Genomic DNA, 144,179 nt, shown 5'->3' on the forward strand with positions numbered 1-144,179 from the left:
CCTGAAAGCTTCCAAAGAAGATGAGGGAGTTTGTTTCGCAGATTTCTACCTGTACCATTTAGCAGCTTTCCTTTGATATGGCTCTATTTGGTTGTCCAGACTACAGATGCCACTTTTTGTCCTTCATGGTTCCAAATCGAATCTGATTTGATTTATCCTATTCCTCTAAACAGGCTTCTTTAGGCTCAAAAAAACTTATTAAAGGTAAATCAGACATACTCCAGTCTACATTACAGGCCATCAATACTCTTGATGCGATTTTCAATGAAAATAGATGGTTATCATTATCAGCTCTACTATGGAGCAAAGCTTATATTCTAATTGACCAAAACCTATCTATTGGTATATAATCCTGCTTATAATCGAAATAGAAAAACGCCTATATTGTGACCCAAATCGGGAGATAGACGTTTATCTCACAAAAACGAATAAAGCGGTATAATCGAAAGCCGAATTTGGATGTTTTCAACTGCACTCCGTCGCGGATGCGGACAAAGTTTATGGGGGCATGTCGAAGGCGTGGTGAAGGCGGAACTGGGGCGTGGTTATCTACCAATCAGAGATGGGCGCCTTTCACCGATAATGGAAAAAAAATATGCGTTTTTAGCGAGAATTTAGGGCACTTTTCCTGGACCCTGTTTTTCCACTAATAAGTCCCCAAAAAGTGCCCTAAATGACCAGATGACCACTGGAGGGAATCGGGGATGACCTCCCCTGACTCCCCCAGTGGTCACAAACCCCCTCCCACCACAAAATATGCCGTTTCACAACTGTTTATTTTCACCCTCAAATGTCATACCCACCTCCCTGGCAGCAGTATGCAGGTCACTGGAGCAGTTATTAGGGGGTGCAGTGGACTTCAGGCAGGTGGACCCAGGCCCATCCCCCCCCCACCTGTTACACTTGTGCTGGTAAATGGGAGCCCTCCAAACCGCCCCCCAAACCCACTGTACCCACATGTAGGTGCCTCCCTTCACCCCTTAGGGCCATAGTAATGGTGTAGACTTGTGGGCAGTGGGTTTTGAGGGGGATTTGGGGGGCTCAACACCCAAGGGAAGGGTGCTATGCACCTGGGAGCTCTTTTACCTTTTTTTTTGTTTTTGTAAAAGTGCCCCCTAGGGTGCCCGGTTGGTGTGCTGGCATGTGAGGGGGATCAGTGCACTACGAATCCTGGCCCCTCCCACGAATAAATGTTTTGGAGTTATTCGTTTTTGAGCTGGGCGCTTTCGGTTTCCATTATCGCTGAAAAACAAAAACGCCCAGGTCAAAAAAAGATAAACGTCCATGTTTTACGAAAATACGGTTCGGTCCGCCCCTTCACGGACCCGTTCTCGGAGATAAACGCCCATGGAGATAGACGTTTCCGTTCGATTATGCCCCTCATGGTCAATTAGAGGCATAAACCTTGGCACACATTTCACATAATAATTCAATAATATCCTTTTCACAACTTATGCTCAAATATAACTTACCATGTATTGAATTTTATGCATGGCAACAATTAAAAAGATGCATAACTTCCACTTTCTGGTTATTCCTTCTATTACCAACCACCTCTGATTTGTTTAAAATTAACTTTCTTGGGTATTCCCAAGGACATAACACATCATTATTTTACACACTCCTTAGAGCTTAACAAAATTCCCTCTTAGACAAATTACTACTTCATTATGTATAACTGATGATACGGACTGGTGTATGGACTGGTAACACACATGAATGGAGCAATTTTTTTAACTGAGTTAATCACCCAATAGTTTCTACTAGTCTAATACAATCGCTATGTTTTGTCTTTCACAAAGCTGTCCGGATCCCAAGTAGGATGCAAAGAGCTCATCTTAGTCAGTCTAATCTCTGTTGGCACTGCAAAATGCAATTAGGTGATTTAATACATATGCTTTATTTATATCCAAATATTTATCCCTTTTGGACCTCAGTTTGGTCCATTGCTCAATATCTGTGGCCCATTTCTTCTCCACTGACATCCAAAATAATTATATTTCGATCTCTAGTGATTAATGAGTACCTATCTAAATGGCAATCACAGTTACTAGACATTCTTGTAGCCCTCACTATTCAGATGATTTTACATAACTGGAAAAATGCTCTTTAAAAACAACAAGTAGTATACCATGCCATACTTTGTATTGTTGTTCGAATATTTTTACTGCTGTAATTGCCTATTGCTCATGTTTGATCTATTCTTACTGTACACCACCTTGTACATAAGTATTGCCATACTGGGAAAGACCAAAGGTCCATCAAGCTCAGCATCCTGTTTCCAACAGTAGCCAATCCAGATCACAAATACCTGGCAAGATCCCAAAAAGTACAAAACATTTTATACTGCTTATCCCAGAAATAGTGGATTTTCCCCAAGTTCATTTAATAACGGTCTATGGACTTTTCCTTTAGGAAGCCGTCCAAACTTGGTGGTTAATGCTCCCCCCTAAGCTAACCGCCTTTACCACATTCTCTGGCAACAAATTCCAGAGTTTAATTACACGTTGAGTGAAGAAACATTTTCTCCAATTCGTTTTAAATTTACTACATTGTAGCTTCATCGCATGCCCCCTAGTCCTAGTATTTTTGGAAAGCGTGAACAGACGCTTCACATCTACCCGTTCAACTCCACTTTTTATTTTATAGACCTCTATCATATCTCCCCTCAGCCGCCTTTTCTCCAAAGGCGGCTGAGGGGAGAAAAAATAAATAATGTTAAGTATGTTTGAAGAATTAGTCATGTTAGTAATGTATTAGATGATATTGACTAATATAAGAAAGTACAGCCCTGTATTCAGGGGCGTAGCCAGACACCCAGTTTTGGGTGGGCCTCGGCACAAGATGGGTGGGCAGAAGAACTCCGCCTTGTTCTACAAGTGATATGGTCTCGCCCTCTCTCGTCTGCATGCCATATGGTTTCTCAAACATCCCCCTTCCCCCGCATACGTTTTAAATAGCAGATTTTCACTGACAGCGAGCAGTAACTAATACACACTGCTCATATTGGCCCCAGTCTTCCCTCTGATGCAACTTCCTGTTTCCGCATAGGTGGGGGAATACATCAGAGGGAAGGCTGTGGGTCCAGAGCGAGCAGTATGTATCAGTCGCTGCTCACTGGAGGCGAAGATCTGCTATTTACAAGGTACGCAGGAGGGACAGTTGTTGGCAGTTTTCAGCTGGTGGGGTTTGGGGATCCCTGCCAGTCACATCATAGGTGTGCTGCTACTGGGTAGGCCTGAGCCCAAAGTGGGTGGGCCTGGGCCCATCCCGGCCCACCCTTGGCTACGCCACTGCCTGTATTATTTATTAAGGTTAGCTTGTAATAGGTAGAGATGGCCTCTATTGGTTGGGATACCAAAACGGGGCTCTCAGCAGAAAGGATTAATTTTTTGATGACTGGAGACAGACTATTTGACACATCCCATCAAACCCCTGGGGTGGATTGGACTGAGTTGCTAAAATTGCATAAATACATAGTACATATTGAGTTTCGTGCCCCTGCACTCACAAAGTTAGGATGAGGTTTTTAATTAAGTAGCATTAAATATTGATAAATATTATTATACTTGAGAAAAATAAATTATGTATGTATGTTGAAGAATTAGTCATAATAGTAATGAATTAGATGATATTGACTAATAGAAGAAAGTACAGCCCTGTATTATTTATCAAAGCCAAATTGTTTCTAGGCAGAATATAGATGGCCATGCAAACAAGATGCAATGAAAAGAAGAAGCAGTTACCTGAACCATACTCAAAACTTCCTGGGGTTCTCAAGTACAAAGAAATGCAGTCAGAAGCCAAGAAAATGTGACAAAAACATAGAAATATTTTCCATTGTGCTGGGTACTATAGGCCTTATTTAAAGCAATGTCCATGCACACTTTAGTAGATTGCCTATACATTTTGTATCTTATGAACTCCAGAAGGAAGCTATCATTGGCATGATGCATGCAGTATGGTGAGTGTTAATTTGAGAGATTGTAATCTCACTCCTCATACCCTGGCTCAGGATTGAGGTTCATTACTGTGATGTTATGCACAAAATAAACTATACTGTTCCACTATTTAAGGTTCCTGCATGTACTACAACTTCCAAGAAGTTGAGCTAAAAAGCACACAATTCTTTTATTAAAAAAATGTTTTTTAAAATATTTTAACAGTGGAGAAAAAAGACCTTACTAAAAACAGTTATACAGTCTTATGACATCTAAATCCAACTTTCAACATTTTGTGGAAATCATCCAAAAATCCAGTAGCGAACATAGCCATTTTTGAACCTGAAAAACATCTAGATTTATTTTCTTAGAAAATGGCCATTTGATAGGCATTTTGTGCTTTGTGCATATTTTTGGACCATTTTTGAAAAAAAAAAAAAGTCCAATTGAAAAACCACACAAAATCAAGCTAGTGGGATGTAGGAGAAGCCAGTAGTCTTAGTAGACTGGCCACAGAGACATCCCAGCACAGTTGTGGGGCTCCCTAGGAGGCACTGCAGTGGACTTCACATAAAAGGTGCCAGGTACACATCTCACCGTTACTCCCTTATATTGTATGGGGAGCCCTTCAAAAACTATACACCTCTACAATAGCCCTTATGCCTGCAAGTATCCCATATATGTAGGTACAGTAGGTTTTTGGTGGGTTTTGGAGGGCTCTTCATACAATATAAGGGGGATAATGGTGAGATGTGTACCTGGGAGCTTTTATGTGAAGTCCGCTGCAGTGCCTTCTAGGGTACCCCACAGCTCTGCTCGGATGTCTGTGTGGCCAGTCTACTAAGAATGCTGGCTCCTTCTACATCCCCGTGATTTGTTTTTGTGTGGTTTTCACTTAGACTTTTTTTTTTTTTTTCAAAAATGGGGTAACTTTCCACCACAAATGTAACAGAGTGGGTTATGGGCCTGATCCTTTCTCTACAGTACACTTCTCTGACCACTAGGCTACTCCAGGGACCTGCTGGCTGATCTAATAGGGCTGACCATAACATCTGAAGCTTCATAGAGGTTGGTAGATACTGTTTCTTTGAGGGAGGGGGTAGTAGGGGGTCAGTGACCACTGGAGGAGTAAGGGGGATCATGCCTTAATCTCTCCAGTGGTGGTCATTTGGGCACCTTTTTGCAGCATAGTCATTATTAAAACAGGTCTAGCCGAAAACATCCAGTTTTTAACCTTGTATGTTTTTGCTTTGTTCCATTATGGCAGAAATATGTCCAAGTGTTAGAAATGCCAAAATCCTGCCCTGACATGCCCCCATGTGATTTGGATGCACTTCAGATGAACTGCATAGAAAAATATCTTGAAATGGGGTTTCCAAAATAGCAATTTGGATGTTTTGGGAAAAAACGTCCAAATGCCATTTTGTGCTGCCTTTTGGATGTTTTCGTGTTTCAAAAATGAGCTCTATAATGAGTGTTTCTTTTTAAAAACTCCATTATTAAAACTGATATGTCAGAGAACCACAACAATATAGAAAATATGCAAAATGTACAAAAACACAATTTCCCACTTATATGATTATTCCAAAATATCAATGAAAAATAGAAGCCAATTATCATATTAAAGCTTCAGCTTTAAATCATTTATAAATATCATTCCACCAAGGTAGGCCTTCAAAAAATCCTGATAGGGGACCCTGTTATGCCCAAGGTCCATCAGAAAAATACCATGATTCACAGTCGACAAAGCACCTTTTGCATATATTTTGTTATTGTAGTTCTCTGAAGTGTCAGTTTTCATAGAGGAGGCTTTTGGGGGTTTTTTTTAGACTACATATCATAATTCCAAACAGAAGACTATAAAATTGCATTTTTTATTGAGACTTTTTTTTCCATTTCTAAAATCTTTGACAAAACGTTTTATAAAAGAATTTTCTGTGCTTTCTAGCACGTCTTGTAAGTTGTAGCAAGTACAGGCAAGAACCTTAACAAATAGTGGAACAGTATATTGTAGAGCTTCTAGTATTTATCTGTTCAGTCTCTTATTTTGTAGAATCGATGACAAAATAAGTCAATTTAGAGACATTGCCTATAAAAGAAGCTATCTATGGCTGATTAGTAAGTCTGGAAATATGAGAGAGGCACATGACGCCAGAGGCAGCAAACTTGCTCTGCATAGCTGATCCCCATTCTGGTTCACTCTGGGAAACTCCACTCAATTATTTTTCTTTTTATTACCACTGTACATGCTCTGAGTCTTTACCGGATTAACACAGAGGGTTCATTTATATCCAGGTCTGCTCTCCTACAAACGGGTGGAATATAGCACTTCATTCATTGGGCATAGCCACAGGGGAGTGGATGGGTCACCTTCTTTGCACTGAGGCCCCCTCCAAAGCTGCAGTATCTTTCAATGGCTGGTGGGGTAGTTCAAGCTCCTCCAGCAGTAGATATCCGCTGCCTGAGTCACCCCCTTCCTCCTCATATTGCCTCAGGAGTGAAGAAGTCAGCGGAGTTCCTTCAACCTCCAACGCTTGTACTCCCCAAGCATGCTCAGTTTGTGCTGGCATTGGTAGGCTGAAGCACTCCTCTGACTTGAGGCAGCACAAGAAGAAAGGGGGCCACTTTTGGCAGTGGATTTCTTCGACTGATGGGGCTTCGGCATCCTCATCAGCAAAGGTATGATATGTAATGTGTGTGTGTTGGGGGGAGATGAATTGCGTGTCCCTCCCAGACCATCCCTGTGCCCCCCCTCAATGGACTGCTGGCTATGTCCTATGAATAATCACAATAACAATTTTAATCAAAATGCAGGTATTTTATAACGTTAGCATGAAAATTCATGGTGTGTATATGGGAGGAGCATGGTTGGTCAGGGATATGTCCAACACATATACCCTAACCGGCCAATATTCAGCGCTATTGAACCAGCCAGAAATGGCTCCTGGCCAGTTAAATGGCATTTAGCCAGCTAAATGTTAATATTCAGCTGGTTATCTGTTGAATATTCGTGGTTAGCGCATAGTGGCTAACCAGCTACAGTGGTGGAAATAAGTATTTGATCCCTTGCTGATTTTGTAAGTTTGCCCACTGACAAAGACATGAGCAGCCCATAATTGAAGGGTAGGTTATTGGTAACAGTGAGAGATAGCACATCACAAATTAAATCCGGAAAATCACATTGTGGAAAGTATATGAATTTATTTGCATTCTGCAGAGGGAAATAAGTATTTAATCCCTCTGGCAAACAAGACCTAATACTTGGTGGCAAAACCCTTGTTGGCAAGCACAGCGGTCAGACGTCTTCTGTAGTTGATGATGAGGTTTGCACACATGTCAGGAGGAATTTTGGTCCACTCCTCTTTGCAGATCATCTCTAAATCATTAAGAGTTCTGGGCTGTCGCTTGGCAACTCACAGCTTCAGCTCCCTCATTAAGTTTTCAATGGGATTAAGGTCTGGTGACTGGCTAGGCCACTCCATGACCCTAATGTGCTTCTTCCTGAGCCACTCCTTTGTTGCCTTGGCTGTATGTTTTGGGTCATTGTCGTGCTGGAAGACCCAGCCACGACCCATTTTTAAGGCCCTGGCGGAGGGAAGGAGGTTGTCACTCAGAATTGTACGGTACATGGCCCCATCCATTCTCCCATTGATGCGGTGAAGTAGTCCTGTGCCCTTAGCAGAGAAACACCCCCAAAACATAACATTTCCACCTCCATGCTTGACAGTGGGGACGGTGTTCTTTGGGTCATAGGCAGCATTTCTCTTCCTCCAAACACGGCGAGTTGAGTTCATGCCAAAGAGCTCAATTTTTGTCTCATCTGACCACAGCACCTTCTCCCAATCACTCTCGGCATCATCCAGGTGTTCACTGGCAAACTTCAGACGGGCCGTCACATGTGCCTTCCGGAGCAGGGGGACCTTGCGGGCACTGCAGGATTGCAATCCGTTATGTCGTAATGTGTTACCAATGGTTTTCGTGGTGACAGTGGTCCCAGCTGCCTTGAGATCATTGACAAGTTCCCCCCTTGTAGTTGTAGGCTGATTTCTAACCTTCCTCATGATCAAGGATACCCCACGAGGTGAGATTTTGCGTGGAGCCCCAGATCTTTGTGATTGACAGTCATTTTGTACTTCTTCCATTTTCTTACTATGGCACCAACAGTTGTCTCCTTCTCGCCCAGCGTCTTACTGATGGTTTTGTAGCCCATTCCAGCCTTGTGCAGGTGTATGATCTTGTCCCTGACATCCTTAGACAGCTCCTTGCTCTTGGCCATTTTGTAGAGGTTAGAGTCTGACTGATTCACTGAGTCTGTGGACAGGTGTCTTTCATACAGGTGACCATTGCCGACAGCTGTCTGTCATGCAGGTAACGAGTTGATTTGGAGCATCTACCTGGTCTGTAGGGGCCAGATCTCTTACTGGTTGGTGGGGGATCAAATACTTATTTCCCTCTGCAGAATGCAAATAAATTCATATACTTTCCACAATGTGATTTCCGGATTTAATTTGTGATGTGCTATCTCTCACTGTTACCAATAACCTACCCTTCAATTATGGGCTGCTCATGTCTTTGTCAGTGGGCAAACTTACAAAATCAGCAAGGGATCAAATACTTATTTCCACCACTGTATATTGCGTGATGTGGAGGGGCATAATCAAACGGGGATGACCATCTCTAAGGGCACCCATCTCTAAGGACGTCCCGGCGACAGGGCAGAGAAACCCGTATTAACGAAACAAGATGGGTGTCCATCTTTCGTTTCGATAATACAGTCGGGGATGACCAAATCCCAACATTTAGGTCGACCTTAGAGATGGTCGTCCTTAGGTCGTCCTTAGAGATGGTCGTCCCTGGTTTTCAGTGATAATGGAAACCGAGGACGCCCATCTCAGAAACGACCAAATCCAAGGCATTTGGTCGTGGGAGGAGCCAGCATTCGTACTGCACTGGTCCCCCTGACATGCCAAGACACCAACCAGGCACGCTAGGGGGCACTGCAGTGGACTTCACAAATTGCTCCCAGGTGCATAGCTACCTTACCTTGGGTGCTGAGCCCCCCAACCCTCCCCAAAACCCACTCCCCACAACTGTACAACACTACCATAGCCCTAAGGGGTGAAAGGGGGCACCTACATGTGGGTACAGTGGGTTTCGGGTGGGTTTTGATGGGCTCCCATTTACCAGCACAAGTGTAACAGGTAGGGGGGAAGGGCATGCACCCATTAAAACTGCTCCAGGGAACTGCATACTGCTGTCAGGGAGCTGGGTATGACATTTGAGGCTGGCATAGAGGCTGGCAAAAAAATATATATTTTTGTTAGGGTGGGAGGGGGTTGGTGACCACTGGGGGAGTAAGGGGAGGTCACCCCGATTCCCTCCGGTGGTCATCTGGTCAGTTCAGGCACCTTTTTGGGTAGTCCAGCACAAATTTTAAACAATTGTAGCCTTCATGGAGCAGACACACCTGATGTCATTAATGGGCAGATGATTGAAACCCCCGCGCTGTTCCAAACAGCGCTCTAAAAACAGCACTGGAACAGCGCGGGGCTTTACCGCCCCTATGGTCAGAGATAATAACATGCAAATTTATGCACGCTATTATCTCTGATCATAGGATAAAGTGGAGGAAGATTGTGCCTGAGCTCCCACACTTGTTTGGCAGGTCTGGGCTGCCAAAAGCCCAGACTTGTCAAACACAGGGGTTGGAGGTCCATGGGACCACTAGACCCCAAACAGCATGGCCCTGGTGGCCTATTTCCCTCACCCGAGCCAAGCGATACAGGGGCTGGAGGTCCAGTGAACCTTCAGTCCCCCTGATCCCTCCCCCCCGACACAAGTTCAGGGGGGCTGGAGATCTGATGGGTTTCCAGCCCCCCTAACTCCCCATAGCATCCCCTCAAATAGAGCCCTGGTGGCCCAGTGGGCTGCAAATCAACTTCCCCAACCTGGTGGTCTAGCAGCCCTCTTCCCCACCCCTACCTTCTTTGGAGGAGAGAGGTGGCCTCCTTCCTCTTCTGTTGGTGCCGCCTCAAAAATGGTGGTGCCCAGCCCTGCCCAGTGCATCCTGGGGTGCGCCAGGCAGGGCTTCATACCATATGGTGCTCAGTCCCCAGCACATCCCAGGATGCACTGCCATTTTCAAAGTGGCCAACTCCCTCCTCCAACGAAGGTAGGGGAAGGGGAAGAGGGCCGCTAGACCACCAGGTGGGGGGGTTGATTTGCAGCCCACTGGGACACCAGGGCTCTATTTGAGAGGATGCTAGGGGGGGTTAAGGGAACTGGAGACCCACCGGATCTCTAGCTCCCCTGAACTTGTGTCAGGGGGTCAGGGGTACTGAGTTCCACTGGACCTCCAGCCTCCGTATCACTGGGGGGGTTGGGTCAGGGTTTCTGCTACAGCGGGGGGGGGGGGGGGGGGAGGGCTGCTAGCATGTAAATGAATTCTGGACAGGGCTCACCATTCCTCCCCAATGGTCTGAGCTGGCGTAGGGTTTGTTGCATTGGCACGCTGCTCACTGATCATTGGGGAGGAATACATTTAACATGCTACTTGTGCTAAGAGCTCTGTTTTGCATGCATTTGCATGCTAGTTGCATTCAGAGCCCGCGAACGCATTGTTTCATGTGCTTGGGGGCTCTGATCATGGGCGGTAGTAAACGCAGGCAAACACTAACAGCCTCTAGCGCCTGCATTTGCTTCTGATCATCGGCCCATAAGAGCATTCTCCTGAAAGTTTACAACTACCATATCTATGCTATCTACACAGAGCTTCTGAAGGAATACTGTGAGTTTACATAATAATAATAGAAAATGGCTCCCTCCCAGCAAGATACAATGTGTACCTTGTTTGCTGGAATTACAATGCTGATTCAAATATTTCCAGCTTTAAAGTTGACCTTGTTTCAAGGCAAACTACCTTATCTGCTCAAAAGCATTTTTGATGATGACCTGGACTGGCCAGTGTTGGAAAAAGGATACCGGGCAAGATCATGATTTTCAATCCAGTCCTTGGGGCACATTCAGCCAGTCAGGGTTTTCAGGATATCCACTGGCTGGGTGTGACCTGAAGACTAGTTTGAAAACCCTTGGGTTAGATGGGCTCTAGGTCTGACCCAGTAGGGCAACACTTATGTTCTTAGTAAAAGTAATGAAAACAATTAATTCAGTGTACAAAATCCTCCATGATTGCAAGATCTGGCACTTCATGTCCCTGAAAGTCAAGGGAATGTTAATGCCAAAGCACAAGGAGGGACAAGATGCAGGGTATAACATATTCTGTTACAGAATGCAAAATCTTTATGGGACATACCTAAAGTATTTGGAGATGTTGATGATAGCAGCATTAAGTCATTCACTGCCACCGCTGAAAGTCTGGGCACTTGTTTCTACTAAGTCTTCTTTTCTTTTCTTTTCTCTGTCTGTGGGTAGAGTGAAAGTAATCAGAGGAACTTTGTGTTACCAGCATGGTTAGTGCCCTTGGCATCACCATTTTGTAGGTGTGCACTGCTTGATAGTGTGTAAAAGAAGGCAAAAAGTGGACTAATGTGGGACCCGCATGTGGTATTTTTGAAGGGGCATGTCAGAGGTGGAGAGTGGGTATTCCTACGTTAACCAGTTAGCACAACAATATTACCGTGTGCCAACTGAATAGCATATGGATAATGCAGCAGCTCTTACTCCCTACAAAATAGATGGTGGTTAATGCTCCCCCGCTAATTTTTTTAAATGGCTGTCTGCTAATGGCAACATTAGTACAGGCCATTAATGACAGAAATAGAAAACCGGGGTTTTGACGGCCTAATGCATGGGCATGGTCTGTGTAAAGGCACACTAAAGCCAACTTTTACCACAGTTTAATAAAAGGACCCCTAAGTGAGGGAGAGAAGAGTAAAGGAAAATCATTTTATCTTAGTTTCTCCTAGTTCTGGGTTTGAGGAGGTCTAAGTTGAATCACTACAATATTTTTATTATTAGCAAGAGGCCGAGACAGCTCTCTTGTCTGAAGTAGCCCTTTATATATCTGTGTCAGCTCATATTGGCATAATAGTTTCTGCAAAGATATTTACAAGAAGATTTAAGAACAGCTTTGACAAGTAGCAGATTAGATTCAGAGTGCCAGATGTACCCAATCTCTTTCCAGAGTGTTTTCTTTATAACAAACCTTTTATAATAAGCCCTAGTCATAACAACCTTAATTTATGCTCTTCAAAAGTAAATTTTGCTTATTTTTTCATCTATTAATTAAAATTCAACCCCATCAAAATCATCCTTATATATTTTTTTAAATTCTTACAGTAGTTATATTTATAACAAGGGAGATTTCTAATTATTTATAGTCCTAACCAGTGGCGTAGCCAGAAGGCAATTTTTGGGTGGGCCAACAGGTTGGATGGGTGGGCACTAGAGTTGCCAACTTTTTTGAAAAAGAAAAAAACAGCAAACCTGATGCACCCATGCTCTGTCCCTACCCCACTCCCCATGACTTCAATGAGGGTTGCAGTGCAGGCTTCAGTGGCTGCAGGCCAATTGAGAGCTAAGGGAAGTACAATAGACTGCACTATTCAGCCCCACTGAGCCATGGTCCTCCAACACATATATGGTATTGAAGCCAAACACATTCTGCATCCAGAGAACCTCCTGGCCGTCCACCAACAATGGATGCAGAGCACAGCAAGGACAATTCTCCATAAAACTCATCATATAAAGAAATTTTCTTTTCTAGTGTAATCTCAATTACAGACATATTATAAATTAACTTAAAAAAAATCTATAAAACAAAAGTCACTCAGAACCTAGAGCAAATCTACCATGCCAACACTAACTTCCAAAAACAAAGATCCTACCTATGAAAAAGAAGTGCCTTAAATATTATAGTAGGGCCCTAAAATACAAATACATTTATCAGGAAAGCTGAACAACCCAAATTACTACAGAATGCTACATGGAAACTTCATGCTAACAAATACCTCAGTCACACACACAAGACACAAATGCCAAATACAGAATAAGTGACCACAAACTCTAGAAATATAAATTAAACGGAAACCCCAAGAAACTAGACCTTGCATGTAGTACAACACCAGAGAAACAAGAAAGAAAGGCACTTGCTCCTGTGCAAAATATAAAGATGGCACATGCCAGGGATGGTGTTAGGGGATGCAACTAGGGCAATTGTGCTTGGTTCCTTGGCCAGAGAAAGCCTGCATGCTGGAAGCTGAAGGAGCAGCCTGGTAATGGACTTTGGGGTCCTTTCCTAGATTTCTGTCCTGGACCCCAGCCATGTTTACCATCAACTTTGGCAAGATGTACATTCCAAATCCAACATATTATATTCACAACATTGAAAATAAAATATTTTTTTATACCTTTTTGTTGTCTGGTCATTTTTTTCTCAAATCATATTGGTCCCAGTCTCTGGTTTCTGCTTCCCTCTGTCTTCTCTTAACTCACTTGCCAGGGTCTCCTATTTGACATTTCTTCTTTCTTCATGTCCATCATCCATCTCCCATCTCTGTTTTCCTATATTTCCTTGTTCAGTATCTCCCCTGTGTTCATATCCCCTCATCCATCATCATTCCTCTGTGCACCTATGCACCCCATGCCCAGCATATCCCTTCTGCATTCCTATTCTCTCCCTTGTCTGGTATCTCCCCCCCCCCCCACCCCCGTGTCCATATACCCCCCCCTCCAGTGTCCAGCATTTTATCTCTATTCTATACCCCCCCCCCCTTGGTCAGGCATTACCCCTCTGTGCCCATGTGCCATCCCCATACAGCATCTCACATTTGTGTCCCTGTCCCCATGCTCCCACCTAATGCCCATCATCTCCCTTCTGTATCTGTATACTTCCCTAGGTCCCCTTTCTCCCTCCTCCACACCAATGTGTCCCTCTCCTCTCTGATCCCACCCCCAACCAGCTTCTCTTCCTCTCTTTCCTTCCCCTTATGCATCTGGCTCTTTCTCCCTGCATCTCTCTCCCTTCCCTCTGCATATCATCATCTGCATATCCAGCACCTCTCCTTCAGCCCCCCCCCCCCCCCACACACGTCCAGCATCTCTCCCTTTCATCCAGCCCCCCCTACATGTTCAGCACCTCTTTCCCTTTCATCCAACTCCCATACATGTCCAGCACCTCTCCCCTTCACTTCAACCCTCTGCATATCCAGCACTTCTCCCCTTTCTCTCCACCCCCCTGCATATTCAGCATCTCTCCCCTTCCTTCCACCCCCCCTATATATCCAAAACCTCTCCCTTCCCTCCAACCTCCCCTCTGCAAATCCAAAACCTCTCCCCTTCCCTCCAACCTCCCCTCTGCAAATCCAAAACCTCTCCCCTTCCTTCCAACCTCCCCTCTGCAAATCCCAAAACCTCTCTCTCTCCTTCCTTCCATCCTCCCCTCTACAAATCCAAAACCTCTTCCCTTCCCTCCAACCTCCCCTCTGCAAATCCCAAAACCTCTCCCCTTCCTTCCAACCTCCCCTCTGCAAATCCCAAAACTTCTCTCCCTTCCCTCCAACCTCCCCTCTGCAAATTCCAAAACCTCTCCCCTTCCTTCCAACCTCCCCTCTGCAAATCCCAAAACCTCTCCCCTTCCTTCCAACCTCCCCTCTGCAAATCCCAAAACTTCTCTCCCTTCCCTCCAACCTCCCCTCTGCAAATTCCAAAACCTATCCCCTTCCTTCCAACCTCCCCTCTGCAAATCCCAAAATCTCTCTCCCTTCCCTCCAACCCTCTGCCCCTTGCAAGTCCAGCACCCTTCTGTTCCCTCCCCTCCCTGCCTCCCCTTACTGGGCCAGCACGCAGCACCCCACTGACTTTCTCACCCTCTCCCACCCCTGCCGCAGCGCTTCATTTAATGTTGTTGTCTGCGCTGCTGTTACAGTTTCCCACCCCCGCGGTGGCGCTTTACACTTTACCTGACGGCAACTCTACAGATGCAGCACTGACGTCCGACGTCCTGCTCCGGGGCCTTCCGCATCCCGCCTCCGTAACAGGAAGTTACATCAGCGTGGAAGGCCCGGAGCAGGACGTTGGATGTCAGCTCTGCATCTGTAGCGTTGCCGTCAGGTAAAGTATAAAGCGCCGCCGCGGGGGTGGGAAACTAACAGCAGCGCCGACAACATTAAATGAAGCGCTGTGGCAGGGGTGGGAGATGGTCACGGCAAGGATCTGCTTCTGGGCGGGCCTGAGGCTAAACTGGGTGGGCCTGGGCCCATCCAGGCCCACCCGTAGCTACGCCCCTGGTCCTAACACCTTTCAGGGCCCTGTTACTAAGTAAAATTAAGCACTAATGTGTGCCTAACACAGCTAAAAATGGAGTACCACAGTATTTCTAATTTTATTTTTTTCAAAGGGCATGTCATGGGCAGAGAGTGAGCGTTCCTGCACTAACCAGTTAGGGCCAGATTCTATCCATGGCACCCGAAAAATCCACACAGTAAAAAAATATGGCTAGGCGTATTCTCTAAAGTACGCCTACATTTTATAGAATGGGCTTACAATTCCACGCGGTATATAGAATATGCCGAGTGCCTCTCCACATGACCAAATTTGGTCGCATCCATTTAGGCCATGTTTTACTTGGCGTAAATACCGGCGTGTAGATTTAGGCACAAAGGGCCATATTCTATAACAGTGCATGTAAATTTTGGAACGCCCATGTAATGCCCATTTCTTTGTCCGTAACCACGCCAATTTTTGACTGTGCACATTAGAATTTAGGCACTCTGCATTACAGAATACACTTAGCAAGTTATGCACGTAAATTCTAATTTAGTGCTCATTATTGCTTGTTAAGTGCTGTGAATCAACACTAATTAGCTTGTTAAGCCATTTAAGTTATACACATTGTTATAGAATACCACTTGGATTTTGGCAGTGGAGCAGTATATAGAATGCGGGGTTAGCACATTATGTTACCGTGTACTAACTGCTTAGCACAGAAATACCGCGTGAGCCTTTACCACCTACAAAATGGTAGGTGGTAGTGTTCTTGTTGTATTAAGATACAGTCTTTGACTCCACTACCTCTACCACAAAACTGTTCTGTGCATCTACCACTATTTCTGTACAGAAGTATTTCCGTAGCTTACTCCTGAGTCTTTCCCTGTTTATCTTCATCTGATGCCTCCTTATTCCAGAGCTTTCTTTAATTGAAAGAGGCCCACCACCTGTATATTTTGGCTACAAAGGTTTTTAAATGTCTCTGTTATACCTTCCCTCTCTCCCCTCTCTTTCATAATATACTGGACCAAGAACTGATCCTTGTGGCACACCATTGATAACATGCCTTTCTTCAAAGTGAACTCCATTTACTGCTACCCTTTGATGACTTTCAATAAACCAGTTTCTAACCCAGCTAGTTATTTTAGGGCCTATATTGAGGGAGCTCTGTTTATTTATAAGTTGCCTATGTGGAACTGTGTAAACGGCTTTGCTGAAATCTAATTACACCATGTCTAGCACTTTTCCTCCATCCAACTCTCTGGTCACCCAATCAAAGAAATGAATCAGATTCACCTGATTAGACCCACTTCTAGTAAAACATTGATGCCTTGAGCCTTGCAATCTGTTGGATTCCAGAAACTGTACTATCCTCTGTTTCACAAGTGTTTTCATTAATTTACTCACCAAAGAGGTCAGACTGTCTATAGTTCCCAAACCTAGTCTTTACTTCCACTTCTGTGGAGAGGGACTATATCCACCTTCTCCAGTTTCTAAGACCATTCCTGACTGTAAAGAAGCATTGAAAAGTTCATAAAGCAGAACCAGCAGAACTTTCCTGAGTTCCTTCAGTGCCGTTAGATCTATCCCATATGGCCCCGTCATTTTCTCTACCTTTGATTTAGATAACTTCTCATGAACACTGTCATAGTAACATAGATGACAGCAGATAAAGACCCGCATGGTCCATCCAGTCTGTCCACAAAAATGCTCATAGATAAACTTAATCTTTTCTTTTAGTTACAATATATTTCATCAACTTTCGATACAGTTCATCATGAATTATTGACTCAGAGATTGAAGTCCTTGGGAGTTGAAGGGAAAGTTTTAAATTGGTTTGTTTGTTTTTTTCCTTACAGATAGATTTCTCTGGGTAGAATTAGATCAAGATATCTCAGCCTGAAAGAAAGTTGCTTCTGGACTTCTTCAGGGGGTCTCCACAGTACTTTTCAATCTCTATATGCTTTCACTATGTAGAGTTTTAGATGGGTTGGGATTAGTAGCGCTACAGAAATGATAAGTAACATAGATTGTAAGCTCTTTGAGCAGGGACTGTCTTTCTTCTATGTTTGTGCAGCGCTGCGTACGCCTTGTAGCGCTATAGAAATGCTAAATAGTAGTAGTATAGTAACATAGTAGATGATGGCAGAAAAAGACCTGCACGGTCCATCCAGTCTGCCCAACAAGATAAACTCATATGTGTATACCTTACCTTGATTTGTACCTGTCTTTTTCAGGGCATAGACCGTATAAGTCTGCCCAGCACTATCCCCTCCTCCCAACCACCAGCCCCGCCTCCCACCACCGGCTCTGGCACAGACCATATACGTCTGCCCAGCACTATTCCCGGCCTCCCAACCACCAACCCCTCTTCCCCCCACCGGCTCCGCCACCCAATTTCAGCTAAGCTCCTGAGGATCCATTCCTTTTGCACAGGATTCCTTTATGTATAGCCCACGCATGTTTCCGTTACCGTTTTCATCTCCACCACCTCCCGCGGGAGTGCATTCCAAGCATCCACCATTCTCTCTGTGAAAAAATACTTCCTGACATCTTTTTTGAGTCTGCCACCCTTCAATCTCATTTCATGTCCTCTAGTTCTACCGCCTTCCCATCTCTGGAAAAGATTTGTTTGCGGATTAATACCTTTCAAATATTTGAACGTCTGTATCATATCACCTCTGTTCCTTCTTTCCTCCATGGTATGCATGTTCAGGTCAGCAAGTCTCTCCTCATACGTCTTGTAACGCAAATCCCATACCAATCTCGTAGCTTTTCTTTGCACCGCTTCAATGTTTTTTACATCCTTAGTAGTATCTTATCACTACCAAACAGTGGATACTTCTAGACACCAAGCAGCTAAAGGAGAGGAAAAGGCCTGAGAGGTCTGTGGTCATATAGCACCCTACACACGATCTGTGGAACACAAAATTTCATACAACACCGTACAGACCATAACTCTATCATTGGCCAGAAAAACCTCTCCTTTCCCTCCTTGCGTAATCTTTTATTATATATTACTCAATAAAAGAGCACACATCTTTTTCATGCTTCCCGTTTCACCATATAGCTTCATCAGGGACAATCAGTGCTAAATCATTTTTTCAACCTTAAAGAATGCTTCCAATGATACAGAAATAATCTGAATGGCTAGGCATCGCAGTATAGTTTTACAATTGCACTTACTTGTTCTATGCCATTATCATTTATCAGCCCCATAGTCTGTGACTGTATCACTTTCTCAGGGCTTTTTTGTGCCAGAATGCACTGGTACAGCGTACAAGCACCTTTTTTCCCCCTACAGCTGGCCTGCATCCTTCCTCTTGCTCCCCTCTTCCCCGCGACCCTCCTTTAGTGACTTGGCAGCAATTAAAAGAGGCTGCCGGCATCAGAGCCTTACCTTTGCGAGTCCCGCCTGTGTGGAAACAGGAAGTTGAAACAAAGTAGGTGGGACTCGCAGAGGGAAGGCCCCAACACCAGCAGCCTCTCTTAATCACTGCACTGGCTGATGCTGGGGTCTGGACTCCCAAGCAGGCAACAGGAGAAGGAGGATGGGCGAGGGGAGGAAGAATTGCTGGATATGGATAGCAGGGGTGGACAGGGGGGAGAAAAGAATCGCTGGATATGGATGGCAGACAAAGAAGGGGGAAAGAGAATCGCTGGACATGGATGAGAGGGGAGGGCAGGGGAGAGGAGAATCACTGGAAATGGATGGGAGGGGAGAGAGAAGAATCGCTAGATATGGATGGCAGGAGAGGATGGGGGCATAGGATAATCGCTGGACATGGATGGGAGGGAGGGCAGTGGAGAGAGGAGACATGCTAGACATGGATGGGAGGGGAGGGCAGGGAAGAGAGGAGAATCGCTGGGCATGGATGGGAGGGGAGGGCAGGGGAGAGAGGAGAATCACTGGACATGGTTGGCAGGGGAGGATGGGGGAGGGAGAATCACTGGACATGGATGAGAGGGGAGGGCAGGGGGAGAGAGGAGAATCGCTGGAAATGGGTGGGATGGGAGGGCAGGGAAGAGAAGAGAGAATTGCTGGAAATGGATGCGAGGGTAGGGCAGGGGAGAGAGGAGAATCGCTGGGCATGGATGGGAGAGGAAGGCAGGGAAGAGAGGAGAAATGCTGGAAATGGATGGTTGGAGGGGAGGGCAGAGGAGAGAGGACAAGTGCTGGATATGGATGGATGGAGGGTGTACAGGGGAAAGAGGAGAAATGCTGGACTTGGATGGAGGAGAGGGGAGAGAGAATTATTGCTTTATATGGATACAAGGGAGGGAAGAGAGAGGAGAAATGCTGGACATGGATGGAGGAGAGGAAAGAGAAAAGAAGAAGATGCAAATGGATGGAGATGAGGGAAAGGGAAGAGAGGAGAAAAACTGCACATGGATGGAGAAAATAGGTAAAAGCTGGATCCACGTTTTACCTCCTCCAGTCAATTCCACGGAAGACCCAGCTTTTACTTATGGATGTAGGGCAAGAGATGAAGAAGAAAGGAGGAAAGTAAAGAAATAAATGGAAAGGAAGCCCTGGAAATGGAGTTAAGAGAACAGATAGAGAGCAGCAGAATCAGAAACTGGGACCAACAGGATTAGAAAAACAAAGTTACCAGACAACAAAAGTAGAATGCAACACATTTTCAACTTTTTTTAAATTGTCATTTCCATTAGAATACACCATGCAACAAGATGGGAAATCTCATTGACATTTCCTGTGTCATTTCAAGCATCTGTGCATCCCTATAGACATATTCCTGGCAGCTTTCCTACTGCGTACCATGAAGTATAAGAGCTGCTATCTTGCATCAGCATTCCAACTACATTAATTATTTTGCAGGCAGATAAGATTGTGGTTTTATGACCACAAAGGGCACTAATTTCAAAAGCATTTTAGTCAAGGAAGAATATGGATTTAGGACCAAAAACATTTATGGCCCCTTTTACAAAAGTGCGCCAAAAAGTGACCTGCATAGTGTGGGTGCGTGTAACGAACGTGTGCTGGACCAAAAAGATTTTTTGGGGAGAGGGCCGGGAAATGGACGTGCAGCAAAATGAAAACCAGCAAGCATCTATTTATGGCTTGAGCCCTTAAAGCCACCCATTGACTTAGTGGTAAGGGTCTCACGCATTACCCAAGCAGTAACTGTCCAGCGTGCGCCAACTGCCGATTACCACTGGGAACGCCCTTGCAGTAGAAAATAGAAAATTATTTTCTATCGTGGGTTTTTGGTGCATCCCAGGCGCACATGCTAACTGGTCGGTAATCCGATTTGATACATAATGAATGTGCATAGGCCTTTATGTGCCTTTGTAAAAGGTTTCCTTAATGATGTACATATTGACCATATACTGCACATCACAATCAATTATGCCTCACCCTTTAATGAAAACGCTATTGTGTGTAAGTTCTATAACTCTTGGGAACAACAATCCCTATGGCTGGAGCTTCATTAGTGAATATGCTATCACCATCAAATTTACTGATAGAGCTACTATATCAATCCTACTCCTTTGTAGAGTTGAAATAATATGGACTTCTGTTTATCAATACATGAAATATTGTTGGTCTACTGAGGTTTGTTCACTTCTTCTTAGCAGTGAAACTGTTTCAATTCCTACTCCATTCTACCCAGCAAAGTAATGACAGCTTTTAGTTTTAATGGAAATTAAACCACATTACGATTCTATGGGACTTTAAACATGAAGCATCATGAAATACTTCTGGAAAGAATAAGCTATTCAAAAACACCAAAATAAGATATTTTCATGCTGTGATAATAAATTTGTTCCTAAATACATGTTTTGAACAATATTCCAAGGAATGCCCTATAGGGCAGTTTTGAATGGCATTCAACAAACCCATATAGGGACTGAGCAATACTAAACCTAAAAGTCCAAAACAAAATTGCTCAATAACCTACTGTGACAGAACTTTGTGCAAACAACTTGCCTTTTAAAAAAAAAAAATAAGAGGAAATACTGTAGGGGAGAAAAAAAAACCTTCAAACCAACTGGACGTCAGTCGTATGATGGTTTCCCATCCCAGGATGTAGCCAATATTATCACTATATTATAATTTTATGGATGCTTTTTTGTAATTTGGTGAAATTTTTTTCTGGCCAGTGATAGCATTGGTTCTAGTCTGTCATAAATTGGTCTAAGATATTTTTCATCCACTACAGTATTTCTAAAAACATGAGTGCTGTTTACTCCTCTAACCTAACCACAGAGCCAGTTTTAATCAGGATTAAACCACACAGACTGAGAAATCCCATGTGCAGTTTAGGATTGGGGGTGGGGGGGGTGGGGTGTGCATAAAATTCAAAACTAAAATTCTATCTAACAAGATATTAACACAAAGAAATTTTCTAAAAATTATCTCCCCTCCCCTCCAAGGTCCTACTCACCTACAAATGCACTCGATCTGCAGCCCCTCCTTATCTCTCTATTCTCATCTCCCCTTATGTCCCCACCCGTAACCTCCGCTCTCTTGACAAATCCCTCCTTTCAGTACCCTTCTCCACCACCGCCAACTCTAGGCTTCGCCCTTTCTGCCTCGCTTCACCCCAGGCTTGGAACAAACTCCCTGAGCCCATACGCCGGGCCCCCTCCCTACCCATCTTCAAATCATTGCTCAAAGCCCACCTCTTCAATGTCGCCTTCGGCACCTAATCACTACACCTTTTCTCAGGAAATCTAAACTACCCCAACTTGACATTTCGTCCTTTAGATTGTAAGCTCTTCTGAGCAGGGACTGTCCTTATTTGTTAATTTGTACAGCGCTGCGTAACCCTAGTAGCGCTCTAGAAATGTTAAGTAGTAGTAGTAGTAGTATGTTGACAAGATGACATATCCAGGATCAAATTATTTCACCCTCACTCATTTGACAAAAACATGTTGGAGGTAATTTTGTAAAGAGTTCTATGTTTGTAAAGCATATAGAAAAGGCCTTTTTATAAAACTGTGTGGTGGTATATGCATGTATTCCTTGCAGCATAGTTTGGGTAGAGCCTGGATGGCATTGTGATGTACACATGTATTTTATTAAATATGCAAGTACATGCATGGAGTATATGTATATATTTACACTAACTTCAGAGCAAATATAAGTGAGTCTGTCAGTACTGGCTTAACAAGGGCTGGTTCTGGACTCTTAATCACATATGGGACTCATTTTTGAAAAAGAAAAACATCTAAAAAGTGGCTTAAAGCAGCATTTGGACATTTGTCTCACAAAAACATCCACATCGGTATTTTTGAAACCTTTTTTTGTTACTTTTCTATGCTGTTCATCTGCAGTGCATCCACATCTCAAGGGGGCATGTCAGAGGTGTGTTAAGGGTGGGATTTGGGCGTTTCTAGACTTGTACGTTTTCCATCCATAATGGAACAAAACAGAACTACCTATTTTTAGAACAAATAATGCACAAAATGGTGCCCTAAATGAACAAATGACCACTGGAGGGAATCAGGGATTACCTTCCCTTACTCCCCTAGTGATCACTGACCCCTCCCAAAATGTGATTTAAAACATTTGAACTTTTTTTTTTCGAAAATGATTTAAAAAAAAATACCAAGCACAAACCTAGTTTGAAAAGGTATCTTGAAAAAAAAAGACATTTTCTTTTTTTCAAAAATGACCTTCTTTCCTCCTCGTATTTTGGACAGTTTATGCAAAACGTCCAAAGTCGGACTTAGACATCATATTGAATATGCCCCTCTATGTTGCTTTATAAAATACTATTTTCAAAACCCCTAAACAGCTTCCCAAATTTTTTTCTCAAAATATTTTTTTCATACTATTGATAGAATGACCTTCATATACAAAAAGGACCAACCATCAGACAACTGTAGTTGCCAATTTTTGCTCCTAACAGAATCAGTCCTGATTGAAAAAAAAAAGAACAATCCTGAATCACAATAAACAAAGTCTTCAAAGAATAAGTGATATAAAAATGAGCACATTATCTTTTATGTGTCTTTTTATAAAACAGGCTAAAACTAGGGCCTTTTTGAATTTCCCATATAGATGTCTTGTTATATGACTAGGTCCACAGTGGTCAGTTTTCAAACTGTCCATTTTGGGAAAAACTCTGTGGGTACTTTTAACCCATGGACTTTACGCATATGTTTTTCTTCAAAAATTAGTGACATTTCCCTTCAAAGCTATTGTATGTACGGTAGAATTTTGCTGGGAAAGAAGACACATGAGGGGGGGGGGGGGGGTCAATATTCTAAGGGCTCTGTTTACTAGTTGCGCTATAGGCACACTAGCATTTTTAGCATGAGCTAAAAATTAGCACGCGTACCTTAGTAAACAGGGCCCTAAGGGCCCCTTTTACCAAGCTGCGGCAAAAGGGGACCGGCTCTGCCATCGGCGCATGTTTTACACACGCGCTGAGGCCCCCTTTTACCGTAGATGGTAAAAGGGAAGTCTCGCTTTCCTACAGGAAATGGCTTTGCGGCAAGTAAAGCGCTTGCCACGTGTCCATTTTGGAGGGGAGCGCTTACCGCCACCCATTGAGGTGGCATTAAGGGCTCCCTTGTTAACCTGGTGGTAACCAAGCAGCGCGCGGCACTGCCCGATTACTGCCAGGTACACTCTGGCGCTACATAAATAAATACAATTTTGTAGTGCTGGAAATGACGGTGCACTAGGGGTGGGAAGTACTGTCAGGCTGCTGCGGTAGCCTGTATAGTGAGCAGTAAGCTCACTATACAGGAGTAAAAGGAGCCCTCAGTGATTTAACTGGCTAGAAGCAGGTCCTGGGTGCTCAAAACACTTGTTTGGGGCTAACTGGTCATTTTCAGTGGCACTTAACCAGATAATGCAGCTGAAAATGTCCGGTTAACGCCAAACTCAAAATCAGCTATTTTGGAGTTATTATGGGGGCAGAGTTAGCACTTGGCCATTTAAGTGCCTGTATTCAGCACTTAACCAACTAAGGTCACCACATAAATAGGACCGCATAAAAGTCAGCCCTATCTTTGGGGTCCTTTTACAAAGCAGCGGTAGGGCTAACCCTTGGGTAGCATGTACCAAATCACACTACCACCAGGGTAGCATGGGCACCTGGCAGTAATTTTGAAGTTGGCACATGTTGGTTCCAGCAGTAGAAAATAATTTTGCATTTTGTATCATGGGGTCATTCCCAGTGATAATTGGCAGCATGCCCACCAGTGCCGTAGCTACGTGGGGCCACGGAGGCCTGGGCCCCTGTAGATTTGGCCCTGGACCCCCCTGCCGATGACCCTCTCGATTCCGCTTCCCGCCACCAACCCTCCCCCACCGCCACCGCCGTTGGCTATGTTTACTGGCAGGGGACCCCAACCTCCGCCAGCTGAGGTCCTCTTCTTCTGGCGCAAGGCTTCGTTCTGTTTCTGTTGGAGATAAGGTTACCCCTGTCTTAATGAAATATCATTGGTTGCCAGTAAAATGGCATTTGAAATTTAAGATTTTGACTCTTATTCATAAATGCATTTATGGAGAAGCACCTCCAATGATATCAGCCTTACTGAAGATTCATTGTATGCAGTGACCCCTCTGACTTAATGATCGATTGTTGTTGGAGATCCTGTCAATATAGCATAATCACTTAAATGATAATCGGTCATGCATGTTTCAGGTAGAGGGTGTTAAACTGGAATTAGCTTCTGGAGAATGGAGAAAATTTGCAATATGAAATAGTATTTACAATTCTGGAAATATTTAAAGGCCTTTTTGTTTAGTAGTGCCTTTGAATTGAATTATGAAGTAATGTCCGGTGATAAAATGGTTTGTGATTTTTGGTTTTGAGGGGGGAGGTGATTGTAGGGATTGCGATGTATATTTTTAGAATATGTGCAGTCTTGTATGATGTTAGATGTTTTGTATTTATATTATAGATGTGACATACTGTGAACCACCTAGAATATAACAGAGTGTGGTTTATAAACTGTGATGTAAATAAATATTATTGAAAAATATCCCTTATTGTTGTATGCAAATATAACAGACCATTTTGTTTCTAGAAAAAAACAATTTTATGCAAAGCGGCATAGACAATTTTCCATTACTGTAGAGCACTAGCCTATTGGATTTACCTTTTGAGTTGCTTCCAAAAAGGCAAAACCTTTCTATTGTTTTGTCACTGGTAAGCACACATTATGTATATACTCTTGGCAGTTTGTACTTCAAAATCCTCAGACATGAGTTTATATGTGAGTATAAAAGTAATTAATTGCTGTCTCTGTATCCAATTCAATAATGTGCACCACTAAACCTCTTTTAATGGGATATATATGTATAGATGTTTATATACTGTAATTGACATTAGAAAGTTAATATGGTGTGAAGAAACAGTGTGTTTTAAGCCTGTAAAATGCGTTAGATATTTTCCTATTTTAATTATCTCAAGTGTATTTCTCCTATTTGGCCAGCAGGTGGTGTTTCTTTGCTATAAAGCTGTTACAGAGAACTTATGGGCCCTTTTACAAAGGCGTGTAGGCGCCTATGCACATCAAATTGGAACTACTGCCCTGCTACCACGTGCCCTGGCCAGTAATTCCATTTTTGACACGTGCCCAAAATACACAGTAGAAAATATTTTCTATTTTCTACTGCGTGTCGCTTATCCAGTGGTAATCAGCAGTTTACATGCACTGGCCATTTACCACCTGGTTAGTGCTTGAGACCTTACCATTAAGTCAATGGGTGGCGGTAAGGTCTCAGACCAAAAATGGACGCGTGCTGGTTTTAATTTTGCTGCACGTCCATTTTTGACAACAAAAAAGCCCTTTTTCCAGACACGTTGAAAAATGGAACTGCGTGCGTCCAAAACATGCACCTACACCAGCGCAGGCCACTTTTAGGCGTGCCTTAGTAAAAGGGCCCCTGAGTGTTTTTTCTTTAGTTTTACATAAACAGGAAGCAAGCAGCAGTATACTTTCAAATCTTGTACTGATTTTGGCTTCAGTTTCTGCCTGGGAGGAAAGAGAGACAGATCTCTTTGCTGAGGCTCTGTGAACAGTTATATATCCTGACCTTCCCAGGTACTTTTTAGACAGTATGTAGATGTTTAGTTAGTGTTATAATTGATCCATTTTTCAGTTACCTGTTATTGTTTGCTAATTGCACATTTTTTGTTCAGTGTTCAATTTTTATGAGAATAAACAAAATTGTTCACTTTGCTTGTCTGGACTGATAAAGAATCCTGATGGTATGTGTATTGGGTCTGTGAGTGCTTTCTGGGAACTATGGGGCCACTGGGAGTGTGGCCCCCGTAAACCTATAAAACACTGGGGATAATTTAAGAACGGGAGACTCGCCCAAAGGCGGTTGTGACCCAGTCGGTGAAAGGAGGGTGCTAGTGTACAGCACAAGCAGCAGGTGCAGGCTGACCTGTGCTGGGGATAGACCCTCTAAGTGGCTGTGGGGTAACCCCAGGCGGATGGCTAGGCGTTTCATGACATACAGTTTTGAAATCCAGAGGTGGCCGGTTCAAATCACACTGCTGCTCCTTGTGATCTTGGACAAGTCACTTAACCCTCCATTGCCTCAGGTACAAACTTAGATTGTGAGCCCTCCTGGGACGGAGAAATATTCAGCATACCTGAATGTAACTCACCTTGAGCTACTATTGAAAAAGGTGTGAGCAAAATCCAAATAAATAAAAAAATATTTATTTATTTATTAGGATTTATTTACCGCCTTTTTGAAGGAATTCACTCAAGGCGGTATACAGTAAGAATAGATCAAACATGAGCAGTAGGCAATTAGAGCAGTAAAAATATTCGAACAACAGTACAAAGTATGGCATGGTATACTACTTGCAATGACAACACAATTTATCTTCTGCAGTCATATCTTCATCTCTCATATGTGTCTTATTTATTTATCAGCTTTCCGGTCTCACTATGCTACCTCCCACTAACTTGAACATGACTATCACTTTAATTTCTTGGAAAGTCAATGGCCTTAGACATCCGGCTAAAAGGAAAAAGGTTTTCACACACCTGAAAAAACTAAAATCCTCCATTATTTTTCTACAACAAACACACATACTGAGTCTTCAAAATTATATTTAATCTATCCCATGTATTTCATACTCTACTGATGTACCTTGTGTAGGAAAAAAAATTATGTATCCATACTGCTTCACAAAGACCTCCCAATCATTTTACTAGACTAATTTAAAGATTATGATGGTAGATGGCTCATTCTGAAGGTTCAGATACAGTCTCATTGCCTTATTTTAGTTAATAGTAACATAGTAGCATACGTGGAGGGGCATTTTCGACCGGGGACGCTCATCTCTAAGGGCAGCCATCTCCGAGGACGGTGCCGCAAAGGGGCAGGGCCAACCGTATTTTCGAACGAGATGGGCGTCCATCTTTCATTTCGATAATACGGTTTTCGCCGATAATGGAAACTGAGGCCGGCCATTTCAAACCCAGCCAAAATCCAAGGCATTTGATCGTGGAAGGAGCCAGCATTTGAAGTGCACTGGTCCCCCTGACATGCCAGGACACCAACCGGGCACCCTAGGGGGCACTTCTAAAAATAAAAAATAAAAATAGCTTCCAGGTGCATAGCTCCCTTACCTTGGGTGCTGAGCCCCCCAAATCCCACTCCCCATAACTCTACACCATTACCATAGCCCTTAGGGGTGAAGGGGGGCACCTACATGTGGGTACAGTGGGTTTTGGGGGGCTTTGGAGGGCTCCCATTTACCACCACAAGTGTAACAGGTAGGGGGGGGGATGGGCCTGGGTCTGCCTGCCTGAAGTCCACTGCACCCACTAAAACTGCTCCAGGGACCTGCATACTGCTGCGATGAACCTGAGTATGACATTTGAGGCTGGCATAGAGGCTGGCAAAAAAAGTTTTAAAGTTGTTTTTTTAAGGGTGGGAGGGGGTTAGTGACCACTGGGGGAGTCAGGGGAGGTGATCCCTGATTCCCTCCGGTGATCATCTGGTCAGTTCGGGCACTTTTTGGGGACTTGGTCGTGAAAAAAAAGGGACCAAATAAAATGGACCAAATTCTCGCCAGGGACGCCCTTCTTTTTTCCATTATCAGGCGAAGCCAGCCATCTCAAAGAACGCCCCCATCCCGCCCCTGTCCCACCTTCGTTACCCTGCCAACATGCCCCCTTGAACTTTGGCCAGCCCTGTGACGGAAAGCAGTTGAAGATGGCCAAAATCGGCTTTCGATTATACCGATTTGGCTGGCTTTAGGAGAAGGCCGGCCATCTCCCGATTTGTGTCGGAAGATGGCCGACCTTCTCGTTCGAAAATAAGCTGGATAGTAACATAGTAGATGACAGCAGTGAAAGACCTGTATGATCCATCCAGTCTGCCCAACAAGATAAATTCATATGTGCTACTTATTGTGTATACCTGACTTTGATTTGTATCTGCCATTTTCAGGGCACAGACAGTAGAAGTCTGCCCATCACTAGCTCCGCCTCCCAATCACTAGCCCCGCCTCCTACCACCGGCTCTGCCACCCAATCTCCACTAAGCTTCTGAGGATCCATTCCTTCTGAACAGGATTCCTTTATGTTTATCCCACGCATTTTTTAATTCCGTTACCGTTTTCATCTCCACCACCTCCCATGGGAGAGCATTCCAAGTATACACCACTCTCTCCGTGAAAAATACTTCCTGACATTTTTCTTGAGTCTGCCCCCCTTCAATTTCATTTCATGTCCTCTAGTTCTACTGCCTTCCCATCTACGGAAAAGGTTCGTTTGCGGATTAATACCTTTCAAATATTTGAATGTCTGTATCATATCACCCCTGTTTCTCCTTTCCTCCAGGGTATACATGTTCAGGTCCGCAAGTCTCTCCTCATAAGTCTTGTATCGCAAATCCCATACCATTTTTGTAGCTTTTCTTTGCACCACTTCAATTTTTTTTACATCCTTAGCAAGATACGGCCTCCAAAACTGAACACAATACTCCAGGTGGGGCCTCATCAACGACTTATACAGGGGCATATATACTCCAAACACAGACTCACCCCACTTTATTTTATCCCTTTTTCAAAAATGATCTGACATTGACCCACTCCCTATTTATATGGCAGCTGATTTTAATATCCCACTGGATTTTTGGATTGACAGACATTCATCTATTTCTGTGATGCACACAAAAAACAACACTACCCAGCACTCCCTAATGACTCGCTTCCATTTAATAGACCCGTGGAGATCACTTCATCCAGATTCCATGGACTATACCTTCTTTGCTTCATAATCTTCTCCAGAATAGATTTCTTCTTAGTTTTTTCTTCTCAAATGGCTTCTGTATTGAATTCAAACATTCACCCCGTAGTCATATCTGCCCCTGCCCCTATTGCCCTAACAATAAACTCACTATTGCCATCTTTGTCTAAATCCCCCATCTGGAGACTAAACATGAATCTTCTTACAGATGTTGCAAAAAATTGTATTCAAAATTTCATCAAAAAAATTTTCTAATTTAACACTCAGCCTGTTAGACCCCCTTACAGTTTGGAAAGCCTTTAAGATCTCTTCATGTGGCAAATTAATTTTGATATCAGCACACAAAAACAAGGAGAACACTGTAAGAGAAACAGATAAAAGAATATGAACAGAAATACATACTACAGGGCAATAGTTCAAATGACAGTGAATAAGCTAGAAAATAGATATTTATAACAAAACCAAAATATTTTACAGAAGGCAACAAGAGCAGTAAACTCCTAGCTAACTGACTATCTCATGAGGAAAAGATCCAACGTACAAATACCTACAATTAAGAACCAGACAAATCAGATCATTTCCTCTGTGCCAGAAATATCAAATGAATTTCATCAGTTGTATTCTAATTTATTTCAATCTGAATCCTTAGGAGATGACAACACTATTAATAACTTCCTTGATTCTATCAAACAACCCACCTGGGATGAACCAGATAACAATATATTAACTAAAAAGACTGAGGGAGAGAATATCACAGATCTGTACAACTCATCCAGAACTATAGACCTAACTCTTCACTCAATACTGATTATAAATTATGTGCGAAAGAGTGATGAGCAAAATCATATCTCCCCACCAAGTCAGTTTTATGCCAGGGAGGCTTATAACAGATAACTCTAGAATATTTGTCCATCTATCAGAACTAGCAAAATCTGAGAACCACCCTGTCACTGTGCTCTCGCTTGATGCCGTGAAAGCCTTTGACAGGGTGGAATAAAAATACCTTTCTGCGGGAAAGAATCAGACGGACTCCAAAAAGGACATATGCAGTAGCCGAGGGTTTAGCTCCTTAAGAAGCAGAAGCAACATAGGGGCTCTCCGTTGAGCGTTCCCTTTCAACTCAGCTACAGCTCAGATAAGTGGCTTTTCTACTTAAAAACTATAAGCAGTAAGATAGCCGTTTTGAGACATAGTTCATTACCCTATCGGAGGTTTTTGTCTAGTGATGAGCTCGCAGCATAATCAATAATAACAGACAATCAGTTTACATTGGATATGAAGCAACCTGCCAACTCTCAAACATCTGAGAGCAGTGAGAAGGCAGAGCATCTGAAGTCTTTTCCTCCGCTAATAATAAAAATCGAATGTTGAGAGTACTACTTGTAATCTGTACATATTGAATAATTCTTCATTTGCAAGTACCATAGGAAGAGTAAAAATATTCCATACTGACCAATGGACATATGGCTTCATCTGTATACAAGATCCTCCTGGCACAAATATATAAATCATCCACTTCATTAAGAACTGTCTCGGAATCTGAGGTCAAATACTCAATATCTAAGCCGTTGCATAACCAGTTATGGCTTACACATCTCAGACCTTTGTCTGCAGCCAGTTTTCTACAGTCCATACTATTTCTTTATTACAAAGTTATCTGAATACCTCGAAAACTGCACTTGATAGCCTCTTCAGCCTCAAATTTCTGCTGGCACTGTAACTCGCAGATTGGAACTCTGTTTCATATGTTATACGAATGCTCACAAATTAGACCTTTTTAGAATGCATTATGGACCATAATATCTAAAATTTTGAACCTTGCCACTCCTATGTCCATTCAAATTGCCATTTTCAAATCCAGCTCTATCCCATGCAATATTCCTGACCTTCATTATTTTCTCATAGACATTCTAATAACTATTGTCAACAGCTAATTCGTCGCCACTGGAAAGATTTCACTAATGTTAATATCCACTCTTGATAGCAATCGATCTGTAACACAAATTAGAGATGGCCTCAGCTTCTTCTTTTGGCTTGATCATTAAAAAGCAATGAATATGGTCTCCTTTGGAAGAATATCTGAAGAGTCAGAACTCTGACAATCCTTCATAATTGTACTGGTTCATAAGAGATCTGATTGATAAATATGTATCCTCCTTTACTTCTGACATGCACTTGACTCTAGGCATCCTATGTTCATCTCTTTGTAATGTTATATTTCTAGTTTTTTACAAAACTTCTTTTTGTTTACAACATATATTTGTAATGTTGTTTATTTATTTACAAAATCAATCAAATGTAATGGAAAAAATAAAAACAGTTGAAATATCCTGAAATTACTCCTTTCATGTGATGTTGCAAAACTGCTCTCAACTTGTTAAATGATTTCCTCTTAATGTAGGGTCCTTGTCAATAATCTTACCATGCACTTCTTGATAACAATGTCAGGCATGCAATAAGGAATCACTGAAACCAACGGCTAGGAGTTCACCTCTCCCTCAATCTCGACATCAAATCATGTTTCACTCATTATCGTCTTTGGGAGACTAAACTGTGATATGGAAACAAACTTAATACCTCCTACAGTTCAAACCCACATTATTCCACAAAATTACTTACCATACTACTAAAAAATACAATTAAAAAAAGTTACCACACATATATATTTTCAATACATATTCACGGACACGTCCGGACTACAGTTACAACTATCTGGGTGCTCAAAACCGTGCATCTGGGTATAATAACAGATATGATGTATTATATAGTTGAATTTCAGGTGTATTCCCAAAGTTCAATGGTATTCCACTTCAAAATAAATTGCTGATATATCACCCCCTTGATAAAGTTAGCTTAGAAGCCCTTATTGCCACCTCAGTGGCTTCCCATCACATAGCCACGTGGTAAGAGTTCTCTTACCATATGGCCATGTGTGTCTGGGGCTTTTTTACCTGCAGCTTGGTAAAATGACCCCAGAGTAACCCAGCACATTTAAATTCTATCACTCCTGTTCTCTAAAATGAAGATAGTCAGAAACATCTGTCAAATAAATCTAAGTCAGATGTGCCTGGCTCTTCATTTGATGTCCCTCTGTTTTCAGTGGAGAAAACAAAATAGTACCCTATTTTCTAGGTAAGATTTTGCAGTTAACATGCGTTAATTGCCCCATTGCATGCAGGGACTTGTAGTCTTGTTTTTCTTAGAGAATGCAATGGGGAAATCAGAACTACAAGTCCCTACACATGAAATGGAGTAAACTCAGGATTGGTGAACACACGTTTTGTATATACTCTTGGCACCTTGTGTTTTGGCTGAATTAATCTAGTTGGGAATCCTACTATTTAGATGCATTTTAACATTGCCATGATTTCAGTCATGTTAATGGTTAACATGTGGTAACTACTTGTGTTAACTGTAAGGTGCAGATCCCAGACCCCAGACACTGCACATTCCATGCCCTCTTCAGCATTAACTATGAACAGTGGCAATTACAGTTTACTCACTAAATAGGCCACAAAGTACAGTATATCTGAAAGTGCACTCAGAAACTTGTTTCTGCACATACTGCAGCGGGACATGTTTATCCACTCCTACCCTAGCTGAGATAATATTTAACCATCTCTCTGACCTCACGTGCAATTTTCTTCAAATCAATCACCTTACTTTCTAATTCTTCCTACTTTTTTACTCATCAGTGAATGACATTGACTCTGAAGGATCATAAGGAAAAAAACAGCATAAAGCGCAACAAAATGTGGCTCAGACTATGGGGGAAAAATAACAGTGTGTAGTGCTTGTGGGTTTACCTCTTACAATCATGTAATAAAAAGAGTGTGAACAACAATTAAGTACATAAGTATTGCCATACTGAGACAGACCGAAGATCCATCAAGCTCACCATCCTGTTTCCAACAGTGGCCAATCCAGGTTACAAGTATGTACCTTCAAGATCCCAGATCAGTACAATACATTTTATGCTGCTTCTCCTAGAAATAAGCAGTGGATTTTCCCCAAGTTCATTTTAATAACAGCTTATGAACGTTTCTTTTAGAAACCTTTTTTAAACCCTGCTAAGCTTACTGATTTTGCTACATTCTCTAGCAACAAATTCCAGAGTTTAATTACACATTGAGTGAAAAAATATTTTCTCTGATTTGTTTTAAATTATTCAAAGATAAAAAGCATTTTGGCAAGAACAGAGAAATTACAGTGAATTATTGCAAGTAGTGTCATAAAATGGGTAAGCTGGATTCATCACAAATACATATATAAGAGAAAAACAAAGTGCATGCTTAGAGAATTAAAGTCAGAAACATGCTTCAAGTCATACCACTGGATTGTAGCTGATCCAAGTAGGCCACTAGGAGCTCCTGTGAATCAAAGTATCAGGTTGAATTATTAATCCTGACTGTCATCCTGGCAGGATATTGTAACCTGAAGCATGCCCCTAATTATTTAAGATGGTCATGAAGGTCCAGGAAGGATTTTCTTTTTCAGGCAGTTGTCTTTGCCAAATTCAAAACAATTAGCATTTTCTTACTTTCAACCTGCAATGCTCTGTTCATATGCACATCTGAATTTGTAAAGCATTCTGGAACTGGAGAAGCTTTGCAACAACAGGGTATGGTTATGTTTGGTTGTACCTTTTAGGTGAGTTAGAGCATGATATGTGTGCTCAAATTCCAATGGCAGATTGAAGGTAAGGTTTAGCAAAGCTGGTAACCACTTTGAAAGAAAGTCTATTAAGCTTGGATCCTCAGTTCTTCTTTGAGACCAATAATACATACGTTGTTCCATCTGGATCTGTTGGACAAGTACTCCATGTCCATTTCCAGTTTTTTTAAGTGCTTGGCAGAGGACTTTTTGATTCAAGCTACCTGCAGCTCTGTTTGATCTGCATGTTTGTTCAGATCTTCAACTCTGAGCTGAAATGCTGTTAGTGATGTGGTTATAGTTGCAGTTTCACCTTTCAGCTCACAGGTTGTTTGAAAATGCTTTGAAGACAATTCCCACAGCACATGAAGTTCCTCAAGCATAGCGTCCACTTGATTTTGTGAGCTCTTACCCAGCTGGAGTTTTTCGTGGGTCGGTGGATCATGCTTCGTTCATTTAGCCATGGTTGTTTGTTCATTAAAAGGGTCCGTTCTCGGTGTTTTGTTACTTCTCACCCCTGGCGAGCTGTCATATCCAGTGCTACAAAAATATAAACGCGTTGTGATTGGCTCAGGGACTTCCAGATCTCTCAGCTGAGTGAAGCACTGGCAAAAAAGACGTTTTTATTATTGCGGGGGGGGGGGGGGGGGGGGATGATGGCCAAAATAGATGTATTTTTTAAAGCGGAGCGCTATTTTTATTTTGTTTGTTTTGATGAGTGAAGGACGTCCATAAAGGACGTCCCTCACGAAAACTTGACTTTTTTTTCTCCGATTTTTTGTTTTTGTTACTTTTGAAGCAGTTTTTCAATCCTGCGCAGCCCCAACGAGAGGTACAGACGTCTCGTTAGATTTTCCAGCATTAAGGCAATCGGAAAAGGTTAGTGCATCTCATTACAATAGGGTTTCCACACAATTTGCTCATCTGCAATCCGTTTTCTTTAGCTGCTACCATCGTTGGAAAAAAGTCTTTAGTGCATGCCAGGGTTTACTACTTGTTCGTTAATGGCTCGTTAAGTTTAGTGCATCTGGCCCTAAATTTTGAAAGTCCTCACATTTAAATTTGCAAATTGTCACATTGTGCCCAATATTCAGCCAGAAGTGGGCAACATGTTTGCTGTCTGCTGCCAGCATTAAAACGGGATATTCAATGCCAGACCATGTCCAGCAACCAGCATTGAATATCTGGGTTAATTTTGGCCACTAAAAGTTAACCAGCTATGCTGATATTCAGTGCTAACCGGTTTACTTTTTAGTGGTTAACTTTTTACTGCTCAGAATAGCCAGTTAGGCACTGAATAGAGGCTAGCTGCTAACCGGGATATTGAGTGGGAGATAACCAGTTATATCCTGCTGAATATCCGTAGTTAGGCACTTAAACTCTATTTACCATTCCTGACCAGTTAAATAGGTTTGAATATTGGGGGATTGTGATTTTCAATTAGAATAGTAACACTATTTGAAATGGATTTCTTCTAGCTTCTTGAGTAAAGTGAAGCTACTTATAATCTGAAAACTCTAGACTGAAAATCAACAAAAGACCTATATAAAAATGAATTTTGCCACTTAGAATACAACAGGTATTAAGAATCCATATTTAAAGGGATACAGAATTTGTGTGCAGGAGGGAGTTTGCCTGCTTACGCTTGTGCTACCTGTATGTTTGAGTGATTTGCTGTATGCTCTCTTTCAGGCTCTTGCTGGTACTCCAAACCGCCACAGTTTGCTCCACGGAGCTCTTCTCATCCATCATTGAACTTCAATCACGTGACCGCCCATAAGCTCCGTGCGACCAAACCCGGAAATAGTTCCTTTGCTTTACTATTTAACTTGCTTGCTTAAGCGCGTCCCACATTTTTTAGGGGTTTAATCTTTATTCTCTATCCTTTGTTGAAGGACTCCCACCATGTCTCATGCGTGGGAATTTTGACTGGTAAGCATGATATTAATATCTTGGCGCCTCCGTTCTAATGCTGACCTTCCCTTATTTCCCCAAATCTACTCTTTCTCTATTCTTGTCCTCTGGGGAAATTGCCCTATTTTTCAGAATCATAGATCACGGGCTTCCCCCTCAGATTGTTTCCCTCCCACCCTATGTCTCATCCTCCACATCTAATATTGTTCGCTTTCCAGGGCCACCGAGAGGGGGGCAGGGGGGACAAAATTCCCCGGGCCCAGGCCTCCAAGGGGGGCCCGGTGCCACAGTCCCCTCAACTCCCCCCTCCGTCCACCACCGGGCCGGGCCTCCCTGAATTCAAATCATAGCGCCTCAGCTTGACCTCGCTCCGTGTGAAAGAAGCGCAGCAGCGGCAATCTGCAGATCGCCTCCCTTCGGGCCTTCCCTCCCTGTGTCCCGCCCTTGTTTGATACTTTTTCTACATCCAGATCAGTTAGGACTGGTGTTGGAGTGGCAATTGTTTTTGACAAGTCTTTAAGAGTCACTGAGGTTTCCTCCTTGTTAAAATTGATGCTAATCCTGCAATACATGTATTGCCGAAAAGTGGAATTCTTGTTTGCAGGATTCTTCAGAGGCCACGATATAGTACTCTAATTTACTCATTGCTGGTGACTTTAATGTTCATCTTGCTGATTCACACTGTCCCAGATCTAGAGGCTTCACAGATCTCTTATCTGACTTATCTCTTCAACAATGGGTCTCCATTCCCACTCATAAGGCTGGTCATACTTTGGATCTCATCCTTACTGTCAAGGATTCTCTCATTGTCCCCACTTCCATTTTATCCACTAATCTTTCTTGGTCAGATCACTCTGTAGTTCATTTTAAGCTTTGCCTTCCTCATCCTACTCATCTACCACGATACCCAGTAGATAGTCCCAGGCCCTCTCCAATGTTGGCATTGACAATCTGTCTCCTTCACTATTTACAGTCCCTTCAGATTTCTCTTCTCATACCCTTAATGATCAAATACATATTTGGCAATCAATTTTAAAGAATTTTCTGGACTCCACTGCACCGGAAATCTTTCATTATCCCAGAACAACTTATAGAAGCTCATGGTTCACGTCCAACCTCCTTCTTCTAAAACATTAATATCATTGAGCAGAATGTCTTTGAAGGAAATCAAAAATCAAAGGCCAACTAGGATAAATGCAGGGAACTTCACCAGGTCTACAATGCTCACTTAAAAAAAGCCTAAAAGGATTACTAGTGCACAGACTTTTAAAATTCCATAACTCACCTAAAGACTTATATTCTATTTATCGACATATGATTTATCCCATCCTACAGTCTACACCCAACAGTGCTCTGTCAGCTGAGGCCATATCTTCCTTTTTCATTAGTAAAGTTGATACCTGACTAGTCTCTCTCCCACCTTTGTCCCCATCCCCTTCCTCTGTCTCCTCCCTGTCAATGCCCTCTCATTCTAGTTCTGCCATTTGGTCCTCTTTCCACACCCTATTTTTCCTTAATAAAACTATATCTACTATGAGACCTACCTTTTGTGTTCGCAATCCCATCGACGTAGCTAAAGCTATCCATCTTAGGCCTATTGCCTATGCTTCTATCTGTCATTAATGTCAGTTTGTCCTCTGAGCAATTTCCTGATCCCTGGAAAGATGCATCAATTCATCCTATCCTGAAAAAGCCCAACCTAGATCCCACTATCCCCAGTCACTACCACCCAATATCTAATCTTTCATTTATGTCAAAGGTTTTGGAAAAAGGAGTATTCCATCAGCTCTCTATCTATGCAGATAAAATCTTTGCCTTGCATCCTAGGCAATCAGGTTTCTGACCCCATCATATCACTGCAACTGTAATGACTTCTCTCCTCAGTGAAATCCATAGCTCTATTGATCAACATAAAATTGTCTTGGCTATTTCTCTTGATCTCAGTGCAGCTTTTGACCTCATTAATCATTCTTTGCATCTTTCATTACTAGGTATTTCAGGAGAAGTCTATAACTGGTTCAAATCATTTCTCTCTCATCATTCTTTCCAATTCCGTACAGCAACTTCAACCTCAACGACTAAGGAACTTCATTGTGGTGTCCCCTAGGGTTCAATCCTTTCCCCCCTTCTTTTAATCTATTTTTAAACCCTCTTGCTACCATCATCCAGTCGTTAGGGGCCATCATTTAATTGTCATTGGTTACGGGATCATCGTTTAGTTCTCAACCCAGATAAAATGGTAGCATGGTTGGTTTACTGGTTTTTATTCAACTCCATCAATGTCTCTTACTCTATTCAGAACACAAATCACTCCAGTCACTAGCTTTAAATACTTGGGAATTATCTGGGACTCTGCCCTCTCTTTCAAACCTTAAATTGCACATCTATCCAAATTATCTTTCTTTCTTTTTTAACAGCTTAGAGCTGTTCATCGCTATTTGAATCATAATGACTTTCATGCGCTATTATTTTCTTTTTTCAGTTCCCGATTGGACTACTGTAACATTGTATATGTATCGTTGAATAAGCTACAAACACTACAAAATACCTCAATGAGACTATTATATCATGCCCACCTCTTGGATCACACAACCCCACTGCTAAAACATCACCACTGGTTACCTATCAAGCAGCGCATTACTTATGAAATAGCAGTTCTAACATTTCAAGCTTTCAGACTTGGACTTCCTGATTATCTCTCCACCCTTACAATCCTTTATTCTCCTTCCCAACTACTCCATTCCTTAAATGACCACAGCCTGGTTCTTCCCGGCCCTAAAATGGCCCCTTATGAATGTACTAGATACAGCAATATTTTCTTCCTTGCCCCCACATGTGGAATAATATTCCCTCCTCCCTTTGCTCAGAATCTTCCTTAAAAAAATTTTCATCTGCTTTAAAGACCTGATTTTTTAAACAGGCATTTGAGGGATCAGACTGATCGGCAGATCTTCAGATTACCAGGCGGGAGGACTTTATCCCTCACCCTCCTCTCCTCTTTTTATTTTCCTCTATCTTCTATCTGTACTAATTTGCTGAACTTTCCTGGATGCCTGCTAAGACAGAGTTGTTATGTATTATGTCATCGGGTTTCTTCTGATGTGTTGATTTTTCCAGTACTGTGGTAGTCTACTCAGGGCTAGATGCACTAAACCTTAACAACCCTCTAACAACCCTTTAACGAAGGAAATTCCTAACCGTTGCATGCATTAAAGGCCTTTTTCCTACGAAGCAAGCAGCTAATGAAAACGGAATGCAAAGGAGAAACTACCATTGAAATGTGGACAATTTGGAATGCACTAACCATACCGATGATTGCAACGAATCATTTACCGTCAGAAATTTTACGTGTGCTCAGACCTGTCGTTAAGGCCCCCTGCACCATAAAAATCCAAGCCAGCATGTTTAAAAAGAAAAGTGAGATACAAACACAAACACGTGGCTCTCCGCTTTCCCCTGCATCATTACAAAACAAAACATACTGCTTCTCCCTGCAGCTTAAAAATCCTGTCTCTCCTCTTCTCCAACAGCTTTGAAAATTAATACTCTATCCCCTAAAGCCAATTTTCCCAGTACTGTAAACAAACTGCAAAGAGGTCTTTTGTTACAAAAGGGGATTTATGAGGGTCGTTCTTTTTAGAGTTATCTTCAACTGCACTCTTCTGCTAGATCAGACAGCTAAAAGGCTTGCAGGTCGGGATCCCCCCCTCGCACGCCCCAGTCTGACGTAAGCAACCTACATAGGTTTAATATGTTTGTGGCTGCTCTGCGCATGCTTAAGGAGCAAATTAACGACGGGGATAAGGTACGCTTGATACATTGTACTTTTCAATACCGCACCAAACATTTCTGAGCTGTTTTTTTTGTGCATTCTTCGTTGTTTCAAATTCGTTAAGCACTTTTACGATTTAGATTTTTTAACGTTTGGTTGATGCATCTAGCCCTCAGTTCTTAAGGACTACCTAGCCACTCAAGGGTTGATATTCAAAGCAATTTAACTGGCCAGGAGAGGCTCCTGTCTGGTTAAATAGCTTGTGCAGGGTTATCCATTGCTATTCAGTGGCACTTAACTGGTTACTACCGCTGAATATCAACATTAGCCACTAAGGGCCAGATTCTATATATGGCGCCTAGATTTGTGTGCTGAAATCCAGGTGCATTCTAAAACTATGCATGTAACTTAATTGGCTCAACAAGCAAATCAGCGTTTTTAACAGCACTTAACAAGCAATAATGAGCACTAACTGACAATAATTGCAAGTTACGTGAACAACTCGGTAAGCGTGTTCTATGATGAACTGCACCTAAATGGTGAAGCATGCAGTTCAAAAGGGACATGTTTATGGGTGTTTCATGGGAGCTTCAAAATTTATGCACGTAGTTAGAGAATACGGCACAGTCCGCCTAAATCTATGGCCGGGATTTACGCCAGGTTTTCGTTGGTATAAATGGGCATGCGCAGATTCTATATACTGTACATAAATCTTATAGAATACGCTTAGGCAAAACTGAGTTCCGTGTGGATTTTTTAGGTGCCATATATAGAATCTTTTCCTAAAGCCATAGCTAGCTATTTTCTGGGTAGTCCAGGGGTGGTGTCAGCGCTTAACCACCCAGATCAACTAGACAATTCATACCATATAAAATATTGCACTTAACTGGAAAAAGAATAGCCGGCAGAACAAATCCGGATGTCCAATGCCAGTGCCAGTGCCCAGATGTGATCTGGCATAATGCCAGTGATGGCCAGAAATGAGCTATTCTTTTATATATATGTTTATGTGTATATATTTTTATTTGAATTGTGTTAATAAATTACATTCTTAACGATCTGCTTTGTGCATTTTCCATCTTGGAGCTTGCAGACCGTCTGCCTTTGTGCTTTCTTGGATAATGCCAGTGATGGCCAGAAATGAACATGCTGAAAACCAGACCAGTAAAGTATGTATCCAGAGCTTGAATGGGAATCACTTTATTAAGTACTGTCTCATTATTAAGCACAGGAGCCCTTCCTGGATGATTTTCTTGTGATAAACGTATTAAGGGATTCAAATGCTTCAACTAAATGACTCTTTCCTGTGCTATAAAACAGCTCATCTAATGGATCCCAATTGAACAGACCTACCTCTTAGTGGAAGAAATAATCCCCCTTTGAGAAATGTTTTTTTTTTATTATTACTATTATTATTTATATATGCTCTGGCAAGACAAAATATATCAGGTTAATGAAAACTCCTTTGCAAAAGCATGAAACAAGTACAGTACATACAATAAAATATATTCCTCATATTTTGTCTCTCTTAAGAACAAATCCATTTTCCCCTGTAAGAGGCTTTTTATTAGTTTTGACAGGTATAAAATCACACACTTCCTCACACCATATTCACATTGTGAAAGTGCTGTAACCAGTGTCAAAATGTTACCCACAGAAATTCAAAATTAAGGGAGTACATTCTTCTAGTTCATATGTCAGATCCTTTTCACATGTGCCACATCTTAAATAAAACTGTTAAATATTGTAGTGATTCACCTACATCAGTGGACTCAGAATGGAACACTTATGAAAGTTGGTTCTTTATGCAGTGATTTCCCTGTGAATTCTGCCTTTCACTTGCCCCAAAGAAAACTGCTCCTCCTAATGTTTGCTAACATTTCTCATTCAGTTTTGGAGTATGGACTATGGATATTAGTCCAAATGAAAAAAGGATGGGCCTCCATGAATGGGCTGGTATCTAAAGATAATTAAAGGACCCAACACAGACAGTGTTTCAGCGAAGCATCAGGGGTCATTAACGTAGGTGTTACGACTGTGATGTGATCCTATGTTCATTCAAAGATCAGTAAGTACAACTGACTACATTCAGGGGCCCTTTTACTAAGGTGCGCTGAAAAATGGCCTGTGTTGGTGTAGACATGTGTATTGGATGCGCACAGGTCCATTTTTCAGCGTGCCTGCAAAAAAGACCATTTTTTGCTGAAAATGGACGTGTGGTGAAATAAAAATCAGCGCGTGTCTATTTTGGGCCTGAGACATTACCACCACCCATTGACTTTGCGGTAAGGTCTCACACGTTAACTAGGCAGTAATCGTCTGCGTGCCTGCACTGCCAATTACCGCCCGGTTAGTGCCACGTGGTAGAAAATGGAAATTATTTTTTGGACGTGCATCAAAATTAGAATTACTACCCGGGGCATGCATGTTGTACGCACGTCTTAGTAAAAGGGTCCCTCAGTAAATGGCATTCAAAAAACAGTGCCAAAAAAAAAATCCACACCAAGTGCTATTCTATAAACAGTGCTCTGAGCTGGGTTCCATTTATGGAATGGCGCTTAGAGACGATTTCCATTCCAAGCTTTGGGAGTGAGGATTTACACCAATTGAAACCTAGTGTAAATCTTGATGTGTAATTCAGACCCAGATCCCCAATATTCAGTAATACTGCGCACATCTTGTGTGAAACCCCTGACCTGCCCATGCACCGTCCTTGCCCACATCCCCTTTTGAGTGCTATAAGATCTGTGTGTGGATTTTTATAGAATAGCATTATAGTAATGTATGCGCAAATCCAAATAGTTGCCCACTGATTCCAATAATTGATTTATCACCCAATTATTTGTGCTAATTGGCTCATTATCCAAGTCAGTTGTGCACATATCTCGAGATAGCATGCAATTTTGCATGCGGAAATTTGTGTGTCATTCATAGAATCCAGGGAGCAGTGGTTAAGACAATGTAGTTAATTCATACAGCTGAAATAAACACTGCCAAGACTCTCCAACAGCTTGCCACCTGGATAAATGCCAATTGAAAGGAAGCTCTGGAATAAGGGGTCATAGGATGGAGGAGGAGTAGCCTAGTGGTTAGTGCAGCAAACTTTGATCCTGGTAACTGGGTTCAACTCCAATTCCCACTGCAGCTCCTTCTGACTCTAGGCAAGTCACTTAACTCTCCATTGCCCCTGGTATAAAATAAGTACCTGTATATAATATGTAAACCACTTTGATTGTAACCACAGAAAGGCAGCAAATCAAGTCCCATCCAGACTCAGGAGTAACCTGAGGAAATATTTCTTCACAGAAATGGTGTAAATTCATAGAATGGCCTCCTAGCAGAGGTAGTTGAGACAAAGACTGTACCTGAATTCAAGCAAGCTTAGGACAAGTACATAGGATCTCTAAAGTAGAAGAAGGGATAGTGGATGGTATGGATGGACAGACTGAATAGGCCATGTGGGCCTTATCTGCCTTCATTTTTCTATAGATATATTCTATGGGATAAATATTCAGCCAGCGGCAATGAGCAGCTTTTAGCCACTGCTGGCTTTATGCTCCGATATTAGTGGATGATGTGGATACTCTTCCCTCTAAGCTGAGCAGGAGACCTCCACCTACAGTCCTTCCAATGTGAGGAGGTGCTGTTTCACTATCACATTTTCAATAGTGAGGAACCGGCAAGGTCTGAAGGACTCTAGGGAACCTGCCTGTCCCTAGCAATTGAAAACACAGTATTGAAGCACCACACCATACTGTGTTTACTCAGTATTTTAACTGTTGAAACCAGGTATAATTCCTGGCACCACACTGGACGCACATCCCCGGTATTCTATAACACTGTGTGCAAATTTTAGGAATACCAATACACCTTCCATGGTCATGCCCCCTTTTGGAATATGCAAATGGATTTGGGCACAAATTGTTACAGACTAGCAAGTAAGAAGACACAAAAAAGCACCAAGGGCCATTCAAGCATGGGATAGTTGAGTCCTTTATTAGACCCGACACTGGCAGTGTTTTGGTGACAAGCACCTGCGTCAGGGGTCTGATTTGAAAATATAGCAAAAAACAGAAAATACATATAGAAACTACAGGTTAATCACATTGCAACAAGTGTAAACACATACAGTAGGACACTGGTTATCCGAACTCCGATTATCCGGATGTCCAATTATCCGGATTGCTTCTGTTCCTTATCTTTTCCATTTTTTTTATCATAATCTCTGTATCATAGTTATCACCTTATGCCTGATATACAGTAAAAAAAAATGTTATAACATCACAAATAGCTTGATATTTTTTCCCATTTATAATTGAAAACATAAAATAATGCTCAAAATGTAACTCTCAAAGTATACTCTCTTTTCAAAAAGGAATGTCCAATTATCCGGATTTATGATTATCCGGACCACCTCCTGCAGAGGATAGTCCAGATAATCGGAGTTTTACTGTATACAGAAAAAAGCATATATACAAATGTAAGTGCACATTGTAAATCAGTGAACTCAATAAAAGTGAACCAAAATTCATACAAAACATATAAACCTACATTTGTATATATGTTTTTTTTCTATATACAGTGGGGGAAATAAGTATTTGATCCCTTGCTGATTTTGTAAGTTTGCCCACTGACAAAGACATGAGCAGCCCATAATTGAAGGGTAGGTTATTGGTAACAGTGAGAGATAGCACATCACAAATTAAATCCGGAAAATCACATTGTGGAAAGTATATGAATTTATTTGCATTCTGCAGAGGGAAATAAGTATTTGATCCCCCACCAACCAGTAAGAGATCTGGCCCCTACAGACCAGGTAGATGCTCCAAATCAACTCGTTACCTGCATGACAGACAGCTGTCGGCAATGGTCACCTGTATGAAAGACACCTGTCCACAGACTCAGTGAATCAATCAGACTCTAACCTCTACAAAATGGCCAAGAGCAAGGAGCTGTCTAAGGATGTCAGGGACAAGATCATACACCTGCACAAGGCTGGAATGGGCTACAAAACCATCAGTAAGACGCTGGGCGAGAAGGAGACAACTGTTGGTGCCATAGTAAGAAAATGGAAGAAGTACAAAATGACTGTCAATCGACAAAGATCTGGGGCTCCACGCAAAATCTCACCTCGTGGGGTATCCTTGATCATGAGGAAGGTTAGAAATCAGCCTACAACTACAAGGGGGGAACTTGTCAATGATCTCAAGGCAGCTGGGACCACTGTCACCACGAAAACCATTGGTAACACATTACGACATAACGGATTGCAATCCTGCAGTGCCCGCAAGGTCCCCCTGCTCTGGAAGGCACATGTGACGGCCCGTCTGAAGTTTGCCAGTGAACACCTGGATGATGCCGAGAGTGATTGGGAGAAGGTGCTGTGGTCAGATGAGACAAAAATTGAGCTCTTTGGCATGAACTCAACTCGCCGTGTTTGGAGGAAGAGAAATGCTGCCTAAGACCCAAAGAACACCGTCCCCACTGTCAAGCATGGAGGTGGAAATGTTATGTTTTGGGGGTGTTTCTCTGCTAAGGGCACAGGACTACTTCACCGCATCAATGGGAGAATGGATGGGGCCATGTACCGTACAATTCTGAGTGACAACCTCCTTCCCTCCGCCAGGGCCTTAAAAATGGGTCGTGGCTGGGTCTTCCAGCACGACAATGACCCAAAACATACAGCCAAGGCAACAAAGGAGTGGCTCAGGAAGAAGCACATTAGGGTCATGGAGTGGCCTAGCCAGTCACCAGACCTTAATCCCATTGAAAACTTATGGAGGGAGCTGAAGCTGCGAGTTGCCAAGCGACAGCCCAGAACTCTTAATGATTTAGAGATGATCTGCAAAGAGGAGTGGACCAAAATTCCTCCTGACATGTGTGCAAACCTCATCATCAACTACAGAAGACGTCTGACCGCTGTGCTTGCCAACAAGGGTTTTGCCACCAAGTATTAGGTCTTGTTTGCCAGAGGGATCAAATACTTATTTCCCTCTGCAGAATGCAAATAAATTCATATACTTTCCACAATGTGATTTTCCGGATTTAATTTGTGATGTGCTATCTCTCACTGTTATCAATAACCTACCCTTCAATTATGGGCTGCTCATGTCTTTGTCAGTGGGCAAACTTACAAAATCAGCAAGGGATCAAATACTTATTTCCCCCACTGTATGTGATTACACATGTTGCATTGTGACTAACCAGTAATTTCTATATGCATTTTCAGTTTTATTTTCAAATCAGAACCCTGATGCAGATGCTTGTCACAAAAACACGGTCCATGTCGGGTCTAATTAAGGACTCTTGACTATCGCATGCTTGAACGACCCTTGGTGCTTTTTGGTGTCTTCATTGTTGCATGTGCTTTGGCCCCTTCTCCTGTTGTCGCATAGAATAGCACATAGCAAGATGTGCATGCAACTTCAAATTGCACCCACTTTTTGGTAGTTACCAATTTAGTTGAGCACACATCTTGGATTGCAACCCAAATATTGGTGCCCAAGAATCTAAGGGATAGTTTCTTGAAGATTGGACATTCTTTGTACGTTAGTGTGCATGCTTTCTCAATAGTGCAAACATGCATGAACTATCACACATGCACAAACCATTGCACATAAGTGCACATGTGCAACCAGTGCTCACTTTTTAAGAAAAATATGCACTATGCGCACAGAGTGCAAACTCTTTCCCAATAGTGTGCACTGTTATTGGCGAACAATATTTTTTAAAATGACAGCCCATTCCTACTCAGTATCATTTCTAAACAGAGTAAAGAGAATTGGTGACTAGCATTAGCTCTGAGGGAAAATAAACAGCTACAATTCGGTCCCATTCTCAGATCCCAGGGGAGGGAGGAGTGCTTACCATCTGAATTTTAGTGAGATACATTGTATGAGCTTCAGTCCTGTGCATCCACATCTCTTGGACTGATCTAGAGGCCAATGCACTCTCGATTGTGCAAGCTTTATCCCATGTTAAAATCACAAACTAGGTTTATGCAAATTAATTCCACTTATAACAACCATTAACTTTTGAAAGGCTTTTTTTTTCACAAATACCATACTAATGAGGTAATGAAATACAGGATTATGCAAAACAGCTTGTTCTCTGTTAGGACAGTGATAAAAGAGTCATGTTAATGGCTTCTTGGATGCTTACCACAAAAATTAACTATATCTCAGGAAGGCATAAAATATTTATAGATAACATATATGTAATGTATTGTCTTGCCTCATTTACATTGGCTATTGTTAACGACACTCTATGTTGAAGGCTAACCACATAAAGAAAAGACTAAAACAAAATAATGAAACTCAACACTGCCTTGAATTCCAGGAGTAGAGTTTCCTGGATTACAAGGGAATGAGCAGGTACAGAAATGTGCAGTATTAGATCTGAAAGGCAAGAAAGAGGTAAATGAGCAGGGTATTCAGGATGTTCAAATTATTTCTCCATATGGTTTGCTATCATAAAAAAACACCAGATGTAGTAGGGGTCCAACATTCTTTTAACCGTACAAACTCTATGACAGCAATTCTATTAATTGGCACCTCATTTTAGGTGCCACAAAAGGGCGCGCTTACAGCCAACTCTATAATGGCTTAAGAGTGTATGCTGTTATACAATATTAGCACAAAGTCACGTGGAGGGGCATATTCAAACGAGGATGACCATCTCTAAGGGCGCCCATCCCTAATGATATCCCGGCGAAGAGGCAGGGAAACCCGTATTATCGAAACAAGATGGGCGTCCATCTTTAGTTTCGATAATACAGTCGGGGACGCCCAAATCTCAACATTTAGGTCAACCTTAGAGATGGTCATCCCCGGTTTTCAGTGATAATGGAAACCGAGGACGCCTATCTCAAAAACGACCAAATCCAACTCATTTGGTCATGGGAGGAGCCAGCATTCGTAGTGCACTGGTCCCCCTCCCTTGCCAGGACACCAACCGGGCACCCTAGGGGGCACTGCAGTGGACTTCACAAATTGCTCCCAGGTGCATAACTCCTTTACCTTCAGTGCTGAGCCCCCACAAACCCCACTCCCCACAACTGTACACCACTACCATAGCCCTAAGGGGTGAAGGGGGGCACATATGGGTACATATGGGTACAGTGGGTTTCGGGTGGGTTTTGAAGGGCTCACATTTACCAGCACAAGTGAACACAGGTAAGGGGGGATGGGCCTGGGTCCGCCTGCCTGAAGTGCACTGCACCCACTAACACTGCTCCAGGGACCTGCATACTGCTGTGATGGAGCTGGATATGACATTTGAAGCTGGCATAGAGGCTGGCAAAAAAAAAAAATTAGGGTGGGAGGGGGTTGGTGACCACTGGGGGGAGTAAGGGGAGGTCATCCCCAATTCCCTCCGGTGGTCATCTGGTCAGTGTGGGCACCTTTTTGAAGCTTGGTCATGAAAATAAATGGACCAAGTCGACCAAATGCTCATCAGGGGTGCCCTTCTTTTTTCCATTATCAGCCGAGGACGCCCATCTCTTAATCATGCCCCAGTCCCGCCTTCACTACGGTGCCAACACACCCCCGTGAACTTTGGTCGTCCCCACGACGGGAAGCAGTTGAGGATGCCCAAAATTGGCTTTCGATTATGCTGATTTGGACGATCCTGAGAGGACGCCCATCTCCCAATTTGTGTCGGAAGATGGGCGCCCTTCTCTTTCAAAAATGCCCCTGAATGGCATTTATGACAGGTCAATGATTGGCATAAGTGAGTGCACCTAAATGCACAATGCAATGTGCACTACTGATAGTATTCTATAAGTTGCATGTGTTGCTTAGTGACATACCTTTGGCACATCCATACTCCACGCATGTTACACCCCCCTAACAGTTGAGAACTAACCCCTAAATTCTATATATGGCACCTTAGGTTGTGGGCACCATGTGGCCAATTTGCACACACAACTTGATTAATAAGCCAATCAGTGCTGATAATTGGTACTTAACCAATTAGCAACACTAATTGGTTTTAATTATAATTTAGGTGCACAACCTTATAGGCGTATTCTATAACATGGTGCATGTAACTTTTAATGCACACAGCTGAAAATGGGGCATAGACATGGGGATGGAATGGACGGGTTGTGGGCATTCTAAAAAAACTATGCGCTGTTATGTTATTTAGGCCTGGTTTTAGGTGGCCTAAATGGGTATGCCCTAAATTTTAGTCACAAGAATGGCACATGCGCATATTCTAAAAAGTGCGCCTAACTTGAGGTGTAGTTTATAGAATAGCGCTAAGCATGCGACTTTTCAGTGCCAATGTTTCAGAGCTATATATAGAATTTGGTCCTAAGTAAGTTAAGCTCACTGAGAGCATACAATAAACAGTGCCGAAGGTTAGGTGCCAAAAATACTAAGCGCCAAGCATTATTCTATGAAGGGTGCACCTTAAATAGAATAGCATTTAGCGTGGATCCCATGCCTAGCTTTTGGGTGCAGGACTTATGCCTGCTAAAACCTGGTATAAATGCCAGCACCAAAGTTAGGGGTGGTTAGGCAGTACTCTATAATTATGCGTGCAACTTTTCCGAATGCCCCCAACACGCCCATATGTGCATATCTCAGAAGCACAGAACTTTGCGGCTATATATAGAATCTGGGGACTTTATAAAATAGTGCTTAGTGTTTATATGCATAACTGCCAATTATTGCTGCCAATCACACTTTTAAGTGCCACTATTCTATAAACTAGGTGCACTATTGGTGCTTAAATTGAGACATCAGTTTATAGAATTGCCTTTATTAACCCCAAATTTTATATATATGATGCCTTAAATTGTGTATACTAATTTGGCTGCATGGTTAAATTGCGCACACAAGTTAATTGATTAACAAGTCAATCAGTGCTGATAATTGGTACTTTCTAGGTGTAGCCTATAACGCAGTGTTCATAAATTCTAATGCGTGAAGTCAAAAAGGGGGAGTGGCCATGCGTGGAATGGGGAGGATATGGGTGTTTCAAATAACTATGTGCACTATTGTAGAATACACCCGATCTGCACTTAACTTAGGTGCAGGTATTTAGACCTGGTTTTAGGTGACCTAAATGGGTGCGTCTAAATTTTTGTCTCAAGAACAGCACGTGAGCATATTCTATAAACTGTGTGTAACTTTAGGTGGGTTTATAGAATCACACTAACCACATAGTTATTTGGCATCAATTTTTAAGGCGCCATATATACAATTGCCCCCTAAGTAAACAGCAAATTTCTTACTTTCCTGCATATAGATACATCCAACTAGGGTTCCCATCTGGCTCTAGATTTTCAGGACAGGTTATGGTCTTATCTCATTGCATGCAGGGACTTGTAGTTTTTTCTTTTCTTAGGGTATAACAGAGAGAAGCCTCTCTATGCAATTGGATTAAACTAAGACAGGGATTAACCTGTCCTGAAAATCTGGAACCAGTAGGCAACCCTCCCTGTGGTGGTATTGTCAGTATTATCAGCAGCTTTATATATTCTCTCAGACATTGGTTGTTGGTGTATAACTACATTTATAAGGCCAGCTATCTTGGCAGCAAACAAATGAACTGTCACAGCTATTGATTTTCTGGCATTCTTTTAAGTAGCTCACAATCAGAACACATTTTACTAATCAAATGTCTAAAAATCAACTCAGATGTCTTTATGATGCATTTGTGCTGCAAAACCCAAGGGAGCAATACAGTATAGGAGCTTAAGTACTTCTGTACACAAAAGAACAGCAGGACCTGGAAATGATTGTATCTGATGATTTTAAGATGGCTAAAAATGGTAGGAAAAAATGAAAGCAAAAGCCAGAAGGATGCTTGGCAGGAAAAAAAGGAAGTGACAGTGCCTTTGCATAAATTTCTGGTGGATCTCATTTACAGTACTATACACAATTCTGGACACCACACATTCAAAAAGATATAAATAGGATGGAGTTGATCCAGACAGTGGCTAGTAAAATGGTCAGTGGTCTTTGTCATAAAGTGTATGGGGATAGACTTAAATAGACAAATGATGTAACCAACTATCGACCAGTAGCGTCTATCCCTCTGATAACCAAATTAATGGAAGGTATGGTGACCAAACAACTTACCGAATATTTAGATAAATTCTCAATTCTTCTTGATTCCCAATCAGGATTTTGGGCTAACCACAGCACCAAAACAGTATTAACTACTCTGCTTAATAAATTCAAACGAGCAATTGCAACTGGCAACAACATACTCCTTCTACAATTTGACATGTCCAGTGCATTCGACTTGGTAAGACATAATATATAGTTTTAAACATTCTGGAATACTTTGGAGTTGGAGGCAACATTCTCAATTGGTTTAAAGGCTTTCTAACTACAAGATCATACCAAGTGAAATCTAACTCGAATACGTCAGCTTTACGGATACCGGAATGTGGAGTTCTCCAAGGATCTCCACTCTCCCCGACCCTCTTCAACCTAATGATGACACCCCTGGCCAAGATGCTATCCAGTCAAGGCCTTAATCCATACATACATGCAGATGATGTCACGATCTGCATCCCGTTCAAATATAATCTAAGGGAAATTATGGACGACATCATTCGCAGCTTCCAAATTATGCATTCATGGGCATATGCTTTTCAATTAAAACTCAACGCTGAAAAAACACAATATAACACAAATAAATTCTCCTCCATTACCACAGCAAACTTTTCCCTTCTTATTTCAGACACCCTGAAGATTCTTGGAGTTACCATTGATCGAAATGTTACACTTGAAAGCCATGTGAAGAATACAACTAAGAAGATGTTTCAGTCAATGTGGAAACTCAAGAGATTAAAACCTTTCTTCCCAAGAGGTATCTTTCGCAACCTGGTACAATCAATGGTGCTAAGTCATCTAGACTATTGCAATGCGCTTTATGCTGGTTGTAAAGAGCATATCATCAAGAAACTTTAGAAAGCTCAGAACACCACAGCTAGACTAATATTTGGAAAGACAAAATACGAAAGTGCTAAGCCCCTAAGAGAGAGGCTGCATTGGCTTTCAGTTAAAGAACGTACTGTGTTCAAAGTGTGCACTCTGGTTCATAAGGTTATTCATGGAAATGATCCAGCCTACAAGTCAGACCTTATTGATCTCCCACCCAGAAACGCTAAAATATCAGCATGCACATTCCTGGGACTTCAATTCCCTAGTTGTAAAGGTCTAAAATACAAGCTAGTACAAGCATCTAGCTTTTCCTACATTGGCTTGTAGATTTGATCTGAAGACTATTCATGACCTAATCAACTTTCGAAAATCATTAAAGACTTACCTTTTCAACAAGACTTACCATAATAATCAATAATAGGATTTCTAACACACCGCTAGTCACTTGATATTCTGACTGTTTTCTTGTTTACTGAATTGATTATATCCACTATATTACATTTGTTCTGTATGTAATTAATTGTGTATCTACTCTTGAATGACGCTTGACATGGTGTAATATTGTAAGCCACACTGAGCCTGCAAATAGGTGGGAAAATGTGGGATACAAATGCAACAAATAAATAAAATAAATAAATAAATACCTCTATGGCATAAATGCACAGGAAGAGAATCTCTTCCAACTGAAAGGCAGCTATGGAATTAGGGGTCATAGGATGAAGGTAAAAGGGGTAACCTGAGCAAATACTTCATGGAAAGGGTGGTGAATGAGTGGAATGGCCTCACGATGGGTGGTGGAAATGAAGACTGTATCTGAAGTCAAGAAAGCTTGGGACAAATACACTGAATCTCTAAGGACAGGAAGGAATTGTAGAGCTTAGTAGTTGATATGGATGGGTATACTGGATGGGCCATATGAGCTTTACCTGCAGTCATTTTGTATGGGGTCAATATATAAAGAACAGTGATACGTTTTGAGCCATATAAACATATAGGGCTAAATTCTATATTTGGTGCCCCAAAAATCAACGCTGATGGAAAAAGCGCCTATGCATATTCAATAAACTGCGCCTAAAGTTAGGTAGGAGCAAGTGGGCTTCACTCCTGCCCCATCAACCCCCATTGGATCACCAGGGATACAGGTAAGCATGAGGGGGCTTACCTAGACCTGGGAGAGTTGGGGGCTTCAAATGCTGGTGGGCTGGGAGAGGGGGAGGGAAGGTAGTGGGCATCTTTGGGGGCAAAATTAAAAGAGCAAAAGTTATGCAGGTCCCAGCCAATATTCAGCCGAGGCCCACATAACTATCTTAGGTGAGCCCCGGCTGAATATCGCATGGGATCCACATAAGGTCTGGCAGTCAGCCCTACAGAAATTATCCCCCAATATTCAGTGCCAGTGCCTGGACATGGTCTAGCACTGAATACTGGGTACTAATCTAGCTGCCTACAGTAAGCATTTAAAAAAATGCTGACCACCACCGGCTGAATATCGGGCGGATAATTTTACACTTGCATATTCATTGGTGCTAGCTATATGAATAGTGCTGCTGAAGATAGGAATAAATTGAAACATCTAGATTAAGCATTGCTAAATCTTCCCAAGATTTTATAGTGAAAAATGACCAGTATGTTTTAATTCTTTTTGCTTTTTTATAATTGCCATCAGACTACCACTGTATAGGAATAAGGAAAAGCTACAGCAAGCAGAAAAAAAGAAACAGAAACTATAGGATCAAAATCAGGGTTGGTCCAAGGCTATCTGAAACCCTAGGTCTGTGGTTCCCAAACCTGGTCCTGGAGGCACCCCAGCCAGTCATGTTTTCAGGATATCCACAATGAATATTCATGAGAGATTTGCATGCCCTAGGTGAATCTTTAGCTGTGCATTCCCATCGAGGGGAGTCTCAAGGCCTCACCCACTTTATATCTAGCATCTCCTCATCCTTCCCTTCCTTTCCATAGCTCAGCATCTCCCTTTTCCTACCTCCCCTACTCTATGGTGTCCAGTATCTGTTTCCCAACCTCCAAGCCATAATGCCCAGCATTCCCTCCCCCCCCCCCCCCCCCCCCCGAGTGGCAGCAGTATCCCAGAAGTCATCATGGCCAGTATAGGTCCTTGAGCATCCACACAAGCATAACGCCTGCCAGATCCTGCCCCCTCTGAAAGAGGAAGCCCCCATGTTGGTAAAAATGAGTCTTTTGTAGATGTCATGACTGCCATTTTAGTGTTGCCCCTCAAATTGTGCCACCCTTGGTTGAAATATTTGGACACCTTCTTTGCTGGAGAGACTCTTATCAGTATCAGTTTGTAAAAATGAGGATAAGCAGCATATACCCATTTTTAGCAAGCTGCAATGTCTAGATACCTTTAGATGTTGATTCAGAACCATTAGGGAGGATACAGGTGAAGCAAAGATTTTGTACTCTTCCATTTTCTTACTGAAGGAATGTCTTTGCTTTTTAGAACTTACTTTACAAATATGCATTGCTAAAGAATCAGACAAATTCCAGTTTTTCAGACTGGGTTATAGTGACCTTTTCTAGATTTCGTCATTGACTATTGATTTTTCTCTGAAGCATAAAAATGATAGAATGCCATCTAATGACCACTTATTCAATTAGCTAATGCAGTTGTAAAATCATTCTATTATCGTGTCTGAAACATAGGGGTTTTATGATTTTGCATAGATCATCTGGATAGGAAAAGGGATATCCAAGTCTGGGTATTCACAATTTGCTAAATATTTTACTAAAGACCCCCTGAATGTAAAGCCTTTATGACCACAGGATATGATATATATGTGTAGTGGCAGCACATACATTGGGTACACGTTGAATAAAAGGAGCAACATCACAGGAGCTATGAACATGGAAGCAGCAGCAGTTGCACAGGTAAGTGGCTGATTCATGCAACTTGTGTGTGTAAGTGCTGCCACCCACAATGTAAAGTGCTGGATTTCCCAAACCTGGACAGCCGTGGGGAGCCAATTAATGAGCTGAGCTCCAAAACTCTAGTTTTCAGCTGTTTGAGGTAGTTTTAAAAACTGGAGAAATAAGCACAACTGCTCCCTCGTCAGGGGACTAAGTGCTAATGCTTGTATGAGTTCAAAACTTATATCTGCACAAAACGTCATGAAAAATTCTTACTAGTGCTTAAATAATGTTGCTCAAATAACCCAAAATAACCTGAAACTCACTTTCCCAGTTGAAGCGCTGAATGTGAAAATGATGTCATATGCATACAAGATGCCAACGCTCTCCCTAAACCGAAATGGAAATTAGCCCTTTTGATGTAAATGACACTGCTCCACGGTGGAGTACTAAATAGCAGTCCCTTCCCCATGATGAGGTGGCCTTTAACTTTACCCTCTAAAAATGTACTTGATGGAATTTCATAAATATAAAATAAAAAAAAAATGTACTTGGACCTTTCTGATAGTTGGTTAACTGATCTTTGGAAATGTATATATTGAGATTAGTAATAGGATGCACTCTTTGGAGTCCTACTTAGCCACTGTTATCTCAAATAGGAAGTTCTTTCTAATGAGGGTAGCTACCCTGATGTTTTCTTTGCATGCATATTAGAGCTACAGAGTACTTGGGAAAAAGTTTTATCCCATAGGTGCCATTCTGCTTTCTTAAGAAGGTGCGTCTTCTGAATCATAGCAATATCACACTTCAACCTGTTGAGTTCCTTAAATAAAAGATTCCACTTCTGCGGAGAATTAAGACCTTTCACATTATAGGTGACCACCCCACCCCCTTCATTAGTATGCAAAACCCCTACTCCTTCCCCCTCCCCAACCCACTAAACATGCTTTGCTGTTCCTGACACTTGCTTTGCCCCCTGTAATTCTGTAGCCTTCCAACTTCTTGGAAGTAGTCATGGTATGCCAGAGATCTTATGTTGCGCTTCAAGGCTGAAAATTCTCACGGTCAGAGGGGATAAATTAAGCTTTACTTGCTGCCATAGCAGAGCTCCTCTGGAACCCCGAGATTATGAAAACTTTTAAAGTAAAAGCACATGTATGTTTCAAATCAGTTTAACATAACACAAATATGCTAAAATTAGAAGCAAGTACTAGGTAAAATATCCAGATATTTATATATGTCTAGTTTGTCCCTACAAAATACAGTATTTCTTCTTCAGTCTTACATTTTGTAGATGATAATGCCTGGAGGTAAAATGTAGTCTGAACAAATGTCTGGCATCTTAGGAATTCACTGAGAGCCATGATGTTAACAAGATTCCCAAATGTAATTTACGTTTTCCTTTGAATATGAGTTTTGTTGTTGAAAGAATCCTTTGGGCATCGAGTCTATTAAGTTAGACATTTTTTTAATGAGTGCAATTTCATATTAATGTTTTAAATCATTCAGTGCACTGTTTTCAGAGGAGACAAGCTGATCTATTTCCTTTCTCCTCCCCAAGCGTTTGTGCACTCACAAACACACATCTGCCCCTGAATCTGACTCAAAAGAGTTGGGTCAACTGCACTCTGAGTTCAGCGTAGAAATTAAGGGCTGTATTTGCTAAAGTGTGATGTGTTTTAATGCACAGCATTTAGCTATAGGCTCCATTAATCTCAGAGGCCAATTTTAATTAACAGCAGACTGTGCCTTTTAGTTTGGCCCCTAGTATTCGATTTCACATCAACACACATGCAGTCATATAAGTTTTTCGTTTTTATACCATTTTCTTTCTGTTTCTCAGCTAGATGCTTTAACCATTAGGCTATTCCTCCACATTATACCATCCATTTTCCAATCAGGGATCCTTTGTGTTCATCCCACAGCTATTCTGCCTCTTAAGAGTCTGCAATTGCCAACCCATGGCTAGCTGTATCTTCTGTTTCTGGTAATCTTAGTTCCTATTTCCTGATTTGACCTTTAAGAACCAGCTCAGGGCAAGCTTCAGCACTTCTGTCCCGCCTCTGGACTTGTTTTCTGTTGCCTCAATGTTCTCGTCCAGTTGTGCCCTAAAAACAACTATAAAAACAAAATGAAAAAGCCTGCAAATGACACAGGAAACAAATAGAATTTTTTTTTGTTGATTGCATATCCCTAGTATACAGATAGATTGGCCCTTGTTAATGTCATTATAAAAGAGGAAGTATGTCAGACGTAAGGTTATCCAGCCTACCGTGATGATAGTCACGTTGAATACTGAGAGTACCTTTGGTGTACCTAGTGCTCTAATGAGGTTGCTAAAGGTATTGTGTTAATACTATTTCAAACTTAAAACATGATGTAATGTATGGTATTGTATGTAATTGTTTATGTTGTTTGAATAAGGTCTCCTGAGGAAGTAAAATGAAACACAGACAGTGTAGAGACCCGATGGATGTTTGAATGAGAGTGAGACGTGTGATCAAGATCCTTGACAAAGTCCTCTTGAAAGAAATGTTTCATGAAGATTTTACTTCAATTGTTGCTCAAGAACACAGCGTAAAAAATTTATATACTGGTTGATCATCATTTGAACTAGTTGAAGAGACCATTGGAACATACAGATTGAATACACTGAGTCTTGTCACTGTTTGAACAAAGGACACAAGGAGGTGGTCTAAACCGCAAGGTTGAACCCTGCAAGATTTTGGTGGACAATACGTTTGTGGGACATAATTATGTTATTAAGTCCAGCTGATTTGAGCTAAAAGAATTTTGTTGGGGGGCTTTGTTTGAGAGTATGGAGGGTAAGAAGTGATAGTTAATAAAGAACAATGAAGGATATTTGATCTTGTTGTATGTACAAATAGAAGTAAAAAGTATTGTACTAATTAATTAGTGAAAAGTGATGGTAGTATACACATGTGAAATACTGTTTTTAAAATTACCCCTGGGTACAAGTGTATGCAGCGACAAGAACACATGTACTCTAGTGTAGGCATGTACAAGGTGAGTTTTGGGTGGAGCATGGACAAAGTGATAATTTATGTGTGAACTTAGAGCAGTGCTTCTCAACTCAGTTCTCAGGGCACACCCATCCGGTCGGGTTTTCAGGTATCCACAATGAGTATACATGAGATAACTTTGCATACCATCTCATGCATATTCATTGTGGATATCCTGAAAACTCAACTGGCTAGGTATGCATCAAGGACTGAGTTCAGAAGCACTGACTTAGAGTATGCTATTCTTGTACTTAGAGCTACTAAAAATACATGTTATAACAGTCTAAAGAGGAATAAGTCATGGTTTCCAATTATGAATCGTCACATTGAAAAACTAGATGTGAGTCTTATGGACCATTTTGTGTCAATCTGGGCCTTTTAGTGCAAGAACAGATTCTACATTCAATCATTTGCTTTAGCTGAACAGTACATTCTAGACTTGGTATAACTATCTTTATCTATTTTCCTACTTTCATAAAAACCATATTCTTTGAGGCTACGTATAAGTTTAAATGCCCCTCAATAATTCCATGCTGCCTAATTGACTGAGATGATGCAGGATATCGACTGAACAAAAGCTTTTAAATAATTAAATCATAGTTAATCTTTAAATGTCACAGCATAAGCAAGAAAGGTAGCATGATTCCCTCTTCGTGACGGCCCAGTTTCATTCTCTAATTGAAGTAAAATGGCTTAGTAATCTGCCACACACAGTGGAGTTTCTTTAAAAATTAAACAATTGATTTAATGATGAGATATTTCACTGACACCAAGAAAAGCTTTTGTAGAAGTAAAAGAACTGAAAATACCCAAAGCTATATTTACTCATAATTCCAAATACAGCTAGGTGTGTCCAAATAATTCTGTACGTGAAAGACCTAAGTGGCGACTTGTTTCATATGACCACCCTCTGGGCCATGGTTCACCTACCTCCTTACAGGTCTAATATATAACCTCAAAATTTCTTAATTTTTATAGTTTCATTTAAATGTGTTTTATATACATAATAAAATATCAAAATAGATGTAACTTAATGTGAAGGTTATATATTAGATGTATGATAAGGTGAGTCGGTTGACATTGTGTATCTGGATATTCAGAAGGCGTTTGACAAAGTACCTCATGAAAGACTCCAGAGGAAATTGGGGAGTCATGGGATAGGAGGTAATGTTCTATTGTGGATTAAAAACTGGTTAAAAGATAGAAAACAGAGAGTAGGGTTAAATGGTCAGTATTCTCAATGGAGAAGGGTAGTTAGTGGGGTTCCCCAGGGTTCTGTGCTGGGACTGCTGCTTTTTAACATATGCATAAATTACTTAGAGATGGGAGTAACTAGTGAGGTAATTAAATTTGCTGATGACACTAAGTTATTCAAGGTCATTAAATCGTGGGAGGATTGTGAAAAATTACAAGAGGACCTTACGAGACTGGGAGACTGGGCGTCTAAATAGCAGATGACATTTAATGTGAGCAAGTGCAAAGTGATGCATGTGGGAAAGAGGAACCCGAATTATAGCTACGTCATGCAAGGTTCCAAGTTAGGAGTCATGGACCAAGAAAGGGATCTAGGTGTCGTCGTTGATGATACGTTGAAACCTTCTGCTCAGTGTGCTGCTGCGGCTAAGAAAGCAAATAGAATGTTAGGTATTATTAGGAAAGTAATGGAAAACAAAAATGAGGACATTATAATGCCTTTGTATCACTCTATGGTGCGACCGCACCTTGAATATTGTGTTCAATTCTGGTCGCCGCATCTCAAAAAAGATATAGTGGAATTAGAAAAGGTGCAGAGAAGGGCGACAAAAATGATAAAGGGGATGGGATGACTTCTCTATGAGGAAAGGCTAAAGTGGCTAGGACTCTTCAGTTTGGAGAAAAGGCAGCTGAGGGGAGATATGATAGAGGTCTATAAAATAATGAGTGGAGTTGAACAGGTAGATGTGAAGTGTCTCTTTATGGAGGAGTAGCCTAGTGGTTAGTGCAGTGGACTTTGATCCTGGGGAACTGAGTTCAATTCCCACTGCAGCTCCTTGTGAATCTGGGCAAGTCACTTAACCCTCCATTGCCCCTGGTACAAAATAAGTACCTGAATATATGTAAACCGCTTTGAATGTAGTTGCAAAAACCTCAGAAAGGCAGTATATCAAGTCCCATTTCCCCTTCCCCTTTCCAAAAATACTAGGACTAAGGGGCATTCAATGAAGCTACAAAGTTGTAAATTTAAAACAAATTAGAGAATATTTTTCTTCAGTCAATGTGTAATTAATCTCTTGAATTTGTTGCCGGAGAATGTGGTAAATGCGGTTAGCTTAGCAGAGTTTAAAAAAAGGTTTGGCTAGCTTCCTAAAGGAAAAGTCCCTAGACCATTATTAAATTGGACTTGGGGAAAATCCACTATTTCTTTGATAAGCAGTATAAAATGTTTTGTACTTTTTTGGGATCTTGCCAGGTATTTGTGACCTGGATTGGCCACTGTTGGAACCAGAATGCTGGGCTTGATGGACCTTTGGTCTGTCCCAGTATGGCAATACTTATGTACTTGACTTATCTACTTATGAAGAGGCAGGTGAACCATGGCCCGGAGGATGGTCATGTGAAACGAGTCGCCACTGAGGTCTTTCACTTAGGGGGTCTTTTACAAAGGCACACTAATGTTTTTAGCATGCACTAATGATTAGCACACACTAAACACTAGAGACGCCCATACAAATGTATGGGTGTCTAGTGCAGTGGCGTACCAAGGGGGGGGGCGGTGGGGGCGGTCCGCCCCGGGTGCCAGTGGGTGGGGGATGCTCCGCTCCCGCCGCCTCCCGTGGCCGTTCCCGCGGCGCCGCACATTTAAAAAACCGGCGAAGCAGCGTCGCAGGCAGCGCCTCGTGCCCTGCTTGTAAAAAAAAAAAAAGCAAATCTCCTTCCTCCTTCTCCTCCTCGTCTTGACGTCTTGACGTCGACTCGGGCCTTCCAATCAATTTGATTGGAAGGCCCGAGTCGACGTCAAGACGAGGAGAAGGAAGGAGATTTGATTTTTTTTTACAAGCAGGGCACAAGGCGCTGCCTGCAACGCTGCTTCGCCGGTTTTAACGGGACTGAGGTGGGGAAGGAGAGGGGCGAAAGGGACTCGGGTGGGGGTGTTCAGAGGGGAGAAGGGGACTGGGGTGGGGGTCTCAGACAGGGGAGGGGAGAAGGGGACTGGGGTGAGGATCTCAGAGGGGAGAAGGGGAGGGGAGAAGGGGACTGGGGTGGGGGTGTTCAGAGGGGAGAAGGGGACTGGGGTGGGGTCTCAGAGGGGAAAAGGGGAGGTAGAAGGGGACTGGGGTGGGGATCTCAGACAGGGGAGGGGAGAAGGGGACTGGGGTGGGGGTCTCAGAGGGGAAAAGGGGAGGGGAGAAGGGGACTGGGGTGGGGGTCTCAGAGGGGAAAAGGGGAGGGGAGAAAGGGACTGGGGTGGGGATCTCAGACAGGGGAGGGGAGAAGGGGACTGGGGTGGGGATCTCAGAGGGGAGAAGGGGAGGGGAGAAGGGGACTGGGATGGGGGTGTTCAGAGGAGAGAAGGGGACTGGGGTGGGGGTCTCAGATAGGGAGGGGAGAAGGGGACTGTGGTGGGGGTCTCAGACAGGAGAAGGGGAGGGGAGAAGGGGACTGGGGTGGGGGTGTTCAGAGGGGAGAAGGGGGCTGGAACTGGGGGCTTTAAAAAGGGGCAGAGAGAGAGGGGACAGATCCTAGATGGAAGGGAGAGCGAGAGGGAGGGCAGACCCTGGATGGATGGTAGAGGGAGGGCAAATGGTGGATTGAAGGGGCAGAGAGAAAGGGCAGGCAGTGGATGGAAGGGACGGCAGAGAGGGCAGACACTGGATGGCAGAGAGAGAGAGAGTGAAGACAGATGCTGGATGGAAGGAAGACGGTGAAAAGAAGATGAGGAAAGCAGAAAACCAGAGACAACAAACTGTAAATAAATATATTTTTTTATTTTTTTTGCTTTAGGATAAAGTATTGTAGATGTGTTAAATGTTTATAATAGAACATGTAAATAAGGTAATCTTTTTATTGGACTAATTTTAATACATTTTGACTAACTTTCGGAGAACAAAACCCCCTTCCTCAGGTCAGGATAGGATACTGTAACAGCACTATACTGTACTGACCCGAGGACGGAGGTTTTGGCCTCTGAAAGCTAAATGTATTAGTCCAATAAAATGGTATTATTTTACTTTCTATATTTGTTTATTTCTATTTGTTAATTTGTAAAGTGGTGATTGGTACTTGTTAGGGGTTTTTTTTTTCAAATTTACATCTGCTGTCTTATATTTTGCACAGTACTAGGGGCCAGTTTCTGTTTCTGTGGTGTTGCATTGTATGCAGAGTCTGGCATTGGGGGTTCAGTTTAATTTTTGTCTAAATAGAAAGTTTATGATTACTTATTCTATAGTGGATTAGGGTGTATCTGTGTTTGTGAAAAAGACATGGCTTTCAGTTGGCATTGACTGTGCAGGATCTACGATCTGTACTATTCTGTCTGGTTTCGTTTTACAATAGGTGAATTGATGTTCTAGTGCTCACTGTAGTGTTTAAGATGCTTTCCTTTTCCTTGTGTGACTCGTAGAAATGACTGCTTATGGTATGGTAGAATTGCTCTATAGGTCCTGAGTGTTTTGTATTCTCGGCATGCCTAGTACTGGATTTGGGGGGGGGGGTGGTGTTAAAAAATGACCGGCCCCGGGTGTCAACTACCCTAGGTACGCCACTGGTCTAGTGTTTAGCACATGCTTATTTTTAACATGTTCTAAAACTCTGGTGTGCCTTTGTAAAAGAACCTCTAAAAGAATTATTTGGAGACACATAGCTATATTTGGAATTAGGAGACCCCCCCCCCCCAGGATAGACTGGGGTGTCAATAACATTGACTGAGATTGTTGGGGGCAGATTTTACTGGCAAAGTCACAGGAGTGTGGTGGGGGTAGATGAATTGGAGGTGTGATTGGGGAAGGGATTGTATGAGAGTGGATGAGTTAAAGAAAGGGTTAAAGGTAGACAGCTCAAAGGGTAGCAACAGGGTATAAGAGGTATTGATTGGATGATAATAGGAGCAATTTGATTGGTGGGCAGCGGGTAAGGGTTGGGGTAAGGTATGTGAGTCCATTGGCAGGCTTTAGAGATCATTAGTGGGAGGGTAGGGGTGGGTGAGGGTTGTGATGGTAAGCTAGGGAATTTTCATTCTATCCCTTCTTACCCTGTTGTGCTTTGAGGTTGTTCTGTGGGTATTTTGGTGGGATTGTGTTGTTCTGTATATTAGAGGGGTTGTTTTGGTTTATTGTGGGGTATGGTGGGGGTCGCAGCTTTGGTAGTCGGTCCAGTATGTGGAATAAGGATGTACCAGAGGTAGTTAATTTCATGTTTTGTGGAAAGAGATGATGAAATGATATGGGTAACTCAAGGGCAGCACCACCATGAGTGAAGTGTGGCTTGATAGTACTGTGAGTCACAAAGAAAGAAGAGGGAAGAACTTGGCAAATGAAGGGAGCCAGCTTCACTACGGAATGGCTCTGAATAGTTGTAAGCCACCATTTTTTTTGTTACATTTGTACCCTGCACTTTCCCACTCATGGCAGGCTCAATTCGGCCTTATTTTACTTTTATGATTGAATTATTCTGGTTAAATGATCAAAAGTTATTGTAATGGAGTTGTATTATTTAGTAAAGCTGTGGCCAAATTTATTGCAACTAGAAAAGTGTGAGATTAATTTTATGAATAGCAGTTTTAAGTTATATATATATATATTAATGGCTGCTTACTGAGATGGAAATGTCAATGTTATGAGTAAATATAGCATTGAGTACTTTTCAGTCCATTAGGTGTATACCCCCGCTGGTTTTATGGCCTAATTATTGTGACTGTAGAAGTAAAAGAATCACATTCTAGTGTCTTTGATTAAAATACAATGTAGAAGACTAAACATATGTGTTAGATTTACAAAGTTGTATTACCATTTCAACACACACTAACACCATTAATGCTCATTGAGATCAAATGGACACTGAAATATTTCAAAAAGATGTACATAATGCCCTCAGGGTAGGTAAGAGTAAAATAAGGAACCTTTTGTAATTGAAATGAATGTGGATAGGGTTGCTATCTGATCTAGGTCACCCTGAGAGATTGTTCTCCCTCTGGTTTTATATCATATGAAATTGTAGTTACAAATTCTCTATCAATGTAAGACTTCAAGTGCATAGATACAATAGTGGAAAATTAGAACTGGAGCAACGAATGGCAGCTGTATTGGCAAATGCATGGAACTGCTTCCCAATGGCGGTGTCAGTGTTCAAGAAAGTATGATGCCAATACGGAAAACCTTTCAGCAGTGGGAAAATGAAGGTATAGCTGACCAAATAGGGAAAAAACTGCAATTATATTCTGTGTTTCCATTATAAAGTGATATGAAAAAGCTCCCATCTTCCTGATTTTCCCCTATTATTGCATATATGTCAGACTGAATAGTTTCTGATCTTTAAACAAAATGTAATAAACACACAGCACAGCTTTTAGATTACTACTTCACTTATTTAAGGAATGAAGTTTCTAACATTCATATCACCCATGTGAAAAAATAACTGCTCCCTAAATTTAATATGTGGTTGCACCCTCTTTAGCAATGATAATTGTAATTATTATTATTATTTATTTATTTATTTATTGCATTTGTATCCCACATTTTCCCATCTCTTTGCAGGCTCAATGTGGCTTACAATATATGAATGGTGGAAATAAATTAGAAAATAAACATTTAGTGTTACAGAAGGATCTTGGTCAACATGATAATGATAAAACATGATAGTGGTGTTACAAGCAGATATTGTAAGATAGTTCTGAATACATGTGAGGAGTTGTTTGTATTCACATTGGTTGGTCTTTGTGGTGTGCCTTGTTAAAGAGATGGGTCTTCAGTAGTTTGCGGAAGCTCGTTAGTTCATGGATCGTTTTTAAGTTGCGTGGTAATGCGTTCCATAACTGTGTGCTCAAGTAGGTAAAGTTTGACGCGCGTATTAATTTGTATCTTAGACCTTTGCAATTAGGGAAGTGCAGATTAAGGAATGTGCGGGATGATCTTTTGGCATTCCTGAGTGGTAGGTCTATCAAATCTGACATGTAGGCTGGCGCATCTCCGTGAATGATTTTGTGAACTATGGAGCATATTTTGAACGTGATGTGTTCTTTAAGTGGGAGCATCTGGCCTGTTTCTCCAAGATGCTTAAGACAAGATTCAATCTGCACAGACATCACATGAAAATAGCCGGTGCCAGTCAGGCCCCCACCCCTGTGGGCCAACACTTCACAAGACCAGAACACTGCACCAGTGATTTCACAGTAAGAATACTGAAAGGTAATTTTAAAACAATACAGGAACGTAAGACCTTTGAAATAAGAATGATTGAATATTTTGACACCCAACAAACAGGACTTAATAAGGATCTGGGTTTTCTAACTCATTATAAAACATAAAGCTGCATTTCTCTGTTTATTTCTCTGTTTATTACCCTCCTCTCACCTACCAACACCCATTCTGTTAGAATATCAATGAAATACTTTGATGTCCCCATGCATACCCCCACCCTCCCACTCTCTCAGATAGTCAAAGTAATGCTTTGATGTTTCTCTCATATATACTATCTGCTACCTCATTTGCTTATTTCCGATCTGAGGAACAAGGGCAACCTTCGAAAGCTAATCAAGAAATGTATTAAGTTATGTCCAATAAAAAAGGTATCATCTTATTTTCTTTTCCATGTTTTATTTTGTTTGATTTCTATTGATAACCTTTACGAGTGGACTAACACGGCTACCACACCTCTCTACTTAAGATGGTAAGGATTTAAAAATAGTTTCACAAAGGCAAGAACTGTATAAGAACTGATTGTAGCCTTAACAAGCACTGTATTAGAGCTGATCAATTATTTGAGAAGTGTGTTTGTTTTTTTTTAGATAATGATAGTAATTTGTTTCCAGTGCAATTCCAAACCTGAAACCTTCTCATCCTTCAATATATTCCTTTCTCTTCTGGTGCAACAGCCCCTTAAGGTAGCTTAACTTTCATACTTTGTTTTTATCTAGCTCTGGTTCAGCATCTCTCTCTGTCCTCTTTCTGTTTGTATCAACTCTCCATTTCATGGTTGCTTTCATAAAATGTATTTATTTAAATATGTATTCCATCCTAAACATACATAAAAAAATACATAAAAAATAAACAATACAAACTAGTAACCCCGAACTCACTCTACAGCAGGAGCAGCTAGTTCTTTCAAGGAACACCAACCAATAAAACCCCTTTACTAACACCTAATAAATACAACTGATGAACTACTTTCCCCTCCTCCTTCCTCAAAGTTTCTCCTCATAGGAGCTGCACTCGTTTTCCCCTTCTTCTTTCAAGAGCTAGATTACTTTTAAGGTACTTTTTTTTATTTCGCTTGTCTTTTTTGTAAAATTCTGGGATGAAGATTTAGTATCTTCATCATAATATGTTAAAGATATTCTTCTGTCCTTCAGTGAGATTGGAGATATTTAGACATCTCTATCATATATCTCCAACGTATAAATGCACACAAAGCTCTGGAGGAACGTGTCATAGGATGATGGAAAGCCTATTTTGGCCGGCTCCAACTGCTTTCCATCGCAGAACCGGCCAAACTTCAAGGGGGCGTTTCGGCAGGATAGCGAAGGCGGAACAGGGCATGGTTACGAGTTGGCCGGCTTCAGCTGATAATGGAAAAAAGATGGCCGACTCTGACGAGCATTTTGCCGGCTTCACTTGGTCCATTTATTTTCAGGACCAAGTCTCAAAAAAGTGCCCCAATTGACCGGATGACCACCGGAGGGAATCGGGGATCACCTCCCCTTATTCCCCAGTGGTCACCAACTCCCTCCCACTAAAAAAAAAACCTTTTTGCCAACCTCTATGCCAGCCTGAAATGTCATACCCAGCTCCCTGACAGCAGTATGCAAGTCCCTGGAACAGTTTTTAGTGGGTTCAGTGCACTTCAGGCAGGTGGACCCAGGCCCATCCCCCCTACCTGTTACACTTGTGGTGGTAAATGGGAGCCCTTCAACCCCCCCCCCCCAAAAAAAAAAAACCCACTGTACCCACATCTAGGTGCCCCCCTTCACCCATAAGGAATATGGTACTGGTGTAGAGTTGTAGGGAGTGGGTTTTGGGGGGAATTTGGGGGGCTCAGCACCCAAGGTAAGGGAGCAATGCACCTGGGAGCTATTTTAAATTTTTTTTTTAATTTTTAGAAGTGCCGCCTAGGGTGCCCGGTTGGTGTCCTGGCATGTCAGGGGGACCAGTGCACTACAAATGCTGGCTCCTCCCACGACCAAATGCCTTGGATTTGGCCGGGTTTCAGATGGCTGGCATTGGTTTCCATCTTTGACATTTGGCCGGCCCCAACCGTATTATCGAAAACAAAAGATGGCCGGCCATCTTTTTCGATAATACGGTTCGGGACCGCTTTTTGCGGCGCAGACCATCTAGATGGCCGGCGCAGTTTGATTATGCCCCTCCACATTATCAGCAGCATTGGCTATTGGTTATACTTATATCACATTTAATAGAAGGTGAATTAAGGATTAGTATCACCTGACCAGCACAAAAAAAAAATATATGAAAAGAATCACCCGATGAACGAAGTGCTGAACCACCAGGCAGTGAAATTATCATTTGCAATAATGAGTGGAAATTCTGAGGGTATTCTCAAAAAAACTTGAATATATACTATACTCTTTTGGTAGCTCTTGCTGTGAATTTGTGTTTGATTATTTTTGAATTTTGATAACTTTTTGTCCTGGTTTGGATATTTGTTATATTTACTCACCAGAGACCGAAGGATTTTTGGTATTAGTACCTGAAGGGCTCAAACACAAAATAAAGGAGTTGTGATAGGAATTGTACCTGGGTGCTATTGTTTAATGGTCACTGTTCTGACCACTAGGCTGCTCCTCTGATTTTCAGGGATATCTATGTGGACATTTCTCTCAAAATGATACCTGGTTTTGTGGCTTCTGTAAGTTGGAAGTGTCACTTTGGAAAATGGCTTTTCTTTGTGGACATTTTCCTGCAAATTCTATATATTGTGATTAGAGTTGCGCACACAAATCTGGAAGTATTCTAATTTGCGTGTGCAGCTCAATTGGTTAGCAAGCCAATCAGCACCAATAATTGAATGGTAACAAGCGATTTATCAGCAATAATTGGCAATGTTTAGAATTTACATGCACTACTCACTAAACGTATTCTATAACATAGTCCACGTAAATACTACTGTGCAGGTCCCCAAAGAGGGTGTGATTATGGGAGGAGCATGGTCAGGACATGTGTGTTCCAGAAATGTATGTGCAGTGTTATAAAATAGTTCACTCCATGCCTAAAGTTAAGCATTGGCATTTACACCAGTTTTCACTGGCGTAATTGGCTGCGCCTAAATTCTGGTAGCGTGGACAGATTTAGTCTTATTTCTGCTGGATTCTATATAGTGCAACTTAAGTTGTGTGTTCAAATCCAATTGTATTCTGGATTTGTGCATGCAACCTAATTAGTTAACAAGCCAATCAGTGCTGATAATTGCCAATTAACAAGCAATTATTGATACTAATTGGCATTAATTAGAGTTTACATGCACAACTATCCAAGCATTTTCTGTAACATGATGTATGTAAATTCTAAGTCACATAGTTGAAAAGGGGGTATGGACATGGACGTGAAATGGGTAGGTTGTAGGCATTTCACAAATCTATGTGCGTTAGAGAATACACCCGGTCCACGCCTAATTTAGGCATTAGCATTTACACCAAGTTTTACTTGGCATAACTGCCTGTGACTAAATTTAATTGTGCGGATGGGCGCTCAGCATATTCTGTAATCTATGTGGAAATTTAGATTTATTCTACAAAGTACATCTACATTTAGGCGTACTTTATAGAATATGCCTAGGCATATTTTTTTCCACATGGATTTTTCAGGTGCCATATACAGAATCTAGTCTATTATATGAAGTGTGCCTAACGTTAGCTGCAGTTTACAGAATATACCTATGCATGTTTTCCTTCTGCACCCATTTTTGTAGGCGATATATATAGAATTAGGTCTTTTCTATGCAAAACCATCTACTTTTGAGCCATTTTCGAAAGGGAAACCTGGACCTTTTTTCTGTTCGAAAATAGCTCTAAGATGGATGGGTTTTGGACATAGTGAGCAAAACATCCCAATTCTGACTTGGATGTTTTTTTTTTAAATGTCCCTCCACGTTTCTATCTGTCAATATATGGTATTATATCTGTGCAATGTACATGGGCCTATTCTGAGCTTTCTATTCCCACACTTCTCTTTTCCAGTGTAGATGTCCCAGTTGCTCCTGTACCCATTGCTTCAGTCTCACCTTTTCCAGTGGTTTTTTTTGTTTTTTTATTTTAAGTTCATTGTTGTCTGCTCATATGCTTCTAATACCCTACTGTCACGGTTGTGAGTTCTTTGTAACAAATGGGGCACTGCTGAGTGCGAGGATACGCACCCTGACTCTGTTTGGCGGCTGAGCAACCCCGAGGTTCACCTGCGGTGACCACCGTTCCCCAGGGGTTGAGCCCCCAGGTGTGGGCGGCCGACAGGACTTATGTAGAGAGAAGATGAGAGGGGCGCTGAGGAAACCAGCCGGAGGAGAGTAGAAGGGAATAGCCTGGGTACAGGCAACAGTCCAACAGGCAGGCAGCTGGCAAAAGAGAGATCCAGGTACAAGCAAGGTCTTACAGGCAGGCAGCAGATGAGAGAGTAATCCAGGTACAAGCAAGGTCTTACAGGCAGGCAGCAGTCAAGAGAGTAATCCAGGTACAAGCAAGGTCAAGAACCAGGAACATAGGCAGAATACAGTGAAGATAAACGCTTACCAACTAGAAGTTGAAGCAATAAGGCAGAGGGAAAGCTCTCCAGAAATAGTGCAGGCGTCTGACGTTTGCAGGAACCAGCTGAAGAGGAGAACTTGTCATAGGTCAGGAAGGCAGTGAGGGGAGGAGAGCAGGAGTCCACCCGCGGGGGAGGCCAATTCCCGCAAAGCAGGGAGGCGGGTTGACGGTCCCGAGCAGCCTCGGGAGTTCCCTGGAAGCGCACAGAGCCGACAGGGACGTAGGGCGATGTGTGCGACCTTGGGCACGTGCACAATGCCGGAGAAGACTGCAGGGGAGCGCAGTACCATCCCAGATTGCCGGATCTGCTATGGCGGCGGGCGTCCCCGCGCCGCCGGAGAGCCCCGCTGATGAGGAGGTGAGGGGCATGACAACTTCTCAATGCCTTAGACCAAGGGGTTCTCCACCCAGTCATCAGGACACACCTAACCAGTCAGGTAGTCAGTATATCCACAATGAATATGCATGAGATAAATTTGTATGCAATACCTCCATTGTATGCAGAACTATCTCATGCATTTTGGAGGAGTGGCCTAGTGGTTAGGGTGGTGGACTTTGGTCCTGGGGAACTGAGGAACTGAGTTCGATTCCCGGCACAGGCAGCTCCTTGTGACTCTGGGCAAGTCACTTAACCCTCCATTGCCTGCCGCATTGAGCCTGCCATGAGTGGGAAAAGCGCGGGGTACAAATGTAACAAAAATAAAATAAATAAAAAAATATTCATTGTGGGTATCCTATTGTGAGAGTGACTTGGAGCAAATGAGTCATGCCTTATTCTGCCTGTCTTTATCCCATTACTATCTTCATAATATGTAATGCATACAGGTAAGAACCACAAGGAACACTACATCAAAGAGAAATGCAGATAGCATAAAATCATTGGAGCATGTCACATGCCTTCTGTTAGCACCAATATTCATAGCTTCTTGGAATGTGATAATTCCTGGGTGCTCGCACTTACATTTTTCTAGGTGGGGTGTGACCCCCAATGTTTCACAAACCAACAAGTTTCATAGAAATACTTGGAAAGGGGTTCACAGATAGATGGATGGACAAAACTTGTTCAAAGGGTTTTTTTCTTTAGAACCCCCCCCCCCCAAACATTTCATATTATAAAAGCCATATCAGATGACATTAACAAATTGACAAATTACGGGCTCCTTTTACAAAATCACGCTAGCGATTCCAGTGCAGCAAATGCAACGAAGCTCATTGGAAATGAATGTGCTTGGTTGCATTTGCTGCACTGGAATTGCTAGCATGGCTTTGTAAAAGGAGCCCTTGATGTAAAATACTAAAGCAGGCAAAGAATGAATTTCAGAAGAAATTTGCTATAGAGGCAAAAATGTATAATAACTTTTTTCAAGTATATCAAACACAAGAAGCGTGTGTGGGAGCAGGTTAACACTGTATATAACATTTGGTTAAAAATGACATTCAGAGAGGATAAGACCACAGCAGAAATTAAAATGAATTCTTTGCTTTGGTCTTAAATGAGTAGAGAGGTGTGGTAGCCGTGTTAGTCCACTCTTAATGGTTATCATACCTCCTACCCACCCCCACCTTGCTAGACTGTCATTGAAATGCTTTGATGCTTCACTTATATATACTATCAACTAACACATTTGCTTATTTCCGATCTGACGAAGAAGGGCAACCTTCGAAAGCTAATCAAGAAATGTATTGTTATGTCCAATAAAAAAGGTATCATCTTATTTTCTTTTCCATGTTTTATTTTGTTTGATTTCTATTGATAAGTCTTAAATGAGGAAATTATTGTAGAGATAACCACACCAGAAATAATCTTTGAATCTGATAATGCAGAAGAACTGAAGCAAATAGCTGTGTAATTAGAAGATGCAATAAACTGGTATTATTCAGCCCAGAATTCTAAAAGATTTCAAATCTGAAACGCAGACCTGTTACTAGCAATCTCTAACCAATCATTAAAATCATCCACTGTGCCTGAAGACTGGAGGGTAGCCAAGCTATTGCAGTTTTCTAAAAAGGCTTCAGAGATAATGTGCAAAACTGTAGACCCATGGTCTATAAAATCCTGAATGGTGTAGGACAGGTAGAAGTGAATCAATTTTTCACTTTTTCAAAAGTACAAAGACCAGGGGACAAATAGGAGGAAATATTTTTTCACTCAAAAAATAGTTATGGGCAATGTTACAGGATGGGCGTGGTATAGTGATAACGGATAACAGGGCAACATCCTGTTGTGGAAATAAAAAACATTATAATTCAGACCTGCTATAAATGTGAATTGGTGAAGCCACAACCTGACTTTGGACCCTTTGTACTTTCACTGAGTAAGAGAGTGGAGAGGTGAATCTTGTTGCGGAGAGAAGGAGAGTGGAGAGATGCTGAGTGGTTTGTTTGTTGCCTTTGTCTGCCCCAGTCTGAATAATTTGTCCCCCCACATTTCTTGCCTTGCCTTGTCTGTCCCCTATTTCACTTCCTAAATCCCCTCACCACACCCATACGCATCCCTTGCTGTCTCTCAGGCCCCTTCCCCCTTTTGCTCTGTCCCTAGCCCAGGGGCGTCACCAGACACCCAATTTTGGGTGGACCTGGGCCCAAGATGGGTGGGCAGAAGAACCTCGCCCCGTCCCACAGGTGATTTGGTCTCTCCATCTCTCGCCTGCATGCCATATGGTCTCTCAAACATCCCCCCTCTCCCGTATACATTTTAAATAGCAGATTTTCACCAGCAGCGAGCAGCAACTAATGCACACTGCTCATGTTGGCCCCACAACCTTCCCTCTGATGCAACTTCCTGTTTCCACCTAGGCAGAAATACATCAGAGGGAAGGCTGTGGGGCCGGTGCGAGCAGTATGTATGTCACTGCTCACTGCAGGCGAAGATCTGCTACTTACAGGGTATGCAGGAGGGACACTTGTTGGGAGTTTTCGGCTGGTGGGGCTTGGGGATCCCTGCCAGCCATATCATAGGTATGCTGCTACTGGGTGGGCCTGAACCCAAAGTGGGTAGGCCTGGGCCCACCCAAGCCCACCCTTGGCTACGCCACTGCCCTAGCCCAAACAGTCCAAACACCCTCCCTACCCCCTTACCTGTTTCTGCTTTCTCTCCTTGTGTCTCTCTGCTGTGCTTCTGTGTTTGTCCACTCCCACTTTGTCAGTGTGCTATGTACTGGTGCTGGGTAAGTGAGTGCTGTGTGCTGGTACTGAGTGAGTGAGTGAGTGCTATGTGCTGGTGCTGAGTGAGTGCTGTGTGCTGGTGGTGAGTTAGTGTCTCACTAGGTGGTGCTGAGCTCTGCAGTAGGTGGAAGTATGCACAGTGGTGTTAGTGGGGTAGTGTCACGTCTGTGGCCGTGACCACCCTCAGCCTTACCTTCTTTCTGGGGGTCAGCAGCTCTGCTGGCTTCTGTCTGTGTTTGTGTTTGTCTTGTCTCTAGTCACCTGTGTGGGCTATGCCTCTCTAGGGAGCCAGCATCTAATATGGCTGCCACCGGCTCTGTGCCAGCTTCCAAGATGGCTCCTGCTTGTCTTTCCTGTGGGCTCACTTCCTATGTGTGTCAAGCCTCTCTTTGGGGTCTGTGTACTTCCTGCTTCTGCCCTACTGCTGGTGACTCATCAGTGAGAGCCTTCATAAGAAAGTGCTGTGCTTGCAGTTGAGGCCTTTGCATAAGTGTTATGCTCTTAGGCCAGGTCAGGTTAGTAAGTGTCTGCTGCACTACTGCTTAGCCTCTCTCTGGGTTCCAGCCCAGTTTCTTTTTGTGTCTGTGTCTCTGTTGTCCTTCCATGGGGGGGTCTTCCCTGCCACTGTCTGTCTGTGGCCTGCGGGTCCTTTCTGGCTTACCCTGTGTTTGGGGTGAAGCCTCTGTTTGTGGCTTACCCTGTGTTTGGGGTGAAGCCTCTGCTCCAGGCTTACCCTGTGTTGGGGTGAAGCCTCTGTTCCTGGCTTACCCTGGGTTGGGGTGAAGCCTTTGTCCGGGTTTGTTCTCTGTCTGTATGTGAAGCCTCAGCCTTTGTGGGTTCCCCTGTCGGTGTGTGGAACGGCTGTGGCTTCAGACCCTTGGCCTGTTCTTCCTGGTTACTCTGTTTGCTGTGCTGCCTGCCCAAGACCCTTGACCTGTTACTCCTGGTTTGCTCTCTTTACCCTGAACCCTGCCTTGCCTAGCCTGTGTGCCTACCCTGCTTGTATATCCTGAGGGTATATCCTGTATCTGTCTGGCTAGTGTGTTTTCCTGGGTGATTATTCCTGTATCCTGTCTCCACCTAGCTAGAGGGTGTACCCTGTGGGTATTCCCGGATCCCCGTTCTGCCTAGTGTGTTGCTGCCCTAGTCCTTGCTCCTGCTAGCTTCTGTATGCCTTGTGTTCCTTGGTCTGTCTTCTGGGTCTTGCTAGTGGCTATGCAGCAGCACACTGTCTGAGTCTAGTTCTGTGCCCTGTTGCCCTCGTGTATCCCAGACCCAGGGTGGGTCCTCTGGATCTTCAGTTCCTGCCTTATCCTGCAAGTCCTACCGGCCACCTGCACTTTGGAGCTCAACTCCGGAGGAACGGTGGCTAAGTGCAGGTGAAGCTGTTCCTGTTTCGTCTGTTCTAGTTGCCTGCCTTGTACTACTCCGGTCCAGAGTTCCAGTACTGCTCTTCGGGGTATCCAGTTCCAAGGTGGTCTTGCCTGCCGCTCCTCGGCAGTGGCCCAAGGGCTCACAAACTCCAGTCCTGCCTCGAGGACCTGACAGGATGCCAAGGCCCTCGAGAACGCAACAGGTAGGAGGTTGTACCTATGGTGGTGGGACACCTGCACAAGCTGTTGAATGCTGTTGCACTTGAGGCTTTGCTGGATATGGCCCCAGACCCAGTTCCTGGACCTCACTAACCAGGAGTGCCTTGCCAGCTATCGCTTTGGTAGGGATGCCATACAGCACCTGTGTCAGCAGCTAGAGCCCCAGCTCCATGCCAAAACACACAGGAATAATCCTGTGTCAGTGTGCCTGAAGGTTACATCCTCCCTCACCTTTCTTGCCATTGGTATATTTCAGTCATTACTCACAGTCACTGCAGGCCATATTCAGCCCACCATCTCTGTCTGTCTCAGTTCTTTGTTGCTTCCTCACCCACCTCACACTACATCTCCTTCCCCAGCACTATCCAGGCTCGCAAGAACAATATGACTCACCTTTACTCTGTAGAGGTCCTAGGGGTCATCTACTGCACACATGTGGCCCTCAGACACCCCCCCCCCCCCCCGGGGCACTGAAGGACACCTAAAGGAATAGGAAATCCTATCACTCCATGAACATACAGGTGGTTTGTGATGCCCAGGGGAAAATAGTGGATATGTGTGAACAATACCTAGGGTCCTGCCATGACGCATATATATTCAGCACTCAGGAATCTATCAAAGCTTAGACTGAGGGGAAATCACTGGCAGCTGACTCCTAGGCAAGCAGCATTGGGATTTCTCCCACCCTCCAAAGGTGACTAGACCTTGCTATACACAACCATATCTGTAAACTTCTTCCCCCTCCCAGATGACAGAGCCAACAACCCCAGTGAACCTGGCTCATGACTCGTATTGTACACTCCCAAATGAGGCAGAGGAGTGCTACAATAGAGGCTATAAGAATACCCATTCAATCATAGAAATAATCTTTGGCCATCTCAAGAATCGCTTTCTCTGCCTCGACCATTCGGGGGGGGGGGGGGATGAGGAGAGCTCTTCTACACCCAAAACGTATGAAGAGAGACTTGCTGACCTGAACATGTATACCCTGGAGGAAAGGAGGAACAGGGGTGATATGATACAGATGTTCAAATATTTGAAAGGTATTAATCCGCAAACAAATCTTTTCCGGAGATGGGAAGGCGGTAGAACGAGAAGACATGAAATGAGATTGAAGGGGGGCAGACTCAGAAAAGATGTCAGGAAGTATTTTTTCACGGAGAGGGTGGTGGATGTTTGGAATGCCCTCCCGCGGGAGGTGGTGGCGATGAAAACGGTAACGGAATTCAAACATGCGTGGGATGTGCATAAAGGAATCCTGTGCAGAAGGAATGGATCCTCAGAAGCTTAGCTACAATTGGGTGGCAGAGCAGGTGGGGGGAAGAGGGGTTGGTGGTTGGGAGGCGAGGATAGGGGAGGGCAGACTTTTATACGGTCTGTGCCAGAGCCAGTGATGGAAGGCGGGACAGGTGGTTGGGAGGCAGGAAAAACTGCTGGGCAGACTTATACGGTCTGTGCCCTGAGAAAGACAGGTACAAATCAAGGTAAGGTATATACATGAGTTTATCTTGGGCAGACTGGATGGACCGTGCAGGTCTTTTTCTGCCGTCATCTACTATGTTACTATGTTACACCCCTTGGAAGGTGGCCAAGATCTTCATGGCCTGCTGTATGCTGCATAACTTTGCACAGCAATGAAGACACATCAGCAGCAGGAAGAACCATAACAAGAGGAGGAGAACCAACCCCCTCTCCAGAGCAGACCAGATACCACATCCTTTTACTGAAGAGTTGCATTGCGGCAACATGCTTGACAAACGGCAATCCGGAATTACTGCCGGCCCAAAGCGGGTGCAAGTGGTAATTCCATCCCTAGAATGCAGCATTTCCAGCAGTAGCAGCATGCGGTGCTGCCCGGTTACTGCTGGGTTAGTGCAGGAGCCCTCAGTGGGTGGCGGTAAGTTCTCCCTCCGAAATGGCTGCATGGCAAGTGCAAACTTAACGCATTTCTTTTTTGGGCTTTTAACCTGCTGCAGTAAAAGGGACTCTGGCACGCAGCAAAAATGGCCACCGCTGGTAGCGCAGGTCTCCTTTTACCGCAGCTTGGTAAAAGGGCCCCTTAATGACAAAATGTTGTACAATTATGTACTGAATAAGAATCAAATTCTGTCTCCCTCTGCTCAAAGCACTGACATTTTCTTAGCTGCAAAGATGGTATTTAAACTCAGCCTTCTCTCTATGCCAAATCTCTCCTGCCACTGTCAGAATACCGTTCTGTATCATATAAAAGAATTGAGACTTTAGAGAGGAGTGAGCTTCCAGAGTAGATAAAAGCAGTGTGTGTGGTTTTTTTTTTAGCAAAAAAGGTGCCGGTTCTCAAATGCTAGGCCACCTTTCAGGAGTGGGGTGATCACTGAGGGATCCACCCCATAATTGCAAGGGCCCCCTGCAACCAGGGGAGTGGCCTAGTGGTTAGGGTGGTGGACTTTGGTCCTGGGGAACTGAGGAACTGAGTTCAATTCCCAGCACAGGCAGCTCCTTGTGACTCTGGGCAAGTCACTTAACCCTCCATTGCCTGCTGTATAGAGCCTGCCATGACTGGGAAAGCACAGGGTACAAATATAACAAAAAAAAAAAAAACAGTCACAGAATCTATGACAAGGCAGAATTGGTGTGTAGAGTCTGAGTTCCATCATTAAAACTTGGGTTCCATGGGTCAATTTTAGCAGACAATGGAAAAGGTGCAGGTACTCAGTACCCCCTCAAAAAAAGCCCTGGATAAAAGCAATGTGTTTGTTATATCAGCCCTCTGACCAACGTACATAGAGGTCAGTAAACAAGTTATAGGTGATACCTTTTTATTTAGTAGACAAACTTACTAGGTTAGAACTTAACTCCCTTTATCATGTCAATACCAAATGAGCAAAGGATAATGTTGACTAAACATGGAAGTATGCCAACCATTGCTATATAACCATGGTGATTGTTTTCAAAGTTGAGATAAAAATAATCCCTTGTTAGTGGAATATTAGAATGTTTATATTTCCCTTGAACTCTATTTTTAAGACAGTTTTGCTAGGTGCCCTAAATAGGGGTCCTATTGAATTCTGATGTGAAAGAGCAAACAATTCAAAGCTAGTGAAACGATTTGCTGGTTGACAATACCTCAAAGCAGCCTTCACATTTTCTGAACCAAGAGGGGTGGTCTACTAATTAGAACAGCAGGCTAGCAGCTAAGGAAGCCAGGTTTCAAATCCTGCAGCTGCTTCTTGTGATCATTGGAAAGTCACTTAGCCTTCCATTGCCTTAGGTACAAAATTAGATTATAAACCCTCCAGGGACAAAGGAAACACCAAGCTGTGAGAGAGTGAGGGACATAAGGCTAGGCATCTCTGGAAACACTCTCTCACTGAGATTGCATTTCAGCCACTTCAAGGCAGGGGGCACTAAACCTGCTGTGCCAGAAACTGAACTGCAGAGGCAAATGAGCCGAGGGATACTGGGATGGCTGGCCAGGAGGGCGGGACTTGACAGGGAGCAGAAGGTAAAAGCCCTCCTGCAGGTGAGAACAGACAGGCCTCAATACAGAGACCCAGAGACGGTAGTTTAGGAGGCCCTGATACAGAGGCCCACGAAGAGAAGTATTGAACCCCCAGCATACGCCCTATACTGAATGTTTCTAGCTGCTATGACCTGGCTGAGGTAAACCATCTTTCGTTTGAGGATTTTGAGCTATGGTCTGAGAACTGGCTAGAACCAGACCTAGGGTTCCAAAAGAGAGAAATTATATTTAGGGCATGGCAGTCACAGGCCACAGACTCAACTTTGGGCCCTGTTGACCTCAGGCCCTTGCTAAGGCTGTTTCCCCTATGAAGATAAGAGACTTTATGTTGCCTGTGAAGCAACAAGTCTAGATTTAAGTAAATAAAACATTTATTTGATGTTTACATACCGTGTCTGGCTGAGTTAATTCTGGGGATGCCCATGCCCCTCGGCCAGGATCTCACACCATCATACCTGAATGTAACTCATCTTGATCTACTGCTAAAAGGTCATGCTCTAAATCCAATTAAGTACATTTCAGAACATACAGTTGACTTTAGAGGGCAAAATAGTAAATGTTTTGAAAGCTTTGTCTGAATCCTGGTGTGTAAAAGAATGATTCAAGAAAGGATGCCTACAGTTAGGCACCGGGATATAGAACACTAAGCACGGATTCTATAACAACAAATGTGCACAAAATTGCCGTTCTAGAATACTAGTGTAAGTCTGCATGTATGTGCCTCACTTTAGGTGCGATCACTTACACCATGTCAAAGGCTGGCGTAAACACTGGTGCAGTTAGGCGCATAAATACTAGTATTCTATACTATAGTGTAATCAAACCGTGGCCTTAAAATACTTCAAAACTAGTAAGAGCCAAATAGTCAATTCACAGTCAAATGCTCTTCACAATGGATTTTTTATATATACTTCAGGACCATCAGAAATTGTATAGATGAGTCAATCTTCACCAGCGTGGTGTCATCATATTATATCAAAATACCTCATCAGTCCACATTTTTTTTTCGCTGTAATAATATCCTTTCCTTCTTAATAATTAATATTTTACAATGTTTCTTAAAAATCTATATAATATTCACATCAAATCCTGAAGCTTAATGCAAAACTCTTTACTTGTCTTCTTATATCCGTAGATATTAAGTTAGTGCATTTGAAGATAAGACTTCTTGTTTTATGTGGCGAAGAAAGCGATAAAGTCATTTTTTCTGATGCAGCTAGTAAGCGAAACATGGCGCTATGTTGGAATGACTTGCTGTGAAGAAACGTCAAATTTTTTATTTCATAAATCACAATTTTCTAGATGTTTTTAGGATGTCTGGGGGCCAGCATTCTTAGTAGACTGGCCAAACAGACATCCCAGCAGAGCAGTGGGGCAGCTTAGGGGGCACTGCAGTGCACTTCACTTAAAAGATCCCAGGTATGATATACCATAAGCCCTCTTATATTGTATTATCAGCCCTCCAGGAATAGAAGAAACTCCAACCGTATCTCACTGTGCACCACTTCAATAGCCCCCAAGCCTGCAGGTGTACCCATATGTAGGTACAGCAGGTAGTTAGTGTTTTTTTTTGGGGGGGGGCTCACACTTTCTGCCACAAGTGTACCAGTTAGAGTGGGATATGGCCCCAGGTCCCCTTCTCTACAGACCACTGTGCTGACCAATAGCCTATTCCTGGGACCAGCTTGCTGCTTTAATATGAATGTCCAAAACAGCAAAAAGAAAGCACTAAGAGTCTTCAAAACGGGGAACACAAATCCATTAAATCATGAAACTTGAATACCAGTCTTTTTAATGACCCAACACAGGCCGTGTTTCGGCGCACAGTGCCTGCATCTGGTGTCAGTGATAAGTTCTTAAATGATTCTGGTTGAAAAAATTCCAAAGTACAATGGAGATGCCTCCCTACATGATTCAAACTAAGTGGAATGCCCTACTCTTCACCTTTGGATCAGGAAGGACCATTTTGCATCCAACGGTGAGGAGTAGGAAATTCCACTTAGTTTGAATCGTGGGTGAAGGCATCTCCATTGTGCTTTGGAGTTCTGAAAATTGCAACTTAGATGTTTTTGTGAGAAAAAAAGTCCTGCTGCTTTATGACATTTTTCTCTTTTGAAAATGAGCCCCGTGGAGGGGCATAATCGAACGCGAACGCCTATCTCCATGGGCGTCTATGTCCGAAAATGGGTACGTGAAAAGGTGGGAGAGACCGTATTTTCAAAAAAATGGATGTTTTTCAGCTGGGCGTTTGTTTGTTTTTTAGCGATAATGGAAACTAAAAACGCCCAGCTCAAAAATGTCCTAATCCAAGCCATTTGGTCATGGGAGGGGCCACGATTCGTAGTACACTCGCCCCCCTGACATGCCCGGACACCAACTGGGCTCCCTAGAGGTCAGTGCGGTGTACTTCAGACAATGCTCCCACATGCATAGCTTCCTTACCACGGGTGCTGAGCCCCAACCCCCCCTCCCCCAAAACCCACTACCCACAAATGTACAACACTACCATAGCTCTTAGGGGTGAAGGGGGTACCTACATTTGGGTACAGTGGGTTTTGCAGGCCTCCCATTTACCAGCACAAGTGTTACAGGTAAGGGGGGGATGGGCCTGGGTCCACCTAGCTGAAGTGCACTGCAGTACCCACTAAAAGTGCTCCAGGGACCTGCATACACACAGGCCTCTAGGACTTGTTGCTGCTACATAACATTGGCACAGCAGTTGACACCTAAAGACTAATCTCTCCGAAAACGTCCTTTATTGGAATAAGCACGCTTACTCACAGTTAACTGCAGATCAGAGGTTGTGCCCCACTGGCAACGAGTCTCCCTGGTACTGAGATGAGCAGTAGGTCAGAGCTGGCAGATTGCTGTACAATGCCCTCTTTCAGCCACATTCAAGGGAAGAACTAAGTTCTGTAACGTGGCTAACACGTGAAAGGGATCTAAAACTGGCTTACAAAAATGGCCACTACCTCATGTACTACCGGAAACAAAACAGGGCACACTCTGACCCAGTAAGCAGGGGGAAAAGCACCATTGGAGTAGAGCCTACCAACTACCAACATCGTGAGCATTTGCCACAAGCTACTGGAATCACGAAGCCCAATACCCTACACCCACCACAATGCATTGCTGATGTGACTCTGCAGTGCGCATAACAGAAAAGGTGTCACACTCACCCGAGAGCCACATCAGAACCAGGGAAAGGCTGTCACAGGATAGAACACATTCTGCTGTCATAGAGGTGGGTACGGCATTTGAGGCTGGCATAGAGGCTGGAAAAAAATTTATTAATCTGGGTTTTTTTTGGTGGGAGGGGGTTAGTGACCACTGGGGGAGTCCGGGGAGGTCATCCCCGATTCCCTCCAATGGTCATCTGGTCAGTTGGGGCACTTTTTTGGGACCTGTTCGTGAAAAAAAAGGGTAAAAAAAGTGACCCAAAATCGCGGTAAAAACGCCTTTTTATTTTTGATTATCAGCTAAAGACGCCCATCTCTCCTCGGCCGATAACCACGCCCCAGTTCCGCCTTCACCACGCCTCCAACACGCCCCCGTCAACTTTACCCGTTTCCGCGACAGATTGCAGTTGGAAACGCCCAAAATCGGCTTTCGATTATACCGATTTGGGCGCCCACGGGAGAAAGACGCCCATCTCCCGATTTGGGTCACAATATAGGCATTTTTCTCTTTCGATTATAAGCTGGATAGTGTCAAAAAGGTGTACTTTTAAATGGACAATATGTAGATGGATATGGAGCAGAATGTGAGCTCAATTTACATACATTCCTGTCAATATTCAGCCAGCAACGGCCTGCGCTATTTTTAAATGCTGATCATCATCAGCTAAATTAGCCCCAGATATTAAATGCCAGGCCATGCTGAGCATTGGCACTGAATATCTGGCTCTCACTAGACATGTGTTGACTGTGGGGAGTTATATAGGTTCTGGCAGATATTCAGCCAGGGCCTACATATGACACTCATGTGGGCCCCAGCTGAATATAGGCCAGGATCCTGTAAGAAGTCTATATGTCCTGCCTCCTTCCCTCCCAACAACATTCCAATTCCCCTTCCATCCCGTGAGCAACAATTTCATCCTCCTGCCCCTCACAACATTCCGATCCCCCTCATACCTTCGATAACATTCTGATCCCCCTCCTGCCCCCTTCCAAGTCACAGCAGGAACTCTGGGTCTACCTGAAGAGGTCCGATGGCCTAGTGTTCACTGTAGCAGAAGCAAACCCCACCCACTTCTGCCCCTCACAGGTCCTGATAGAAAATGACCTCTGGGAACTCTAGCAATAATCTCATGGTACTACAACTAAGGCTAACCTTAACAGTAGTACCACAAGACTACTACTAGAGGTGACAGTGGCCATTTTCTATCAAAACCCACAAGGGGCAGGAATGAGTGGGGTTCTACCCCAACAGCCACTAGACCACAACCCACAAGGTAACTTTGGGGGGGCTTTTCTGCCACTTTGGGGAGGGGCAGGAGGGGGATTGGAGTGTTATTGGGGTTGGGGGAGCAGGAGGAGGATTAGCTTCAGGCCACTACCCAGTAGTTATGTGGGTGTCAGCAGTTATAAAGTGCTGGCACCTACATGGCTAACCAGGTAAAGTTAGGACAGCTATTTAGGTAGTCCCACATCCCCAGTTAGCTATGTGGGCACCATCTCTGAATATTGCTGGTACTTGAATAGCTGCCGGATCCTTCCCGACTCTGTCATCAGAAAACCCCTTTCCTGCCTACTGTCAAAATGGCTGGTTAGTGCTGATATTCAGAGGCAGTGCCCGGTTAAGTGCCACTGAGTATGAGTAGCCAGCCTGCTGAGCATGATTTAAGCAGGCAGGAGCTGTTCATGCCCACTTAAATCACTTTGAACATCAGGTCCATTGATAGATATTTGTTTACATGTATACTTTACATGCAAGCATTTACACTTACTTCTGAACCAGGTATAAATATCCACGGCTTGAAACTTGGCACAATTTGTACCACTTTGGCCCTAGTATCGTATAAAACCGCATGGGCACCTAAGTGTTTTTATAAATTAAGCTTCTCATAGGGGTGTGTATTTGGCCTTTAAACAAATGTGACCTGTTGTAAAATTATCCTTCATTTGTCTAAGGCAGATTTTGAGCCACGTAAAAATGCACACATACATTTCTGGTGACATTTCAGGGTGAGTTGAAGATTTACTTTTGTAACCTGAGTTTTCAAGAAGCTATTTACATATACAACATGCCATTTACTCACATTTTGCAGCAGATAAATTTACATGGGCATAATTGTTAGCACAGAGCACTGATCTGTAACTTTTGCGTCTTCTGTATCTTACATTTGAAAAACAGGTTTGGTTTTGTGTGTGCTTGAAATTACATATGTAATTCCACGGGTAAATACAGTATTAAAGATTTGCCTCCAAATGTCAAAGCAACTAGTGTCAACAAGGCTTGCTTCAGTGAGCCAATGCTGACTCATTCTCTTTAAGCTGTGTCTGTTTATATGGTCAGTAATTGTATTTATTTAAAAAATGTATAGCCTGCCAATCATTCCAATTTTACCTGATAATTTCCCTTCTTTTATTAGTTTGTGGAGTGGGCAGTTTGGAACTCAAAATCACAATCGATTGTTGCTCATTTTCCATCATATTAAGTATAAAAGTGTGCTTCAAGGTTCTTATTACTACTGTGCAGCTGAAATCTGGAATTCCTTATCTTCATATATTCACCAGAGTTTATTTTATAAGAGAGTCAAGACATGGTTCTTTGTTGTTTTGTTACAATTAGATTAGATTGGGTTGAGATATAATTACTGTATGTTATTTCTTATGTTTTTATGTAACCCGTTCTGAACCTAAATAAAGGTTACATAAAAACATAAGTATTATAGCATAGTATAGTAAAAACAGAGACAAAATCATGCATAATAAAGTCAAAGTTTAATATTAAAATGCTACTAATTAGTGATAAACTTTTGATTTTTTTTGTGCTTATTTTAAAAATAATTATTGCCCTATATTTAGGCCTGAACTTTTTCTTGACCTGAAGCCACATCTACTTTCAGTGGGAGCTACTTTTTTTTTAAGTTCCCCTCTAAGTGTTTGATAACGTTTCAAAGTAATAATTATGTTTGTTTTGATCCTGGCCAATTGGAAAGTTTCTTAATAGGTAAAGACTCAAAGATAGTGGAACACAGGTAGTGATTTGTACATTAGGAATTAGTGGAGGAGTGGCCTAGTGGTTAGGGTGGTGGACTTTGGTCCTGAAAAAGTGAGTTCAATTCCCACTTTAGGCACAGGCAGCTCCTTGTGACTCTGGGCAAGTCACTTAACCCTCCATAGCCGCATTGAGCCTGCCATGAGTGGGAAAGCACAGGATACAAATATAACAAAAAAAATACAGCAATAATGTATACTGATATAATTACTATTTTTCTTTGTTTTCTTTATTGATGATTTAGGGAAAGCACTCCAGCATTCTAGAGCTAGGATAGAAAACGTGTACTGTGCATAGCATCATACTGAGCAACTTGCAAGGATAACACATTTGTCAAACTACTGGCCTGAGAACAAAGCCAATAGTCTAGATGATAAAATGTCAATTCTAATACCCAGCACCAATGGATCACCCAAGCAGACCATTTAAAAGTTTGTGTTATAATAGCTACTCTCCAGTATTCAGGTATTGTGGTGTTTTGAATGTTAGGTTACAGATTGCTACTAACAAGATAGAAATTGTATATTTGATCTCTTTCAGGACTCTGAAATGAAAATCAGGTGATATGATGCTCTTGAGTTTGTTAGTTTGATGTATTACATCTTCCAGGCTTACAATGATGTGTTTTCGTTGTTCCAAATTATCACAATCAAACGTTTCTGGTATAGGTATGATCCCAATATTTTCCTCAGTAAAGTGAAGGCAAAGAAGTCATTTTGTTTTTCTGCTATTAACTAATTTTCCCTGAGCACTCCTTTTACTTCAGCAGTCCATCCAACTCCATAATGTGCTTTTTAGTTTCTATCTTTTAGTATTAGTTCTTGCCTCTTTAGCAAGCTTTTTTTTTCCAAAGTCTCTTGGCCTGCTTTACTACTTTTTCATATCTAAATTGTGAGTTATTGAGCTTATTTTTATTTTCTTCATTTAAGATCTGCTTTCCATTTTCTGAAAAATGTTCTTTTGATTTTCACCACCTTTCCCACTTCATCATTAAACCATGCTAGTTGTCTTTTAGTCTTCTTTTAACTGTTTTTATTGCTTTCAATATATTTTATCTGGGCTTCCAAAAAATGTTTTTTAATAGTGTTCATACCTCATAAAAGATTTTGACCTTGGCAACCACTTCTTTAGATACTTTTTCTAATTTCCTCATTTTAATTTAGTCTTCTGTTATTGTTATTATTATTATTATTGTTGTTAATAAAATCTTATATACTGCCTACAAGTTAGTAAAAACTATTGAAGCAGTTTACAATTAAAATCCATTTCATCCAACCCAACCCCACAAGACCTCTCACTAATATAAAACACAAGCAACCCCATATATAAACACACACACAATAAAACCCACAATACCAACCTCTCATTGTCAACCAATTTCCACCATTAAAAATGCTTATGTATTTATATACTTAAATTGTCATCGACTATGGCCACTGGAAACTCCTATATGACAAGAAATTATATCATCAAATCCAAGATGATGCCCCCCAGGAACACCCTATGAACAGGTCTGAGTGATTTCATGATGTATTATTCATAATTTTGAAAGCACATTTCTGAAGCTAATTTTGGTCTCCCTGAGGCAGCTGGAGTGTGGGGACCTATGATCAATCTGACGAACATTGAGTTTCGACATACTTGGTTTAATATCCTGTGTTTATCCGTTATTGATACATTGCTCACTCTTGCTTTGGTATGCTAAGAAATGGCACATAGTCAAATAGGATAAAAATTCTGCAGCAAACAAAATGCAGTGTGGCATCTTTGTTAAAAGAAACTCCATGTGTGCTGGGGAAGATCAAACTTGTGGGGTTATACTACAGTCCACATAGGAGATCCCCATTACCTCAATATTGATTGGGTAACTGTTCACTTTTACATGCAAGAGAAAGAAAAAGTTTCTAGATACCATAAGTGATTGCTTCATGGAGTAGCAGTCAGTCCTGAAACCAATCAGAAGCAAAATTACTTTAGATCTAGTCCTTATTAGCAACTAGTGTAGGGTAATGGTGGTAGGGCTGATGGGCAAAACTGCCCTGCAATGGCAAAAGGAAGCAGGTGCGTCAGTAAAAAGAGGCGCTTGATTCCTTTTGCCATTGCAGGGCAGCATAGTAATTCCAGCATGATCATAATTTGTCATCATAAAAGAAAGGCAATAAAAAAAAAATCTATTTCTTTATCAGTTTACTCTGATCCTAAAGCCCTTTATCTGGGCGGTAGGATGCCAGCTGTTAATGCTTTATATATGGAGCTTCAGGGAAAAGAGCTGCAGTAGCTTCAGGTAACTCAGAATAAGACCTCTCATTTGATTTTTAAGGCGTCTCACTGGGTTTCAACTTAACCCCTGTTGGGAAAAACTATGGGGCCCTTTTACTAAGATGGCCTGCGCTATGATTAGCGTGTGTGTTTCCCAGCGCACTGAGACCACTTTTAATGCATTTGTAAAATGGTTGCATTTGCATTTTTTCTATTAATGGCCAGGCACTAATTTCCAAATTGCCGTGTGGCCATTACTGCATAAGCTCTTACCAACCATAGTAGGTGGAAGGGGCTCACATGCTAGCCATGCGCTAATTGGTTGACGTGCGGCAATGTAGCTGCGCTAACCGATTAGCACTGGGCATGCCTACTCTCTGCCTCCCCAAACATGTGTTTTTTAGCGCTGGGAAGTGTACGCAGATGCCTGAACTACCACAGGGTGCCTGAATGCACCCTGCAGTAGTACATTTGGTGCACAGGAAGCACATGTTAGTGCCCCCTGCCGCTTAGTAAAAGGACCCCTAAACTGGCTACTGGTGAATTCACATGTACAATTAAGATATTTTGCTTGAAGATCTGTCCTTTATCTAATATAGAAACAGACTTGCTATAATCTTAGGTGAGTTCTTTGATCAAGTCAGAGCATATTACTTGAAGGATGCTAGGTTAAGAGCTTGAGCTTTTTTCAGTAATGGTTCCCACACAAGTTAACTCTGGAGCTCTGTATGTTAGACCAGTCTGGGAAGTTTCGAAAGTCATTAAAAAGTTAATTGTTTCCACTATAAGTAAACATGCTAGATAAATGGATGTGGAAGGAATATCGCTCTCATTATTTTAATTACGTCACCAGAGAAATTATTGCTTACTTAACGTGTAATTAAACTCTGGAATTTGTTGCCAGAGAATGTGTTAAAAGCGGTTAGCATAGGAGGATTTAAAAAAGATTTGGGTAGGTTCCTTAAAGTCCATAAGCCATTATTAAGATGGACTTGGGGAAAATTCACTGCATATTCTAGGATAAGCAGCATAAAAACTGTTTTACTCTTTAGGAGTCTTGCCAGGTATTTGTGACCTTGATTGGCCACTGTTGAAAACAGGATACTGGGCTTGTTGGATGTTCAGTCTGTCCCAGTGTGGTGATGTGGGAGGACATTCCATGTATCCACCACCCTTTCCCTGAAAAAATACTTCCTGGCATTACTCCTGAGTCTGCCCCCCTTCAACCTCAATTCATGTCCTCTAGTTCGACTGCCTTCCTGTCTCCAGAAAAGGTTTGTTTGCGGATTAATACCTTTCAAACATTTGAACATCTGCATCATGTCAGCCCTGTTTCACCTTTCCTCCAAGGTATACATGTTCAGGTGGGCAATGCAAATTCAATACCATTTTTGTAGCTTTTCTTTGCATCGCTTCCAGTCTTTTTACATCTTTAGCAAGATACAGCCTCGAAAACTGAACACAATACTCCAAGTGGGGCCTCACCAATGACTTGTAGAGGGGCATCAACATCTCCTTTCTTCTGCTTGTTATACCCCTCTCTATTCAGCCTAGCATCCTTGTTGCCATGGCCGTCGCCTTGTTGCATTGTTTCTTCACCTTCATATCCTCTGACACCAACACCCCAAGTGCATCACTCTGCACTTCTTGGCATTAAATTTTAACTATTTATGCAATCTGGAAACCTCTCAAATCTTACTCTCTATTTTTTTTTGTATTTTTAAAAAAATGCATGATAGTGCTCAGAAACTAGGTATGCATTACCGAACTGGCTAGCAGTTCTATCATATGTCATACCCAACCTGCCATCATAGCACTAATACCTCCTCCCTACTTGTTGCATTTAGACAAGTGTTTGTTGCTATATATTTAGCACGATAGTATGCACCTAAATTTTTTTAATCTCTTATCTGTAGGTTGGAGTAGGGTGGCTGTTGGTCCCAGGTTATGGTTCAATCTAGTTTGGTAGCTGCCCAGTCTCTTCTGTGATATACTATGTTGTGAATGATGATTTGTGCAATATTGAGCATAGAAGAAAGGGAATATTGCATAAAATCTGTATACAAGGAAATAGTTTGAAAATTGCCCTCAATGTAATGGCCCTATTCACTAAGCTGCTTTATCTGCTTTACAAATATTAATGTACTTTTAATACATATTAATATAATTTAACATATATGTCAATGGAGCCTGTTTTCCAATTGTATGCTTAACAGGAATTAGTCTGTATTAGCCAATTAATGCAGCTTGGTAAATAGAGCTCTAAATTTACTTATATTTGTCTCCAGTATATGCAAATGCATCTCATGCATATGCATGATGAATATCATGAAACCCAACTGTATGTGGGATTGATAGGCTTAGGAAAAATTCTTCTAAAGTGACCAGCTGACTTCATTGAAGCAGGACAGGCTAATGCATGCAATGGGGTGAAAATAGGATTTCATATAATCTGTCCTGTATAACTAACATCAGTTGACTATCTTATGATATGTTCCATACATATCTGAGTAGATATTCAAAAGCATCTATATGGTTGACACGGGGTACCAACTACATAACTGTTTAAATTTTGGCATGTGGAAAAGGCATAACGTTTGACCTTGTAAGATGCAATATGCAATATGACCAAAAGTTATGTGGCCCTAGTGAAGGGATTAGGGGTGTTCTAGTAGCAACATTGTAAATTATATGGAGAGCAGCAAATTTCATTCACACTTCATATAATTGAAGTTGGCAAATGGTGGTAACTAAATAATAACTGTATTGATAGCTCATCCATACAAAGTTATACATCTATATTTATTTATTTATTAGGATTTATTTATCGCCTTTTTGAAGCAATTCACTCAAGGCGGTGTACAGTAAGAATAGATCAAACATGAGCAATAGGCAATTACAGCAGTAAAATTATTCAAATAACAATACAAAGTCAGGTATAGTGTACTACTTACAATGTCAACACAATACATAATAGAACATTTTAATTGATAGAGAAGTGTAAAGCAAAGATGGAACATATAGATAGGTAAGAAAGTAAGAAGAGTTAGAAAGTAAGGTGACTAATTTAAAGAAAGTTGCACATGAGGTCAGAGATGGTTCAATATTATCTCAGCTATGGTAGAAGTGGATAAACATGTCCTGCTGCAGTATGTGCAGCCCGTGTCACTCCTTGTGTGAATGAGACTAACAAGTTAGTTACTTATTTAGTGGTAGCACTTGTAAATTTACCACTGTTGAATGTACATATAACATTTATGAATAGGGTATCTGTACAAAATTGTACAGATGTCATGGCACTGAAAATTGACCTCATATTCAAATGAACAGAAAAAGCACTTGTGGGAAGGAAAAACAGGCTCTGCCACTGTTTCTGGATTTTTCAATTTGCGTTTGGCTCCAAGTCAGGAGACCTGGTTCTCAATTATGTAGATGACAGGGGAGTTGGGAATGAGGGGGCTTATGGTGTAAAGATAGTCAAGCATCTTACTGGATACATAATATATTGTACTACTTTTTATTAGATAATTAAATATCCTACAGTATCCCCATAGCTGTGATTAATGAGGCTTGCAGCTGCCATCTCATACTGATTTCAATAGGGGGCTCAAAATAATTTACTTTAGCCATATGGAATTGATTTATACAACTTTTGTTTTTTATTAAAAAATAAACAATTTTTGAACAGAAGAAAATAACGAACATACAGTACATAGATCAGTGATTTTATTCAATGCATTCTCTCTTTACATAGCACAACATTGGACCTAAATGTAATATAGGCCAGAGATTTTCAAACTTTTTTGTCTCATGGCACACTTACAAGGTGCTAAAATAGTTAAGGCACACCTCCACAAATGGTCCAGCATTTTCCCTTCTACCCCACCCCCCATCCACATATGGTCCATCATTTTTCCTTCTTACCTCCCCCACCTGCACCCCCACACATGGACTAGCATTTTATCTTCTCTTCCCCTCCCCCCCTTCCTCACAAATAGTCCAGTAGCTCTCTCTCCTGTTCCCTCTCCAGCTAGCGAACAGGCATCTTCCCTTGTCTCTCTTGACCCTCCCTCATGCCCCCCCCCCCCCATGTACCTTTTAAAAGTTTTCTTGTCTCCAGCGGTCGGAGGCAGCGCAGCGAGCAGCGATTTATACAGCCTGTTCCTGCCAACTCCGGAGCCTTCTCTTTGACTTAGCTTCCTACTTATCTAGAAGCAGGAAGTTACATCAGAGAGAGGGCTCCAGGGTTGGCACAAGCAGGCTGTATGAATTTCTGCTTGCTGGCACCAATCATTAGAGACAAGGAAACTTTTAAAAGGTATACTCTGTTCCTCACAAATTAATCTGGTCCCCCTCAACTCCTGTGGCACAACTGCAGACCAGCTGCGGGCACACCAATGTGTCATGGCACACTGGTTGAAAAATGCTGATATAGCCTCTTGCAGCGGAGTTGTAGTTAGGTCCATAATTGTCATGTCTGGGCTCAAGTGCAGTATCTAAGTTGTAATATTAACTGACAAGCCATCACAATAAATTTCAATGGACTCCTTTTACAAAGCCAAGGTAGAAAGTGAGCTTGGTGTGCAACCTTATGCCAATTTTCCATTTTCTGAATTAATGTTCAAGCACTAATGTTGCCATTAGCATGCAGCCATTATTTAAAATTATTGCATAAGCCATGACTGACACCTATTTTGTAGGTGGTAAGAGCTCATATGCTAATGCTGCGCTAATCAGTTAGTGTGCGGCAATGTAGTTGCACTAACTGATTAGCACAGAAAGCCCCCTCTACAGTAAGATAAAATGTATTATTTAACATGTGATTTGCATGCATAGGTTGCTAAATTACTGTGGGACGCCTCAGTGCGTCATGCAAAACGCCCTTTTCATCTGTGGTGCATATGCGCTTGTAAAAGGAGTCTTTGATGGGGTTTATAGAATACCACCCCTCACCTTTAAGAAAAGTCCCTCTCTAACTAGTCTGGGCCACCTTAAGATTCCACCTCAGGAGGAAGTGAGCCTGGAGCAGCGGAGTCACTATCTGGGAGTTTAAAAAGACAGGGCCAGGCTGAGTTTAGGGAGGCCCAGGAAAGGAAGGACTGAAGCCCAAGTTTTTGCTTTCACTGAAAATGTTTAACTTCTGGTTCCTGGCTGAGGTAAGCCAACTTTGTTTCTTGATAAGACTTGCAAGCTTTGTTGAGATCTGGCTGAGGCTAGACTGGAGTTGCAGTTGCACAAGACCTGAGAACTTCCAAGCTGTGTTTGGGGTGGGGCAACCCCACCAGCCACAGACTGCTTGGCTATTCAAGACTGTTGCTAAATAAGAGAAACTATTGCGTCTGATGTTCCTGGCAGTGCCGTAGTGAGGGCAGCTGACACCCGGGGCGGGTCACCACTGCGCACCCGCCCCCCGGGTGCAGCATGGCGCACCCTCCCCCCTCTGCATCGGCTCCGCTGGTTCCCTGCTCTCTCTGCCCCAGAACAGGAAGTAACCTGTTCCAGGGCAGAGGGAGCAGGGAACCAGCGGAGCTGAAATCCCCCCAGCGGCGTGCACCTGGGGCGGACCGCCCCACCTTCCTACGCCACTGGTTCCTAGCCTGTGAAGCAACAGGTCCCAGGACTCAGGTGAATAAAGCATTTATTGTCACATTTACATCCCTTGTCTTGCTGAGTTATTCCCAGGGCTGCCTCATAGGCCTCGCCCGGGGTCTCACAGAGCCCAATATGTGGTTTCAACTTTCTTCCAAAAAAGTCAGCAAGTACTATAAAGTTATTTGATTTTTTTTTCTTTTTACTTCTCTAGATGCAATGCTCCCTAGTCAATAATTTCTTATGACTCATTTCCTCTATAAACCCACTGTAATGTTCATTAATTTGTCGTAATCTGCATGTATCCTTAACCAGCATCATAAAATTAATGGGCTATTAAAGTTGAAAATCATCAATAACATGCTCGTGTGGCTAGAATGACATGTTTCTTTTTGTAGTTTATTCATCCAAAATATTTGCAGCAATAAATTATTAATATGAATATTATGCCATCGTAATGGTATTTGTCAATCTGAGTGCAAAAACATTCATGTTCACTAAAGCGCACTGCATACTCAAATATGGGTACAGGTGCCAACTCTGATGGAACCTGTCGATTTTAAAGGTGGGTTTAATTCTTATAGAAGGAGCAGCTTACGCAATGTTGCCCCATTAAAATACAAGCACCACTGTACGTGTCTAATCAGGCTTTTCACATCAACACAAAGTTCAATTGTTATACAGAAATAATATTAAGAAATCACTAGTAAAACTGAAATATATTTTTAATGTTATGGGGTTTACTATGCTTTATAATGTGTGTTTAAATTATAAGTGTATAGTACCAGTGTCAATTCTCATTCAATTACTAAAAAAAGAAAATACTACACTATGACAAAATGAATGATGTGTCTATAATGCATTAGCCAGAATAATACATATGATTCAGGAAAAAAAAAACCTAAAATAATTAAGTGTGGAGGACATTGGGTACTGAAATTTAAAATATGATCAGTTTTATTAATATCATTTATTGGCATAAAGCTGATATAGGTGATCCAGTTCAATTAGAATCCAATGTTTATCTTTCACTTCTTTAGAGAGCATAAAAACAGTAAAACTGTGAGTAAATATTCAAATTTCCCATCAATTCATCACCCAGTGATTGTTGTCAGACATCGCATAAGTTAAGACCAATGTCTTTTTCTTTCTCTTTTTGTCTAAAACAATCCTGATCCTCTAGTAGGATTGGCTAGTTCAGGATTCTCAAACAGGATTCAGGATTCTGGAACAGGCTTTGCTGGAACAGGATTCAGGATTCTCAAACAGGCTTGGCTGGAACAAGATTCTGGCATGGGCTGGGCTTGGCTGGAACAGGATTCTGAAACAGGCTTCTGGAACAGGCTTGGCTTGACTGGAACAGGCTTCCGGAACGGGCTTGGCTGGAACAGGATTCAGAAAGGGACTTGGCTTAGGAGGGAACTGGGACAGAACTAGCTCAAACATAGAGCAGCAGCAGAACCTGGCTCAAACACAGACAGGAACAGAACTTGGCAGAAACAGAGCTCAAGAGTCAGGAAGCAAACATAGCAGGCAAAGGATTAAGCAGACTAGGGGAAGACAAACAAACAAAGAAGCAATGTGCTTACCAGCACCCACAGCTGGAAAGGGAAAGGCCAGGCAGACTGAGAGGCAGCAGACACAGGTGCATAATAGTGAAGTAATCAGGGACGATGCTGGCTTCTACAGACTCTCGGAATTAACAGACAAGAACTACACACACGGGAAAGAGAACAGGGAAAACAGAAACAGAGCTTGGCTAAAAACAGAGCTTATCTATAGCAAGAGTCAAAAGCAGGGCTAGACTAAAAGCAGGAGCCAAGGGTAGAGTCAAACAGACACAGACACCAAGGGCAGGGTGTGGCGCTAGAGCCAGGCCTTCAGGATCAAGGTACAAAAGCAAACACAGAAACAAAGCAAAGCATTGAAACACAAGACTCAAAGACACACAGAACAGACTTTCAGGAGCAAGATTCTCAGGAACAAAGCCAAGCAGGGAAATGATCTAAACAGGTAACACAAGATTAAGAGACCTCTTGCAAAGGCAATGTTGGAAATCTCCCTGGGTCCTTATAAAGGAGTAGGCTGATGTTGTCAGAAGTAGGAAATAAAGCGGAAGCAGGAAGACCAAAGCGAGGCTTGGCTTACAGGAAGAACAACAATAGGGAGAAAGGCAGACTGGAGAGCTCACAGAGCTAGATACAGAGAAACAGTAGGTCTGAACATAATGGCATGGCCACAACTGTGACATCATGGCAGGTTAAGTCTGAATATCAACTTAACCGGTCATGAGCTAGCCAGCATTGAAAAACCCCGGATATTCAATTCCAGTCACCTAAAATGGCCCAGCATTGAATATCCTGGTTGAATGCTGGCAGCGGGTAGTTAAAGCGCTGCCTGCCACTGGCTGAATATCAGGGGGTACGTAATTAATGTAACTGTGACCTCACCCTGGGCACGATACTTCACCCTACAATACCCTTAGAATACCTCGGGCAAAATATCGTGTATCGGACAGGGTTAAGGTACAGACATTAAAACTAGCCACGTCTCCCTGTTTCTAAAACGGGGAGAGGAATAAAAACTAAATTTGTTATTATATTTTTGTTATAACTCAGGAAAACAAATGACTTTTACATAGATAATTCAATAAATTATACTTTTTATTTAGGTTATGGATATATGTCAAGTTCCTATCCGTTTAACAAATTCAATATATTTTTTTTTTCAGTACAATATCAACTCAACAGATCAACTTCAACATTTTATCAGATAAGTATAATTTAATTTTAGCAAAACTTATTAACTAAATATGTATCTCATCTTAAGATTTTGACTAAACATTCCTCTCTTCTATAAGAATTGATTCTTTGCTATTATTTCTTTTTCAGATTCCTCCTTTATCAATCAGGTAAGTATAGTTTGTGTTTTTTCTCTCTATCTCTTTTGTTGGTCTTTTGTAAATCAGTTTTTGTGCTGTTCTGTATGTGGACGCCAATGAACTTAGCTTTTGTTTTCCTGCTTTCTTGTATATCTTCTGCTCTTCTTCTTTCTTTAACGTTGGGTACCATTAAACATTAGGCAATTAGTTGAACTCAGAAATCAGGAGTCAGGAAACCAAACCTCTGGAACCAGGAACCCTACTACACTGGGCTAAAATAAACTCAATAACCCTAGAATCTATCTAATAAATAACTTGAGTAAAAAAAAACTGTACAATTTAATGAATGCCTGTTCTAACTCACCCAATAAAAAAACGGATAATTCTTGAACCCTGTTCTATTTCCCTCCCACTTTTAATTATTTTCCAAAGAGAGTGTGTAAAATTCATTTATACTTTAACCTACTGAGAATGTAACCATCTTCAAGAATTACAATAGCTCTCAGTAATAAATCTTATGTTGAGATCCAACAAACAGTTTAAATATAGTTATAATTAATTCTGTGATTAATAACTCTGTAGAGCAGTTCTCTTGTTTTTTTTCTTTAGAACTCAGATATCCAGGCTGTTTAATAGTACTTTAGAGACACCCCTGCCAGTGTCTTCATTAAAAACACTGGAAGTGTAAATTAATTAACAGAATTTTTTTTAATAAGACATCAGTTTTTTTTTTATTCTGTTCAACATACTACTTGCCTCATACACTCACAGTAAACTCAACAGCCGCCTGTCTCACCTACCAAAGCCTTAAAAAAACGCGGAAGGCTGTTCAAACTAAGTCATTAAACTTAGCACTCACTACACACCCTCTGATACCTCTCAAACCTCTCAAAATCCGTCTAAACGGATCTTTCTCTGTGACAGCTGAGCACCGGACATTAGCACAGGTCAGCTCGCTGTCCAACAACCCTCCCAACTGCCAACTGCCCCGTTTAGAATCCCATGACACCCCTGCCAGAGCTCGAGCTCTAAGCACGAGCTCAAGCCCCAACACCATGCCACAAAACCCCCCAAACAGACTTTTTAAACTAAATTACACATTTCTTAATATTTAACACACATTTGCTTTTTTTTTTTTTTTACAATAGCATAAATTCAGTACCTTTTTCCTTAATGTCCGTAAAAATCTTCATTTTCCGTCCCGAACACGAGCCTGCCGCAGCTCAGTCACGAGCCAGCATCTGGCTCGTGCAATCAGCTGTTCTCTTCCTCCTCCTCCTTCCCAGCGCGTGCCAGCCCATTGCGCGTCCCGCAAACTTAAATAAGAGAAATTAAAATGTCAGAGAAGGGCACCGGAGCACCTCTCCGACCCTCTCCTGGCTCTGTCCTACGCTATTCTCTCTTCGGAACCGGCTCTGCACTTTTAAAAGAGCCGGTTCCCTTTAAGCCTATAGAATCTCTGGCCCTGCGTCAAAAACGTGCATCTGACGTCATTACGTCGACGTCAGACGCCGACGCAGGGCCAATCAGAGCCCAGAATACTCCCCAAGCTTTCCCCTTCTTCGTTTCCCGACGCGATCGCGCTATAGCGCCGGCGCGCCAAAAATATTTGCCCCTGCATCTGCAGACCCGACGAGCAGCTGGGATCCAATGCTCCCGCGCACCCCAGGTAAAATCTTTAACCCCTTAAGGGTTACATTCGTGCGGACCAAAAATAAAAATTGTTAACTATAACAATTTTTTCTGTAAAATTTACTACTTAAATTTTCCATTTACTATGTTAACATCACATCCTCCCCTCCCCCTTTTCAACACATTAACATTTTACTTTCATCTGTACTGAAACCAGGTCATCAAATACAGTAATGTTCCGTCAGGAACGGAGGTCTCTTTCCCTTAGTTACTCTAGTGGAAGTTCTGACTCCCTCTGAGCAACTAAGGGGAACAGTTACATCATCACTTGAATCATTTACCAAATCATTTGATAAATCAATATCTGATTGTACATTCGTAACAGTTTGGATAATGTACCATTCATTCTTTTTGACTGGTACATTACTTAGTGTAACTTCCGAATGATCATTTGTTTCCTGAATTATCTCTGGTTCTTGAAACTTATCAATATTTTTAACTTGCGACTCTGAAATTTTCCGAAGTTGATCTCTATGTAGGACTCTCTCAATACCCCCCCTATTTTGTATTTTATACACATTAGGCCCCAAAACAGTGACTACTTGAAATGGTGTGGAGTTCCAAATGTTCTCCAATTTATGCCTTCTTTTGAATCCCTGATTTCTTACCACCACCCAGTCTCCAGGTATTAGCGTCTCTCCTCTGTTCCTATGGTCAAATTGCTTTTTGTTCTTCATCTCCGACCTCTGAGACCAGGTTTGCTATTTCCTGTGCTTCTCTAAAACATTGTCTTCTTTTGTCAAACCATTCATTCAACGTAACATCATTTTCCTCATATAATTCGTGTGTCTCACAAGGTCCTGGCAGGAGAGAGTGTCTACCCAGAAAAAGATAGGCTGGCGCTGGCGTATAGCCTATGGTAGCAACAGTCCTTTTACTGAACTCTAATTCTTTCCCTTTCTTCAGCAGCTTTCTCCTCAGAGTTGCTATGATATACTTTTGCGCAGATTGGGTTAACTTGCAACTCTCAAGTATCTTTTGTAATTCTGAGGTCTTCTCCTTGTGCTGAAGGACTTCTGTTTCAAGAGTGTGAAGACTGTCTTGGAGATGATCTGAAACCAAGATCTTCCCTGGGGCAACCAGTTTAACTACCTCTGCTTCCTTTTGCAAACTAGTAATAACCTTGTGCTGCTCTTTGCACTTCTGCTCCAATTCTTCCATTTTGGAATGAAGAGCATTGTTTTCTTGGACTTTTTCCTGATAAAGGTCTGGCATAGATACTGTCTCCTGTCCTCCAAGTTGAATCTTCTGATCCAGATGCTTAATTTCTTTCTCCTTGACCAGCAGCTCAGACTTCAACTCACTTATCTTGGTTTTTCCTACAGTTATTGTTCCAGTATAACATTGTATTTCATTATTCTGTTTAGTTATTTGTTCCTTAAGCCCTTCTATGGTTGCCATATTTTCTTGCAGTTGAACAATAGTCTGCTGCTGACCTTTTATCTCTTCTTGTTTTGAAGCACCTTCTTTAAGCAACCTATCTATTTCCTCTTCCTTCTGTTTTAACAGTTCAAGAGACTGGGACAACTTTTTCTGCACGGCATGGAAATTTGCTTTAAGATCATTCATCGACTTCACCACTTCTGCCTTGGTTAAATTCTCTGCTTCAAGATCTGCCTGACCGGCCGTAAGAGACTCACAATCAACTTTTATCCTTGGAATCTCCTCCATACTATTATCTTGACCTCCCTCGGCACGTTGGTTAAAATTTGCAACCTCTTCTGGACACAAGATGGCATCTGGTTTCACCACTTCCGCAACTCGGGCTCTTGGAGGAATCATCAGTTCTTTATCGCCCACGTTCATAACTCTCACAAAAATATTACCTTGCTCAGGTGTTACTAAGGTATTTGCTACTAGAAGATTACCCGGAGAGTGTCCATTCTTGGTGGCAGTCACCATCATTGAACATGCCCTTATCCCTTGAACTTTTTGACACTTTCCCTGCAGAATCTTCTCCGATCTGGGTGGAATCACTAATGGGTCTCTCCCTACCGTTTTCACAAAACCCAGGTATTCCACATCCGTCCTGTCAAACGTTTTCTTCCTTTCTATGGCTGCCGAAATCATTCTCAATTCTTTGTTATTCAGATCTTCAGTCAAAATAGTCAGATCCTTAAATAAGCCATCCAGATATTTTAGGACGTTCATTCCCACTATACCTGGAATTTGCTCTTCATCCTCTGCCATCGCTTTGGTGTCCCGTACCACGAAAATGCACCGTTCCGGGATCTTTTGACCCAAGCATTGCACCTCCGCCGCAATACAGCCAATAACCGGGAGAGCCGTCCCATTAGCCATGGACACATTTATCCAGCTTGCATCCTGGAGATCCTCACAATGATTAAAATGTTTGTAGAAATAACTAGCGAGGATGATGGATACATTGGATCCTGTGTCCACTGTGCACTTGGTCTCCACATCTCCAATCCGCAAAACAAGGACCGGGCTCGTTCCCATAGCCTTTTCTTGAAGCACACCCCAATCTTGCTGAAGTATTTCAGACTCTAGACTTTGTAATTTTGCTCTGGGTACAGTAACATCACCTTGACCTTTTTCTGCTACTTTTCCTTGCATGCTAGTACTCGGTTGTTCTTCCTCACATCTCTGCAGTCTCTTGACTATTTTCTCACTGTGACAATACCTAGCCAGATGTCCTGGTTCTCCACAGTTGTAGCAAGTAATGTTGGAGAAATCTCTTGGGCGGGATGCCGACTCCCCTCGCGCGGCTAGAGATAATTCTTTCCTTCTTTGTTGATACATGAACTCTTCTTGCCTCTTCTCCATTCTCTCAAGCCTCCTGATGACATCCGACATAGGATCCCTTTCCAGGCCAGACCCTAACACTGCTGCTCCTGATCCACCCCTAGGCAGTTCCACTGGTTCTCGCTGCAGTATTTTAACCGGCATGTCAGAATACCGAATGGGTCTACGTTCTTCTTCTGCCCAATTTATGGCTGCCTGCATCAAATCCTCGAAAGTCAGCTCCGGATTCAATTCCAGTCTTCGGCTCATCTCTCTCCTGAGCACATCATCACGCAATCCCAGAATCAGCTGTTCCTTAAGGACGACGTCCGGGTTTCCCACTCGATAGGCATCTCTTATTCGGATTGCCTCCAACTTCTCCTGCAGTTTATAAGAGAACTCCCTTATGGTCTCTCCCACCTTCTGTCTTTGGTCGTAGAATTCTTTTACACGGATACCTAACGGAACTTTATCTCCGTAGACATGCAGAAGTAGTTCAAAAATCATATCTACTGTGCAGTGTCTTCTTGGAGCGGAATATTTAACCGTCTCCCTTGCTTGACCCTTGATGTGATCCTTAATGGTCTCCAATTGATCCTCTGGAGGAATTCTCAAAATCTTCACCGCCGACTTAGTACTTTCTACCCATTCCTCCACAGACAGGTCCCCAGCATTCCTAGGAAATCCAAAAAAATCCGGGATCTCTTTGTCCTTTCTCAGAACAATGGTGTTCGTCACTACAGGCGCCTGGCGTGCATCTCTCAGAGCTTTTACCGTCTGTTTCAGTTCCTCCAACTCACTTCTCAAATCCTCCATATTCACCGGAGACTGGGTCGTGGCTAAAAAACAAGGCTTCAAATTTTTGCAAATAAAATTTCAAAACAGTAGTCACCTCAAAAATTGTATTCAAATTCTTATCCCTCACTTAAACAATTCTATTCCCCACACCAAAGTTCTTTAATAAACAATAAATCCTGTCCGTGACGCCATAAATGTAACTGTGACCTCACCCTGGGCACGATACTTCACCCTACAATACCCTTAGAATACCTCGGGCAAAATATCGTGTATCGGACAGGGTTAAGGTACAGACATTAAAACTAGCCACGTCTCCCTGTTTCTAAAACGGGGAGAGGAATAAAAACTAAATTTGTTATTATATTTTTGTTATAACTCAGGAAAACAAATGACTTTTACATAGATAATTCAATAAATTATACTTTTTATTTAGGTTATGGATATATGTCAAGTTCCTATCCGTTTAACAAATTCAATATATTTTTTTTTTCAGTACAATATCAACTCAACAGATCAACTTCAACATTTTATCAGATAAGTATAATTTAATTTTAGCAAAACTTATTAACTAAATATGTATCTCATCTTAAGATTTTGACTAAACATTCCTCTCTTCTATAAGAATTGATTCTTTGCTATTATTTCTTTTTCAGATTCCTCCTTTATCAATCAGGTAAGTATAGTTTGTGTTTTTTCTCTCTATCTCTTTTGTTGGTCTTTTGTAAATCAGTTTTTGTGCTGTTCTGTATGTGGACGCCAATGAACTTAGCTTTTGTTTTCCTGCTTTCTTGTATATCTTCTGCTCTTCTTCTTTCTTTAACGTTGGGTACCATTAAACATTAGGCAATTAGTTGAACTCAGAAATCAGGAGTCAGGAAACCAAACCTCTGGAACCAGGAACCCTACTACACTGGGCTAAAATAAACTCAATAACCCTAGAATCTATCTAATAAATAACTTGAGTAAAAAAAACTGTACAATTTAATGAATGCCTGTTCTAACTCACCCAATAAAAAAACGGATAATTCTTGAACCCTGTTCTATTTCCCTCCCACTTTTAATTATTTTCCAAAGAGAGTGTGTAAAATTCATTTATACTTTAACCTACTGAGAATGTAACCATCTTCAAGAATTACAATAGCTCTCAGTAATAAATCTTATGTTGAGATCCAACAAACAGTTTAAATATAGTTATAATTAATTCTGTGATTAATAACTCTGTAGAGCAGTTCTCTTGTTTTTTTTCTTTAGAACTCAGATATCCAGGCTGTTTAATAGTACTTTAGAGACACCCCTGCCAGTGTCTTCATTAAAAACACTGGAAGTGTAAATTAATTAACAGAATTTTTTTTAATAAGACATCAGTTTTTTTTTTATTCTGTTCAACATACTACTTGCCTCATACACTCACAGTAAACTCAACAGCCGCCTGTCTCACCTACCAAAGCCTTAAAAAAACGCGGAAGGCTGTTCAAACTAAGTCATTAAACTTAGCACTCACTACACACCCTCTGATACCTCTCAAACCTCTCAAAATCCGTCTAAACGGATCTTTCTCTGTGACAGCTGAGCACCGGACATTAGCACAGGTCAGCTCGCTGTCCAACAACCCTCCCAACTGCCAACTGCCCCGTTTAGAATCCCATGACACCCCTGCCAGAGCTCGAGCTCTAAGCACGAGCTCAAGCCCCAACACCATGCCACAAAACCCCCCAAACAGACTTTTTAAACTAAATTACACATTTCTTAATATTTAACACACATTTGCTTTTTTTTTTTTTACAATAGCATAAATTCAGTACCTTTTTCCTTAATGTCCGTAAAAATCTTCATTTTCCGTCCCGAACACGAGCCTGCCGCAGCTCAGTCACGAGCCAGCATCTGGCTCGTGCAATCAGCTGTTCTCTTCCTCCTCCTCCTTCCCAGCGCGTGCCAGCCCATTGCGCGTCCCGCAAACTTAAATAAGAGAAATTAAAATGTCAGAGAAGGGCACCGGAGCACCTCTCCGACCCTCTCCTGGCTCTGTCCTACGCTATTCTCTCTTCGGAACCGGCTCTGCACTTTTAAAAGAGCCGGTTCCCTTTAAGCCTATAGAATCTCTGGCCCTGCGTCAAAAACGTGCATCTGACGTCATTACGTCGACGTCAGATGCCGACGCAGGGCCAATCAGAGCCCAGAATACTCCCCAAGCTTTCCCCTTCTTCGTTTCCCGACGCGATCGCGCTATAGCGCCGGCGCGCCAAAAATATTTGCCCCTGCATCTGCAGACCCGACGAGCAGCTGGGATCCAATGCTCCCGCGCACCCCAGGTAAAATCTTTAACCCCTTAAGGGTTACATTAAGGTCTGATTAAAGAAGCATATAGAAACTTACAATCTCTGTGTTTCAATAAGATGTTATGTTTAATGTTTACAGCTAGAGTCAATACCACATATTTACTCTAGTTTACCCCCTGTTTGGTCAATGAACTTAGACTGTGCTATCTGAATTTCACTGTTGCAGAATTTCTGATGTTAGCTAAATTTGAATAGAAATTTCTCACCTTTGCCCAGTGAGAGATCCTTGCTCCCTCCTTTGGAAAGATGTCTTTTTCCATGGCATATATTTCCAGTCTCTCTGCTAGGCTGGAGTTCACCATTTTTCACATACTCCATCTCACTCACTCTCCCACTTTCACTCATTTATTTTTTCCCACTCACTTTCTTTGTTACTCAATCACTCTGGCTAATGTCCAGGAAATCCCATGTTATAAAGGATTTGTCTCCATAGTCATTAATAGAATGTCCTGTCATTGGCTGTTAACATGCTAACATGGAAGTAATGGAGCTTGGCAATTCATTAAACGGTCCAGCTTCATGAAGATTATGTTTCTGATAAGCCCATCAAATAGGAGTCTCTACAGATCTACCCTCCGACAACCTTCGTGGGTGGGTATAATTGTCAGAGATCGGCTTGACCCTACTGACCTAGCACCATATTTCTTATGTCCTGTGATCTCACCTAGAGTAAACAGTCCAGCTCTACATTGCAATGTTCTTTGGTACACCAGCTTGGATCAATAATGCTGACAGCTTAATTCAGTTCTGGTCTGAAGAGCTAGGAAGCAACACCTAATTTAACCTAACTTGCCTATAGGCCCAAACCACCCCAAAACTAACCATAACCAAGACACTAAAGTTATAGAATGAAAGAATATTGTCTGCATTGGCTGTTTAACCAAGGATGGGTAACTACTGTCTTCAAGGGCCACAACCCAATCAGGTTTTCAAGATTTCCACAATGAATATGCATGGGATCTATTTGCATATAATGGAAGCAGTACATGCAGCAAATCTCATGCATATTCATTGTGGAAATCTTGAAAACCTGCCTGGGTTATGGCCCTCGGATTATGGTTTTCCACCCAGGTTTAACTGATATGTACAGATAGTGAAAATTATAACAACTTGTCCTTTTTCTTTTTATGTCAAGATGAATGAGTGGAATAGACTAGGTAGGGCAATCAAGAGGTACTGCATGGGGTCATTGTACACCCTCTTCACCATCACTCTTAGGTAAATCATTCTATATTCCTGCTATTGTACAGTAGGTAAAGGAACAGAAGGTCCTGAGCATACATTTTCCTCGTCCCTCTACTGCAAATGACCCTTTCTGTACAGATGCTTAAGGAAGTAACATTTCAAAATAAGCCTCCCTCCACTTTGGCTCATTTTTCTGGAATAGGCTAAATATGCTTTTATGCATCTTTATCTACACACCCAAGGATGAACAGGGAATATTATCTATATACTGTATGTAAACTACTACTACTACTTATCATTTCTATAGCACTACTAGATGTACACAGTATTGTACACTTGAACATGAAGAGACAGTCTCTGCTCAACAGAGTTTATAATCTAATCAGGACAGACAAACAGGACAAATAAGAGATTAGGGAATTACTAAAGTGGGAATGATAAAACAGACATGGGTACTGAACAAGTGAATAGGGGTTAGGAGTTAAAAACAGCACCAAAAAGGTAACTTTTTAGCCTAAATTTGAAGATGGACATAGATGCTTGACGTACTGGCTCAGGAAATCTGTTCCAGGCACGTGGTGCAGCAAGATAAAAGGAATGGAGTCTGCGTTAGCAGTGGAGGAGAAGGGTACAGATAAGAGAGAGATTTACCCAGTGAACGGGAGGAGTATAAGGAGAGATAAGAGTGGAGTGGTACTGAGGAGTTGCAGAGTGAATGCACTTGTAAATCAATAAGAGGAGTTTGAACTGTATGCAATAATGGATAGGGAGCCAATGAAGTGACTTGAAGAGAGGGCTAATATGCAGTGGTGTACCAAGGGGGGGAGGGCGGTGGGGGCGGTCCGCCCCAGGTACACGCCGCTGGGGGGGTGCCGCGCGCCTGTTGGCCGAGTCCGCTCATTCCCTCCCTGCTGCTCCCTCTGCGCAGAACAGGTTACTTCCTGTTCCGGGGCAGAGGGAGCAGCAGGGAGGGAATGAGCGGACTCGGCCAACAGGCGCACGGCACCCCCCCCCCCCCCAGCAGGTAAAAATACACCCGTGGGGGAGGGTGTAATTTCGCCGGTGGGGGGGGGGTGTAATTTCACCGGTGGGGGGAGGCTGCGCTGCACCCGGGGGGGGGGGCACATCGATGATCCGCCCCAGGTGTCAGGCAGCCTAGGAATGCCACTTCTAATATGAGCATAGTGACACTTGCAGAATATGTTGTGCAGCAGAAATTAGAACAGATTGAAGGGGAGAGAGATGGCTTAGTGGGAGACATGTAAGAAGCAAGTTGCAGTAGTCTAGGCGAGAGGTGATAAGAGTGTGGATAAAGGTTTTGGTAGTGTGTTCAGAAAGGAAGGGATACATTTTGGTGATATTATAGAGGAAGAAACAGCAGGTTTTAGCAGGCTGTTGGATATGTGTAGAGAAAGAGAGAAAGGAGTCAAAGATGACCCCAAGGTTATGAGCTGATGAGACAGGGAGGATGAGAGTGTTAGCCACAGAGATAGAGAATGGTGGAAGAGGAGAGGTAAGTTTAGGGAAAAAGATAAGATGCTTAGTCTTGGTCATGTTTAATTTCAGATGGTGGTGGGACATCCCGGCAGCAATATCAGACAAGCAGGCTGATACTTGGACCTGGATTCCTGCTGAAATTTGTGGTGTGGAGAGGTAGATCTGGGAGTCATCAGCAAAAGATGATACTGAAAACCATGGAATAAAATCAGAGCACCAAGGGAAGAAGTATAGATGAAGAAAAGAAGAGGTCCCAAGACAGAGCCCTGAGATACACCAACTGCGATTTCTTGACAAGTTTTCTTAACATATTTAACAGGGCTACTTTTATAACAGAGCATTTTGTGAAATGCCCCAAAAGGCCTATGTACCTTTATAAAATATTCTCTTACAATGACCCCAGTAGTGCACAAATGCTCTTGCACAATTTTGTATCTGCTCTGAAGAATCCCTGGTTCCCTCCAGTGGTCATCTGGTCATTTAGAGCAACGTTTTGTGCCTTATTCATTCTAAAAACAGGTCTAGACTAATCTGTGAAGTTGTAGCCCTAGACATTTTTGTTTTGTTCCATTATGGCTGTAGAACATCCAAGTGTTAGGAACACCCGAAGCCGCCCTTATTCTGCCCTTGACATGCCTCCAACATGCCCCCTTGTGATTTAGACACACTGCAGAAGAAATGCATAGATAAACATCTGCAACATAGGTTTCAAAAATACTGATTTGGACATTCTGAAAAAGTGTTATAAAGCAGCATTTGGATGAAGAACTTCATCCAAATGCTGCTTTATAACACTTTTTGGACATTTTTCTCTTTCAACAATGAGCTCCAGTGTGTATCTGTCAGCTAGACATACATATGGGTGGAGTCTGGGCAAAGCATTTGTGGGACTCATTTTTATGCATGTAACTTATACCTAGAATATTATGTTAGGCTAGTATTATTGGCAATTAGGCACGAGTGTTTACATCAGGTCTGTGGCTGGTATAACTGCTCATGCCTAAGCTTATACGCACATATATATAACCAGTTGTGCTAGTATTCTATAAAGGTGAATGGGTGCCTGCTTTCCTTAATAGAATAGGCTTCTCTCAGGCACCCCAGAACCACCCAAACTACATCACCAGCAACACCTACATGTAGATTATATAAAAGTAGGCAGAAAAATGCAGTATGTGAACTTTTTATGCATGAATACCCATACCCAATTTTATTAGAGCCAGTTTCTATAGGCAAACTGTGCTTCCATACAGGAATAGCTTTAGAAAATCACCCCTAAACGTGGGCACCTGCTTTTAGGCACCTTGAGCCTATTCTATAACAGCATCAGGGCCTCCAGATTCAATTATAGAATACTAGCATAACCTGACTTTAGTGCATCTTACATTCACATGGCCAAATAAAATCAGCATAAGTTTGCGTAACATCAGCATGAATGCGCATAACTTTCAGTATTCTCTAAGAGGCACGCCTAAAAGTGACTTGCGCTGGTTTAAGCACGTGTTTTGGACACGCGCTGGTCCATTTTCTCAGCGCACCTGGAAAAAAGCCATTTTTTTGTGCTGGAAAACGGACGTGCGGTAAAATGAAAAACAGCCAATTGGACATGCATTGGACACGCATAGACGCCTATGCATCTTAGTAAAAAGGCCCCTAAGTTGCACATACCCCTCCCACACTCCAACCATTGCATTTTTGTGTTTTGCTACTTATGTGGGCTCTTACATGTTAATGAAGAGTGAAATTCTATAAATGGTGCTACAAAATTCAGTATTAAAAAAATTGTGTTCTTTGATCGGCATCCTTTATAGAATAGCATGTAGCCCTGGGATGAACTGAAACCAGGTGTAAATCCCAATGCACATGTGTGTGGATCCCCTGAATTCTATATTGTTGTGAGCATTTTAAGGGAATGCCCCTGACCCATCCACACAGAATGAGCGTGAATGAGCATTAACGCTGTTACCCCACACTTTCGGAATATTTGCCTTTTGTTTTTGATGTCATCATTCTTTACATTGTGCATTCATTTACACATGCACGGTCTTTTTAAAGACCTCCTTGTTTTTTTTCCATCCAGCAGTATTTTTTGACTGCATTTACTCATTGTCAGACTACACGGTGCTGAGTCTAGTCTTGAGCACTGACATTACATTCATTGTATATTGTCGAGTTTATAAGCATATTTATTTCATTATATTCTGTTCTATACACATTGAATTTTTGAGCACTCATTTTATGTTATTTTTGTAGTGTTTTTAAATACACTTTAAGTAATAAACTTTTAACTCCATTGTTCCTGAGGTTTGTCTAGCCTTCCTCCACTCCCACTTTGTTGAGTATTGCCATCCACAACCCTCCCATGGCCATGCCCCTTGGCAGATCTACACAGAAACACCTATGTGCTATTTTATAAAAGGGCGGAATAAGTGTGTTTTTGCGCAGTAACATAGTAACATAGTAGATGACGGCAGAAAAAGACCTGCACGGTCCATCCAGTCTGCCCAACAAGACAACTCATGTGTGCTACTTTTGTGTATACCCTACTTTGATTTGTACCTGTGCTCTTCAGGGCACAGATCGTATAAGTCTGCCCAGAACTAGCCCCGCCTCCCAACCACCGGCTCTGGCATAGACCGTATAAGTCTGCCCAGCACTATCCACGCCTCCCACCACCGGCTCTGGCACAGACTGTATAAGTCTGCCCAGTGCTATCCCTGCCTCCCAACCTCCAGTCCTGCCTCCCACCACTGGCTCTGGCACAGACCGTATAAGTCTGCCCCGCACTATCCCCGCCTCCCACTACCGGCTCTGCTATCCAATCTCGGTTAAGCTCCTGAGGATCCTTTCCTTCTGAACAGGATTCCTTTATGTTTATCCCACGCATGTTTGAATTCCGTTACCGTTTTCCTCTCCACCACCTCCAGCAGGAGGGCATTCCTGACATTTCTGCCCTGTTGTGGCGCCTTGCATCCATTAGAATTCTTTTTCATGCCATAAATTCATCTAAACAACAAAATTTAAGATGAGATGATCCACTTTTTGCGTAACAAGGTTTGCAATAGCAAAATCCTGTACCCGGCTTTGCTGTTTCATTTGATTTACTGAGGAACCATCATTTACATCTCACTTCCGCTTTTTACTTTTTACTGCAAGCATCCGATATAACTGAGTAAAAGCATTAAAAATTGGCAAAATTATTACTTAAGTGAAAGTAAAAAAATGTCCTCCTGGACTTTACAAGTAAAAGTGACAAAATGTTTACTTAAATGTATCTAGTTACTGTAGTTAGTTACTATACTACACTGTAAATAATCCAGTTCAATTTATAACTGCTCAGCTGCACTACAGGTGAATGAACAACTTAAACATTCATGCTTTTGAGATTTTATCTGTGATTACATGATACCTACTCCCTTGTGATGTTCTGGTATGCTAGCAGACACTGGACTACCAAAGCCTTTTCACATGACTTTTCAGTTATTCTGTGCTCTGGAAACTCAAACCTGTTTTTCAAGTTCATCTTGTATTACTAGAATAAAATTGTTTTCCTTTTACACTGAGCAGCTCTCCTTCTGAGTCTTATGCCCATGGGGTAAATTCAGGAATTACATTTATTGCCTGCTCAACCTGAAGTCCTACAATATGCTTATTCAGTGACTTGATGCTTAATATCAAACATTATCACCATTATGTTAAAAGGAGGAAGATGAAAGAGTATAGGATCATGACTCCGATTTGGGATTCCTGTGTTATCAGTCAAGTGTATTAGAACAGTTGTCCCAAGCCAGTCCTGGAGTACCCCCTTGCCAGTCAGGTCTTCAGGATAGCCACAATGACTATGCATGAGATTTGCACATTATGGAGGCAGTGTATGTAAATCAATTTCATGCATATTCATTGTGGATATCCTAAAAACTTGACTGGCAAGGGGGTACTCCAGGACCAACTTGAGAAACACTATATTAGAACACACTTTTATTAAAAAATGCTATTTGAATGTGTATCTCATTCTGTTACATTGTATTACTTAATTATGGCTGTTGGGCTTGCTATAGTTTAATCATACAATAAACTAGGGCTTACACTTGGGTGCCACCATAGAAATTGTGTTATATGTGTCAGGAATGGTCCAACTGAGTTCTGATGTCCCCAAATTATTCTTTAAAAGACTTAACAAGTTGAATATGTATATATAGTAGAGTTAGAAAAGGTACAAAGAAGAAAGGCAGTACTATGTAAGGAAAGGTGGCATCTTAAAGAAGGTCGCAATAAGCCGTGCTCATAGTTTTCCACCATTATAAGGAAAAAAGAGTAAAAAAGGGAAAAGTACGGGACATACCCTTTGAGTACCTGTGAATTTCCTAATAACAACTATCCTGGAGATACTTCTCTCTTTGATAGAATCTGAGCACTGAGAAGGGAGCTAGCAGATACGGAGAGACCCCAGGTGTGGGGATATGGCCAGCCTGACCTACATCACAGGCTCAACGGAACATCGTGAGCTCAGCTCTGCTCTTTTCAATGACCTCCACTCCCTTGTCAACCTCTGCTCCCCTTATCAGCCTCTGCTCACCTCCACCCCACCAAAAGCAGACTCTCAGCGCTGCAGTTCTGAAACAGACTGGCGGGTTGCTGAATCTCACAGGGAATCGAGGAACAGTAAAAGGCAATCTTTTATTGCACATTGATGAATTCCCCCCTTAATGGTTTTGGGTCTTCCACAACATAACACAAGAGTTCACAAGCCAACTTTATTAAGGTATGACATCAATTTTCAAAATACAACTACACCCAGAAAAATAAATGCCTGTGGTATGAGAGAGAGCATATGACAACCTGACAATCTGAACTTGTCTAGCAGCAACAGTCTTGACACTACTTTTACACACATGGAGGGGCATAATCGAATGGGATGCCAAAGGTTTCCTGGGGACGTCCTTGTAGGACGGTCCCGCGAAGGGGCGTGGAAACCGCTATTATTGAAACGATGGGCGACCATCTTTCATTTCGATAATACGGTCGGGGCCGCCCAAATCTCAACATTTAGGTCAACCTTAGAATTGGTCGTCCTTAGGTCATCCTTAGAGTTGGTCGTCCCCGATTTTTGGCAATAATGGAAACCGAGGATGCCCAACTCAGAAACGACCATTTGGTCGTGGGAGGAGCCAGCATTCGTAGTGCACTGGTCCCCCTGACAGGCCAGGACACCAATCGGGTACCCTAGGGGGCACTGCAGTGGACTTCAGAAATTTCTCCCACGTGCATAACTCCCTTACCTTGGGTGCTGAGCCCCCCAACCCCCCCCCAAACCCACTATCCACCAATGTACAACACCTCCATAGGCCTTACAGGTGAAGGGGGCACCTATATGTGGGTACAGTGGGTTTCTGGTGGGTTTTGAAGGGCTCACATTTACCACCACAAGTGTAACAGGTATGGGGGGATAGGCCTGGGTTCGCCTGCCTGAAGTGCACTACACCCACTAAAACTGCTCCAGGGACCTGCATACTGCTGTAAGGGAGCTGGGTATGACATTTGAGGATGGCAAAAAATATAATTTTTTTTTTCACGGTGGTAGGGGGTTAGTGACCACTGGGGGAGTAAGGGGAGGTCATCCCCGATTCCTCCGGTGGTCATCTGGTCAGCTCGGGCACCTTTTTGAAGCTTGGTCGCAAGAAAAAATGGACCAAGTAAAGTCGGCCAAATGCTCGTCAGGGATGCCCTTCTTTTTTCCATTATCGGCCGAGGACGCCCATGTGTTAAGCACGCCCCAGTCCCGCCTTCGCTGTGCTTCCGACACGCCCCCGTGAACTTTGGTCATCCCCACGATGGAAAGCAGTTGAGGATGCCCAAAATTGGCTTTCGATTATGCCAATTTGGGCGACCCTGAGAGAAGGACGCCCATCTCCCGATTTGTGTCGGAAGATGGGCGCCCTTCTCCTTCAAAAATAAGCCTGATAGTAACATAGTAGATGACTGCAGAGAAAGACCTATACGGTCCATCCAGTCTGTCCAACAAGATAAACTCATATGTGCTACCGCTATAAACACACCAAAATTAAACCTTCCAATCTCAGAAACGCTAAAAATCCTTGGAGTCACTATCGACCGCCACTTAACACTCGAAACTCATGCAAACAATACAACCAAAAAGATGTTCTACTGCATGTGGAAACTGAAAAGAATAAGACCATTCGTCCCAAGATCCGTCTTTCGCTGCCTAGTGCAATCCCTCGTATTAAGCCATCTGGATTACTGCAACTCACTATACGCAGGTTGCAAAGAGCAAATACTGAGGAAACTTCAAACAGCCCAGAATACAGCAGCCAGACTCATCTTCGGAAAACCAAAATATGAAAGTGCAAAACCCTTACGAGAGAAGCTACACTGGCTTCCACTCAAGGAACGCATTACTTTTAAAGTATGCACATTAATCCACAAAATCATTCACGGCGAAGCTCCAGCCTACATGTCTGAGTTAATAGACCTACCACCCAGAAACGCCAAAAGATCATCCCGAACTTTCCTCAACCTCCACTTCCCTAATAGCAAGGGCGTAAAATACAAGATGCTACACGCGTCAACCTTTTCTCACGTGGGCACGCAGTTCTGGAACGCACTGCCGCGCAACCTGAGAACGATCCACGAGCAAACCTCCTTCCGCAAATTATTGAAGACCCATCTTTTTGAAAAAATTTACGGAAAGAACCAAAACACATAAAGTCCACACTCACTGTTCACTAATGCATCGACACATCCACTTCTGAACTCTCATCCCCCGTAGTCTCACCTCACTCATACCTTTACTCACAGAAATATGTATACCATACATAATGCCCTTTTAACCTCCAGCTGTCTCCTTCCAATGTTTCAAGGTTTTGTTCCAGTGTTTATATTCCTTAACAACACTTTGATTGTCTTGTATAACTCTTCACAATGTAATCCATAACCAAGTTGTAACAAATTGTATTTCCATCATTCATATCGTATTGTAAGCCACACTGAGCCCGCAAAAAGGTGGGAAAATGTGGGATACAAATGCAATAAATAAATAAATAAATGTATACCTGACCTTGAGTTTTATCTGCCATTTTCAGGGAAAGACTGTAGAAGTCTGCCCAGCACTAGCCCCGCCTCCCAACCACTATCTCCGCCTCCCAACTACTGGTGCTGCCACCCAATCTCTGCTAAGCTTCTGAGGATCCATTCCTTCTGAACAGGATTCCTTCATGTTTATCCCATGCATTTTTGAATTCCGTTACCGTTTTCATCTCCACCAGCTCCCACAGAAGGGCATTCCAAGTATCTACCATTCTCTCCGTGAAAAAAAGTACTTTCTGACGTTTTTCTTGAGTTTGCCCCCCTTCAGTCTCATTTCATGTTCTCTAGTTCTACCACCTTCCCGTCTCCGGAAAAGGTTTGTTTGCAGATTAATACCTTTATAGATTTTTTTTTCTAATGAACCCTTGTTCCTTGGAGTACAGATGACTACAGAGAACTTGGAAAGCAATTCAGTGCACCGACATCTTAGCAATAAATGTGGTTTTATGTTTATATGACTATAAACCACACTGGGCAGCTTTGTAATTGAGACTGCAGTGTATAAGAAATAAATAAAATGGAATATAGTGTAAAGTGCTGATGAAATAGAAAATCTTCATCTTTATCAAACATCCTTCAAATCATACAGAATGCCACATTCTAAGCAGTATAACATCAGAGCCACTGGAGTGCATTTCCTTATCACAAGTGTACTGAGATCATAGAAGCTCCTGAGTGCAAATGGATGTGAGCTATAGAACTCAATTTAAGATAAAAGAAGGTGGTCATAAAAATCTAGTGACATTTTCTTTGAGGTACAAATGTTAAGCCTCTGGAATACTTTATGATCAGATTTAATCAAGCATGATTGTAGTTCTTTGAGGTAAGCAGGTCGCATTCCTACTTAAATTTAGGTGCAGGAATGTTTGTAGATATGTTTTTTTAGAACGCTCTATAGAGGCCTGAACACAAATGTCTCTACAGTCTCAATTCTATGTCGTAGTCTAATGGTACAGCAATAGCACTTCAACTATGACCCAGTATACTCACTCATTCCAGCTGACTGCAGCAATCATAATAAGGGTAATAATCAGAAGCATTACCTTGAATAAAACAATATTTTACCTGCAGAAATGGAAGCTTTCATTAAGGCCTACAGTCTACAAAAGCATTAAGAGGCTGTACTAGGAGCAGGGAAGGGGTGGGCATGGAATAACACACTGTATGGTCAAAACTGGGGGGCCCTTTTTCTAAAGGGTTGCCACGAGGCAATCTGGAACTATCGACGGCCCACTGTGGCCGCTGGTGGACGTTCCACTCCAGGGCATGCAGCATATCCGGTGCTGACAGAATTTTTCAAAACTTATCACTGCAGGGGGTTACAGTTACTGCTGGGTTACCGCCTCAGTGGATGGCAGTAAATGCTGCCCCAGAAATGGCCTGCGGCAAGTGCGAACCCATAGGCGCCCAGTATAAGAGGCTTGGGGAGGCTAAGCCTCCCCAGCCCAACCGCTGCCCCCACCCCGCGAGCTGCAGACTTTCCCGTCTGCCCTCAGCTGCCATTTCCTGCCTTCTTCCAGCCCCACCGATCCCCCGACCCCCGCTCCCCCCGTCGCTGTCGTCAATCATCTGACGTCAGCCCGATGGCCCTCGTTCCCGTCCTGCCCTTGCCCTACCTTAAAATAGTGTAATCCTCCTCGAGCGGGCGGCGCCGGCATTGCAAGCAGCAGCAGGCTCCAGCGTTCCCTCGCATGGCTCTGCCCTTGCGGAAACACGTCAGAAGAGGGCGGAGTCATGCGAGGGAATGCTGGAGCCTGCTGCTGCTTGCAATGCCAGCACCGCCCGCTCGAGGAGAATTACAGTATTTTAAGGTAGAGCGAGGGCAGGACGGGAACGAGGGCTATCGGGCAGACATCAGATGATAGATGATGGCGACGGGGGGAGTGGGGGTCGGGGGATCGGTGGGCAGGGAGCTGGAAGAAGGCAGGAAATGGCTGGCAGAAGGGAGATGGGCTGCTGGATAGAGGAGAGGGCAGGGGAGAGGAGGGTTGCTGGACATGGGAGGATGGCGGGGAGGGCAGGAGAGAGGAGGGTTGCTGGACATGGGTGGATAGAGGGGAGAGGAGGGTTGCTGGTGCTGGACATGGATGAATGGAGGGGAGGGGAGAGGAGGGTTGATGGACATGGGTGGATGGAGGGGAGAGGAGGGTTGCTGGACATGGGTGGATGGAGGGGAGGGAAGAGTGAGGAGACGAGGGAAAAGGAAGAGAGAAAAACTGCACATGGAGGAAGAAAATAGGCAGAAGCTGAGGACCAAAAATGAAGAAGAAAGGAGGAAAGGAAAGAAATAAATGGAAAGGAAGCCCTGGAAATGGAGTTAAGAGGACAGATAGCAGCAGAATCGGATACTGGGCCAGCATGATCAGAAAAACAAAGTCACCAGACAACAAAGGTAGAAAAGATAATTTTATTTTCATTATAGTGTTTGGAATATGTCCACTTTGAGAATCAGGTGCTCAACATTTAATGTTTATATTTATTTACTTATGTATGGCATTTTATCCCACATTAAACATGAATTAGGATGTTTTGTGGCTCTTGTCACGTCTGTGGCCGTGACCCCTCTCAGACTCACCTTATTTCCTGTGGTCAGCTTCTGAGCTGACTTCTGTCTGTTCTTTGTGAGTTAGTTCTGTCTCTGTCTCTGTGTGCTGGCTGTATTAGATTTTCGGTGTACTGTCACCCATTCCAGATTTCAGTTTAGTCCAGTCTGGATCTTCCAGGCTGCCCGACCCTTAGTTGCCTGGTGATTGTTGCACCTGAGTCTCAGCTGCCTGTTGGGCTTATTAGCCATTTGGAACCTCTCTGCATTTGCCTTTGCATTGCGTCTAAGGCCCTGGTATGTTGGTGTTTGTTGCACTTCTGCTAGTCCGGTTGTTTGCCTGAGATTCTTGCCTGTTTCTAGTTAGTCTGTGTTTAGTTTAGTTTAGGTTTTACTTGCTTTCCTTGCCTGGTTTCTTGTTTGTAATTGTGTGTTTAGTTTATGTTTGTCTGTGTTCTGGCTTTGGGGCTGCTTGCAGCTCTTAGTGCTGTGTCTTGTTAGTCAGTGTTTGTTCCCTGTTTAGTGGCTGTTCTGCAGCTTTCTGTTCTGCCCTTTAGCTTTCCCTTCCTTGCCCAGTCTCCTGCCTTGCTGCCCCTGTTCCTCCCTTTCCCCTCTGACCCTCAGTCCCTGTGCTGCCTTGCTGTTATCCAGTCCTGCCCTGTCCAGTAAGTCCTGCCGGCCACCTGAAGCCCAGAGCTCAACTCTTGGTGAAAAGTGGCCAAGTGCAGGTGAAGCCTAACTGCTTGCCTGAGATTTGCCTAGTCTCCGGTGTGGGGTGGTTTTGCCTGCCACTGCCACTCCTCGGCAGTGACCCAAGGGCTCACAACCCAGTTCCTGCTTTGAGAACGTGACAGCTCTACATGAGAATTGTGATGTTATGATCCTTGTTTCATATTGTTGATGGTCTGCATTTTCCATATAGGTGGTATATTGGTGTATTAGGTAATATGTATGGTACAGTAAGGTTCTGAGTGTGTTTTTGCACAAAGTTGTGCATAGTGTTTTGTAGTTACAATTGTGGTTAGTATATGCTTTGAGCAACCACTTTATTCTTTGACATATGATACATATCTAATATCTAAATTTAATAAAAGGTATTAATTGTGACTTTTTATTTATTTATTTTTTCTGTGTGTTATCAGACAATTATGGATTTAAGCTCCACCCCTGGCCCCACCCCTAACCCCGCCCCCTTTAGCCTCCCCAAACAGTTGGGCCACCGACCGCCTATGTGCGAACCTACCGCATGGCCATTTCTTTTTTCACTTTTTACCCACTGTGGTAAAAGAGTACTCTGTGTGCATCAAAAACTCACACTGCCGCTAGCGCAGGGCCCCTTTTACTACAGCTTAGTAAAGGGCCCTTTGTTTGTTACCAAGATTTAAATAATCTGCAAGTCATTTTTTTTTCTAGCGGCAATAATCAAAGCAAAAAAATTGTGTGTTTTTTTTGTTTTGTTTTGAGTGTTCACTGGATCTTTTTTCATATGGGAACTGTACACTAGTTTAGGGGCCCTTTTACTAAGCTGCGGTAGAGCTACCGCATGGGTATCGCACGCCAAATTGTCACTACCACCAGGGTAGCACAAGCACCCGGCAGTAATTTCAAAGTTGGCGTGCACTGTTTCCTGCGGTAGAAAATAATTGTATATTTTTTACCGTGGGGGCATTTCCGGTGGTAATTGGCAGATTGTGAGCCCTTACCGCCAAGTAAATAGGTGGTGGTAAGGGCTCAGGCAGTAAATAGCCATGCACTATTTTTAATATTAGTGCACAGCCATTTACTGCCCCATTTAAAAAAGGCCTTTTTCCTGCCTCAGTAAAAAATGGCCCAGCATGTGCCAATTTCACACGTCCAAACTAGCAAACTTTACTACTACTACTGCTTATTATTTCTAAAGCGCTACTAGATGTACGCAGCGCTGTACACTTGAACCTGAAGAGACAGTCCCTGCTCGACAGAGCTTACAATCTAATTAGGACAGACAAACAGGACAAACAAGAGATACGGGAATATTAAAGTGAGGATGAGAAAATAAGGGTTCTGAACAATGCAGGAGAAAGGCATCTGACGCTAGTCTGTCATGGGCCTGAAGCCTGGAACAGAACTGAGTGACCTTGTGATTGATTTGAGTGGCAAAAAGATCCACCGAGGGGGTGCCCCATGCCCGGAAGATCTTGTGGACTACGCCCATGTTCAGTGACCACTCGTGAGGTTGCATTATTGTGCTCAATCTGTCTGCCAGACTGTTGTTTATGCCTGCCAGATAAGTGGCTTGAAGAAACATGCCGTGGCGGCATGCCCAAAGCCACATCTGGACAGCTTCCTGACACAGGGGATGAGATCCGGTGCCCCCCTGCTTGTTGGTAAAATACATGGCAACTTTAAAAGACTGTAACACCATTGAAACAGTTTTGTTGTTTAGTTAATGTATACTCAAGGCACACCAGAAATTAATATGATTTTTTTTTATAATTGTAATATCTGGATCCTCCATCTCAGCTATTCATCTGATTGTTGACTTAAGGGTTGTATTACTAAACTGCAGTAAATGATAACGCATGCTTATTGAGGGTGAAAATGGCTTTTCACGGTAAGCACTCAGATTTCCTACGGTATGTTTTGGATCTGCGCATGCAACCCATGTGATTAAAAAAATATTTTTCTGGTAGGGAGCGTGTCTGGTGGTGGAGAGTGGGTGGTTCTGTGCTAATTTAGCACATCTATATTACCGTACAGTAACTGGTAAGTGCAGGATTAGCTTGTGAGCTCTTAGCCTTCAAAATAAATGTCAGTAAGTGCTAATTTTTGTAATGGATGTGTACTAATGGCAAAATTAGCACGTGGCCATTAATTCAGAAAATAGGAAAATTGGCCATTTTCTAGTGGTGGTAAAAATGGTGTTAGTGTGTGGGAAAGACCCGCGTAAGAGTGTGTTAAGGCTCAGCTTAGTAAAAGGATCGCTTAGTGACAAAATGAAAGGACATTAAACAAGCAGTGTCACTCCACAAGGATTTCAGAAACTCATTGACTAAACATTCTACTTCCATCTATTTATTCCCCTGGTTTAATTCTCTGTCCGACCTTGTTCAAGTTCATAAATGAGACATCATGGACTGCATTCTATTTCATTGGACCCTCTCTGTTTCTAAAGATGATGCGTGAAGGAAGATCCAGAAAGATGGGAAAACTTGCACAACAGATCAATTTCTTTTATCTTTTCGCTTTTTTAATTAATTATTTTAGAAAACATTCCAAAATAGAAAATAAAAACAAGAAAAATTAGGTTGCATCAAAAAAATGTACTTTTTGAAAAACGCCAGTATTGAATTCCCAGTCCTACTTTAGATTTAGAGCAGATATAATTATACAATTAATTGATGGTCATATGTCTTCAGCTAAGGAAGCAACAGCTTCCTTGCAGCTGCTGATAAAATATTTTATTTGTGGACCTATGCATTACCAACTGATAGTACTAGCAGAAAGAGTTGGGGGGGGGGGGGGGTAGTGGCATGTCTATTAGAAGTAGGCAGTGGGAGTAAACTATGTCTTGCATCCGGTATTCTACTTTGTGCTTGCTGACACAGAGAGCTTTAAAATTGTACTTCCAAGGTACTAGGCCTATCAGTATGCCAGAAAAAGAAGTACCAGAAAACCCTGCCTATTAGACTTGAATTGTAACTAACCTTGCGTGTAGGTGCCAGTTCTGTGGCTGCAAATGCTTGGACACCCCCAATATTGAGCAGATGTCTTCACTTTGTTCAAGAAAGAGTCATTTTTGATGGGTTTAGCACCCCCAATCATTTTGAAAAGTTGGCTTCTATGACCATGAGCATGGGTTTGGATAGATTAAATAGAGAAGTTAAATCCCACCAAGTAGATCACTAGATACAAAAGCCTGTGTCAAGAAGGAGACAAGTAGCACATTCTGGAGACTGGAAAGAGTGGTGTCAGAGTGTGTGTGTGTGTGGGGGGGGGGGGGGTGGAATTTGCAACCCTGTCTCTGGAGGAACATTGATGGCCAAGGTAAAGGAGAAAAGCCAATGACCACAAGCATATTTAGGAGAGCATGGAGGCATAGATAAAAAAAATACTCCAGCTATTGGTATAGAATTAGTCTGTCTCACTTCATTACCATACCCATTGCTATCATCAAGATAAAAAGGCAAAGTATGGCTACAGAAGGGAGAATATAAGTGAGATGACTAGATAGGTGGAAGAAATTGTTCCTCCATTTTCCTTTCTCTTTCCTTTTTCTGTTCCTTGGTTCCCTCATCTACTCATCCATTACTTATGCCCCTCCCTCCTGAAATCCTTTTTCTATTTCCTTCCTTACATATCTGATTTCTCTCTCCCCAACTCCTAGATCAATCATTTGGAGTAAGGGTATAATTTTTGAGACTGCACTTCTAAAGGATATAAACTGGATGAAGAAAGTCCAGAGGGTGGGGTTCATCATGAAGCACATGGGGACAGACTTAAAGGTCTCAATAAGCATACTTGGGAAGAAAGGTGGTGGAGGGGGGAATATAATAGAGATATGTAAATACCACCACGGTATAAATACATAGGAGATGGGTCTCTTTCAATTGAAAGGAAGCTCTGGAATGAGGGTTCTTAGGATGAAGGTGAAAGAGGATAGATTCAGGTGTAATCCAAGGAAATATTTCTTTACAGAAAAGGTGGTGAATGCTTGGAACAGCCTCCCATCAGATGTAGTAAAGACATCTGCATCTGAATTCACCAAAGCATTAGACAAAAAAAGAGAATCTCTGAGATAGGCCTATTTACTACCACCTATTTAGCAGGCAGTAAGGGCTCACACGCTAACCCCACAATAATCGGGCACTGTGCAGCCAATTACTGCCAGGAACATACCCAGTGGAAGAAAATAGGAAATTATTTTTTACTGCAGGAAACTGCACGCACCAACTACAGGACTACCAATGGGCTCCTGCACTATCCCGACAATAGGGCCAATTTGGCGAATGCCACTACTCGTGCTTTAGCCCTACCATGCCTAAGGGCCCCTTAATGTGTTGAGTTTAATAAGACAGTTTTCAATAACTCTAATGATAAACCCAGTAGGTCTGATCTTGCAGATGTAGGCCTATAATTTAACAATAGGGCTAAGACTTTTGGGCTTACTGCTTCAACCATCAAACTTTCACACCCCTTCTAGCAAAGTATATCATCTTGAATGAGAAATGGTGGCTAGAAAAATAGCTATCCCCCCTCCCTTCTCCTGCATCCTAATGAGATACAAAGCTTGCAGGACATACTTCTATCAAAGAGAATGCATTCCCTTCTACTACCCATGTTACTGAAAGACATAAAATTATCTTCAAATTACATTTTTCTAGCAAGTTTGGCACCAAAAGTGCTTTAATTACATCACATTAGGAGAATCTAATCGAACATCAGCACAGGAATTTTCTCCAAAATGAGTCCCTATGTCATGAGGTACAATAAGTACCTTGACCTATCCATCTCCCTTCAAAAACATTGCAACTCTCTTGTCCCTCTCCTTTATTCCAACACATGCTGACAATTGACAATAATACAGATCAACAGACTTTCCAGCCCTCCCATCATATAATACTCTAAATCACCTCCCACTTCTCCAGAGCTGTAACAATTACTAGGGGGAAATATTTTGGAATAGCCATTATGAATAAATGGGCCCTTTTACTAAAGTGCAGTGAGCTTTGCACATACCACATATTTAAAAGCACAAAAATTAATGTGTGGTAAATGTAAAGCCTGTATGCTAAATGCAATGGGTATACCCAGAATCTGCCCTGCACTTAGTGCACAGGGCACACAGTTAACACATGGCTACCACATTACATGCTTTGACAAATAGTGCAGGGCCTCCTTTGTATCAGCCCAGGCATGTAACATGGTGGCAGTGTATTAGAAATGCTACATGACAGAATCTTATATCTGACTGAGTCTGAGCTGCTCTGTGTGTGGCAACCGGGCAGGCACTGCTGTAGATCCCCCCCCCCCCCCCAAAGTGTCATCATGTGGGGCTAGAGGCACTACAAATCTAAGCCCTTCTGCAGAACATCGGATCTTACATCTGACTGGTGACTGAGCTGCTCTGTGTATGGCTACCAGGCAGGCACTGCTGTGGAACTCCCTCCCCAGGTGTCCTTGTTTGGGACTTGAAGCACTACAAAATCTAAGACCTTCCACGGAACGTGACCTGCAGACAAACGCCCATGGTTTATGTGCCCAAAGGAAGCCAACACCTACAGAAGGTGAATACTCCACAAGAAAAATGAAAGCCAAGTGAACAAACAGTGGATCACAAAAACTCCTCTCTCACAGTGGCGTAGCAGGGGGGGGCGGGAGGGGCGGTACGCCCCAGGTGTCAGCTCAGGGGGGGGTGCTCCCTGCCAGCTCCCTCCCTCGGCGAATCGACACCCCCCCCCCCCCCGACCAGCTCCCGCACCCTACCTTTAAAAAGAATATCGGGAGGCGAGGCGCTGCCCTGCACGTAAAAGAAATGTGGACTGTCGGGTCTTCCCTCGCTCTATCTGTCCCGCCCTCTGCTAATGCAACTTCCTATTTCCGCAAGGGCGGGACAGACAGAGCGAGAGAAGGCCCGACGGTCCACGTTTCTTTTACGTGCAGGGCAGCGCCTCGCCTCCCGATATTCTTCTTAAAGGTAGGGTGCGGCAGCTGGTCGGGGGGGGTGTCATCGTGCTGCACCCGGGGGGGGTGCAACGGCGAACCACCCCGCCCCGGGTGGCAGCCCCCCCTGCTACGCCACTGCTCTCTCACGTGTGTTTGACAGCTAGGCTACGAGTTACGATACTCTCAAGCTGCACGTGTATATTTCAGATCTTAGAAAATCGACTGAAAAACAATTGGTCTAGCAAAGGTTTTCTGTATCAAAAATCACTAGACCCCTGACGCAGGCCGTAAGGCCGAAACACGACTTGTGTCGGGTCGCCTTTTATTTGAATAAAGACCTTACTCAAGAACACCATCTGAGAGAGAGGAGTTTTTGTGATCCACTGTTTGTTCGTATGTGCCCAAAGGGACAGGCCACTTCCCTGTGGAGCCCGAAGGAGCAAGGGATTATTCTCAGTTAATATGGGGGACAAGAGGTACAAAGTGGAGGAAAAATTAGAGTTTCATCTACATACATGTTAGAATGCTCCCTGCAATGGTGGCACCTGGAACAGAGAGTACCCTTTCCTCTACTGCTGCTTCCCTCTCGTCCATAGAATGAACTCCACCTCCTCAACCTGGTATGACTTTGTTGAGTGGATCTAGCATACCTGAAGAAAGAAGTGCTATTTCTTCTACTTTACCTATTGACCAGGGAAGGTCTCAAGACTCCCAGCAAAGCTTGGGAGTTTAGATAAGGCTCCTATACCAATGGCAGTCCAGATTACTTCTGATTTGGTTCAAGAAGATTCATTTTCTCAAGATAAATAAATTTCCTTACAGGAGATATGGCAAGTAGCTGTAAGAATTGAACACTCTGTTCAGGGAACTATTCCCTTGTTATGCAAGTTTTCTCAAAAAGGGACTGTTAAAATAGCGGAACATAAAAAGAGGTTATCTGAAGTGGAAACTCATTTAAAGAAACTAGATTTATCTTTTACTGCTTTGCAATCCTCAGCTGTTGCAACAGTGTAAGATAGCTGTTAGTACATGCTCAGTTGTACTTAATGGATAATTGCTTTCATATTAGAAATCTTAGGATTTTGAACTTTCCAGTGACTCATTACTTAGCTCCCCTGGAGCTTCTGAAAACGTATTTTAAAATGTATTATAATATCCTTGGGCTGACATATTATCAGTCGAGGACATATTTTATATTATGAGAAGCTCTAAGCAGACTAAGGATGAAGGTGATTTAGATTACATTTTGTCAGTAGATAGTATTGATGCATCCCACTTTTTGGAGTCATCACAAGACTTAGGGGCTTTTTTACTAGACAATGGTAAAAAGTGACCTGTGTGCGTTAAGGCCATTTTATCATTAGGGTAAAATGGTTGATTTTCTGAATTATTCAATAATGGCCATGCACTAATGTTCATATTAACGTGTATCAATTAGCCTCAGAACATGCCGGCTCTCCCGCCCCATCCACACCCCCTGCGCCAAAAAATAAGAAATATTTTTTTAGTGTGTGGGTAGCGCATACACATGGCAAAATTACTGTGGGACACCTCAGCACACCCCACGGTATACTATATTTTACTGTAGTAACCACACTTTGGAGCCCTTTTACGAAGCTGCGGTAAAAGGACCCCTGTAGTGGAGTTGGCACACGTTTTTGCCATATGTTGAGACCTCCTTTTACCACAGCAGTTAAAAGGATGCTTTAAAAAAATGGAAATGGCCGTGCAGTAAGTTAAGCACTTGCCATGTGGCCATTTCTTGGGGAGGAGGCAAGGGCTCCCACACTAACCTGGCGGTAACTGGGCAAAGTGCAGGGCTGCCAGATTACTGCCAGATAAGCCCCCAGCATTAAAAAAATAAAATTCTTTTTTGAGCACCGGAAATAACACATGGCACACACCGGCACTACCACTGGGCTTCTGTAGTAGTCCAGCGGTACGGCCAATTTGCTGCATGCCACTGCTGCGGTAGCCCTACTGTGGCTTTGTTGAAGGGCCCTTTTATTGCTTACCACAGCTTTGTAAAAGGGATCCATACATTCATTCTGCGGCTCCTTATTACTAATTTTTTCTTTATCTCTCCTTATACCCCTCTGAATGTATTCTACTCATTGAGGGGCCCTTTTACTAAGCTGTGGTAAAAAGTGGTTGCGGCAGTGTAGGTGCATGTATTAGGCACGAGCTGGCCCAGTTTTTACCGAGTCTGCAAAAAAGGGGTTTTTTTTGAAAGAGCATGCGGTAAAACTGAAACCAGCGTACGTCCAAAACCAGCCTGAGCCCTTAACACCACCCATTGATCTAGTGGTAAGGGCTCATGTGCTACACGCGCGGTGACCGGTTGGCGCACACCAAGTGCCAATTACTGATGGAAATGGCGCACGTGGGAGGAAATAAATAATTCATCCAGGCATTTTTTGGGTGCACACCAAATCTGAAATTACCACCAGGGGGCATGCTGGCCTGGCGGTAGTCTCATTTGGGCATGCGCTACGCGTGTATACAGCCTACCGCGGCTTAGTAAAAGGGCTCCTGAGTAAGTCAGTCTTATCTGTGCCCTTTTTTCTCCACCACCAACTCCAGAATGTTCTTTTCTTCTTGATGTGTCATATGCTCCTTCTCTAGCCCTTTTCAAATCCAGTCTAAAAACCCATCTGCTGATTGACAAAAGCATTTAAATCTTAACCCTTTATGCTACTGTTGTTGTTGTTAACTCTTCTCATTTTACTCAAGTTCTTTTTAACCATTCTTGTCATAAATGAAACTTCCCAATTCTCTTATTTGTCCTGCTTGTCATGAGTAGATTGTAAGCTTCATGGTGCAGAGACCATCTTTTATGTGTGTGCATACAGAATTGCGTATCTCTAGTATTTCTAGTAGCTCTATAGAAATGATAAATAGTAGTAGTTGTAGCAGTAATTTGCTATCGCTTAGAGAGCATGCTCCCATTTTTTTATTTCCCAGCTGCCGGTAGCCCTTTGAAAATGAAAGCAACATTCTGTGCACTGGAATTCACTTAAAATGTGGTTCATTTCTTCAAGTCTGACTCACTGAAGTATATAGATTGAATGGATTGCAATTTCATGTAGAGATTTATTTGTGATAGATTTCCCTCATGCTCATCTGACATGTTTTTCAATGAAAGATTGAAATCAGTTCCCTCAATCATTTCGAAGTTGTCATGTTTGGGGAAATGCTATTCTTTAATCCTTATTTATTTACCGCAGTAATTCATTATTTAAAAGTGTTGTTCAACATGATGAATGAAGGTGATAAATCATTCTGTGTGATTCACACACTAACAAGTAATGTTTCCTTGCTTGCTTGTGGAATTAGAGGTGTAACCACATTTTTCCTGAAAAACTGATTGACAAAAGCATTCAGAATTTGTTCAATAAAGCAAAACAAAGTACATTTTGCCTGGAAGCAACTTTGGGGGTCCTTTTACTAAGCTGTAGTAAACATTAATGTGTGCTTACTGCAGGTTAAAATATACTACCGCGGGGCATGCTCAGGCACCCTGTGGTCGTTTTCAAATCAGCGCGCACTTCCCATGCACTACAGAATACTTTTTTTCTTTTTAATGCTGGGGGGCATGTTTGGGGACAGAGAGTAGGTGTGCCCATCACAGCACAGTACCTAATTAGCATGTGGTTAGCGTAGGAGCCCTTATTGCTTAGAAATCAGGTGTTGGCAAGGCTGCAGTGCTAATGGCCTTTAATGGGGAAAATAGTAAATTTAACCATTTTACAGCTGCACTAAAAGTGGCCTCAACATGCGTGAAACCCACGCACTGGTCATAGCGCAGGCCACTTTTTAGCACAGCTTAGTAAAAGGGCCCCTTAGTATTTTCAGTTGAATTTTCAAGCTGGGCAATGCCAATTTATATTAAACAGAGTTATTCCCTTTGAATCATAATTCTAAACCCAGAAAACAGACAGGGAGCACCATCCTAGCCTATCAAGAATGATTAATTCAAAATATACAAAAATAAGCTTCATTGGGTAGAGATGACTCCTTTCATTCATGCATAAAGATGTAGGGCTAGTTATTCATAGGTGTTTAAACATGCAGGAGAGGGTCCTGCCTATTTAAAACTGTCATCAGCGAGCTGGGAGGGGATATTCAGTGATACTTAACCTGGCAATTCCACTGAATATCCTCTCGGAACAGCACTGTCCAGTTAGTGCTAGGGAGGTATGTGGGCAGAGTGAGGGCAAACTGGGAAGATATGCGGTGATATTTAGTGCTAATGCCAGAATGCCTAACTAGGCATATAGGGCAATCCTAGCTTTGCCTGGCTAGATATGCAGGTACTGGCACGAGGAGTGGCCTAATGGTTAGTGCAGAAAGGGAAGTGGGGGTGAGAACCAGGCTATCCAAAGACAGGGTCACTGAAGTGGTGAAATGAAGCAAACAAACTGACTCGACACAACGTTGTGTTTCGGCCAGATGGCCTATATCAGGAGTCTTAAAAACGTGGTTCAAGAATGAGAGTCCAGAAGTAGTAACATTGAATTGCAATGGTCTTCAAAAAGACCTTTGTTGTGAGGTGTAGCTGGATCGTGAATTGTACTAAGCATTAAAAGTGAATGGGCTATGTCAGCATTAGCGCACAGCAGCCACTAAAGCGGCTTAGTAAACAAGGGAGATAGTTAATTGAGAAGGTTCAGAAAATATATGTTTGTGATTTGATATTTTACCACACACTTGCAATGAAATGTTTTGAAAAACATGCCACCTAAGGCCAAAACTCTAGGGCGCATTATAAGAAACTAATGTCTATGTTTTTATGTGGCTTTAGATACATCGGGAAAAGGGCAATTTTTCTATGGAGATTGACAGTAAAGATATACATATTTTTTGAATTACAAAATTACCCCCATTAATTCATCTTGTATGGTGGCTCCATCTTTGGCCAACTGTCAACAAATACCTCCTGATTAAATGTGATTAAATCACACTGACCTAAGCAAACCCAGATATTCAGTGATATGTACTCGGATAGTACCGCTTAATATTTTAGCAGACTGCCACAGTACTATTTTGCTAGGGCTGGGATAGAACTGGGAATTACAGGGGCACTGCTGATATTCAGCAATGGAGTGGAATGGAGGAGTAGCCTAATGGTTAATGCAGTGGGCTAAGAGTGAGAGGAATAAGGTTCAGTTCCCCCTGTAGTCCTTGTGACCCTGGGCAAGTCACTTAACTCCCCATTGCCCCACGTACAAAGCTTTGATTGTGAGCCCAGTAAGGCCAGAGAAAGTACCTGTATATATAGTATGTAAACTACTTTGGTTGTACAATAGAAAGGCAGTGTGTCAAATGCATGACTCATATCTGAAAAATTATGTTAACTTAGAATAACAAAAAGGCTGTCCTAGTTTAACCAGGTTGCTATTCTGGTGTTGCATCTGCATATCATTGTGATACCCCGTACGAGGGTTGAGTGTGGGCCTGCAAAATAACACAGTCAAACAAAGGGATATAAATGAAAAGAAGTGTTTATTTAATTGAATCCTGAGGCCTGTTACTGTAAACATAGAAAAAAAAAAGAGAACTTCCCCTTACACCTCCCTCCCTGTGTGAACCCAGAAGTGCCATGACTCGCAACTGCAATCTGGGTCACAGAGATGAGGGAGCATCTGAGGCATCAGAGAGGAGCACTGAGGTACTGGGAGGAGGGTTCCAGATACAAAGGAGGCTCCGAATGGTGCCAGCAGACAGGGGTCGCTGTGAAGAAAGTGTGTTTTAAGCCTGTAAATTATATTGGATTATTTTCCAGTCTTAAATATGTCTGAAGTTTATTTCTTCTGTTTGGCCAGCAGATGGGCCATGTTTATGCTTAAAGCTTTTACAGAGGACTGACTTCTCTTTCTTTTAGTTGGCACACAGATAATAGGAAGAGCCTGTAATGATGTAACTAGTTTTTATTTGAAACTTGACTGTTTTAGGGTCTGATTGGCCTGGAGTTTGAAATTACCTAGCTTCAGTTTTAGCCCGGGAGAAGAGAGAAAGAGAGAGCTCTTTGCTGAAGCCCTGTAAAAAAAAAAGTTATATTTGATAACTGGTGAACAGCTATAAATGTCCTGAATTCCCCAGTTACTTTCTAGGAAGTACATAAGTACATAAGTAATGCCATACTGGGAAAAGACCAAAGGCCCATCAAGCCCAGCATCCTGTCCCCAACAGCGGCCAATCCAGGTCAAGGGCACCTGGCAGTTTCCCAAACGTACAAACATTCTATACATGTTATTCCCGAAATTCTGGATGTTTCCCAAGTCCATTTAGTAGTGGTCTATGGACTTGTCCTTTAGGAAACCGTCCAAACTCTTTTTAACATCTGCCAAGCTAACCACCTTCACCACGTTCTTCGGCAACGAATTCCAGAGTTTAATTACGCGTTGGGTGAAGAAATATTTTCTCCGATTTGTTTTAAATTTACTACAATGCAGTTTCATCGCATGCCCCCTAGTCCTACTATTTTTGGAAAGCGTGAACAGACGCTTCACATCCACCTGTTCCACTCCACTCATTATTTTATATACCTCTATCATGTCTCCCCTCAGCCGTCCCTTCTCCAAGCTGAAAAGTCCTAGCCTCCTTAGTCTTTCTTCATAGGGAAGTCGTCCCATCCCCGCTATCATTTTGGTCGCCCTTCGCTGCACCTTTTACAATTCTACTATATCTTTCTTGAGATGTGGCGACCAGAATTGAACACAATACTCAAGGTGCGGTCGCACCATGGAATGATACAATGACATTATAACATCCTCACACCTGTTTTCCATACCTTTCCTAATAATACCCAACATTCTATTCGCTTTCCTAGCCGCAGCAGCACACTAAGCAGAAGGTTTCAGTGTATTATCAACGACGACACCCAGATCCCTTTCTTGGTCCGTAACTCCTAACGTGGAACCTTGCATGGCGTAGCTATAATTCGGGTTCTTTTTCCCCACATGCATCACCTTACACTTGCTCACATTAAACATCATCTGCCATTTAGCCGCCCAGTCTCCCAGTCTCGTAAGGTCCTTCTATAATTTTTCACAATCCTCTTGCGAATTAACGACTTTGAATAACTTTGTGTCATCAGCAAATTTAATTACCTCGCTAGTTACTCCTATCTCTAAATAATTTATAAATATATTAAAGAGCAGCGGTCCTAGCACAGACCCCTGAGGAACCCCACTAACTACCCTTCTCCATTGTGAATACTGCCCATTTAACCCCACTCTCTGTTTCCTATCCTTCAACCAGTTTTTAATCCACAATAGGACATTTCCTCCTATCCCATGACCCTCCAATTTCCTCTGTAGCCTTTCATGAAGCACCTTGTCAAACGCCTTTTGAAAATCCAGATACACAATATCAAGGGTGTGTCACCAGGCACTCAAGGAAAAAAGGGAAGCCACAAGGCTGTGCCACACGACACTCATAGATAAGGGAAGCCACTCATGAAGGAACACTCTAGCTGTACCATACAGCACTCAGGGAAAAGGGAAGCCACTCAAAGGAATACTCAAGGGTGTGCCACCAGGCACTCAAGGGAAAGGGGAAGCCAATCATAGGAATACACTAGGCCGTGGGCACACAGCACTCAAGGGAAAAGGGAAACCACTCATAGGAACACTCTAGGCTGTATCAGACAGCACTCAAGGGAAAAGGGAAGCCACCTAGAGGAATACTCAAGGCTGTGCCACACAGCAGTCAAGGGTCAAGGGAATCCACTCACAAGAATACACAAGTATGGCCATACAAGACTCAAAGGTAAAGGGAAGCCACTCATAAGAATACACAAGGCTGGCCATACAGGACTCAAAGGTAAAGGGAAGCTACTCATAAGAATACACAAGGCTGTGCCACAGAGTCAAATAACAAACACCAGAGACAAAAGGAAAAGCAAGCAAACAGGGAAAGCTGCCTTTATATACACAAATCAGACAGGGAGCAATGCTCACAAGAATCAGGAGACAGACACAGCAGACAAAGAGTTAAAGCAGGCAAAAGGGAAAAGCTGCTTCTAAAACACAAATCAGCAAGAAGCAGGGCTTACACTGCAGTCAAAGGTTTAAAGCAAACAAAGGGAAAAACAAACAATTTTCTTACCAGAACTTAGCTAGGAAGGGAAAGGGAAGGCAGGCAGAGACAGAGCACACCCAGCTGCATGGAAGCAAGGCAATCAAGGAAAGCAACTAGGCAATCAAGGAAAACAGCTGGGCTGGCAACAACCGGCTCTCTGAACAGTGAAAGGTAACAAGGGAAACCACACAAGAAAACAGAACAGGCTTATGCTGGAGAGCCTAGATAACAAGGAAGGAATCTATTCAGGTTGAAACCAGAACCACACACAGAAAAACAGAACAGGACTTTGCTTGGAAGCAAAGTTAACAGGTTAGGAATCATTACAGGTTTAAAGCAGAACAACACACACAGAGAAACAAAAGAGGGCTCTGCTTGAAAGCAAACCTAACAAGAAAGTAATCCATACAGATTCAAACCAAAACCACTCACACAGGGCTCAGCACTGTACCACAGAGACACAGCTTAACAAGAAGACTAGTTCCCTCAGAATCAAACAACAGTACAACAAGAAAAGGAAAATAGACCTGTTGCAAAGGCAACGCAGGAAAGCTCCCTGGGTCCTTATAAAGGTGTAGGCTGATGATGTCACAAGTAGGAAATGAAGCAGAAGCAAGGAGACCAAAGCGAGGCTTGGCTAACAGGAAGAACAACAGGAAAAAAGGCAGACTGGAGAGGTCACAGAGCTAGATACAGAGAAACAGTAGGTCTGAACATAAGGGCATGGCCACAACCGTGACAGAGAGAAGCTGCAGGCATGCTCGGGGAGGCTGCAAGCTAAAGAAGAAAGAAGAGGAAGTCCAGGCAGGAGCGTGCTGCAAGTTTGGGCAGGGAGAAGGACAATTCTGGGCAGCAGGACAGCTGCAGGCACACATGGAGGAAAGCTACAAACAGGGAAAAGGAGGAGAGAGACAAGCCTGGACTGGAGGTGCTGCAGGCTGGAGACAAGAAGAGATATACAGAGGAGAGAGAGAACAAGCTGGTGAGTCCTGAGAAGAGCAGAACACCAAAACAGGGAAGAGGAGGAAGAAAATGGGGTCCAGAGCGAGCCTGGGCAGAAGAGAGAGCCAAGCTGCAGGGAAACTGGCAGGCCGGGGCTGAGAAAATGAGTGATAGCAGTAGCAGCAGAGTTCAGCCCACAGAGAGAGAGAGAGAGAGAATTAGGTGGAGAAGAAGAGTGAGCCCATGAAGAGAGGCTGTGTGGCACTGGAAGCAGTGTGGAGTTGTGCTGGGATCAGCATTGGCCATGAGGAGCAAAGCAGGGCTAGGCAGCACCAAGGAGAGGTGGGCCAGGGTGGGAGGGAACAGCATGGCTGGGGCCCCAAACCCTGAGAAGTCCAGCCGTGATGTCCATTAGTATGTGTGTTCTTATTCTGGGAATGAGAGGCCTGCTGCCCAAGTGTCCATCCTGTGAAGAAGATGCCTGCCCTGCAAAAGAGGGAAGAAGAAGAGGCCCACCAAGAAGAGAGACCTCCCCCTCTGAACTGAGTGCACAGACCCCAAAGGAAGCGTGCACTAGAGTGGCTGCCAGCATAAGTGTCTGCATGCGGAAAGACCCAGTGTAAGAGCCTGCCAATTCAAGTGTCCACATCGCGGACAACCTGCCCTGAGCAGAAGCTGCCCAGCATAAGCCTTGAATCTTGTGAAAGCTTGCAGTTAGGGTCCTTCCTTTAGGGAGTTTAGTTTAACTGTCTAGCAGTTCGAGTAGTGGGTGTAGAATGGGTGGAAAGGGAAAAAATAAAAGAAAAAGGGGATATGTATTGGGTGGGTAGATAGGAATTTCCCTCGTTTATTTAATTTTGTTAGCCCACCAGGTTTTTTGCAAAAGAAAGTACTGACTGAGGTTTGGGTGCATACACTGAACACAGGGAGTCAGGGTTTTCCTTTTGAGTTCTTTTGAGCCAGGGTAGCAGGTATCCTGGATTTCCTAAGCCGGTGAGCTGACACTGCCACCCAAAGAGACATGGATGTGGAAGGGACCAAGGTATCCAATGCAAGATAGCTGCGATGCTAGCAAAGATTTGATATACTGGTAATATAATTGTGTGCATACAAATGTATTCTAGTAAGGAAGTCTCAGATCTGAGTACACTAACTATCTACATACACTCATTGTGAAATACTTACCTGAGGGAAGTCTGTGTGTACAGGAACCCGTTGAGGTTTGTTAAGAAAATTAGGATTTGGAGGAATAAAGGGTCTGGTCCCTAGGGGACAGGATTTGAACTATATTAAGGGGAGGAGTCTCTTTGTATACTTATCTGGTGATGTGGTCCTGGAAAGTGCTGGTTGTATGGTGACTGAATTTTAGTAGTGAAGGTATTGAAGGAACAAAGTAACAATTGAGTTTATATACATGTTTGGGATGTTTTTTTGTTATTGCAGAAGTTGGATTGGGGTCTTAGTAACTGTAAATGTAAATTTGAGCACCTTTGTAATTTATTGCAAAGTATTTAACATCTTGTAGCATTTAATACCATCAAACTTTAACAATTGGTACCAACTTAATCCATATCCAAGTGTATCCATTTATTTACTTTTTAATACAATATCTAAAATTTTTCTTGTCAAAACCCTTGGTTGTGTGGAGTTTATTTGGGGACCCTACCTGAAGCCGTGACATTTCTATCCAACAATGTATTGATTAATTTATTTATTTATTGTAATTCTCCACTCCGCCATTAGGGTGTTTACATCAGGGACACAAGTTTAAATGCCTCTGTAGTTCAAGAAGCACAGTCTTAAGCAGGCCCAGAACACAGCCTGTGGCTGGTAGGACTGCCATGCCCCAAACACAGCCTGTAAGTCCTTCTCGATTCTTCTCTGAGTTCTAGGATCTGGCTCCAGCCAGAACTCAGAACAAGGTTTGCAAATCTCAAACAGGAAACAAAAGTGGATTACCTCAGCCAGGTCACAATCATTAAATGTTAGTTGTAGTTGTGTATGCTGGGTCTTTGATTCTTCCTTGCCTGGGCCTCCTTAACCTCATTCTGGCCCTGTCCTTTATACTTCCTGGTTCCAACTCCACCCTTCCCGTCTCACTTCCTCCTAGGGCGGGACTAGTGTTCTTAACATGGCTCAGGCTATCTGGGGACTATTCTTAAGGGTCTGTGGCAGTGTTCTATAAACCCCCTCACAATCAGCAATTCCTAGATTACTCCAAGAACCCAGATAAGGGTCAGAACTGAATATTCAAGCATAAATCAGCTGGCGGTGGTTAGCATTAAAAAAAAAAGAATGCCAGCTGAACATTGCCCACTTTTTTGTGGACTGAATCGGTTCTTTATGTGATAAATTTTAGAGTAACAGAACCAAAAATAGTGCAGCAATTTTATAAAACTATTTTAAAAGAACAGCCAGTCTTGCTGTAAACAAGCAATGCTTATGTATACCTAGTAACATGAAATATTTACCATCCAATGGACTATTCCATTATTTATTATTTACAAAGATTGCAGAAACCCTACATGAGGTCTCTCTTAATGCTATTTTTTCCAGCAGGAAGAGGGGAGGAAGCTAAGATTTCTGAACTACCTTTTGGTGCTATAGAGCATACTTTGTAGATTTTTTTGGTCCATACCTGATAATATAAAATACTTGTTGGATTAATGAAGATAAAAACTAATGTGAGTTATGGCTGCATTGTAGTACTTGTAATTACTGCTGAAACAGAGAGATACACTAAAGGATAGAGGCAGGGCTTTTTTGAGGGGGTACTGAGTACCGGCACCTTTTCCATTGTCTGCTAAAATTGACCTATGGACCCCAAGTTTTAATGAAAGAGTTCAGGGTGTACACACCAATTCTGCCTTGTAGATTCTGTGACTGGTTGTAGGGGGCCTGGCTATTGTGGGGTGGGTTCCTCAGTGATCACCCCACCACTGAAGGGTGGCCTAGCATTTGAGTACTAGCATCTTTTTTGCTAGAAAAAACACACTGGATAGAGGTATCATTCCACTGCAGATGCTCAAGCAGGATATGGGTGAAAATTCCACCCCAGAGGACAACAATATGTACATAAGTACATAAGTACATAAGTAGTGCCATACTGGGAAAGACCAAAGGTCCATCTAGCCCAGCATCCTGTCACCGACAGTGGCCAATCCAGGTCAAGGGCACCTGGCACGCTCTCCAAACGTAAAAACATTCCAGACAAGTTATACCTAAAAATGCGGAATTTTTCCAAGTCCATTTAATAGCGGTCTATGGACTTGTCCTTTAGGAATCTATCTAACCCCTTTTTAAACTCCGTCAAGCTAACCGCCCGTACCACGTTCTCCGGCAACGAATTCCAGAGTCTAATTACACGTTGGGTGAAGAAAAAGTTTCTCCGATTCGTTTTAAATTTACCACACTGTAGCTTCAACTCATGCCCTCTAGTCCTAGTATTTTTGGATAGCGTGAACAGTCGCTTCACATCCACCCGATCCATTCCACTCATTATTTTATACACTTCTATCATATCTCCCCTCAGCCGTCTCTTCTCCAAGCTGAAAAGCCCTAGCCTTCTCAGCCTCTCTTCATAGGAAAGTCGTCCCATCCCCACTATCATTTTCGTCGCCCTTCGCTGTACCTTTTCCAATTCTACTATATCTTTTTTGAGATACGGAGACCAGTACTGAACACAATACTCCAGGTGCGGTCGCACCATGGAGCGATACAACGGCATTATAACATCCGCACACCTGGACTCCATACCCTTCCTAATAACACCCAACATTCTATTCGCTTTCCTAGCCGCAGCAGCACACTGCTGGGTACATGTCTATGTGCTATTCTGTAAATACCAGTGAATCACTGGCACTTAGAGCATAGGCAAATTAGGAAATTGCTTACTATCATATAACATAGTAAATATCAGCAGATAAAGACTTGAAAGGTCCATCTTGTTTGCCCAACAAGGTGGCCAGAGTTGAATCTGGCACTCTGCAAGGGACCAACACAATTAGAAAAATAAAATGACCAGACAACAAAGGTAGAAAGAAGAATTCTACTTTTCACTTATGGATTAGATTACGTACTTCTGCCAGAGCTAATGTTAGACATTGCTGGGGCCCATGAGAAAAACGTCTTACTCATTGTGGTGGTAACTCTCACTCTTTGTGATGGACCACCCTTGGCATCTGTAATAGCTACCTTCTTTACTCCCCAGTGCAACAGCTCAGGCAGTTCCCACCTCATGTAGATTAAGTTATGCACCTCAGAAAAAAAGTAGAGGTGGGCCAAAGAGCTTCTAACAGCCAAGTAGAGATAAACAATATTTTATTGACAAAGCACCCACTGAAGGAGTGGAACGCCGGTACTACCTGAATACTACTGAGCAACAGGACAACCTCATGTTTTGTGCCTACTGATGGACTTTTACTTATGCACTCTACCTCTGCTTTTGGCTGTTTGGCCACACCTTATTACTGCACTGGACATTTGTGCCTTATCCAGTTTTACTGTTTACTAACAAGACAAGTTTGCTGTTTACTAATGCACAGACAGAATGCAGGGCTACTAGATATATAGCTTGTAACAGTAGTTTGCAAGGCCTATACAAGACCAGCTTGCACGTAGCAACGCCATCTGAATAGGCGACCTTGGAGGGTGCTGACACCCCCCCTGCATTCCTGAGCCGCACCTTATCTCCTGTGCTAGAAAGGAGCATTGTGTGTACAGAATAAGCTGCTAAGTTTCGTTTTTCTTGCCAGTATCATTTCAGTGTTATGACGTGTGTACGTACTGGGACTACAATTTTGTACTGTAAGAACTACAAATGTTTACTGCGCATGATAGTTGTGACGTGTAAGGGGCCAAATGCGCAGGCCCAGTAGGGAAGTATAAATGTAAGCGTCAGATGATTTATGACACACAGTGTCCCGAGGCTACTCGGTGCTGTTCACTTGCTAGCAATAAAGTTGCCTTATTTGGAACCAAAATTTGCCTTTCGTCTCCTGATTTCCCACCTGTTTCATTGGCGACCCAGATGGGACAGAAGTAGAAAGGGGAATCGGATTATATTCTTCCCCTCCCCCACTGCAGTCGGATCGGGTCATCGATTCCCACCCGAGGAGGTGGTGAGTGGCCACCGCTGATTTCAGCGTCCATCTCCCGGAGGAGGGCCGATCCACTCCGCCTGACTGTAGAGGGGGCTGTGTGGTTCCGACAAGGCACCTTTTTCCATTTCAGGGAGAAGCGCACGACGGCGCGGCCTGCGACCCCGGCGGACAGGCGAGTATACTCTACGTAGTGACCGGCCCAGTAAGGACCGAAGAAGAGGCGTGATCACCCTCTTTTAGCCAGTGACTAATACGGACTATTGGTATCCGACTAGGTCCCGAAACTCACTAGGCTCCGGCGACGAAACCGAGCGGCGAACGAACGGGGGGGTTTCTTGTGGCGTATGAAAGTGTGTGAGTGGGCTTGCAGTTCCAGGCCGGGCGACCGCGTCCTGGTCAGGCCGAGTGTTGACCCTTCTGTGTCTGGTGGAACGAGACCCCTTACTCCTCCACCTCCCCTTTCCCCTTTTGTCCGTCACCTGTCCTTTGGCACTCAGGTTAGGATGGGCGGGGGTGGGTCTTCACCGTTAGATTTAATGACGGAACACTTTAGCGAAGTGTTCGACCTAGATAAATGTAGCAGGGCCGGGATGATACAGAGATGTCAATTTATGTGGCCAGGGCTAGGAATTGCTGGATGGCCCCCGGAAGGGTCATTCGAGTATGAAAAAGTGGCGGCGGTCATGAATATTGTTATAATTGAGGGAAACCCAGGCTGTCCCGAGGACATTCCATACATAGAAGCGTGGTTGGATGTAGTCCGGGATCCGCCGGCTTGGGCCCAACGGAAGGTAGAAAAGGCCGCCCTTATGGTGGTAAAGCAGAGAAAAGGCCGGAAAACCAAGCTTAGAACCCTGCCGACCCATGCCTTCGCTCTCCAAAGCTCGGCAACCGCTGCCGTCCCGAAGGCCGCAGGGACCGCCCCCATACGGCCTACCGCCCCTAGCACTGAAGCCACTGAGACCACGCCCCCTGCTACCAGAGTCAAGGCAGAAACTACGCCCAGTACTACCAACACACTTTCTAGGAAAAACCCCCCAAAGAAAACCGCAGGGAAAGTTCAGGGTTCGGCCGAGAAGAAGCCTCCAAAAGCCCCGATACTTGCTACGGCGGAAGCATACGAAGACGACATTGCACCGCCGCCCTATGCTCCTATGTACCCTGACCTTACGGGCCTAGCAGAAGGCCCCGCTGACGCCGAGACTTCCGGGTCAGAGTCGGACACCGGGGAGACGTCCCGTCCAGCCTCACCTGAGTCACCTGGCCTCGCAACCACACGGAAGAGTAAACGGGTTGTGAAGAACATTACTCGGTTCCCCCAATCGAGTCCGCAACAGGCCCTTCCGTCCAGCCGAAAAGGAGGAACCTCCCACTTATTCCCAGTTCGACAGTCCACCACCTATACCCCTAACCCGGCGGAGGGGGGGGGCCAGCCCATCGAATCAACAGTTTATAGCCACGTTCCCTTCTCAAGCGCCGACTTGTATAACTGGAAATTCCATGGGCCGTCCTACGACCAGAAACCCGAGCAGCTGATAGAGCTGGTGGAAGGCATTATATACAGTTATAATCCAACTTGGGCAGACCTTAGGCAGTTGAGCGCCCACATCCTGACCTCTGAAGAACGCCGCCTTTTACAACAAAATATGGAGCAAGCCATCCGGGATGCGAATCCGGCCCATGCCAATTTACAGAACCTACTAGAAACGGAGGCGCCCATCGCTGCCCCCACGTGGGATTACCGAACCGCCGAAGGCCAAACCTTTATCCGCCGATACCAGCAGGCGTACCTGGCCGCCTTAAAGAAGGGGAAGCAGAAGGTTACCAACATGGGAAAAATCCACAGTGTGGTCCAACAAAAGGACGAGAGTCCAGGGGACTTCCTTGAACGACTTATGGAAGCATTTAGGAGGCACAGCCCGATAAATCCCGAGGACCCTAAGAACCTCCCAACCGTGGTTATGAGTTTTGTTAGCCAGTCAGCACCGGATATACGAAGAAAGCTACAGAGAACAGAGGGGTTCGAAGGGATGAGCCTCAGCCAACTGAAAGCTATAGCTGATCGCGTGTTCGGATATCGCGACCAGGAGGAAAAGGTGGAGGCCCGGAAGGAATCGACCAGACGGATGCGGGAGAAGGCAGATGTGTTGGCTACGGTGCTGGAAGAACGAATGAGGTCTAGACCAAAGGGGAGGGGCAGGAGAACAAGAGGAACGCGGTCCCCCATAGGGCGTAACCAGTGTGCAAATTGCCGACAAGAAGGACACTGGTGGGCTGATTGTCCAGAGGTGATACGGGACAACCCGAGAGAAGAGGAATCATGGGACCGGCAGAGAGAGGAGGAGACCGGCGACCGCACGGGGGGCCCCTAGGCGAGGCCGTGGAAGGGGCCGAAAAGAGAGAGGACGGGATGACCGGAGGGAATGGCAGATGGCTGTGGACGCTACCCGAGACGGCACAGCATGAAGAAACCGGGAGGGCAGAGTCCCCACTGACCCTCTGGTGGAAATTCGGGTGGGGACAGAATCTATGAGGGCCTTACTAGACACAGGGGCCCAGCGATCTGTTATCACCACTGCCATAGCCCCAGCCACGAAAGAAACTATACCAATTGTGGGAGCCTCCGGGAAATCCCTTGCGGCCCCCCTCCTCAAAGAGCGCCAAGTCCAGATCGGAGGGACGATGGTGTCCCATCAGTTCATACACATCCCTGGATGCCCGGTCCCCTTGATTGGTCGAGACCTACTCTGTAAGCTCCAGGCCACCTTGAAGTTCAAGACTACGGGTGAAGTGGAAGCTCGCTTTGAAGATCGGCCAGTAACACTTATCTGTCCAGTAAGAGAAGAATGGAGACTACATGTTCCCCCAACTGTGGGACCCGGCGACTGCCGTTACGACCAGAACACCCCTTTCGCCCAGCAGAGGCGGGCCATAATGGATGAAGTGCCTGATGTATGGGCGGAATTGAACCCCGGCGGACTGGCCGTTAACGCTATCCCCATCTGGATTGAGCTCAAACCAAATGCTCAAGTTGTCAACCAAGGACAATACCACATCCCCTATGCAGCCCGGCATAGTATGCATACACATCTACAGAAACTCCTTCACCAGGGAGTCCTTAAACCAATCAGATCCGCATGGAATACCCCATTGTTGCCCGTTAAGAAACCAGGAACATCCGAGTACAGACCCGTCCAGGACCTGAGGAAAGTCAACAACCAGGTAGCCGACATAGTTGCCCTCGTACCAAATCCATACTCCATCCTAGCCCAAGTGCCATCTCAGACCAAGTGGTACAGTGTCATTGATTTGAAGGACGCCTTCTTTTCCATCCCTCTTGCTGTCGACAGCCAAAAGTTGTTTGCCTTCACGTGGGAAGACTTGCAGACGGGAACCAAGCAGCAATACACATGGACCCGTCTTCCCCAGGGGTTCAAGAACTCGCCTACCCTCTTCGGCGACCAACTCGCCCAGGACCTGAAGACGTATCAGGACGAGTATGGGCCGGTCGTCCAATACGTGGATGACCTGTTGGTGGCCCGTGAAACGTACACCGAATGTGCTGAAGCTACACTTTACCTCTTGAAGACCCTGGAAGCCCAGGGGTACCGGGCCAGTCGCAAGAAGGCACAGATATGCGAGATCGAAGTCGAGTATCTGGGGTTTCGCCTCCGAGAAGGAACCCGAAGGCTCGGTATCCCCCGAACCCAAGCCATCCGCAACCAACCCACTCCTGCAAATAAGAAGGAACTACGGGCACTCCTCGGAGCCGCTGGATATTGCCGCATTTGGATCATCAATTTTGCTGTCCTGACCCAAGACTTGTACGCCAAACTGAAAGGACCTGAACTCGAGGGCCAAGATCTCCGGTGGGAGAAAAGCGAACTGAAAGCCCTTCAGGACCTCAAGGAGGCCCTTGTGGCCCCACCAGCGCTCGGACTGCCAGATGTGACTAAGCCGTTCTACTTGTTCATCGACGAAAAGAAGGGATTGGCACTTGGAGTCCTTACCCAACTGGTCGGTACCTGGCAACGCCCTGTAGCATACCTCTCCAAGAGCATGGACAATGTGGCACGAGGATGGCCGGGCTGTCTCCGAAGCATTGCAGCGGCCTGTCTCCTGATACACGAGGCCAATAAACTCACATTCGGCCAAACACTTTTTGTGACCACACCCCACACCATCCGCGGCCTACTCGAGAGCCACGGACCCAGATGGATGACCAACTCCCGATTGGTCAAATACCAAGCCCTCCTGTGCGAAAATCCGGAGGTGCGAATCCTGGACACGACCAACCTCAATCCTGCCACCCTCCTTCCGGCCCCTGAACCACCACTCCACGACTGTGAAGAGGTAATGGCCACTGTGCACTCGAGCAGACCTGACCTGAAGGATCAACCCTGGCAAGGGGGCATCACCCTTTTTACCGATGGAAGCAGCCAGGTGATAGAGGGAATTCGAAGAGCTGGCTATGCGGTGGTATCTGAGGACCATGTGATCGAGGCTATGGCTCTGACACCCGGAACATCAGCCCAGAAAGCGGAGCTAATCGCCCTCACCAGAGCCCTCCTGTGGGCTGAAGGAAAAGTTGTCAACATTTACACCGACTCCAAATACGCTTTCCTCACCCTCCAGGTGCACGGAGCCTTGTATAAGGAGAGGGGATTTCTGACGGCTGAAGGGAAAGGACTTGCAAATGCCGCTGAGATCTGCCAATTACTCGAGTCGGTATGGAAGCCGAAGAAGGTGGCCGTGATGCACTGCAGGGCCCATACTGGAAGAACGGACCCTATCGCCCGGGGAAATCAGCGGGCAGACGACGCTGCAAAAAGGGCAAGTCAGCTCCCCTACTCCTCTCACCCTTCTGACCCCGTACTCGTCGTCCAGCTCCCTACGGAGACCCCTATTTACACCCCCCAAGAAACGGAATGGGCCCAGCAGGAGGGTCTACAGTCACGCAATGGCTGGTGGATACTACAGGATGGGCGCATATGGATACCCGAAGCCTTGGCCTGGACGGTAGCCAAGGAGGCTCACGACCGCACCCACCTGGGAAGGGACGCCCTGGGGCGCTTACTTGAGAAAACCTACTACATCAACAAACTATCCCTGTGGACCAAAAACGCTTCCAGCCGATGCGCGACTTGTGCCCGGAACAACCCTCGAACGGGGCCCGGCCCTATGCCAGGACATGTTCTCCGAGGCACCAGCCCTTTTCACGTGTGCCAGATTGACTTCACACACATGCCCCCGGCGCGCGGCTACAAAGCTATCCTCGTCGCCGTGTGTACCTACACCGGATGGATTGAAGCCCAGCCTACTAGAACGGAAATGGCTAAAGAAGTTACCTCCCTACTGCTTCATCAAATCCTACCCAGATACGGCCTCCCCAAGCAAATAAACTCTGACAACGGTCCCGCCTTCGCTAGCGAAGTAACACAACAGCTCAGTACCAGACTGGGCCTCGATTGGAAGTTGCATTGCGCCTGGAGACCCCAAAGCAGTGGAGTAGTGGAGAGGGCTAACCGATCCCTGAAGAACCAGCTAGCCAAGCTATGCCAAGAAGCAAAAGCCAAATGGCCCGACCTGCTTCCACTGGCCTTGCTGCATCTTAGGTGTACCCCCAAGGCTACCGGCCTTACTCCCTACGAGATGATGTATGCTAGGCCACCACCACTACCCTCCTTTCCCGACTCCTTGCAGATACAGGGTGAGAGTTCCTTAGTGAAACAGATGAGAGCCTTACACCAGGTAGTGCAAGACATCCAGCAGTACACTGAAAGAGTAGCTCCCTTGGTCCTCACCAATCCTACGCACAGGTTCAGGGTGGGAGACGAGGTCTGGGTAAAAGAGTGGGATGAATCTGACTGCCTAAAGCCAAAGTGGAAGGGGCCCTCCCTTGTTCTCCTAACGACCTCCACCGCTGTTAAAATTGCAGGAAGCCCAGTGTGGATACATTGGACCCGATTGAAGCCTGCTGCTCCCACTAGCAGCACCCTGAAGCGTTGGACTGCGCACCAACATCCTGACGCTCCATTACGGCTGACTCTAAGAAAGACGTAAACCACCAGATTCATGTCTGCCCAGCACCAGGAACTCAGTTTCTGGACCCACTGCGTTTTTGGCTCTCTCTTTATCGCAGCCATAATCGTGGGCCTTATCATCTTCTTGCTGCAAAGGCTCGGATACCTTCCACCGCATATATGATGCTGAGCCTACTACTCCTCCTTTGCTCAGTCCCGAGCTATTACCCCTTGAGCCAGAACTGTACTGAATGTTTGCGTCTTGTGCGCCACCGTATAGAGGGAGGATATCACCTAGTCACTACCCTCATTCACCAGACGCAGCCCCCGGAAGGCGATTGCCGGCTTCTCCCGACTTGTGCCCTCATCACTCCGAATGGCCTCCAACAGTTCCACAGATGCCTCCAAGGAAATCTCACTATCTGCCACAGCCCTACCAAACCAAGATACTACAATGTCACCCTCAGCGTAGGACTCCCTGCGTATGTGGCCGGACCTCCGGGAGTCGAGGGAGATGGCATTCTGTATTACATTAATTCCACTCGTATCCTTGTCGGTGGCATCCAAACTGTAGCAACCCTCACCTTCGACGTCTGTGCCGCCATGGACAAGCACCCTTGGTCTCGCAAGTGTGGCAGCCAGAGTTGGCGAGAGGCGTACGTTAAGGACCACAAGTATGTCTGCCCCTTCAGTCCAGACATGAGATGCTGCTCCCCGTGGGTGTGGCTCCCATGCGCCGGCGACACTCGAGCCTCGGGCTGGGACCGAGTATGTGCTTATACGGGAGGAGGATACGCCGGATGCGCCGGCCTGGGCGAATTTCGTCGAGGTTCTGGTAACTATGTGTCCCTAGACTGGCCCATCCGAGGACACGACATGCCCTGGAGAGGAACGTGGGGCCTCGGCATTGACGGCGGAGGAATGGATCCGTTGACATATATTACCATATATCAGAGTCTCGAAACGAAGCCTCCTACGCACTACCAGACTACTGTTGTCGGCTACCAAGACGTATTTGATGAAATTGCTCGTGCTGAGCAGACCGAGACTAAATTCCCCATTTCCCCAGAAGCCCGAAATATGTTCCTCAATTTGGCTGAAAACATCGCCCTCTCCCTCGGAATTGCCAACTGTTTCGTCTGTGGAGGCACCGACATGGGTGAACAATGGCCCTGGGAAGCGAGAGAGATCCGACAACACACATGGGATGCACTCAACACCACTAACATTACTTTTCCCCAACGGCCGAAGCCGTACGAATGGGCCCTGAGAACAAATATCATAGGTACCCTCTGCGCTAGTCGAGCGCCATCGAAGCGTTACTCTGTACCAGTGGGAGACTCTGCTTGTACGGGGGTTCTTCAGTATAATGGCAGCCGGACGACCTGGTGGCAAACGGACAACCTGCCCGCCCCGGAGCCTATCTGGACAGAACCCACCTTGAACACGACATGGACATACGGAGGGAACGCCTCCCTCAAGTGGGTAGCCCCGGCGGGCTACTACTATATCTGCGGACGCAGGGCCTATGAACAACTCCCGACCCGCTGGTACGGTACCTGCCTCTTGGGCACGGTCCGACCTAGTTTTTTCCTTCTGCCCATACAAGTCGGCGAAACTTTGGGTATTCCCCTATACGTGGAAAAGGGGCCTGATAACCCTGCCCGACGAAAACGGTCTTTCCCAATCATCAAGCCCAAAGTCCAGATTGGAGACTGGAAGGACAACGAATGGCCGCCTGAACGTATCATTCACTACTATGGACCGGCCACATGGGCTGAAGATGGTACATACGGGTACCGCACCCCTATCTACATGCTGAATCGCATTATTCGCCTACAGGCCGTACTCGAAATCCTTACTAACGATTCGGCCCTGGCCCTCAATATCCTAGCTCGACAGAACACTAAGCTCATTACCGCCGTCTACCAAAATCGCTTGGCTCTTGACTACCTCTTAGCCCAGGAGGGGGGGGTGTGTGGCAAGTTTAACCTCAGTAATTGCTGCTTACAGATTGATGACCAGAGCCATGTCATCAGAGAGATAACTGACCGGATGGTCAAACTAGCCCACGTCCCCGTCCAGACCTGGAACAGTGCGTGGGATTGGACTTCCTCCCTCACCAGCTGGCTCCCAACCTCCGGGAGCCTGCAAGGCCTCCAGGCAAATTTTGGTTCCAAATAAGGCAACTTTATTGCTAGCAAGTGAACAGCACCGAGTAGCCTCGGGACACTGTGTGTCATAAATCATCTGACGCTTACATTTATACTTCCCTACTGGGCCTGCGCATTTGGCCCCTTACACGTCACAACTATCATGCGCAGTAAACATTTGTAGTTCTTACAGTACAAAATTGTAGTCCCAGTACGTACACACGTCATAACACTGAAATGATACTGGCAAGAAAAACGAAACTTAGCAGCTTATTCTGTACACACAATGCTCCTTTCTAGCACAGGAGATAAGGTGCGGCTCAGGAATGCAGGGGGGGGTGTCAGCACCCTCCAAGGTCGCCTATTCAGATGGCGTTGCTACGTGCAAGCTGGTCTTGTATAGGCCTTGCAAACTACTGTTACAAGCTATATATCTAGTAGCCCTGCATTCTGTCTGTGCATTAGTAAACAGCAAACTTGTCTTGTTAGTAAACAGTAAAACTGGATAAGGCACAAATGTCCAGTGCAGTAATAAGGTGTGGCCAAACAGCCAAAAGCAGAGGTAGAGTGCATAAGTAAAAGTCCATCAGTAGGCACAAAACATGAGGTTGTCCTGTTGCTCAGTAGTATTCAGGTAGTACCGGCGTTCCACTCCTTCACCA

This window comes from Microcaecilia unicolor, chromosome 2 (assembly GCF_901765095.1).
Source record: "Microcaecilia unicolor chromosome 2, aMicUni1.1, whole genome shotgun sequence".
In the NCBI taxonomy this organism is placed as follows: Eukaryota; Metazoa; Chordata; class Amphibia; order Gymnophiona; family Siphonopidae; genus Microcaecilia; species Microcaecilia unicolor.